This window comes from Poeciliopsis prolifica, unplaced genomic scaffold (genome assembly GCF_027474105.1).
Source record: "Poeciliopsis prolifica strain line A6 unplaced genomic scaffold, Auburn_PproV2 SCAFFOLD050, whole genome shotgun sequence".
Lineage (NCBI taxonomy): Eukaryota > Metazoa > Chordata > Actinopteri > Cyprinodontiformes > Poeciliidae > Poeciliopsis > Poeciliopsis prolifica.
In genome coordinates this window covers 2,275,201-2,419,379 of record NW_026562425.1, presented here as the reverse complement: position 1 = coordinate 2,419,379, position 144,179 = coordinate 2,275,201, and the positions used below count along the sequence as shown (strand labels likewise).

General features: G+C 37.5%; 2 protein-coding genes across 2 annotated transcripts; both read left to right on the top strand.

Moving 5' to 3' along the window:
- The first annotated feature begins 25,703 nt into the window (after positions 1–25,703).
- LOC129378054 (collagen alpha-1(XI) chain-like) lies at positions 25,704–117,127 on the top strand. Its single transcript, XM_055058306.1, has 67 exons — positions 25,704–26,018; positions 36,547–36,711; positions 39,951–40,164; positions 44,657–44,819; positions 54,358–54,486; positions 56,817–56,906; positions 57,179–57,277; positions 57,561–57,866; positions 60,062–60,127; positions 63,024–63,065; positions 63,447–63,509; positions 66,348–66,422; positions 66,816–66,899; positions 68,313–68,369; positions 69,183–69,236; positions 69,357–69,410; positions 70,684–70,737; positions 70,864–70,917; positions 71,525–71,578; positions 71,663–71,707; positions 73,239–73,292; positions 73,394–73,438; positions 76,280–76,333; positions 77,081–77,125; positions 77,416–77,469; positions 77,563–77,607; positions 79,050–79,103; positions 79,185–79,229; positions 80,004–80,057; positions 80,177–80,284; positions 81,360–81,413; positions 83,878–83,931; positions 85,618–85,662; positions 85,893–85,946; positions 86,215–86,259; positions 88,062–88,115; positions 88,189–88,242; positions 88,787–88,840; positions 89,207–89,314; positions 89,636–89,725; positions 91,807–91,860; positions 94,301–94,408; positions 94,515–94,622; positions 95,617–95,670; positions 96,509–96,562; positions 100,243–100,350; positions 104,317–104,370; positions 105,513–105,566; positions 105,683–105,736; positions 105,831–105,884; positions 107,046–107,153; positions 107,339–107,392; positions 107,495–107,548; positions 107,926–107,979; positions 109,680–109,733; positions 111,067–111,174; positions 111,438–111,491; positions 111,741–111,794; positions 112,206–112,313; positions 112,419–112,472; positions 112,557–112,592; positions 112,707–112,760; positions 113,350–113,611; positions 113,800–113,912; positions 114,069–114,137; positions 114,240–114,473; positions 115,532–117,127. The coding sequence occupies exons 1-67, from the start codon at positions 25,910–25,912 to the stop codon at positions 115,676–115,678; spliced, it is 5,466 nt and encodes a 1,821-aa protein (XP_054914281.1). The 5' UTR covers positions 25,704–25,909; the 3' UTR covers positions 115,679–117,127.
- A 14,160-nt stretch (positions 117,128–131,287) lies between these two features.
- Positions 131,288–143,756, top strand: LOC129378063 (noelin-3-like). The gene is made up of 6 exons (XM_055058337.1): positions 131,288–131,784; positions 134,090–134,233; positions 137,397–137,552; positions 138,543–138,762; positions 139,665–139,771; positions 141,654–143,756. The coding sequence occupies exons 1-6, from the start codon at positions 131,716–131,718 to the stop codon at positions 142,329–142,331; spliced, it is 1,374 nt and encodes a 457-aa protein (XP_054914312.1). The 5' UTR covers positions 131,288–131,715; the 3' UTR covers positions 142,332–143,756.
- The last annotated feature ends 423 nt before the right edge of the window (positions 143,757–144,179 follow it).

Sequence of the window (144,179 nt, the reverse complement as noted above, 5' to 3'; positions counted from 1 at the left end):
TACTACTAATACAAATATTGAAACACACCTTTGTATTTGTTTGACTTCTCATGGCAGATATGAGTGGGAAGGACAACATTCACCACCAGTTGCTTTTCTATTTGGCTTTACCTCTAGCTGCCATGTTTTTTTCTACATGTAAGTGTGAATGTCCTTGAGGTTATAGTAGACTATCAAATTTCCAGTCATGCTTGGCACTTATGTTGTTTCACTTGGCACTGTAAAAAAAAAGGCCTTATTTTGCAATACTCCAATAAGGTTTTTACATTGTTTCTTTCTCACAAGTAAATTTTAGGTAGCAGATAAAAATCCTTTTAAAGCCAGTGGACATCTATCAAGAGGAAGATAAACAACAACAGTCCCATCAATGTGGACCTGCTAAAACATACCAGACCAACTACAAAATCAATGACTATATTCTGATTTTGGGCGTTTTTTCCTTTCCTGGACTTTTCTCAAGAAAAAATAAACACTTGCTGCAAAATTCTTTAGCATTTTGGACGTGCATTTACGAAGTATTTGGATCATATGATAAGGTCATACCTCAACATCTCAGCGAAGCTTCATCTTCTTTGCCTCTATTCTTAGATATTGCTGTAGTCTAGTTTGCGCTGTGAAGTGGTCAGCCTTAAGAAATGTAGTTAAACCCCTTGGGAAGCAAATGGTGGAGCACCTTTGCATTCACAGAGATTTTTAAAGATATTTTATTGTGTGTGTGATCTGAAACCGACATGTTTCATCGAAAATTGTATGTAATTCCATGCATATGGAACAGCATTATTTTGATCTCAATAATGTGATTTTTTTTACTGCAGTTGTGTGCTGATACCGTAATCTCAGATGTCATGTTTTTATTAGTTGTGTGAAAAAAATGATCAGAATTAACAAAAAAATCTTAAAATCAGCATGCTCTCTGTTTGTAGTCTACATTTTCTCAGTGAATTGAGTTTCTGAAATAAATAAATCCTTCAATAATAATATTTATGAAATATGATTGTATTTATATGTATGCATGTCAGCCTGTCAGTCTAGCTGGTCACTGTTTAAAATGAGTACATTTGCTAAATGAATCATTCTTCATTCCCAACAGTGAAATTTGTGTGTTGGAGTTTAGTTGCAAGTTATGTAATCTGACTTGTAATCTGTAATCCACTTAGCCAGAGTTGTGTAAATTAGGCAGGAAACCAAAAATGCTATGCAAAGAAAAATATGGCATAATGTCCACAACACTGACCTTGAAAGAATGCAAACATGAAATAACGGGCAGCCTTCAGGAGAGGGACTTATTTACTTATTTCAATCCAATATATTTAAAGTTTATTGCAGCTTTACAATAACAGGTCTTCTCAAACACTTAAATATAACTTCATTGCATAAAGTAGGCTTGTAAATTCCAGGATGACAATGCTTTTCCTTTTTCTGTGTTGAAGCTTTTATTAAAAGACTTGCTTCAACCCATCCGCTTCCTCTCAGAGCCCACTCCAGCCACTGTGACCACCTCCCACAGTGAGCATGCCAAGCTAACATCTGACCTGCCTTTCTGAGTTTCGTTCTGGGTCACTGCCGCCAGTGAGCCTTCAGGACATGCGTGTGTAAAGTAAAACACAAGGTTTAGATACAGCTGTGTCTGTGTGGACAATGTGCGGTGACACACAAGGTCAAGAGAAGAAGAAAAAAAATCTACAATTGGTGGGCAGATTTTACGGCAGGTTTTGGATAATCTTCGCACATTTGTTTCATAAATCATGCTGAAATAACATTTTAGTCTTTTGAAATTTTCATGGAAATATTTTCACATTTATTTTAAACAGGAAATGTTCACACTTTTTTCATGTGGTTATTACTAGCAAAATCGCTTTATAAACAGTTGGTATCAAATATTTAAATGAATATTTCAATGAATATTGCTATTGGCTATTGGCAAATAGTGATATTGTGCTAGTTTTAGGGGAGCAATAAACAGGACATTTTCTGAGAGTAATTCCTGAGGCGTTCCTAAAAAAGTTCTCTCCCTCTTTCTCTCCTGCTTTTTTGAAATTTACCTTGTGTGGTTTTCAATTTTCTTTTCTATTTTCAACCAACTATGTCAACTATGGTATTAGGATGAAGGAGACAGTGGTTCACCTGTAATTACTCCTAACAGAACGTATTTAGCCCTATGGGCCAATCAACGTAGCTTCACGAGAAACATAAGTTAAAAGTTCCAAAACTATAAACCTCGAAAACTATCCAGCAGCATCAAATTCAACAAATTAACACAAATTCAACAATATGTTACAATTGTGCTACAAAATATGGCAACCGCTTCAACTAATTATGCATTATTAATGTGTGTCTTGTTACATTTGAAAATTGTATTAATTACAATTATTTAAGTTTTCAAGGCAAATTGAAAACCCCACAAACAAAAACTGTTTTCATGTCTTTATTTGGCATAATTACAAGTTGCAGCCTGGAATCAGCCTGGATGGCGAAAATAAATAAACAGCTACAAAAAGATGTAACAATGATGAAAAACCCAATCGATAATTAAGATTTCATGCAACTTTATTTGATCCAAGCTTGGAATCAGCGTGGATAGCAATAAAAGGATGTTCCTCTGTATTGCTGATGTAGAAGTGGGTGCAGCCATCGTTTCCAACCTGGATCTGCTTTCTGGTGTGCCCACTTCCTTGCTTCTGGCCCGAATTGACGTCACAGTAGGTTCCACTGGGCAAACCAGTGTTCGGGGTTACATCTAGGACAAGTTGTTCATTTGGAGGGAAAATCTAAGGAGCATTTAAACACTAACTGTACAGCTAGTGTTTGAAAGAAGTGTTTAGGGCAGTACACATGAGAGACTCTTAAGGAAAGCTCTGACGGCTCATGGTACATATGTATAAAGATTATTAAATGTCTTTATAACAAGAAAGTTGAAAAACTGTGCCCAGAATAAAATTCTTCTTTTGTTTGAATACTTCACATCTGTAATGTTCCCACAATTTCAAGTAATAGTGACAAGACCTGTGCAGTCCTCAACTCGTAGAAAGCTGTCTAACCCACAGTAGCAAAATACATTTCATAAATAGTTTAACCACTGGGGGGAGCAAGAGACTACAAACTAATTTAAAAGACATTTTGGACATCAGGGAACCCTACACCTATAAAACTTCCCCAAAGCACATTTTATCTACTAAAATAATATACACATGCATCATTCACTAGAACATTTTTTTTTCCAATCTTGACTTTTAGAGCTTAGAGATTTTTTTATGTAACAGATTTGTTCTTAAGTGAGAAAACGTTTCATAGTTGAAAGGTCACTTCATCAGACATAAACAGATACTAAGAAGTATTAAAATATTACTATTATAAATAATTTATGCGAAACTGTTAAACATTTCACTGTTAAGAAATTAGGCTGTATATTCAACAACAAGAGTTCTACCACCCACACCTGGACGGCACCGAAGCCGTTGGGACCCAAGAAGCGCTCACACCCTGCAGCAGTGTCAGCCCACCGCCACTCAAACAGCTGGACGATGGCCGTCCTTCCCTGCTTGAGCTGGGGATTGTGCTGAGCATGGCTCAGCCCGAACAGAACAAGCAGAAGGATAAACTTCATGCTTAACTATAATGAGAGAGAAGACGGCTCTCACTTTCTGCACTGCTATGTGTGTATATAAAGGATTTTATGATGCTTCTAAATAAGATATAAAACGGAAATGATCAATTTTATGGTTAATCAGGTGCTTCTTTCTCGCAGTTTAGTAATGTAACCCCTATGCAAATCTCGAGATCCTTGGTAAACCTATGTAAAAAGCCTTCGAATAAATTAATCTTTACTTGCTTTATAAAAAATAGATTGATAAGTTCACATCCAAGTACTTTATATCTTCTTTTGACAAGAGCTACATTTTCTCTGCTGCATTTTTTACAATGTTTTACTTTAATGGTTTACAAGACCATTAAAGATTGGTTTTAGATTGATATCCTGCTGAACAATACGTTGACATCCCATTCTCAGTTTTTGTAAAGACTCCCTGGATTATTAGAAGAGAAATAGGCTCTCTGTTCAATCTTCCATTGTACTTCACAGTAGACCTGAGAAGTTGTTCAGAGTCTTCCTCACGCCAAACTTTACACTGTTGGATGTGCTAAGAATTTACAAATGGCTGATACAGTTGGTGAAGATAATGCTAAAAAAATATTAAAACCATAATATTCCTTTGTGACTGATCTCACAAAGGAAGTTGGTTCTGTCTGACTTAGGACATGGTTCCAGTTAAATTCCCAGTAACATCTGGCAAACTGGGAGACACATTACAGTCCCCCTCCTAGTACAATGGGCCTTTGTGTTTTGTATTAACACAGGGAAACTATAAGTCATGAATTACTAAACAAAATAATCTGCATAAACCACATTATTGTGACACCAAGTCAAATATAAAGTTGTAAAGCTTGAGTTTGTACATTTCCCTGCAAAGGTGTGTTCAGACACAGATTACCTGACTAAACTTGAAACTAAACTTGCAATAGGCTACTATTATATCCAAAAATCATTCCTAATTCATTTAAAAACATTTAGTGACAAAATATTTTTACACATCAAATGATCAAAATGCTGACATTTACTTTTGTGTTCATGCTTTTCCGCGTAGCTAATCTCTTGGTCTTTTTCAAGTATTGGTACCGGGGAACAGTCTTATCTAACATTCAGCTGCATTGGGCACACCTATTTACAATGTATTTGGTGTAGTATAAGGAGAGGTAATAACAATAACTTAGTCCCAAAAATCTGTGTCTCTTTTACTTCATTTAAGGAGTAGCTGGATAGTAAAAAGAGCAGAGAAGGGAAAAAATACGCAGTAAATTGCACGTGGCCGAGAATCGATTCTGGGAAACCTGTGTCGGGAACCGTAGTTTCCACAAAAGTGGCGACTATCCTGTTGCACCAACAAGTAATTTCTTTTGACTTACCATGCTTAAAGGACAAGTATCAAAAGATGAACAACACTTCAAATTACTTGACCAGCCTACATTAAGGATATTTATTAACATTGAACTCATTCGTTGTTATTTTTTATATATACCAATTGTAACAAGTTTCCACTTTAATTTGTGAGATGTTTATTCTCCTTATGACATATTGCACTTTGTGGGAGGACATGTGCGGACGGTAGGTTCTGACTAATTCAAATTTCCCCCTGAGCCCTCAAACATTTCAGTCAAAGTAAAGTCTTTTCCTGTATGGACAACACAGAACATTTCTCCAGAGGTGAAGAAGGGTTTGAATGGACAAAGCTTTCTTTCTAAAACAAGTGAAGCAAGAGGAAGCTGGTCATTCAATTCCCACACTTCGTTCTGTCTTGGGAAAGTGGATAAGGAACGGTGGTGGGAGGAGTTGAAGGTTGCAAAGAGTAAGTGGGATTAAAAAATGGAAAAGAATGATGTCAGCAGGTTGAAAGACACAGAAGACATAAAGAGGTGACTATGGTGAGAGGAGACTAGCCTTGCATGGGAAACGCTGAAACTGAGAGGAGAGTGGTGAGATTAAACTGAGTATATATAATGGTCACACAGATGCAGGTCAAAAGGAACATTAGGTAAAGTGAAAACAGAATAAAAAGAATGGTATTGTGTCTCCAGTTCATAGATGCGTGTGAAAGTAGACAAGCACATACTTTGGACAGTATGTCACATTTAGCATTGTTCTCTCAATTTTTGTCTCCCAAACGGTTATTGTCGGTATTATTACTGCAAAATCACAATTCAAAGAATTATGAAATTCAATGATGTTGAATTTAAGCAAAATTGTCAGAATGTTAGTTTATTCCTTCTGGTAATTTTGCTTGATTTGTCCACTTCATTTTTCATCCTACCTTTGGATCAGTTTTAGAGCTGGCAGATTTGGTTGGTCTAATCCAAGAAGAAATCCGTCAAAGTTATGGCTGTGTACAGTGAACACATTGACTGATGTCTAAATAAGGTCTACTCCAGCTTTAATATTGAAATCAGAACTGTTCCTCTGTGGACTCACTTCCCTTTCCTTCTTTTTTTTTTTTGAACCCAGATATGTTGTGCAGATGTTGGAGAAAGTTTTCCATCATACTGCAAAAAATAACAGCAGTAGCGGAAGTCCCCAAGGAGATGTTTCTTCTCCAACTTCCACAAACGCGCACACAGTCAGACACGTGCACACACGTCTGGGAACGCGCTTCCCCAGCTGCAGACCAAAACTTGAATACCAGATTTTTTTTCTTTTTTGACCAAATCAGATATTCTCCCACTTATTTCTCACATATGCATCTGGTTTAATGGTGAAAAGCAAAGACTTCCATTTTGTTGCTGATATTGATTTGTGCTGCCCAGCATTGTTCGGGAAACAGGATGGACTCTGGAAAGAATCCTGTCTGAGGAATAATTGCCAGATTGTCTTAACTCTTGACAATCTGGCAACAATAATAGTTTTATTCACAAATGATGGCGGCTGGAACTAATGAATATTTCATCCGGGGCATTTTTCCATTCACAATACCCATTCAGGTTTGAGCCTCAATCTCAGTGACATATTGTCATTTAGATATACCAACATAGAATCAACAATTAATTGGCCTGAGATGTCTTTGCTGATTAATTTACAAATAGGTAGTCATTTGTATTTAAAAAAATAAGGAAAAATAAACAAAAGCTCCCGGCTACACCTGCAACAATGAATAAGTCAACAAATTGCAGGTATTTAATATTTTGCTCAAATAGGCATCGTAAATTTTGGTTTCTATGAAAGACAAATGTGGGAGGGAAGTGGCTGTGTGGATTTAAAAAAAGCAAGGGTTGCAAAACACACATGCACAAAAACTAAATCTAAAAATTGAAAAAATATCAAACTCAGGCAATAGCGGGAAAAAGCAGCGAGAAGCGTGGACAACGAAAGTAACTAGCAAGAGACTGAACTTCTGTTCGCAACTTCTGGACTGTCATGTTCAGAAATTGTCTCTCACAATAATAATACAAATTTTAAAAATGTGGGAACATTAACTTTTTAATCTTCAATAGAAAAACAATATGTCATTCCAGTCCTTTTGCATTTCAAAAATTAAGGTATAACCTGAAAAAAATGGCTGTGACAATAATTTTCTACAACATAAAAGGTAAAGATATGATTTAATTTAATATTGATTTGGCTCTTTTGATGCTTTTAAATCCTTACAAGCAAAGTAGTGTATGTGACTTTTTTTTTTTTTTTTACTTTTTTTTAATGAAATGTGCAGTTGCAATAAGTGCAAAAGATAATCGTGTCTGTACAGCTCAGAGCTTTGCAAGGACTCAGTTCTTGACTTGATGAACCAAGTAAAAGATTTTACTGTTTTTCTTTCTGGGCCATGTAATTGGGCTGTGATGTCAATCGTCTTGTAAAATCTAAACTGGAGTTAACAGGGACATTACGATAGGCATGGTCCTGGTCCACATTCTCAAAATCTACCTGATTTTAAGTTACTTTACTTTTCATTCCAAGGGACTTAAGCATTTTATTTGACAAACAACCCCAATAAAATGTCACGTAAAACAGTGTAAGGGTAAATTTACTCAATTAACATTATTCCATAAATGTTTATGTTGTCAAATACAAAACAAAATCTAGTTTACATAGTTTTCACCAAACATCATGACTTGGCTTCTCACTTGTAATCCAGAAAATGATTAACTAAATTTTTATTTTCCACATTGAACAAAGAACAACAAGATCCTTCCTTCAGATCTCTTGTTCTGCCCACAGTTTGCAATATGGTTTTCCTCAAGCATGTCATCTAACCTTTTCTGTTTTAATTTTGAAGTCACCAAGTTGAGCTGCAAATATGGTGACGTCAGTGAAGTTATTATGGCAGCACTTATAAATTTTCCTGTCGTGCCACAGAGGAAATTTTATAGCAGGTTTCACAAGCTGAGTGGCGCTTGTCCTCACGTGTAACAGTTTGTCAGTAAATCACAATGTGTGAGCAATGCCATGAAGTTTAAATGGACCTCAGCCATGCATGTACAAAAAAAAGAAAAGAAACAACTTTATTTTGTTCAAAAATTCATTTTTGAACAAATACAACAAATCAAAAACTTCAAAAGATTCACATAAAGGGTTGACATAAAAAGTCTATTTCATCAAAATAATATTCAATAAAATCCTGCAAGTGCATTTTAATAGAAAGTTCACGCTGAAATTACAGATGGTCCTAATTTAATGATCCTCTTTGACGGTAGTCAGCAGGGGAAGAAAAGAGCTTTGCTTTCATAGTGCAGAGCTGAGCAACAGTTTTATTGTGAAGAAAAATTCCTGAGTTGCCCTAATTATTTTCTGAAGTCTGTAGATTTTCCTCTCCACACATTCATCTTTTTGAATAACATAACCACGAACATGAAGGGGACATAATTTGATAAGTAACCTTCTTGAATCTTGAATTGTTTTCTTCTCTAAAACTAATCTGTATTTTGATCTTTACTCACTTTTTTTTTAAAGAATCAATTATCGGATCATATATAATGAGTCCATAGCTTTAACAGTTTCACTGCATGTTTGTTATATATTGACTCCTTTTAATTGTAACTTTATAGATCTGTAGACCTTAATTATACCCTGCAGTGAAACAATTATAACAGGTAGCAAAAGAGACTAAACAGTTTTAACACATGCAGTTTTTCCTGTAATTAAATTCATAAGACACACCAGTGGGGAAAGTTCTCTTTTTGTGAAGCAATTAAAAAAAAAGTGCTTCAGAAATCTCTGCCAGTATTAAAACAGATTTGCCGAAAGACTTTGTCTCATTGAGAGGTCAGTTCCTTCTGTCTATAGGAGCGAAAGCGCTAACCTGAAAATAATATCAAAATGACAAGAAACTTTATTTTAGACATTAATTTAAAGCGCGTTGATATGACATCTTCGCCAACTGTTTTGACAACGGAAGTATTGCACCTTCTGCTGGAGGACAGGACTTGTTTGAAAAGTATTATGACATAAACTGTTTCTGTCTTGGGGAACACATGATCTAAATGCATTCAGTGATGTTCTTGGCAATAAAGTTAGCTGACTCGTTAATTGTTGAGACTTTATTTACGAGAAACTAATTGATATTGTGGTAACATTTTCTGGCACACGTTGGATTGACCATTGTTCAATTGTTGACATTTTTTTCAATCTGGAATGGAAAGTTTCTGCGTTGCTGGATAATCATATCATGGTATGAAATTACAAAAATGGCCAAATAGGGTGAACTGAAATGCTCTGCTTCCTGGAGATGTGTGTATGTTAAACATTTGGGCAAATGGAAACTCATGGGATTTAATTGGACGTCATTCAGTCAGTACCACCCCAGATGATGAACCTTGCAAAAAAAAAAATCCACATCTCTAAAAAACTTGTGATCCAGATGTTTAGGGATTTTTTTTCTTGAAAGAAAAGGTGTGGAAATCATCTATTTTCTCCCTGAAGAGAAAATAGCAGCAAGTCTTAAGGAAGAACATGATGCTCTGCAGGTCTAAAGCTTATACTTAAGGAGGAATCATGTGTTTAATTGCCATACAGAGGGTTGTGGCTCTCTGTAAACCTCGTCCTTATTTCTATGTAAAGAGCTTTCATGTAAACATTTCAAGCACTGCTTGTTTGTTCTGTGCAGACTTTGTTTTCTCCCATAAACTGAGGGGTCCTGCTGCTTTGAAAGATCTGTCCAAGTTCCTGTCTTCACCCAGCTGCTTCTCATGCTCACTGATTTAGCAGTAGTCACATACCACAGCTGTGTAAAGCAATGCCAAGGCAAGATTCTAATACAAACAGGAGAGGAACAACCTCCAAAAGTAAATGAAGTCTTTGAAATGTAAGTAATAATGTTCCTGTTCAGATCCTTCCTTTTTTGTCGTATGTCAATCCATAGTTATATGTATAATTTTAAATTCTCATTTATTTATTGCCCTCAAACATATTTGAGGTATTTTTTGGAAGGTGTTGTTGAGCACTCTGAAAGTTAGGAACTGCCAAATTTAGATAAGTTTTCTTTGGTCACATAGATCAATTTGAAATTTGTCGAGAAATACATTTCAAAACTAAACAGTTTCTCCTCAGATGTTTTCTATCCACATTATTTTGTCCCAGAAACTCCCTCTCATCGCTAACACTTTTAGTCTTATTTTCCACCTTCTATGCTCCTGTAAATCCCTGACAAATACCTTTACACTCAGCACCACCATAAAGTTGGCCCCGGTACCATTTGGGTATGAGAATAGATGTGGACTCAGAGGCCCTGTAGAATATTCAGGAAGTTAATTTTGGAGCATTTCCACGAACCCTTCTGGAAACACCTTATTCAAGCCAAATCAAATTAGAACCATCAGAGCTGTGAGAGAGTCTGCAGCTGAATAAAACTCAGCTGGGTGTCTGCTATCTGTGCTGTGTTTGCCCATCTCAAACAGATCAAAGTCATGGAAGATCATCACCTGGCCTCGTGAGTGTACTTTCAGATGTTGAACACTAGAGGTCTCTCTAGGAATTTGTTGAGTGATGGCCAAAATAGCTCTGAAATTGGAGAAACTTCCTTTGATTCCACATTGGTCTCAGATAATTAAGCACTGGAATGGTCATTATTCAGTTAAGCCTGCATAATACCTGAATATGTAAATCTACAGTTTAGGCTGGCTCTTTTTCATTCCCTTTGCTTTGCTTTGTTTGCTTTGCTGGCAACACATTTTTTTGATTTAGTTGAATTAAGTGAAATTAAGGTATTGAAATGCTTTTGTTGCATATCCTCTTACAATATGCAACAGGCCTTTGATGGATCTGAATTGTCCCGTGAAAATGATCCTGCTCCTTGTGGCTTCGTTCTAACATCTCATCCATGGTAAACATACAATTTTCCCTATTTAGGTAAGGACGGCAGCATGTCAAGGGAGGTGTACCACTAAAGTCATCAAGTTCCATTTTTCTCAACACAGATCATGTTGCCATAATAATTCATATTAGGTACACATTGGAGGGAGAAAAAAAATACAGCGGAAAAGAAGACCGAATTTAAGCAGCTCAAAAAAACCCGTATTTTCACAGAATTTAACTTCTCAAACTTAAACCCAGTAGATTTGTAATGCGTTACTTTCGCAGAATATTGATGCACTTCACAGTATCAGCTTTTTGTTGGCTCAGCAGAGTTACCAACAAAAACACTGTCATCATTAGGAAGTTACTGCTGGATCTCACCAAGAGTATATTGTTTTCTACAAAAATGTGTCTTAAAGTTTTGTTGTTTTTTTTTACTCCTGACCAAAAAAATAATAATATTGAATAACGTTGTGTAGATTATAAACCAAGTTGGCTATTTGTATTTGAAGTACCCTTACAAACTACTTTATTAGGTACACAGCTTTATTAGTTGGTATAAATAACATATCATCCAATAGCATGACAAACACGCAAAGCATTTAGGCTTCTAGCAATAAAGTTCAAATTGAGCATAAGAAAAGGGAAATTAAGAGAACTGAAGTGACTTTGAAAGTGACACAATTGTTGGTGCCAGATTAGCTGATATGACCATTTCAGAAACTGCTTTTTTACATTACAATATAAATTCTGAGATGTTCTATTTTAGGTTGTATTAGGCAAAACAGGACTTCTTTATGACATCTGGCAAAAACGAATCCAAGCAAGCAAAGATTCTGTTGGGTTCCTCGATGCTGGAACTTTTCAATATGCAAATCAATTTGAACCTATGTGAGCTCTTCTTGTCCTAGAAATCATGCCTCGTCTAGGGCGTTGAACAGGACAAGAAAATTGGTGTGTCAGTTGTTGTTTCTTTATTGTGTTTGATTGAACTGAAGCCAAACATCTGCAGCCAAGCCTAAGCCCAGGCCATTATTAAGTGTGTGTGTAGCACATATCCGGAGCTTGTCAAACAAAACCACACAGTACTAGGAAGCGTTGCTGACTTCGTTCACTGCAACACAGCTGCAACTTGACATGACATAGTCTCCTCAATTAACCTTGGTTTAAATGGTAAAGAGGTTTTGATGAAATTCCTACATTTTCTTTTCTTTTCATCCAATAAGACAGAGAGATGTTTTCTTTTTGGGATGACTCATTTGACTCTTGAATAGATAGTTTAACATCTTCCTCCCAATATTTAAGGAAGCTTCCCATCTTAGTTTATTTTAGAAAGTTCTGCCCTCTGAACCTTAAAAAGCTTTTCTTGGAGACTAAAGAAAGTGCCCACTTTTCTCACCCACTTACACCTAAACAGGAACTTTGAAAGTATAGTATTTAACTCTCCCTCCTCAGTGCATGGGTGTCCATTTGCTTCACAGTTTAGGCATCTATGTGATTTTCTATGTTATATTTGTTCCAAAGCATCAATTTGGTGTGCATGGCTTGACTTGGTGGCCAGTAATAAGCTTCTGTTCCAAGGCTCCCGATGCAGTGGCCTTCACCACAGGGAACTATGTGGCCAGCTGCCCTGGGCACCACAAGAGGAGCCAAAAATTTGACTGGTATGAGTCATCTTTGGTCTACTACAATTCTGAAGCTGGAAAAATAGAGGGGCATCTTGCCGTTGAACCTTAAAGTTGCTTTGAGTTTCAGTTTAAAATATCTCTTTGTTCTAATTAACTTATAACATATTATGAGCAATCTGTAAAGCTTCCGGTGAATTAGTGAAGTTCTGTCCAGTCTATTGCATTTTGATAAATATTTAAGACAAGAAAATGATTGCTTTATTCCAGATGGACACAAGTATAAAGCATTTATGTTATAAATACAAGTTTCTAAGACTCTTGGCATGATCAGATCAAGTGATCTACTTAGTTGTGTAATTGCGGTTTAAGGCATTTTGGACAAATATAACGACACCTAGCTTGCATGAATCAAAAGGTTTTGAATGTCTAAGTCTAAGACAATCATCCAAGACCATCTAAAACCAAAGTTATTAACTTAAATGCATCCTTTAACACCAGAATATGCATGTAATTGTAGTAGATGGGATCTGTGGTGTACTCACTGGCTTACTCTCACCCCTTTCCACATTTTTCACGAGATTGGATTCCTACACCTTTAGTCTGAGCCAAGCCTCACATCTTTAGAGCACCAGTCTGAGTCAAGTCTTTACAGTACAAGTACAAGTCAAATCCTGAATCCTTAAGATTGTCAGCATAAGTCACATCTCACATTACCTTGCATCTTTATTATGCCAATCTAAGTGAGCTCTTCCATCTGTCCAAATATAAATCTTGTCTCAAACATTTGTATCAAGTCAAAAAGTGTTTAGCCTGTATGCCTTACCTGGTTAAATAAAAGTTACGTTAAATTATTTTTTAAAGTCAAAAGCAGAATTTTTCTTAATTTTTTAGTTGTAAATTTCATTTTATTTCTTTATGTAATTTAATTTTATTATATTTTATTTTCCACAAATTATATATATTTTTTACGGGTTACTTAGATTTAAATGGTTGTCTTAACAAAATCATTCACACTAAAATCGCCATTCGGTTATCCAGCAGCCTTTGAAATATGTTTTTTAAAATATTTTATTTATTTATGTCATAAAGAAAAAAAAAAAGAAACACGAGAACAAACAAACAGTAAGACAGAGAAAAACAAATCAGTGAACAACACTTGTGCAGTGTGACACATCCTTTAGGTACAATGAATAAAGAACCTGCAGAGGTCAAACTTGCTAACAAATCCTGCAGCTATGAATACTCCTTGGCACATCAAAAGTTTGACTTTATTCGCCTATAGATTCACTAGTCAGTGCAGATTAAGGCTTTTAAAAGGCTTAAAATTGGAAAACGTTTTTCTTTATAAACATTTAAATACACACTGAAAATCCAATCTTACTAGACTAAATGAAAGTCTCAGATTTATAATCTCTCAGGTGAAATCAGATCTTTGAAAGGAAAATGTTGAGAGACTGAAAAATTCCCCTTTTGTGGGTGTTGTGTACAGGATATCATCAATAATCCAGGTCGGGGTTTCATTTTATCTGTTTCTCTAGATAGAAGGTGAAATGAAACCTGCTACCTTGGAGTCGACGAGGTAGCAGTTGACCTGCTACCTTGGAGTTGACTATGATTGAATTTTTATTTAATTTTGTCATACATCACGTCTTGGATCATAACATGCATTCTTATCTCAACTTTTAGTGAAGACTTGCAAAGTTACATGGGAAAAATGAAACATGTAGGAAAAAATGCTACCTGAGTGATGGTGAAAGGAAAAACTGTCTTTGGAAACAATGACAGTCCTATTGGGAGGAATGATTCCACATGTGGGAATGTTGCTCTGTTTTAAATGATTACAGATGTTCTGCTACCCTATCTGTTTGACATGAGTGCACAGATAGCAAGAGTCCTTTGAATACACTCAGAGTTGGAGAAATGTCTATTCACCCTCGACTCTTCTTTTTATCTACATCATGAGTTTATCATGTTCCTGTTGCACTACTTGTCACTGACCTGTTATGACACAACATGTAAGGGAGCAGAAGACGGTTATACAGTACATAAGACCAGCTGTTTGTCACCTTTGTGTTTAAGTCTCACTAGGAGTTTAACTACCTCCACTGGAAGAGGCAATGGATCAATGTCACTCAAAAATGTTCCTAATGCTCTTTTATGTTTTTGTAGGTCCACCCAGCAGCTTCCTTCTCTAAAAGGCAGGATTTGGCCCTCTTTGACAGCCAGATGTTGGCCTTAGAATAAAGACTTGGGTGTTGCCAACCTGGATTTTTTAAAGTGAAGCAGAAGAAGTTCAAACAAAAAAAAAATCAAGACAGTTTTAACTAGGTATAAGCCAATCAGTGTCTATTTTTTTGAGGGAAGAGGACCTCTGCAGCCAATCCACGCAGAATCATCACACATTTTAGTTTTGAAACAATTATTTCCAACCAAGTTCGCTGCTTGACAGGCAAGATGGTAAAAACATTAGCAGATAAAGAGCCAGATGTTTTTCTTGGAGCCATTGTAGAGCACAGGTTCACAAGCTGTGAGACATAGCCTAGGAGACATCAAGTGGCAGGTCAAAGGTGAGATGTGACATAAAGTTCACTGCTGAAAGTGAAAGTCACTCATTGTAGCTCAGAGATGTTGGGTTATCAGATGGATGTAACACCCTAAGGTATTTGAAAATCCCATTGCACGTCTACTGCAATTTAGATCATTATTGTAAGTACTTGCACCTTTTTGGAGCACAGATGTATGCAGGAAATGGTACTAAACAAAAGTCTTTAATCCTGCTAGTTTCTTTGTTTTTGCTTCTAAGGAGTCAGACATTCTGTAATGTTTCAGAGTGCAGCTGGTATCCAAGATTTTGCTTCTCAGTTTCTCAATTTTTAAAAAAATTCTGAGATTGAAATTAAAACGGTTTTCTTTTTCTTTCTTTTTTTCCAGTGCCCCTAATCCTCTTCTGTAGAAACTTGTTTATTGATAAAACGATTCTTCCACTTTCTTTTATCCCAGACTTTGTGTCCAGAAAGGCTATGTTGTTGTTTTTTTTTGTCTGATTAGTAGAAAGAACTTGTGGAGGGACTTAAAGGCTCCACAGATTAAAGGCACAGTGGAAACAACACAACATCCAGTCCGTGGTTACTGTAATCTTAAACCACCATGTTGGAAATCACCCAATCCATACCATTTTGGAGGTGAACACGGAAAATCGGAGGCTGATGCCTCTGCTGCTTAGTTTACCTTTCTTGCTTTAACTGCCTATTTTAATATTATTCAAAAAATATTAAGCTTCAGAGAAATGTACAAAAACTGACTTCTCAGAGGACAGAATTGAAAATGTGTGGAGCAAAATGTTCCATTCATTCTGAAAACTTGTAAGTGAGCAAGAGTGGATTACAACATACTCCACTTCATTCTTTTTTCATATCTTTGGCTGGAATTTTCTCTGTGGTCCAGAATGGAAACAAACTGATGAAGTCAAGGATCTGACTTAAACCAACACGGTTTGTACTGCAGCCAGTTTTTGTATTAGTGACACTCTTCGTGAGCAACACATATTTCAGTGACAGATCTTGTGATTCTTTATACTGAGAAACGTTTTTGGCAAGATTACATATGCTTTTATGAGATATAATGGTATAACACTGGTAAAATCAGCTGGAATTTAATTTACACCACTTAGCTCATTGTAGCCACAATTAAATTTGTGGAACACCATTGAGCCAAGATGATGAAAAATTATGTTTTAATTCAACTATTTTAATAGTGAACAACAAAATTTCCTCCACTAGTTACAGGCAGGTTGCTCAGAAATTCAGTTCTGCTTTACTGTCTCCAAAATTCAAAATTCTGCTGAAGAGTTCATGAGAATATGTGTCCAGATTAAAGGATTGCAGAAATGCATTAAGCAAAGCCAAATACCAAAACTCAGTCCAGCAAACAGCTTGGATGAGTGAATTTAATAATGTGTATTTTTTGTAAAACTTATCTTTCAAGCGCAATGATTGGTTTATATAAAGACAGTCCCTATATGACAGCTTTTACGGCTGGAAACCATGCGTGTAAACGCCCTCAATAAAATGTCAGAAGAAAATATACATTTTAGTGAGCAGATATTTGCTTTGTCACTATAGTGTGAGAAATGATCTTTAGCTTTAAACTGAACTTTCGCTGTGGCCCCCCCATCTTTTCAGAGAATATATCATACACAGCAAATGTTTTAAAAACAATGAATTTTAACTTGACAGTGTTTGTGGAATAGAAAATAAAATAAGTTCAAGTGTCTTAAGCACTTCATGTAAGCTTGGGTTGCAGCTTGAAAAGTGATACGTGGGCAAATATGTTCTTGGTTAAGCTAGTCTTCTGAACTTGAAGCCTTTTTTTCATGAGTCATGCTAAAATTGTACCTTATGGTTTTTCATTCTACTCTTTCCTTTTCAGCAGGTCTTCTCTTTGACGGTGTACCACATACATTTTTGCATTTTAACTGTAGCCTGGTCCCTTGATCTCAGCCACAAGACTTTATACAAAGTTTGGAGGTGTATGGGTCTGTACTGCATACGAATACCACTAATTGCTTTGTGTAGTGGACCTAATTGTGCATGTTATTTCTTTTCATTTTATTTAGGCATGGTTAGCAGGGATTGTGCTTGGTTAGATCCTTTTTTGACAGCCAAAGCATTGCCAGAACAGCAAGCACACCGCAGGTTCATAGGGAAAAGTTCTACAGTAAAGTGACTGCTTGTGGCGCCTATACCCTGTTGTGGGTATGATTAGGTTATGGTCTTAGCATGCAGGCCCACATCAGCTGCCAGGTTCTTCAACCTAGATATGCTGCCAAAATGGTCAGGGAATAAAAACCTCCTCCTGGCACCAACCACATTCTGGCTAATTTTAGTCTTGTGGTGTGGTCTTAACCACATTGGAGGATGAGGATAGCCTTACAGGTTCAAAGAGGATTGTCCAAAAGGAACATGCATAAGAAAATTGATAGTATCTTTTACTGCATTGGCAGTTAAATGTAATGTTGCATGAAACACTAAATACAATATTTAAAAATGGAAAGAATTGTAAACTGACAACTTCAAAGAGAAAAGATATTTAGGATATGGCAAAATTGTTTTGTTTTATTTATTTTTTTGTTTGTTTGTTTGTTTGTTTGTTTTTTTTACAAATTTTAATAAAATGTATTTCAGTTCTGGTATTGATAAAATGTGGTTGAAAATAATTTTTCAAAATGACGCAATACTTTACTTTCAAATATAAAAATCTAAATCACAGATTCCTGCCCGAAAGTCGGAAACTGTTACATGCATTTTGATTAGAAATTTTCATATATAAACTAGACCTTTTGGACTTAATTTATTTTAGATGTCTTTAGCTATAAGTTAATGCTAAAATTTATGCTGATTATTTAAAAAAGAAAAAAAAAAGCCTGCTAAAGATCCATGTCTTCATTCAAAGAAATGTTCACTGTATAAACATGAAACCTTGACCATATTTAGTTCCTCTGTTGTTCATTTAGAAAATTTCCTGTAAATATTTATCCAGGAAAACCTCCTCTCTTGGTTTGACTTCATGACCTAATTTTTAAATGAAATGCAGAAAACTGTCTAACACTGACTTAGCAACTGACTAACATAATGTCAGTGGATGTGCTACATAGAAGCAGTGTAAGTGTGCTTTGTTCATATTACAGTGGACAGTGAGGAAAATTGAGTTTTGTGTGAAATTACAGAGGTGAGTTGATTCACAAGGGAATTATTTAACTAATTTCATGACTTGTATTCACCCCCTGTAATTTCCAGAGCCAACCTACAAAATGATTGATCTACATTTTCAAGCGTTAGAGAAACTGGAGCATCAGTGTTTTCTCACAGTCTTCTTGGAGAATAGAGTAATTTGAAACAATCGCTATTGTGAGAAAGGCAGAGTGAAACTAAATTCTCTGAATAAAAGTTTACAGAACATCAAAGGAAGTGCAGGAATTTGTGCCTAACCACAACAAACAAGAATAATGAGGAACATTCATGGCATATGACAAAACAGTCGCTCGACATGCTCGAAATCCACAAGGGACCAGGATGAGCATATTCAGAACAAACCATTCGTGAACATCTGCCAAATTCTCCACTTTGTCTTTTCTTTATCTGTGTCTCTTTGACATGCACCAGTCTTTTCTATAACAACCTACATATCAGTGCTTTTCAGCAAACTTGAACAACCTTTGCCTGTCCCACCAAGTATGATAAGATGTGATGTAGTAGCAGGTTTTGTCTCCTCCACTGCTACGTTTCTCAGCCTCCACATTCAGCATCGGCCGGCTCCGCTCTTCTATCAGCTTTACTACTGCCAGCTGGAGACAGATATCAGGGAGAGCATTGGCTGTGAAATATGAGATGCTTGGGGCTTGTTTAGACTTTCACAGACCTGTCCACTTAACTCACCACAACACCCGTCTGACTGTTGAGAAGAGAGGGATTTGTTACACTAAATGAACAAATAACATGCAAAGAGACAGATTCTCCTCTGTTCAGTTACATTGCAGAATGTGGCTATCATACAGCGCTGTTGAGACTATCCATCTTTGATTATTTGATCCATTCCACTCTGTTTTTTTTTTTTGTTGTTGTTTTACTTGACTTCTTTGTGCCCATTAATTCCACCATTCAGAACAAAACTAAATACTTATCAAAAAGCGACTTCCTGGACAAGTATACCTGTGGACCCAACTTCAATGAAAGTGAATCACCATGATGTAAAAAAGGGGGTGCAGCAGCAGTGGCACAGAGGCAAGGCCTGGTCCATGATCCTTAAAGTGGCCACTGTGGGTTCGAGACCCGCCCCCCGTGACACTTGCCGTTTGCATTCTTCCTCTCTCATAACCCACTTTTCTGTCTAGCAACTGCCGAATCAAAGCCACCAGAGCTGAAAAGAAAACAAGACATAGAAGCTGCAATAACATAATCACATTAATGTTTGGGAAAATAACCAGTTAATCTGAACAAGCTAAATCATTACTTTATAACCTATGCACAAATCCTTTGGACTTTTTTTCTAGCATGTAATTTAACTTCTGTTTCCAGTAATAAAAGAAAGTACACCTCCTTTGAATTTTCCTTTGGCTTATGTAGTTGCAGCACCAAGTTTAGGAGGGAAACCCAGACATACGTCTTCCCAACAACTCCTCAGCTCACTTTATGGGGTCCCGAGGCATTACATGGCCATAAGGGATATAAATCGCTTGGATCTGCTCGGGAGTTTGCTCCCAGTGGGAACGGCCTGGAGAGGGTCCAGAGGGAGACAGTCAAAATCTGCATAGTTGCCTCTTTAAGGTGGGAGTAGTGACCACTCAGTGCCTTACAGATGATTAACCCCTTAGAATTCCTGCAACTTGACCCAGAAGTACGTAATGTACTAATTGTGGGATTTTAAAACTAGTTTTTTTACAAACAGCTCAGTGCTTTAAGAACTGGTGTAACATGATTCATTTTCCTGGCCAACATTTTGGCATGCGCATTGTGAATAAGCTACTGCTTACCCAAAATCCAAAAAGCTATTTCTAAAGAAGCTTTTTATCCAACAGGTTTCTCGTGCATTTGTGATACATTTTTCTTAGCTGGGCTATACTTCAGTTTTTCTTTAGACTTTCTCCACAGGTCCCAGATCAACCAAACACTAGTTTCGTCTGGCATTGACCAATCACGACAAAGTATTTCATTGACTACTGGTTAACATTTTAGAGTGCAATAAAAAGATAATGTATACTATTAAAAAAACTGAGACAACTTTTGGTTGATTCTGATGGCTTCTAATCCCCTGTTACTCATTTGTACATCTATTACTAGGACCCATCTGATGAAAGGACTTCATGGACATCTCCCTGTTTTTCCTGTATGGTACATGTTCCTGGCTCGCCACTGTTAATACCTTCTATGAATATGAACAACCAATACAAAAAAAAATAAAACATCACAGCCAGTCATTTGGCGCTTCTTATATTTCATTAAAGACTTATGCATGTCCAGTTTTTCCTCATCCTTATACATCAACTTTGACAGCAAAATGAATATACAGCAGCTGCTAACATAATGAAGAGCTAGAACATGTTATTTACCTCCCTTTTATGTCTGATCAGGTTTTTTTTTTTTTTTAACCAATGGTTCATATGTGTGATTGTCAATCCATTTTTATTGTTTGCTGTCATTTCCCCTCATTCCTGTAATATAATAATTTTACGCTTTAAAAAAAGGATTTTTGCATGGAGTAAAAGTGAAACTTTCTCACGTATAAAAAAATGACTCTTGGTAGGTTCGCTTATTGGAGCACAGTGAGCTCCTATTATAAGCTTGCCCAGACAAACATACATTCCGCTCGGTGGTTCTGTGGTCTGCAGCGTCTAGTGCGCAGTCCTCTCCACCCCCATCCAGCTGCACGGCGCGTTTTAGCTAGATAATTAATAGTAACGAGGAGCTCTTGAGGTTAGATCAACTTGTGATCTGGTAGCGCATGTCTGTGTTCAGAAGAGCTGAATAACTTTGTTCCTTCTGCAGACTGTGTTTTCAGCTGAAGCAGACCATATTCACTGTCTAAGGTAGACAGCAATTCTTGCGATGGGTTCAATCTCTTTCAGAAAAAATGTATCTATGTGGTTACATACAGTATTACGAACCACAGTGAATAACACAGTGCCATATATTTTGTGCAAGTCCAACTTTACAGCGCATATATTTTTTAAAATAAATTAACAAATGAATGTTTAGCATGTTCAAGTCCTGAAGTGTGTATGTAAATGTTACTGAATTTAAAAAGCACAATTGAGAAAAATCAACTTAATCTCCAACCTGATCATCTCTTTCAATAGCTAATCCACATTGTATCCTCTTCACATTTTTGGTTTTCACCCCCACACCTAAAAAAGAGTCTTGGCAGGCTGTTAAAACAAATTAATCTAAATTTTGTAATGGCACAATCTGAGGTATCTTTGATTATTACTCTTTACACAATCTCTCTAAATTATCCAAAGTCTTGAGTCTTCATGATATGTTCAGTACTTCTGCTCACCCAATCTCAGTAGTTCTTGTTTGTTTTGTGAAACTGAAGTGAAGTTTTCAGGGGGGGTTGCACAGTGCTCCAGTTCTTTTGTTTGAGATCTGGAATCAGGACTATACAATATATCTAAAAGCATCTATCAGAACAATATCAAGTGTGTGCTGTATGACTAAAGCACTCCTTCAACTCAATAACTGAATGGTTATAGTTCAAGTGCCATTCATTTAGCTCATTTTTCTGCAGTTCCCCCTTAGCTACCATATATGCTACACTAAAATATAATATACCAAACATTACAGCATGGAATATAAATTTAAGGTGTTCTTCAGGGTGCCATAAGTGTGAAATTTCCTGTATGATCCCCAAAGTTTTAACTGTACAAAAAAGTGTGTAATTTATGTTTTACATTATCAAACTATTTGTTAATTGCTATTATTAATCCAGGAAGGAGTTTCATCTAAAAGAACAATTTTAGATAAATATAGGAGCTTGTTTTTATACTACTGAGTTTATATCTATCACTGTACTACTACACAGTTTAAATTCCTACATTTTATCTTCAAGGTGACGTTTGTCTTCATTTTGAGAAACACTTTATTTGACAGGAAAAAAACATTTGATCAGCAACTTTGCTAAATGTTTCTAGAGCCGTGTTTGTGTTCAAGCTTCTGAACATCCATTAACTTTGCAGTAAAGCCAGTGCAAACTTTAAACAAATTGTCCTCACCTCTAAAAATACCAGCTGAGAAATTGCGACATTGAATGTTTATTACACAGACACATACATTAATTTGGGAAACGTTATTCCCCTCATTTAAACTCAACATTTCTTTAATAGCAGAGCCAGCTTGATGGTTTTGGACAGCAGTAAAACGAGTTTCTGTTTGAAATGGCAAAGCTTTGATTAAAAGCCATTTCTTCTAGGAAAACAAAGCAGCCGGACTGCGTTTCAAAAACACTTTTATTTTCAAAGCTGCCCTTGTCTGACCCGTGCATAGAGTATGTACTTATTTTAGAATAATTATACAATGTCATCTTGGAACACATTTGTAGTGAATGCAATAGTTGTAATCATATGGTTCCAACTACAAAGGGAACAACTTTGAAGCCAAGCATGTCTACAAATTGTACACTGTACAACAGACTGGACATCTGTCCTGCTGACTGAGCCAGGTTGTTTTAAAACGGAAAGCTGAACATTTCATGTTTGGTTTATCCCGTTTCCCTCTCTGCTGTTCTATGCAAACTGAAATTAAACCAAAAATGTGGGCTGCATTCTCAGGCACCAACATGAGCAAGATGTTCTGACACAGTCCACCGAAGCACTAAACAAAGCAAGAGCCAAAACCCAGACTGATTAAGAACTGCCATGGTTTTAAGATTGACAGCATTTCACATAAGCCTTTAATAGAATTTTTTCTGTGAAAAATACTTAATCACATTCAATAGTTTGAGCAATATATTTAGTTTACTTAAACGCAAAGGGACTTATAACAGAGTTTTTTCAAAACACCGCCCTTCTCTCTATCCTTCCATAGATGCGGTACATAAATTTATGTACTGGATAGCTAATAATTGTCATGTCAACTGTTTTTCCTCACCTGAGCAGTTATGATCTATGTCTCTTAAAGAGCTACCACTAAGATAATGACTCTTTCTCTGTTAAAGCTCAATTCAAACTGCTCTTCTATTTTATGGTGGTCTTGTTTCATGGTGGCTGTAAAATCCTCAGATTTTATGCATTTTCTTTTATCACTCGTAAAACTTGTTGCAACTTTCTTAAGCGTACAACGTGCAAGACAAATTTCTTCTTGGGGACAATAAAGTAACTATGTTCAAATCTCTACCAATGATGCCATAAGTGTGCAATATCCTAATCTCAAAATTTTGATTTATGTTTCAGTGTTTGCCTTCAGCAAGTTCTTATCTTCCTTGATCAGTGAAAACAATCAGTCAATATAAAACCCAAATACAAAACACAATTGGAGAACTCAACCACCTGTGCTTCCAATCTTTAAGTCATTTTGAACATTAATTATCAGGTTTCTGAAGTTCAGCTATCAAAAAGAAAAATAAATAAAATTTGACTCATTCAGGAAACTCCCAGAGCCTGGAAAACATTTTATTTTGGCAAGTGACCCTTTTGCACTGGACTGCGTTGGGCCTATTTAGTTTTCTATTTGCCTTTTTCAGGAAATGTCGGGGTGGAGTAAGAGCTTCACCCCCTGTTTAATTTGCGTCTATTGTGCTGGATTTAGAATTTTTGGATCTTGTGTGAAAATAACTTCAGTTTTCTCTATTACACTTCGACAGGATTTTCTTCAACAAGAGCTCGGGTGAATGTTGTGTTGGGTTTTCTTCTACGTCTGAGAATTCAAGGAACACTTAAAACCACACAGAGCGGGTTGAAAAATCTTCTATTTTTAAAAGATATGCGAACATTGTAGTGGTTTGATTGTTTAAAAAACAGCACTGATATAAAACTCAATCAAATTTGTACATTTGGAGATTTGTGGTACCAGTTCACCTTGTGATGGCTGGTGCAAAATGAGGTATCATATTGTAGATCCAAATGACCTCCATATGTGCTTTTAATGTAAAGTACTATAACAGCACCATCTGTTGCAAGTTTTAGAAAATGCATTTTCTGTTTTCATTACCAAAAATACCTTTCTGATAGAAATATGTAAAATGGAGGTGTGACACTTTAGCAGTGACAAAGAAAAATGTATTATCTCCAAAGATTATTTACACTGGAAATCTGGAGGAGCCTTGTGGAAGTAAATGGGTAAGAGCACAGATTTCACCTGACCCAACAAATGCAGCTGTTTACCTGAACAATGTTTTCTTCCAGGAATATAAAGCGATTGAAATCTTGGATTTAATGGAAGTATCAACTAAAAACTGAGAGCTGCTGCCACTGATATCTCAGGCAGGGAGTCAACAGTCTGACCGCAGAGCCGACTGTTGTTTTTGTTATACATACAAAAAATAACATATTTAAAAAGTTTCTTTTTTCTGTAGGGTAAAGCATCTAATTGTTTGTAGAGCACATGATTAAATCGGTCAACAGCCCTCCAAAAATTCCTAGTGCATTATTCACAATATTTAGCTGCACCTTTGACTCTTTTATTAAAGTCTCAAACAACGGAGAGAATATTTGACTGTGCATTTCATTTAAGTAATTGTGCTGATGCCAATCCACATCTGAGAGACAGTTCTTGTTAGAACCGAAGCATAAAGTACCCAGATACTGACAGATTGGGGGTAACTCTTGGCATTCATATGTTTTTGTGTCCCTCATTACAGAGACATCCGACCCAAACCCACCTCACAATTGCCACGGACTCTGCTACAGTAAACAGTAATTTTAAGATCAAAGAAAAAGGCACTGAACATATGACTAAAAATATTAGCATATAAACATTTCCGCATGAGTTTGAGAGAAAATGATAATACATTTTTCAGTTTATCATAGGCTCTTAAAAAATATATGTGATCTGAACTGTCAAATTTTGTATCATCTTCAGTGATTTGATTGTTGTATGTGTTTCTTTTGACCAGCTGAGAAAGTAATGTAAATGAGGAAAAAAGCCTATTTACTAAATGAACATACATGCAGCATAGAATGATAGTCTCCTTCTCTTTGCTTAGTAAATGATCACTCAGATGATCCTCTGTGAACTTAAATTCAAGCTGGTAAATTACTTACGTCAACTTTAGTCTTTTCTGTGTCTTTTGTCTTGGGTGGACATTATTGTGTCATGAATTGATACACGTATTTGCGGTTCCAAGCATAATCTCATCAGTTTTTGGCAACTTTCAGAACTGCCAACTCACTTTTTTCTTTCAAATTGCACATTTTTCCATTTTATATAGGGGGATGAATATAAACTAACCCCTTTTAATTTAAAGTGGGTCCCCCTATCAAACTCTGCCCGGGGCCCTGCATTGCCTTGGGTCGGCTCTGCCAATGCACCGGGATGCAGGCGACTCTCCGGCTGGCTGATGCTGCTACTTTTCTCCAGTCGCGTTCAGGGAGGCGGGCCAAGGGAGACGTTTTTCAACTTCTGATTCGATGATGCGATTCTCCCCTTCGGGACGTCACAGTCGGTTTGTCCTGCCTCCTCGCGCACCGCGCACGGAGCAAAAGTATCTTGCGCTTTTTTTTCTTTTTTTTTTCTTTCCTTTTCATGAAAGCTCTTCACCATCAGTCAGAGATCTGGGCTTAAAGGAAGAGGATCCGACGGGCCCAGTTTGACTCTTAGATAATTCCATATATATTTACACACATGGCGCTTCAGTAAAAAAAAGAGAAAGAAAAAAAAAACACATTGAGGATTTTGGAGGGGATATAACTTTTTAAGTAAAGCCGCCCGTGTTTCTGCAGCAGCTGCGGGCGCTCAGCTTCACCATGGAGATGGAAAGATGGACCATCAGGTGGAAAACGAAAAGGCGTCTATTGGATTCAACGCTCGCCGCGGTGGGCACGTTAATCCTAATTCTACAAAGTGTCAGAGCAGGTAAGAGGCTGTTTATTGCTGAGGTGGCGCGGTCTGGGAGACTGGAGAGGGTCTGGCACCGAGCCCGAATATAGCAGCAGGGTCAATGAAGCTCCGTGGTACAAAGGAGCTGGGTCCCATCTTTTGGCAATTGAAATACTGCGACTCTAACTTAACTCGCCTTTCATGATAGAAAACATCATTTTTCGCTGATTTGATATTTCTGATATAGATAATTACTCAAAGGGTACATCATGTGACTTTTGAAGCTTAGAATCCTGTAAATGTGGGTTATAAAGGGCTTTTGTGATAACCTTTCATTATTAAATTAAATTTTACCTGGTGAAGCCCATCATCTATTTAAAAGGGGGGGGGGGGGGAATTGCAGCTTGATTAGAGATGTACCAGATTTGTCTCTTGAAACAAAGACAAAGCAAGACAAAAGTTTATTTTACTGCAAGATTTGTACTATTCAGAGTGGTATGCATAGAAATAAAGAACCAAATAACTTTGTAAATCTTAAATGTATTATTGGAATAATAAAAAGTATTCATTTAAAGGAGCCAGTAGTTTCTCAGATCTCCAGGGAATTGATTCCAGATCTTAATGCAGCATCCTCTTGTTTAATCCTTGTTGTGGGAAAACTGAATCAACAGATCTGAGAGAAGTCCAGATGGTTCATACATGATGAAAAACTTTAATATGCATCTAGGCTCAAGACTATTTAATGTTTTATCAACCATAAATAGGGAATATTACACAACGCAAGTCATTCTGGTGTATTCACCAGTGATTAATGAAACAATGATTTTGATTTCTGTGATAAACTTGGGCCACATTTTACATTTTGCTTGAGCGACTTGAAAGCAATTCTTTCTAAACAAAACTGTTTGTTTTATTCCTCATCACTTGGAAAATAGCCATGCTTTTACACTTAACTTTTCCTCATGATATTTGGTATTATCTTAGGCTGACCACATATAGAAACAAAATATGTACTGAAACTGATCTAAGCTCACCAAATGATTAAAATTGACTGACTGTTTTCATAATAAAGTACTGTGCTTTTGGGTATTATAAGATACCTGTATAGAGACAGTAGGACTGCACAGTCTGACTTTTAAGTGTACAGGTATTGCGATGAATTTTTAAAATTTATATAATACCTGGGCACGAGACAGAATTCTTGAAGTGGAATTTATATTCTGGGCTGAAAGATCACCATCTTTCCACATTATTCAGACTCCCACTGAGTCCAAGAAGGGGCGTAGATGGAAAAAAAGATGGGGAGAAAGAGTCTGGAGTATTTTCTTTGCCTTTAAGAAGACATATGAGGGTCACACAAATTCTTTCCTTTGTGAAATCATAGTAATAGACATATTGTTGTGTATCCTTTGCCAGAATATGTTTATGCACTTGAATATGACAATTTTTCACTTATAGCAAGAAAGTTAAAACATTTTAAAACATTTGTTGCCATATTAACCTTTTAAAGTATGATTTAATAAGCAATTGTTAGAAAATGGAATGGAATGCTTTTGAGAAAAGAGAAATATTCCCATTTCTACAATATTGCATCATATTTGGTACATTAGGCTTTTGAGGTCATGTAACAAATATATATATATATATATATATTTAAAAAAATTCCACACTTTTTGATAACTTATAAGTTTGTAAAAGATATTTTGTCACTATTTTTGCTCAGTGCAGCTGCTTTATGAGGCAATTACCTTTGTTAAAGTGTAACTAACCTCCTGTAAGAGCCTAACTCCACCCTGACAATTTTTTGGAAATTTCAACAAAGTGGGTGGAGCCAAGAGAGACTGAGGGTCAGGTCAATGAGGGGAGAGGGTGATTGGAAAGGGTGAGCCGGGTTGTGGTTAAGATGAGAGATGCACTGTTGTAAATGGCGCTATATTTAGCCACTCTCAATGTGGCTAAATATAACCTCTTGTGACGTTTTACCAAAAAAGCCAACAAGTGACAAATCTAGCAACTACTTTCTGTGTTGTTAGAGACTTTTATAGTGTCAAAGCAGCTCTGCTGCTGCCCCGCTGTGTACCGAGCTAGCAGAGAGAGCTACCTTCAGTCTATCCCACTTCCTGTCCACCAGTAATCAGAGCAGAGGAGACCCATTCCACTCTTTGTCCACTTTGCAAATAAATCATTCATTTATGGAGCTGAGTAACGCTCAGTCAATGCTCTCGGTGGCCACGCTCACTATTTCAACTCCTGACTTGCCACAAGACAAAAGTGTGTCTGAACACCGGACTTTGTTGATGAAAAAACAGACTGTTTTAGAAAGTAAGGGAATTCAACTGCTTAGGCACCATCTCAGTTTTTGGCGAAAAAAACCATCTCAGTTTTTTTCGCCAAAAACTGAGATTGTTTTTGGCGAAATAATGTCAAACTGAACGAATTTGCACAAAATTCACAGAGACATACAGATAGAACCCTAAGTAACTTATTGAGATGATTTATCACCAAATAAAGATGATTTGGGGATTAATTCCACTTTCAATAGGAAGAGATCTTAGAAGTGCTTGTATCAGAAGCAATACATTAGATGAAGATTTTTCATCGAGTCTTCTACCTGTTGAACAAAGTAACAAATGTATCACTCATCATCCGTGTATTTCTTAGATGTACACCTCTGCAGTAAAGCTAAAAGAGGTACACTTTCCACAGAAATATTTGTCTCAAAAATTGTTCATCGTGCTTTGTTGGGTTAACCTTTTGAAGCCTAATACAAGATTTAATTGACGGAAAATTCAGAATTTTGAAACTGAACTGTCGTTTCTTGGTCAAAAAACACACCTGATTTTATCTATTTTCGGCATCATAAGTAATACATGAGGTGCTTAAGGCTGGTAATCATAAGCAAAATGATGTTGGGGTTTTTTTTCCACAGGTTTTGCTATTTGTATAGAGAATGTGCAAATAATATACGTTCACCTTTGTTTGAGATCTCAGAAGATAGGACTAACGCTTCAAAAAATGTAGAGGTCTTCAAAATACCCGCATCAAATTTTTCTAAATTTGTAATAACAGTTTTGCTACAATTGATAAAGGTTTTCTGAGATTTACTTCGTCTTATTTGGAGATTTTTCTATGGAAAGTGATTCACGGAAAACCTGCCTGTTTGCAGATTTATTCGTAGCACATACCGAACATATTCAAAAGAAAATACGGTTTGGGAAGCTGAACTACGTTGGCGTGATGCTACATGACATGCTGTTGGCTAGTATTGCCAAGCAGTCAATCCAGTAGCAACATTTATTTTCATTAGCGCTCATTGGCTCTCAAGAGCGGAGATAAAGAACACTGTAGACAAAAGCCTATGCAATAATGCCAAGATGGTCTCCACTATGCATATTAATGCATACTAAGGTATGTTTGGTTTTTGATCTGTTAAAATGGGATATTAGCATTTTCAGAGGAGATATTAAGCATGTATGGTTTTTAGCAGGGCTCATTTTACTTATATTTTACTTATACGTATTTAACAATATAAAAGTACTTTTCCCACTGAGGTCCAACTTTGTTAAAGCTGTTTGACAATATGCTTCATCAAATCATAATAAAATAATATGCTTGGCCTTATAGGGGTCTACTTAATTTAGAACCATCAGCATCATTTTCTTCCAAGTAACTGATTATTTCCCTGACACAAAAGAATTTCTCAGAAACCTGAGCTAAAAAGATTATGAGCACCACGGCTGTAGTGCCATACTTGCACATTTGTCATGTGTCTGCATATTGACAGATGTTTAAGCTGGCCATAATTGCATGATGTGCTGGCAAACATTTACAGGCATTCTAGCATGCTTTAATTGCTGCCTATACCGCCAACTCCCTGTGGATGGTAGTGACACAAAGTGAGACAGGCGAGACATCCTGAGATGCTGCTGCAAAACCACAGAGCCGCCGAGACATGAAGTTATAATCGCCCAGGTTTGAAATGGAATCACAGACTAACCCTAAACTTCAAACTGGAAAAGGTAAAGAGATGAAGGGTATATGGATGTTTTGCCCATGGAGGATGAAATTGTGTTTTGATGTTTTACAGTGTACAAACTGGGGTTTGTCATATCAAAGCATGCTTCATGGTACATAGGGATGACTTGTAAACATGTCAGATGCTATATCATAGCTCCTTGGCAGCAGTGTCATTAAAATCATAGACTGACAAATTACTACTCAGACTGTGGAGAGACTGCTTTGGTATGTTCACCATGAGAGAACTGTCTGGTCTCTCATGTGGCTTTCTGTCCTTATCATTAGAATATGTTTTATTTCTCTTTCGGCTGGAGGGATGAAAGTTTTTTTTTTTAAGATATGTTGAGAGAAATGCACGTTTACTTCACCTTCTTGGAGCCTGAAAAGTGAAAAAGCCATACCTACTTATTTTGGGGTCCATAATGGTTTTGGGATATTGCCCCATTTCTTCAGGGCTTCCATGGAGCAATGACTGTGGAAGGAGAGGGGGCTGACGAGTCAGGGGCGTCTGGGAGAGTCTGTGTGTGTGGGGGTGGGGGGGGCGGGTTCTTGGCCAATTCAGCACATCTGGAATATATGAGCCCTTGAGGTATGCAGTAACGCAGAAAAGCATTCTAAAACTCACAAAGAGACCTTCAGTCCAAGCAGTCTTTTTTCAGGAACCAGTAGCTCTGAATGTGGGATTATTTTCAGGCGAGCCACAGACTATTTTCCTTTTTATGAGGCATTTTGTGAGAGGTTTCAAACCTGCCATTCGATGCCTTCAGTTTGTCTTTTTATTCTGCCTCTGCTTAAATAATTGTACAGTCTATTAAACTGTTATTTGGCGGTGTCGCTTATGGAGACCTTTTCTAACCTTCACCCCTTGAAGTTTATTCTGAATTTATTTCAGATGGAAAAGAAAGCTAAATCACATGAGTGCTAGATTTCTCAGCAGTGTTACTAAAATAAACAGACAAGAACCAGTTTTTCTGAGCCCGCATTGACTGTACTCCTCCCTTGCTTTCAAAGGGCAGATCTGGACTACTTCATATAATCCTCTTTATAGAGGTTTGAATCACATCTCAAGCGGTTATTCACAGTGGAAGTAGCAATAGGGATGGTTTTTTTTCAGTTAGTATGTATGTTTTAGTTAGGAGGTAAAGGGAGTGGTGCCAGCACCATAATGGCTTCAGCATGTAGACTTCATAGCTCCACCTATCAGGACTGCTCCTGGTGTCTAGAAGCCAATGGGAACTGCGCAATCAGCACTTCCTGCCTTTCTTTGCTACTTTGACTGGACTGATTTTAAGAATTTTTAGCTTGTTTTGATATTGCAAAAAGTTTTTTAAAAGGTGTATTGTATTACAGCACAAGCTAATATACTATGCAATGATTTTTGTTTGTCTGTTATTTTGTCACATTAAAATGTTTTAAATCGTCAAACATGTTTTAATGTCAGACAAAAGATGCAGCAATCAATAGAGGCAATTTTTCCAATAACTATTTTATTCATTAATAGAAAGAAAGCTATTTAAACCAGCCTGACTTCACGTCAAGAAGTAATGGCCTCCTCAACTTAATAAGTGGTTGTGCCACCCTTGGCAGCAAGACCTGCCATCAGATGCTTGCAATAACTTGTAATTAGTCATTCAGATCACTTTGCAGGGACTTTGGCCCACTTTTCCTTGCAAAATTTTTTAATTTAAGCGCCTTTTCAAGCATGAGCAGTCCTGTTCTAGACCACAACACAGATTTTATTCCAGAGTATTTCACTTCCGAACCTTTATTTTTATTCTTTTTTTTCTTTTTTTTAATGAGACGTTCAGAGTTTAACTTGTTGGTGTGCTTTAGATTACTGAATAACTCAAGTGCACCCAAGCTTAAAGCCACAAACTGAGACTGGTGCTCTCCTTCCAGATTTTACACTCTGACAGATGTCTTTGACTACAATCGAAGCATCTTGTGTTGCTTTCTGAGACTTTTTAGCTAACTTCAAGTTGCCAGATATTTCGCTTAGGTCATTTATTGATTCTACATGTTTGGTAGTAATTCGGTCTTGGTGTGGAGAGTAAAAATGAAGTTTGCTTTAAAAAAATATGTGCTTAATTACTATTAATTCTTGAATTGATAAGTGGGTCAAATCAAAAAGTAAAAAAATAGTAAAGCCTATAGTAAAAAATAGTAAAAAAATCATATGACATCCATGAGACAGCTGACTCTTTCATAGCACAGTGAAATTTATATTTGCACATACAAATGGTATCTTACTAGTTAACTTTGGCCACTTTTGGGAAAATGAACACTAATCTTTCAGCAGAGGTCCTGTTGGCTTTCAGGAATTTTATTCTGACCAGTCATATCCTTGTTTATCAAAGACACATCCTGCTTCTTGATCTAGTTAAAAGCCAGATGAGTCAAGTTATGTCTAGACAGCTGTAAAGATTTTTCATTGTTTTGCTTTCTGTAATAGTGAAAACAAATAGCTGGTGGAAAGAATTTGACTTGGAGTTCCAGGATTTACCACTGGTTGTTGGCCAGCTTATGTTTTAAATCAATAGAACTATATTGAAATGCCCTACTTGTAGTGTATTATTGGTGTTTAACAAAATGAAAAAAACAGCTATAACTCTGGATTAAAGAGCCAAATAGTTATACTTTTTAGTTTCAATGGAAAGACAGATGTGAGATAGGAGTAGAAATTCACCTTCAGCAGGACAACAACCCAAAACGTACAATCACAGCTACAACGGACTGAGTTAAATCCAATATATTATATGCATTAGAGTGGTCCAATCAAAATCCATACCTAAATTCCATTGAGAATCTGCAGCAATATGAAAAATTCATACTCTGTTTATTCAGTTTGACAGAGGTAATAGTTTTGCAAAACAAAATTAGCAAAAGCTTCAGTCTTTTATGTGCAAATTAAAGCTGGTACCCAAAATAGGTGCAGCTGCAATTGCACTGATATACTATGCACTGATATACTGGAACTTAACAGGAAGTTCAGCATGCATAACTTCTTCAGATTTTATTCATAAGAAGGAAAAAAATCATTTACCACCCTTTTATTTAACATTGATCAACTATTTTGAAAGGTTGAGAGTATGAATGCCATTTTGCATGGGTTTGTATACAATACAGTGGAGTTTGTAAAGTCGCATTTCCAGCCACATATAAACAGTTCTGTCTGCAGCAACAGGAAAATGATCTTCTGCTGGTGGGTTCTGATTGTGCATTTTTCTGACAAATAAAGGCTCAGGCAGACATGCTTTAATCATAGATGAAGCCACTGTTATTGTTTGTACGAGCACATTAAAACATACACTCTGTCAGGGCTCTGTAGCTGCACTGGAGCTGATGATAGGCTTCCCGGAAAAGAGGAAATTTGAGTTTCAGAATAATAACAGTTTCAGCCCAAAACATTAAGTAAAAGACTGCAAGGAAGTGAGAGTGGGAGAAAAGGAATGCAATTATGCATTACAAGGGTGAACAATTTAGTCACATCCAATAATTCAAAATTACTTGGGTGTGTGAGACTACAGCTTTGAAAATTGCAGGACGTGGCCATGGTCTTAAATATATTAAAGAAAGTGTCATCTTCCATTTCAGCGTCAGCAAAATAACCCAGCACTGTTTACAACAGCTCAGCTGAGTAAAAAAAGAATCTCTGTGGGCTAGTCTTTACAACTTAACAACATGGAGCCACTTCTTTTAAATCTCCTGAGGCAGCCATTGAGTGGTGTCTGAACACTTGCTCTTACAAAGCGCTGCACATTTCAGATGTGTCTCTGTTCCAGAACACCTGATTCAAAGGATTGCATGACCTCCTTTATAGCTTCAGAACATGCTTCTGCAGCCATCAGGTGCTGCATAGGCATATTAATAACTCACAGATTTAAGACAGGTGTGTGGCAGAAGGGAAACGCCTAAAACATGAAAGGCATGTTGATCCAGTGAGAAACACTGGCCTCCCTTTCCTAATCAGCTCCTCCAGACTAGTGGCAGCAGAGATAAGAAAACAACTGGCAGAACGGCAAGTCTGTGCAAGTTATCATACTAGTGACGTCTCAGTCCAATGCTGTAAATGGCATAATGGAAAGTCATTGTTGTGATGAAGTACTGAAGGCAGAATGTAGAAAAAAAATAAGAGCTTTTTAAAGAGACAGAGACCCCATTTAAGGGGGTAAAATTACAAAGTCAAATTTATTTGTATTTATTTTTGATATATATGGAATTTTTACTTGGACTGAAGGTAGAATTGTTAATGGATTGTGGTATAAATAGCATTATGTGCCTGGAAATGACACAATATCACCCTTTTAATATAAGCTAGTCTTAAATTTAAATAAAGTTTGTCTTAGATTTGCATTATTAAAACTTGCAAAAACATTTTTTGAATCATCATCTGCTTTTCTGCAACATTTTGGGGTCATTTTTGACACATTATCTGCTTGCTTGTACATCAATTATAAAAACAAATTTCCATGGGATTTTACATTTTCATGCAAAATGTGTAAAATATATTGAGCAAGATATATGTGCTTTATGAGTGAAAGGGAAAGGGAAGAAAGGAAGGGATGTGACAAAAAAGTAATTAGGTCCATAGAGACCTGTTTAGTGGATGGTCAGAAATCAATGTTTCCTATCTTTTCTTTGCATAGCCGTTTTAAGACCAGATGTAAGAATCTGAGTTGGCATGACCTGGTTTTAGAGTTTTAGACTGATGTTAGTTTTCTATTTAGTTTGACAATATAAAGACAAAAAGATTGGCCAAAAACTAACCTGCAGTCTTAACAGAAATGCTCACAAAATGACAATACCCCAGTAAGAGCATTATGCTCTTTCAGTATCCACTCTATGACTGTTTTCTAGAACCAGAAATATTTCCTGAGCAGCTGAATTTGCCTGTCTTCTAATCAAGAGAACTCTATGCAGCTGTCTTTAAGCCATCTGACCAGCAGTATGCAGCAAAAGAAACGTGCCATTCAGCCAGGGAAAACTTTAATGATTCTGGCACTTTCTATGGGATCTCATTAAAAGGTCTTTAAACTGCTGGAATGGTTTGATGGAAAATCATAGCGGTTTTAAAACCATGACCTTTTAAAACCTTGGTTTATTCTGATGGTGGAAGCAGGCACATTTTTAAACATGTGTATAGAAAATTGGGAGTTTTTTTGTAAACCAGGACGCAATCATAAGGACATTTTCAAAAAGCAGATTTTTGCCAGGATTGTAGAACACACGTATGTGGAGATGTGTTATCATTTCTACACAATTACTGAAAGGTATTGACACTGCAACTCTGGGAAAGAATTAAAACCATATTAATCTTAATCTAAAATTGTCTTCTTAAATTCTGTTATTCCCGAATCTTAGGGCTTGTTCAGCAATTAAAATGTCCCAAATTCCTCTTAAACCTTCGTACCTCTTAAATTCAAAGCTTTATCTATGAGTTTTTATCAGCTATAGCAACAATAGCAGATAAAACAAGTGAAAGCCAATGATAATTATTGCAAAGTTCTGTGACCCATGTCCCTGGTCCATTGATAGAAAAGTATTAAAAAGAGCATAAGAGAGTGTTTAGAAGGCTGTAAATCCACCCGCCTCTGTGCTCTCCTGATTCTGAAGCCCTGTTCATCAGCATCAGCTACTCCCATCATCACATACATGCTGAACCCTTTTAGCTGAAGGGGATAACAGCAGAGTCCTGGCAGGGGGCCAATTAAGCCGTTTGAATGGTAGCCACCATTTTACTGCTTACCAACGCAGCTCATAAAAAAAGGCTCTGCTCATAGATTTGTTCAACAGTGCTTAAAGAGGCTATTGGTATAATTGGTGCAAATGCTGATTTAAATTCAACTTGTCATGTCTGATTACGTATTACAAAGGTCTTGCAGTACACAGTAAACATGTAGTATTCCATTTTTCATCGTCAAATATTCCATAATTTTACTGGTATTTTTATCCAAGTCGAGCTGCTCTGTGTCTTGGAGTAAATCATGTTCATATTACATATTTAGCAGTATGCTTATTGTTCATTTGTGCAAACACTCACCCTGCAATTTTGCTGATTGTAAGTTAAACTTTCAAAATGTAATTGTGAAGTCATAAAATGCAATGTTGGTTTTAATAGTAGCACTTTATGCGGCATTAAAGTCTGTAGATTTAAAAAACACAGCTGTACCATTTAAAGGTTAACCATTTAGCACCCAGTGTATCATATTGAGACAGGTACAAATAAAGTAAAAAAACAAACAATAGCTAACTTTGTGAAAGAGGTAGAGGTCTCAAAAAAACACTGCAACTCTGGGAAATGTTTTGTTCGTTTGATTTCTGCAATTATTTCTTGAATAATGTTGTTAAAGTTTAATGACAACACTTCAGTTTAAGCCTGTGTTGTGCTTAAATTTCATGTTATTCCAAGTTTCATTTTCTAAAAATTACTATATAGGTTAGCAACTCAATTTGTATAATGGTACACAGCACATTTTCTCTTACATTTTATTTAATTTTGCTGCAAAATAAGACTCATTTAATCAAATCTTCTATCTTGTCTCCACAGCTGAACCTGTCGATGTACTAAAAGCGCTAGACTTCCAGAGTTCTCCAGAAGGAGTTCGGAAAACACCAGGTTTCTGCACAGTTCGGAGAGGATCCAAGCCTGACGTAGCATATAGAGTGACAAAAAACGCTCAGATCAGTGCTCCAACCAAACAGCTCTTCCCAGGTTGGTATACATACTTTTTGCTTCTTTTGGATGGCTAGCAGTGTTACAAAACTACCAGAAACTTTCAGAAATACTTCAAGACATCAGACAGCGTTTCACTTAGTGAAGTTTATATAATGCTGAACATTTTTGAGAATGTTCTTGTGGTCATAAATAAGTATGTTGCACATTAGAGCAATGCAGGAGGTTATTTGATCTAAAGTCATCTGTAGCTGATCTCTAGACACTTACATACGGCTTAATCTAATTTATAAAAACAATGCGATCAAATTTAGTTGATAAATGCTATTTGTTAAAAAGTGATCTATCTAAGAAGTTCAGTTGGTTGCATTTATTCACTGGCAGCCTGGAAAAAGTCAGAGAGTATAAATGACCACCTTCTGTGACTGGCTGGAGTTTAGAGGACAGGAGACAGATGGATGGAAAATGCTGTTTAAGCAGTATTTTCTATGAAAAAGAAAACAAAGGGCATACACGTAGTTATTAGCTAACTGTTCAGTCAAAGGCTTTGCCAGAATAGAAGCACATACAACGAAGGAAAGCTTTCAATGAAAGGCAAAAGCAAGACAGTATTGCACCAGTTGATACCAGGTGTACTTTCTATGCAACAACAAATGAAGTACTCAGATTCAATAGCAGTAGCTTTATTAAATAAAGTAGCTCAGAGTCAAGAGAACTCTGAGCTACTTTACTATGGGTAAAAAATAGCTACAAAGTTTGGAGTTCAGTGGTTATGTCTCAGAGAGAACCATACGATTGATTACTTCTGAATCAAAAATTAGAATATCCAAGGCTACTAGCAGCAGTAGCTCTAACAATAATCTCATGAATGAAGAAGGCACATAAGCACTGAGATGGGAGTATGTTCTATGGACAAGATACAGCAAACAAAGTGCAAAAAGTTAATGGCAGCAAGAGACCTGTCCATAAAAAAATTCTGAAAAGAGACAAGCCCAGAAACACCAAACAACAAATAACAGCTATGGAAAATAATATGTTTCTTGTATTAGTAGTTGTAAAAAGGAGACTAATGGAATATAGCAACTGGTTGCCTTCGTAATTAAAACAATGTAGTATACTACAGAAAAATAATCAGCTGATTTTACTGTGATCTGGTCATGTACAATGAAAGTCTCCTTCATTAAAATTTAATTGCCAGCAAACTCAAGTATGTGGTTGATATTATAACTTCTGGTGGGATTATGATATATTGGCATCATCTTTTATGGTTCACGACTTATTTCCTGGTTGATTTTAAGAAATAAGTCTACATTTATTTTAATAAAAAAGAAGCTCACTCATAGCAACAAATATTTGCTTTTCTGGATAAAAAGTATTAAACGTTAAATCCACTAACTAATGTAAATCTACTTTCTGCCATTTTCCTTTGTTGTTAATAGATTTTCCTGAATTGAGGCACTGAAATGAAACCATGTTTTCATGCATGGATATTATGAATCAAGGTGTAAATACTTTAATTAGAATTATACAGATGTGTTTACAGTCTGTTATTTTCTACTTACTGGTACTAATAGTGAAAAGAGTCCAACACTGCCTCACCAATTTATTTTACGTTCCCAGCAGGGAGAAATTTTACCTGCACTAATTACGTTTAGTAACATTATTCTGCTTGTTTTATTGTTTTAAACAGCAGGTAGCTTTTTTAAATAGATTTGAAGTCCTGAGCTCTGATCAGCACCAGCATTACTGGAGAAACTGGAATTACACTCAGCATTTGGAAAAGAAACTGTTAATACTTGAATATCATCTTGAGATATTAAGACAAATCATATTTAAGAACTGAGTTGGAAATGGTGAAATGTAGCATTTGCCTACTTAAGCGCTTGGCAAATACTATTAAGTGTCATTGCCCTCATTCATTAGTGATCTGGTTTAAAAAGCAATTATGTATACCGAAATTAAAGTAACTAAGGAAAGATTAAGATGGTCTATACTTTAGGTCATTTGCAAAATAGAGAAAGTAAGAAACTTTTTCTTTTGAGAGTAGAAAGTGTACATAATTTGTGGTAGCAATCCTTTTTGGAAAAAATCTCACCATCCCATTCTTCCAGCAGATTTCAAAGGGAGACAAGTGTGATTCTGTTTGTGTGTGGCCAGAACAGCACACCCACACTAATCCCAAAAGTATTCAATAGGCTTGAGTTTACGACTAGACAGTTAATTCCTTCCCACTCCAAATTTCTGAAGGTAGTCTATTAAACAACTCTTTGAGAGGAGAGCTTCATCTTATGGAGGCTAGAGATAGGACTAAAAATTATCAATTGGTCACAAGTAAGTGAATTAAGTTTGTCAAGCTTTATTTTCATTTGTTTAACTTGCCAACTTACTTTAACTATTTGACTGCTTTTTTCCAGTAAGGCAGATGTCTGGCCTACCATGACGCTGCCTCTTTGTTTTTGAGTTTTTTCATACACACTCTGCTGCCAGAGCCACAAAACCATTTTCCTTACAAATGTGGCACCATTCAACAGGGTATAAACACACTTTCCAATGGTAGATTTGTTGTCTAGAAACATTTTTCAAGAAAAAAGAATTGAGCAAACACATATTTCCATGCTTTTGGTGACAAGTTTTGGAAAGGATTGTTGCTGTAGCATTTTTGTTTTACATATAGTTTGTAAAAACAATAGCCATTGCATCGTCTTGACAGATTGTTTTTGTTTGCATGGTAAAAAATATGCTTAATATTTTACTCACTGAGAATTATTAAATATATGGCAAACCCATCTACACACAGCAAGCGTGTGTAGATGAGCAGAAGACATAGTTTCTGTGTCTCTGTTGCATCCACCACTTGCTCTTAACCTTTTCATTTTAAAAACACAGATGGCTGCAGCTGTAGCACCGAAGTTTTTCCATCTGTCTTTTACTTGTTGTGCCACAGTCTACGAGCATCTTTCTGCCCCCTGTTTTATCCCATTTGTTGAATGTTTTCAAAAAGCCAAGTATGCAGCATCCAACTTCAAAAAACAAAAAAATGTTTTTCATGAAACATTAAACTCAGTGAAGCAACTGGATCAGAAATTTGGAACAAAGGAAACTATTAACAGTTTTGCATGAATAATTTAATTAAATTGAAACATTTAAGTCATTGTTATCAAACCAATGTGTTGCAGAGCTGTCCTGTAAAGCTTTGCTTACTCTTTTTTTTAATTACACATGTGCAAGTGCTTACTGACGTGCCAGTCTTCATTCCTGTTTTCTTTTGTCACTTTCAGGAGGAGTTTTCCCTGAAGATTTCTCCATTCTGTTCACTATCAAGCCCAAGGCTAGACTCCAGTCTTTCCTTCTATCCATATACAACAAACAAGGCCTCCAGCAGCTGGGAGTGGAGGTGGGCCGAGCCCCCGTCTTCCTATATGAGGACCAGCATGGCAAGCCCACCCCAGAGGAATACCCTTTGTTCCGCTCCATCAACCTTGCTGATGGCAAGTAAGTGATTGGCTTTTCAGAAAGAAACGCTGGAGGTAAAACCTGGGTGGTTAACTTTAGTGTTTCCAGAATCTTCCGAGTCCTGTGGTTTAGCCAGATTTAAATTAGGTTTTGAGTGTTGGAGTCTTTGTGGTGAAGCCTGTGGGGTTGTCTCAAAATGAGAGCAGCACAAATCGAAGATCATTTCAAACATTTTTAATATGATTGATAGGTCATGTTTTATTTCAAACAAAAACCAGTCTTCCCAAAGTATTTTCTCAAGCTCCTCTGGCCTGCTAAAGTGACTTACTGCTCTGCAGATTAATTGTTATCATGTGTTTGTTTAGTCATTAATAGCACATGGAACAAGTCAGACTCTAATGGCAGATAAATTGTAGCTAACAATATAATGACAGCCTTTGTTTTGTCTTGATAATTTACAGCCATGGCGTAGTGATATGGTGCAATGGTGAAGATTCTTATGAACTGCATAGCTCCCTTGTGAAGCATATTCAAACCTCTTTTAAAAGTTGTCATTAATCATTCATATAAATAGGGCCAGAAATGCATATAAGTGTTCCAATGTGTGGATTTTGTTCTGTCAAAAAAGTATATCACAAAAGATATGTAAATGCAATGCTTTGTAAAAATGTCCATGCTCTTGTTTTCATCTAAACAATTTTAAGTGAATGTCTTAGAATGTTGGATTGTTTTTAAACCTTTTTACAAATAAAAAGAGCATTAGGGGGAAAAAAATCAATTATAATGTAATTGCTTCTTTGTGTGCTTTGGAGTTTCTGTGCTGATTAATTTTTTTCTCAAAGCAATAAAAGCTGGATAGCTCTTGAATTGCTACAAAATGGAACTGTATTGTTGTCAATAGATGTCTACCTAATCGTCAGTAATCGAATTGCGCTGCATAAATCATAAGAAATCAGATGGCGACAGCTAATTCAGCAGCGACGGTGGGAACTCCGTCTACCTTTTTCCATCTCTTAGAAAAAAAGCTGAAAGAAAGATAAACTCTGTTGACATGATGTTAGCAAAGCTGACTGTACAGAAACACATAAGCATTTGTGATGGAAAAAAGTCACTCACTGCGCTGAATTATTGTGCGGAGGTGTTGACTAACGTGTCGCAGATATGGGACAACACTGTTTCTAAAAGTCTGCAATGTAGTGAGGTCACGTTCACAAACGATCCGATTCTTCTGAACTTCTCTTCACAAAGAATATAGTTCTGGAGCCTCACTGAGAGCCGTTCTTTGTTCTTGTAATGCTCTGCGTAAACTGCAGTAGCTGTCACTATTTTATTTAAATATATTCATTGATATTTATTTAACTAGCAAATAAATAAAACAAGAACAAAAGAGCAGCAGAGCATGCACATTGCTCATTGGTTGTTTTCGTTCAAAGTGGCAGCTGTAATGTCTGCCATGACGGTAGACATTACAGCATTGTGCTTCCTGGCTTCATGCAGTGGGAGAGAGAGTGAGAACAGTCATGGTGAGCGCCTTGTGCTTGGCTACTTCTTGCTTGTTGCTCTTTGGTCACTGTTCATAGTTGAGCCTTGCCTCAATTGCCTTGTTTAATGGTGCAGACAGTGGTGATTTCTGACAGGAATGATATGGGCAAATGCCCAGGGAATTATTTTTTTACATAATGGATAAATTCATTTCAGCTCTATGCATTCAATATTGAGGTGTTTTTAGGGGGATGTGAATCTTTCAGATCAATTTGATTAGGAATTTTGATCGTATTTCACATTTTATTGTGTCATGTAGCCCGGGGTGCTGGTCTTAGTCTTGTCTTGTCTTGGTCTCAGGTTAGATGGTCTTGCCTACAACACTGGCCACATCTTCTGAAGTTGGGATATTTTTCCTCCAACAAGTTCCAGAGGAATCACCTATAATCAGATGTTGGACCGGATTTTATTCCAATGTCATTTGTGAATGTTAGAGTCTCATTTTCCACAGTGGAGCTACGAAGATTGAAAAAGGTTAGCATTTTGGAGGACATCTCATCAACATCAATATTTCCACTAAATTCATCCATCCATTTTCTTCCACCCTTTTGCCTAGTGGGCTCCAGAGCGGTGCTGGTGCCTAACTCCAGCTAATGTTCCAGGTGAAAACTTCCTCTGAATAAGAGGCAAAAAAACAATAGTTTGATAGAGGAAAAGCATCTCAGACCCTGAGCTCAAAGTGAGATGCCCAGAGATATTTACCATGTTTGATGTTTGCTGTGAATGACGTATTCTCACAGACGAACGAGATCATTCGTCCAAGTTTGTCGTTTATTGAAAGTTTAGAAACTACGGCGGCTGTGTTGAGCCACAGCAACGGTAAACAAAGGTAAACGGGTTATTGTACAAAGGTTACAGTAACCCAAACAGGTGATCAACTCAAAACCATTCGTACCTTTTTATATTCTCTCTCTCTCTCTTTGTCATTTAAGTGCACCCGTTGACTTGGCAACTGCCTGCGCTCCGCAAGCAGAGCAGAGCATGACCTTAAAAAACATGACCTTCAGTCCGTTACGATATTAGGTTGTCAGGCTTGACATTTATTTTGCGATTATTAATAAGCGACCCCCGTTCAGTTCGTCACCTAATGCTGAGATCAACTCAAAACCTTCCACCATCGACGTATTTCACCCCTGCTCTAACAAAGCACAAACAGTTCAGATAAAATGAGAAATGGGGGAAAAAAAGCTGTTTATTAACTGATTAAGCTGATTTGATTTTTTTTCACAGTAGACGGTGCTCCCCTCTCTTCGCTTAAAGTTTTAGGGGTACGCAGTACCCGACTGTACCCGCCTACTTTCACCCCTTGATTGTAAAACATCACCAGTCCATCACAGAGACATACAGGACAAACAACCACGCACAGCTACGCACCTGAGGACATGTCTTTATGGGTGGAAGTTGGGATACTTGGAGAGAACCTATGCAGCCATGGGGAGAAAATACAAACTCCATTCAGAAATACCTCAGAATAGGAATTAAACTCAGGACATTGCTGCAAAGCAACAGTGCTCCTAACTGTGCCACTCTACAGACAACCCAATTTCTGCAACCACCTGAAATTTAAACATGGACAACACCTACAGAATGTAACTTAAATTTTTGTATTAGTTCAAGTCACTAGAGCATAAATCATGCACATTTTCACCAAAGCTGAATACATGTGCAGGATCTTTCAGTAATTTCAGCAAAATGTAGGTAGGTCTAATAGTAGTCATGAGATTAATATTAGATGTTAACTGTCTTATGTTATATTACTAATTATTAACTTACACCATGGGGAGTTGTAATTCCAATGCAAGTTCATGTCTTGTTTTTTTTATTTCCTTTTTGAAAAATTTGGTAGGAATAGTTTTGCATGGTCCTTTATTTAAAGAACTTTGAAGTAGTTGCTCATGGGGTTATACTTTCTGACACCATTGTTTCTGTTGTTATGTTTGAAAAAACAAACAACTTTATGCCCAAAAGACTTGCCCTTGCGGTTTAATGTCTAAGGAACTAGAATTAGTATATTAGCTCTCTTTTGTTGCAACTTAAATGGACAGTTAATGACACAGATAACTTCAAACTTCCTGTCTTATAATTGCCTTTCAGATCATAGTGCTTTTCAGTGTCGTTAACGTTTTGCTCTTTGTGACTCACATCCTTGTTTTAATTGGACTGCGTCTACAGCTCTCAGCAGATCACCTGGCGTACAGAATAAGAAATAGACTTGCCAGTTTATTTTGGCATTAGACTCTGTCTCCATCAGTTGCAGACCAAAATGCAAAATATGACAGATGGTTGTATAAAATTTGCCTCATTCTGTTCACTGCTGTTCTGACAGTGGTTGGACCACCACTTTCAGATGTGTTAACATTTGTCAGTTTCTGTTTTAGAAGCTGTAGAACTGTAAAACAACAAACTGTACTGAAGTTCCTTTAAACTTTGTTGAACTTGTGCCTTTTTCACTTGCTTATCTGGACTAAATGCAAATGTGAATTCGTCTTTCAAGGTGCTTTGCAGGTGGAAAGAGGTTCTATGGAAGTGGGTTGAGCAGATCTCTATGTTCTGCCAAGCGTAGCTAACAAATCCTGCCTTTAAAAATCCAAAGTTATATTATGACAGCTCATATCAAAATAAATAAAACAAGCTGGGCATAACCACTTAACAATTGGCAAACCAAAGGCTTGACCCTACTGTGCAGAGCAGGAAAAAATTCTCTTCATGTCTGTACACAAAATTTTATTGATGACCTTATGATTGAGCTTTCGACAAACTACCAGGCAGATTTTGTTTCAACATTGAGATGGCTGTTCTTCCTCTACTGACTGGCTCTTGTATTTCAAAAAGTAGAAAAGCAAAAAAAAAAAGGAATATTCCCTAATCAGTGTGTGAATGTCTGTGTGAATGTCACGGAATGTAGATTCAAAGTCCTCTGAACTAGATAAAGTATTATGCAAGTACTATTCTCTGAGTTCATAATTTCTGACCTTTCATTTTACTGCAGATGGCACAGAGTCGCTATCAGCGTTGAGAAGAAGAGCATCACCATCTTTGTGGACTGTAAGAAGAAACTCACCAAACCACTTAAAAGAAGTGACCAAGCTGTGATCGACACTGAAGGCATTACAGTCTTTGGTACCAGAATCTTGGATGATGAAGTCTTTGAGGTAAATTTGAATTTTAGACTCTTGGTGTGTTTGTCTGCATGGTCTGTTTTAACAATGGAAAACGCATCTGGGGCACAACTGAGGGATGCCTTTTTAGTGTAAGGACTTAAATGTTTTTTATGTAATTTTAAAAAGTATCAAATTAGTGTAGAATTAGTGACGTTTCATTGATAGAAGCTGGGTGACGCTTCACTGATAGATAATGGACATTATCTATCAGTGAATTGAATTATCAAAATGAAACTAACGAGATTCAACTTCTACATGTGTGAAGCGCTTCTAGCTTTTGAAGAAAACAGTGCACATATTTGTCACTATGAGGTTGCAAAGACAATCTGCTTACAATCTATTTGCAGTAAATGCTGATGGAAATGTTTTTTTTTCCCACAATTGTATTTATAATTGTTGTTTTCGGTTATATAAATATGAAAGTAATTTAGGGATATGACTCAGCTAACATTCACATTCATGTAGTGTGGATCTGTAGCACTTGAAAAGATTTAAGACAATGCACTTTAGGACTTCAGATGCTAATCTAAAAATAAATGTGTGGTTGACTTTTATGCCAGCATTTACTAGAAGCATAATCATTTTATTTACAGCTACCAATTGAGACAAAAAGAAGTTAGAATTTTTTGCTCAGAGTCCAAACATTTCAGTGACACATTAAAAGGCTATAGATTTTATATATATATATATATATATTTTTTTTTTATTAGGTTTTGAATACCACTTCATGGTGAATTTTATTGGCCAGAACAACAATGTTGGATTTGGTTGCCTGTTTCATAAAAGGCATCTTCACAGTGTGTTATTCATTATGTTGTTCTAACCCTCAGCACAGACGGGGTTGTTTTACATACTTGACTAGCACAGATGACAGAAGTCTGCTTTCAGAATATTTCATAATATGATTTAAATATTTAGAGCACAATGGTTAGAATGGAAATCTAGACCATGCGGAATTATTCATTTGGTTTTGTGAGGGAGTTTGCATATTTGTGGACTGCACAGGTAGCATCTTGCTGAGTGGAAAATGTGAGCTACATGCTACCATAGAAAACAGATTCTCTTTGATGTCACTGCACATGGAATGCATGCAAAGTGGAGCAGCCTGCAAGATGTTAGCTTCTGGGCCGAAGACAGCTGAACATGTTGATGCCACTTTTCATCGCGAGCAACATGAGATCATGAAGTTGAATTTGATTTAAAACTTTGTTTTGCACATATTGTATAGATTTACTATAATGAAGTAAATTTCTTATAGGATACCAGGGTGGGTGATTCAGTTAATTAGATGATGAGAAAATAATCGCAGCCTTTGGTGGTTCTACTGTTAATTCAAGATGGAGCTGCTTTGCTCTTGGAAAGCTCATTGTTTAAAGACCTATTACACTAAATAGTGTAAATTACAGAGTAATTTGTTTTGCTCCTTTTAGAACCTCTAAACGGAAATTGCCATGTTTTGTTCCAAGAGTTTGGGCTTTTCACATTGCAAAATGGTGTTTATTAATGTTTAAGATAAAAGAAACCACAAATTCTAAGCTAATTATTTTCATGTTAAGTAGAATATTTTGGGATTGCTGATTACAAAATGAATGTTTAATGGATAATTCACATATATTCCTTATCTTTTATTTGTTCTAGATAGTTGTTGTATATCCAGCTTTATGAAAACTTGCCTAAGCCAGGGGTTCAATTTATACTTTTTACTGCATCTTTTTATCTGCATCTCTTCTCATCTATACATTTAAGAGTTAAAATCTTATACTGGTAAAATTATCTGTTTTAAGCTAAGTAAAAGCTTAAAATATTGTGGATATATGCTTTGATACATAAGTTGGGAATTATCCTCTGTTATTTTCTTTTTTGTTGAATTCAAAGCTACCAAACACTGTTTAGAGGTTCTGCAGCACATTCAGTGTTGGTTACATTTAAATATATATATATATCTTTCACGTTATTAAACGTGTGCTGATCTGCTCTTACTCAAACTTTGATTCTTGATTCTTTGAGTTTGAAATGGCTTTTAGTCTATCCTTGGGCTTTTAATTGTATACCAATGCTTATTAACAATTCTTAAAACTTTTTTCATGCTTTTTTTTTAGAAGAATTGTTTGCAGTGGAAAAATCCTATAAAAAAAAGATACTTGCTATTACTTAGTGGTTAGGTTGTAATTACTGAGCCTCACAGGTAATTTCTCTATTAAACTCCTTTTGGCATTGAGCACATCTCTATCCTACTGCACTAGATTACACAAGCAGGTGTCAAAGTTGGAAGCAAAGGCGAAAGTGAAGGCAAGAGGAAAATTTGAGCAGAGTGTGCTTAGTCCTCCTGGTCTGAAGAGCACAGATGTTTAAGAGATATGCTCAGTGACTCTTTCCCTAAGTGCTATAGCGCTGCACCTCCCCTACACTCACAACCAACTTTTTTTCCAACTTTTAAAGAATATTTTGAAGTTGAAATCATATTTAGTTCTCATTTTAATCAAAACTGTGTGTTTTATTTGTTTTTTTATTTTGTTTGTTTTGTTTGTTTGGATTGAATCTCAGTCTGTGTGTCTCGATAAAGAGGAGGAGGAAAGCGAGGTGAAGATATTTTGTTCATGTGCCTGTTATTACTGCAGAGTGGATCGGTCCAAAAATGCTGTCCCCGGAGCAGGACAGTCCCTGGCAGGAAAACAGCAAGAGTCTGATGGGCTCCAAACTTTAAATGAATCATTGTTTACAGTTTATAGTTGAGTTGGCAGAAAGACGAACCTAACGACTGTTTCTCATATGCCTCGGTAACACTTTTGTTTTAGATAAAGTTAATTTAAATATTTATAGTTAGTTGAGAATGCCTCTATTCATCATTGGATATTTTTTATGTATTGCCCACACAAATTTGTACTTAATTTTGAAGTGAGTAGATCATATTTTTTTTTTTTTATTACATGTAAAACCAGAAAAGTGTGTCATGTATTCATGCCCAGTCTCCCAAATACATCTAAATACACAAAGTGTGTATTTATTTTTATTATGATACATGTAAGTAATTTACATGTATCATAATAAAACATCAATCTCAAGTCTTTCAGTTTTCCTTTACATTTTGCCACATCAATCTCTGTCCCATCAAAACACCACCATTTTATAAGATTGTTTGTTCAACATGTTTTTCACTGTAAGGTTTCCACTAACCTTAGGATTCTCAGGTACAACAAAAGGTTCAGTTTGCTGCACTCCAAGGACCAAGTATTAATTGTTGTAAAAAGCCATGAGACGTCTCATCGGCAGTCCTTAGACATCAATTTTTAGTACATTTTAAACTGTGCCATATTGTTTCTATTTTCAAATGCTGGATTTAGATGTACAAAGCTTTGTATTGTTTTAGAACTGAAGCCTGTTTCGGTTTCTCCTTAATTTTATTCCTGACCGTCCTGGTGTGCTCATTTGATTCATCATGCCGTTTGTTCCCTGCTGTTCTCAGACAACCCCCTGATGCCTTTACAGAAGTGTTTTACTCATAACTTACACACATGCAAACTATTTTCATCAAAAGTATTTGAAAGGTCAACGAGGCCCATTGCAAATGCAGGTTTGTAGAAAACAAGCCACTGTCTGAAAACTCTAACAATTTAGTTTACTTGTTTCTGACATAAATGTTTCCTTTTTGTTTGTTTTACTTTAAACTTTAAATATATATTGATTTTAATAAGTAATAGTTGAGACGCATCAGGACCAAGGTGATTCCCAAAATCATTTTCTGACACAAAGGCACTGAGAGAGCAAAGAAAAATAAACCTAACCAGCAAGCAGGTGGTTCAAGCACTTCAACAATCTTGCTAGCTACTGGGAAGGAACATGTTTGAACATTCAAAGGTTGCCAGATATTGTACACCCACAGTGCTTGAAAAGAAATGTTATTCTTGTGTTGACAGCAAAGGCTGAATTTGACAGAACACTGGAAGAAATCTGGAGAATATTACACTGTTGTACCGTTTCTGTGTTCAGTTCCTCCTGGTTAATTATTTTTCCTGTTGTGTTTTAAATATCCCATCTGTTCCTTTGTTCTTTCAAGATGAGAGGGAGAGGTGAAGAATGATTTTTCTCATAACATGTCATGTATTTTTTGTTTCGTTTTTTGATTTACAGTCTGTAAATTAAATGCATATACAGTGTATTTCTACTGTTAGTGCTCACCATTGCAGTGAATAGACAGCAGGGCATTTTAACTTAAGGTAGTTGCTGCACAAACAGATGTTAGCATCTGTTTGTTAGCATGTTTTCTGTCAATAGCAACATGCTAATGCTGGCGCGTTTGCTTAGTCAGCATTATCCAAATAAGAGTCGTACTCTTTTTTTTGTTTAAATTATTACCAAGTTACATTCATAATGGCCTTTTAAGCTCAAAGCTCATGCATGTTGAGCAGCAGAAATTTTTTTGTGACAGTGGGTGACACAGACAGAGTGGAGTTAACATTTCTTCAGAGCTTTTTCTAGTGTATTGGCAGGTTTTTCTTAGTTTTTTTAAAGGTTTCAAATGTTACGCAAATATTTTGAAGCATTTTTTTTTTTTTTTTTTTATCTATATGGGGATTTCCATACTGAACTGGTTGCAGTGATAAACTAATTAGTTTTTACGTAGCACTGGTTGTTTTACTTTCCACCTTTAAAATACCTTAGTTTCCTACTCTGGGACTGGAAAACACCTTTTGTGCTTCCTCTAAGCGAGTTATTACACAAGTCAATGGTGCTAAAAATAGTTAAATGAGTCTAATTTCTCAATTAACAACTTTCCCTCTGAAGAGCATTCTGCTTTCAGAATTGCAAAAAAATATTGGACTTTAGCTTTTTATTACTGATCTGGCCAACATTGATATAGGCCAATTTCAGCTTTGGCCATCTCTAGGGACGTCTCTACTCTAAATTTAACAATGGTTTCATTTAAATCAGCTTTATTGAAAAAACAACCTTTAAGTCAATGAGAGGAAAGGTACTTTAGAAGTGTGAAAATCTGTTTCTTTTATTACTCTATTTATCGGGCTCTCCTGACAGTAGACCAAGACACACCTCTCCACCAGACAAACATATATACAGAAGGACAAACACTCTTCGAGCTAAAAGAAAGGTGATTAATTTCTTCCCATCTCAGTAAAACTAATCTCTGTTGATTAAGTTTCCAAGTCCAATATGTTCCTAATTTTCCAGTGTTCAAGGCAGAAACCACATTTTTGTTTATGCCTCTAAATTAGTCCAGTAAAGACATGATTAAAAAAAGTCTTGCACCTCCACCCGTCTTATGATCCGGTGCCAGCAGGAGCTGTCTGTATCCAATCAAAGTCAGATCTTCATTTTTCAGATTTGGTTAACATGACTGTGGAGGCTCATGAATTGCTTCTTGTAGCACACACTGCACTTACCTCCTGCTGGCAATCAAAAACACATTTTTGACTCTCTAGTAACGAACCATTTCCAGAGACAAATTTTATAGTCAGCTGTGCACTTGTAAAAAGAACAAAAAACGTTGCTTTTTGTTTTTCCACCCGTTGTGAGTAATATCTCCTAGGTCCTTTTTGTGAGTCAGGAAGGATACTCTTCACAGCAGGCGTTGAAAATACCACAGCGTAGCAATAATAAAGCTTTGTCCATGTGCTTTCATAAACTTTTGAGATCATAATCAAATGTGAAATGAGCTTCAGGAACAAACAGGAGGCTGTTTATTCTCTACTGTTTATTCTCTGGCACTCATGAAACAGTTACTTTCTCTTTGAATGAAGTATAATTAGAGCCACCTTATTCATTTGTGCCTCAGCCGAGAGTTGACAATGTTGAGACATGTTGTAGTTGCGGAAAAACACATCATTGTGTTTATTGATGTGCATCCATGACAGGATAATTTATCCCACTACGCATGGATTGAACAGATTGAGCACATTGCAGTAGATCATTCCTGGGATTCCGAGGAGGAACATGAACAGATGCCAGAAAGATGTGCAGCCTGACCCAGACGTGAACGTCAACAAAATGAGCTGAGATACGCAGAAGGAAGTCAGAAGGATGAAAGGAAAAGCAGAGGAAGGCATGGGATGAAGGTTCCACCAGGGAGTGTGGGATTGACTGAATCATTACGAGGCTTAGGGAACTGTCTTGTGCGTGTGGTCTCTCTCTGTCGTTTTTAATTAACATATTTTGTTCTTGTAGTGACTGCATGTGTGCTTAACACATAAACCTTTGTTTAAAAGAGGAAAACTCCAAGAATAAGATGTGACCTACAGAGAGGACAGCTTTTAGAAAAGGGGGAAGCAGACAGAACTCATGCCAGCTCCAGTGTGTCCGTTTTATCACTCCTGTCTTTTCTTGTCTTTGACTTATACATTTTGTAAAAAACAAAAAAAACTTGTAGGTTGCGCCATAACATCTACTCTGTTATTACTTTAACACATTTTGTTTTTCAGCTGTTGATTCTGTTAAGTAAGAGCGTTTTTCAAGTGCACCTATTTCACAAATGTTTGTTTCCAGTGCAGCAAGCTGCCTGCAGAAATAAAGAAGAAAAGGAAAATTGGTGGAAAATTGGTCTAATTTCAGCTGTGCTATAAATGTGTGAGTAGTTTCTTAGAAAACATTAGTGAGAAATCAGCATCATGAATCTCAAGAAAGACAACCATTATAGTTGTGGTTATGTTTGTAGAATTATATCCAAATCTTTGAATATCTCAGAGCACGGCTTAATCCATCATCCCAAAGTGGAAAGGGAAGGAAGCAGCGGTAAATCTACTAAGACATGTCTGTCCATCTAAACCAACAGACCAAGAAAGAAAGCATTAATCAGAAAATCAGCCAGGAGTTGGTTACTCAACAGTAGCTGCAGAGTTTCATAAGCAAGGTAGAATAGTTTATTGTCAGGACAATTATCAGTCGCGCAATTCATAATCTTTATGGATGCATGGCAACGATTCAAAAGATACCCGATTTATAGTTTTCCAAAAACCCTTTAGAGGACAAATGAAAATGCAATGTTTAACATGAATCAGGGTGGCAGCAGCATTATTCTGTGGGGATGCTTTTCTTCAGCAGGCACTAGGAAGTAAGGCAGAGTTTATTGGAGTTTATGGAGCTAAATACATTGCAACCTTTGGGGAAACATTCTTTGTTGATTTTTAATTTAGAAAAAAAAAATACATTGAAGTTTTCCATAAAACTGTTAAAATGTATGGTACTATAACAATACAGATTCATAAACAATCATACACCAAGGAGATAGCTGAATTGTAAAGTAACGTGAAGGATTAAAGCGACAAAATTACACATCTGTTTTCAACCGAAGATGATGGATCTGAACTGACTACCCCTGCATAAACCCAAAAGCTTAATGAATCTGTGTTTAGTTTAAGTTGGCCTAACACTACTCAGGTTTACTGGTTACATATGATGTGAGTGCAGAGCGATGGGTACTTAATGTGTTCCAGAGATCTAAGCTTATACAGATGTTGCCTCCTGTAATTTAATGCAGTCTGCATGTATGTGCTTCCTCCTAAAGAGGCCACCCGGACCGAGTCCTCTCTTTCCTTTCCCAGAGTTATTTTGCACATTTTAATCACGTAAGTGGAATTCAAAAGATCTGAAAAAGGTAGATGGATATTAATAGCATTCTTAAGATTGAAGGGAAAGCACGTCCCGGTTTTGCTGTAAATCCTCACGATACTATCATGGAAAATATGCCTTTCTAACTGTTGGGAGAGGATATCTAATTTCCTTTTCCATAGGCTCATGAAAAACAGACGGCTTCAGATAAGTAGAGACTTTGGATTTTTGTCTGCTGAGTGCAGGGGCTTGCCAACCTTAATGATGGAGTAAGGGTAACTGTAGAATAGTTATTTTTGAAAGCTTTAAGACTCCCCTACAGCCTAGACACAATCTATAAAGCTTGATCTAATTAACAGTCAAGAGACTACTGTCTTTAGTATTCGACATCCGCCTTGTTTTTTTTTTATTGTCTCATTTTATTACCGTCATGCTGGTGAAGACCTTGGGCAGTGAAGCCAAAGGGAACAGGAGCACACTTTATTGGCGTTAAAGAATCCCTGTTATGCTTTCTGAGTTTTTTTCTTCAGCATTTTATAGCTTTTGATGCATGACTGTGTCGGTGGAGCAGCAAAGTCAAAAAATCCATGTCAGAGGCAGTAATCATCACCGGCTGAATCACTGCTTCTGAGTTTGAGAATCAGATCTTTTGTACGGTAGTTCCTGATTTTCTTCTGTCGCTGTACTTATCTATCCCTGCGATATGCATTTCAGTGATGATTCCACAGTGGCTAGTTTGGCACAAGTCAAAGAGAGAAAGAACAGCTGGCGATACTCCTACAGCAGGCTGACCAGTCAGAGCGGACTGGGCTGAAATGAAATGAGGCATTTGGATCGACCAGGATTCATGCAGCAATGAACAGTTCCTTTTCTGTTTACCTGTTTCACGTTTTATCACATTACAAACATAAACTTTACTTTATTTGAATTTTATGTGACACGCCAACATGAAACAATCATCCAATTTGGAAATGAGAGAAAATTGACATGTTTTCAAAGTGTTTTACTAATAGAAATCCCAAACCAAAATTCAACGATACCAACTGCCTTTAAAAGTCTAATCAGCTAATAAAGCCCCCTTGAGGGTAATTGTTCTGTGAAGGCTTAAGAGATGTTTTAGAAAGCATTAGTGGACAATCTGCACCATAGAAACCAAGAACACATATCAGTGATAAAACTGTGAAAAACTAACATTTGGTTTTTGTACATCTAATTGGACATTCTTCCACACATCAACCAGGAAGCGAATATGATGTCAACACTGCAAAGCTACTAAAACAGCTACATATCTAACCCGGGAAGAAGACTTAAAAGGATCGTCTTGACCAACAATCAAAGCCTATGTGTGGCAGAAAAGTTAAAATCCCTTTTGGTGAAACTTGGTGAACATAGTTGATGGGAAGATGGATGTAACTAAATACAGGCTAATATTGGGACGTAAATAGTCTGATGTGTAGTTTGTTTGTTTTTTATTTGGTTTTTCCTCATGCATTTATTTACCAATCCTTAATAGCAACAGGAATGGTGACTGCAGAATTCCTATTATTATCACGGATATTCATTCAGTTCCAACAAGTTTGTCATTGTATGAACTCAGTTTAAAACAATGTTAGAATTGTGTGTGGAGTGGAAATAAAATCCTTTGGTGTTTTGTTTTCTAGCTTGTCATGGTTTTTGCTCAATTTTACCTCTAAGTTGTTTCTCAGTGTTGCTGAAGTGGTTAAAACTCAAAGCTACATGTTGAAGACATTTTCCAAACCAAACCAAATTGGAAGAAACACATTTCTGAGGAGAAGGAAATAAAATAAATGACACCACAGACCATCTCACAGCCTTCTGTAGGATATTAGCTGTAAATGAGCCAACAGACTCCTTGTGTATCTTTGCAGCCACAGGGGATAAAAAATAACCTTTATGTGGGAATTTTTTACGCACCTCCACTGACTCACCTTTCTCTTTTCCTTTTTTCTAGGGTGACATTCAGCAGCTTTTAATATTGTCAGATCCCAGAGCCGCCTATGACTACTGTGAACACTACAGCCCTGACTGTGGAACACCCAGCCACCATGACACTCCACAGGCCCAGGAACCAGAGGAAGAGGTCAGCGTCTATGGTTTGATTTCTTAAAATATGGATCAGAATCATATCACGATCCTATGGCAAGAAGATGTCAGGAAGACGTGTGGCAGCTGGGAGTTGTAGGCAGGATAATGTTTCATTCTCTTACATGTGTATGGCATGAACAGAAAAGACCACAAAGGACAAAATAAGCAGAAAGCTTGGCTCACTGATCATCCCATGAATTTGAAAACTGTTCTAATTGGATTTTTTGGGGGAATTTTGCAGATAATTGAAAAGAAACAAATTTAAACTTGGTACTTTTTCAACCGTCTTCTCATATATCCTTCAATTTGTGGCATGTCAAAAATCCTGCAGCTATAGACAGATAACTTGAGAAAAGCTTGAGGAAAAACTGTAAAATCTGTCTTTTTCTCCAGTCTGTGTTTTATTGGTGGAAAAACAATGACATATCAAAATACATGCCTGGGTTTGAAATGAAAGTTTTATTGGTACTGTCTCCAAAACATCCCTCAGAGTCTTTAGGCAGATTTGTGTAAAAGCTTTAGTTTCTTTTCATCTTTACACTTTGTGCTCGTTTACAGTTTTATCTTATGGTTGATATTTTCCTTCAGTTTTGGATTAAATAACTGATGAACTCATTTTGGAAACTAGTTATTTTTTTTCCTGCCTCGAAGTCATAGTCCACTTTGGAGTGGCCCCGAGATTTATATCACTAACGAGTTCAGCAGGCTCTGCCCAGACTCACAGGGAAATTTAAGCTTTTCCTTCCCCGACTACTTCCAATACCTGGAAAAGCCGACTTTTGGTTCAAAACAAAAAAGAAGAGAAGCCTGTTCTTTATTCAAAACTCTTGGCAGAATAGAGGGTACCAGCACTGGAAAATATTGCTTCATCATCAAGTTACTTTTCTGAGCCAACATAAGGAGGTTGTCAATCCCAAATAGACAGCAGGGAGCAGTTTGGCTTCAAGGACATTGTAAATCTGGTTTATTCATTGGCGTATTCTGTACAGTTAAGACAGGAATGTTCTTCCTACATTCCTGCTCAGTTTGTTAAAGTTGCTGACTCTCAATAAGCTAAAAAGTAAATTCCACAATCTAGCTTTTTTTTTTTTTTAATGAAAAAGCCTGAAGCAATCCAAAGTAATTGTGAATAAAACTTCTTTTGAAGATGTTTTATCTCATGAAGCTTGTCGACTTGCATCACTTTGCAGTCTCAGCTGTTGGGCCAAAGGAGGAAGAGAAAGTAAGAGCCACCTTTTTATGAGAAAACACATCTATTTATGATTTTTAATTCGCCCTGTTGTAAATCCATTCAGCTTAGTCCAAGTACTCCAACACTTTGTTTCTCTCTGAGCCTGTCTCGATGCTAAGGCCAGGACGTCTTTAATGTGACCTTTCCCCCTCCAGACCACATAACTGAGGCCAACGTTAGAACTTGTATTATTTTTTTGAGCTTAGCAGCTGCCTAGAGACTAATATTTATCTTTTTGCTGATTGGGTATTGAATATCAGGAGCTGCTTTGTTGTTATAATCTACCTTCCCTCTGTTTGGATAATGCTAAGACAATAAACCTTCATTCACAAAGGACCGAGGAAGATGTTTTACATCATTATATGTTGGTCCTCCGTGCTTCTGGCAGAGCTAGTCAGACTAATGGGTGTTTCTGAAAAAAACAACTCAGATATGTGTTCATATGTATCTATGTATTTTTTTAAATCTTCTTTAGACAATGGATAGATGTATTAAACTGAATTGACATTTTCTTCAAGTCTGACCTTATTTACCTGTAAACTTATGAGGTGTAAAATGCTTTAAACTCTACTTTCACCCTCCCAGTTTTTATCAGTGAGTATCACAGTAAGTCTTTTGATTTAATAATTAATACTACGCAGTGAGCCTTTTATTACATCTTCATTTTTTATTGCTCTAACTATAAAAAAAAATAGCTATGACTGCATGTACTGGTATTTCAATAAATATGGCATACAGTACAAGTCTTTTAAAGAACCTTTAATGACAATTAGAAGTGTTTTTGTGGACAAAATTAAGCAGCAACAGCAGAAAATTGTTACAGGATTTATTTGAGAACTTTTTCCATTAACTAAAGGTCAGAATGATTTGCAAAATTGGGAAATACACTCATGCATACAGAAAATATTTTTGGGTTATTTTTTTTATATCAATTTGAAGTTTGACCCCTTGCTCTTTAATTGACATGATATATATTTACTTTATGTAGTTTAAAATAAATAATCAGTCTGAGGACCAGACTGTTTAGAAAACAGAGTCTTATGCATATTATGATTTTGCTTACATGCTGTAACATCATCTTTTGGTTCTTACAGTACCCGGTCTACGACTACGGGGAGTTATATGACTACGGTGAAGGGGAGGTAACCACTGATGCTCCACCTACATCAGGAGCTAAGACAGAGGTAAATCTTGATTACTTATACAACTATCATGATTCGTTGTATAGTTCTTAGTATTTTTTGGTCATTTAAATTCTTCATCTGGTTCCTTTTGCTTTCTATTGATTGCATAATTTATTGCACTTTTGGGTTGTTTTTTTTCTGCATGCCGCTCAAAACATCTTTGTAAAAATTAACATGCTTAATGTTGCGCTTTTTCACCTGGTGGGAAGGGATATTCTGTAACCTATTGCCCTCAAATCTGACTTTATTTTATGAACTATTTCTTCTTTTAGACAAATGCTGGTGGAGAATATTACACTAACGAGTACGACTACACCGAGGTGTATGGGAGTAAGCTTGATCCTCCGACAGAGACTTCCAGACAAGGCGAGGTAACTACTACTTTATTTTTCTTTGACTTGGTTCAGAGTTATCCATTTAACAAACATGTGATTATGCATAAAGTGGGGTTGAGACCCAATTGAGCGGTATGTGATATCGAGAGGGAATCTACAAGTAATCTACAGAAATAAACCTAAATTGAAGTGACTGCAGGAAGCAACTTTTGTCTGAAATGATAAAGCTGAACTAGCCCATTACTAATGTTTCCTTAATGTAGCAATCAGTAGACCTGCAACTAACAAATCCTCCATGTCTCCCCACTTCTGATCCCAGACTTACGATGCTGAAATAGGGGAGGATTATGTCACCGGTGTGGATGAGGTTGGAGTGGACCCTACTGTTGCTGTGGAAAGTGCTGCTCCAGTGGACCCACCAGTGAAGGCGCAACCTGAAACAGATGTGAACGAGTTTAAGGAATACGACGTGAAGGAATATGATACCAAAGAGTTTGTGGAGAAACCCTACGACTATGGCACTTATGTGGATTACGGCGATTATGGCACCACCAATGCAAAGCCGACCCCGGAAGTGTATGAGGATGAGATTGGTCCTGGTGTTCCAGCAGAGACAGATATCAGTGTAAGTGGTCATGATTAACAAACTGACTTAATATGGAAAAATAATAGTGTTTGTTTGTACTAATGTGCTGATCAGAATTGCATCTGGTTTCTGATCTCCTGCTTTTGTAAAGATGTGACCTTCTAATATTTACCCATCGGCAAATGAGTCATGTAAATCAAAATACTCTGATGACATTTAGCTCTATTCAAATAGACTTATAGTCTGAATGAGAAGTGGTTTATGCTGCTTCATAATCTGTACAGCGTGGATAGAAAGAAACACTTGTTCTGATTGCAACATTCCTATTGTGGCAACCTGGCCTGACTGTGCATGTGTTTGCCATATCTGGGTAGCAAAACTGGTCTGCTGATTTCTTGTCCTGTAATATAGGCAGACCAACAGAAAACTGCTTAGCATGTAGCTTAATTAGGGAATGGAGTGACATCTCAACTGTTATTAGACCGTGGCGCTGGTCCATTCTTGGAGCTCAGAAGACATAGAACAAAAAAACATTTGTTCTATGTTTTATGTCAGCACAGACAGTGGTACAACTGCTTCTGTGTTTTTTTTAGGTAATTTTTTACAACCCTGGGTAAGTTAGTGCCTCTATTCCAGTGCATGTTTGATCGGATGAATTTATGTTGTGCCTGTATAACTGGTGCATTCAGATTATTTGATCTTAATATGCTTCAGTCCGAACATTTTTCACATGTAAACAAAGCTATTGATTTTGGTTTTCCATACAGTCAGAAAAAAAGAACAAAAAACAATAATATTGTACGCGGCAAGGTTGTGTGTACAATAATTTGTTAAATTAAACCATCCATCAGAGCAGAATCAGCAACAGATATGTGTGTGTTTGGTTATTTTTTACCTGTTTGATTAAAATGTTGATCAACAGGACCTGCATAAATGTGAAAAAAATAAGGCTTTAGAGTCTGTGCATGTTGTGGTGCTGGAGTCTACAGAGGCCATACACAACCATTACAGGGGTGGTTTCTGAGCTTGAGATCTTTTCTGCATGTTTGCCTGTCTGTCTCTCTAGAAAGGCCACTAGTGGTGCAAAATTTTGAAGAAAAAAAATGAAATAACTCAAACTAAAATGGAGTTCTCATAGCTGCTTCTAAACATCTGGCTTACTCTCACTGTTACAGCCTCAGTGACCCACATTTGTGTCTCTTATTCATAAAATTCAGATTTATATTTCATGTCTATGTTTTCTTTGAATTTATTCTTAAAAACCGAGCTAATACTGAAAGCTTCAAGTCTTGAGAAACCCATCCACAGCTAAAAGAGATGTACTTATAGTCTAGTATAGCTTAGTATTGTGTGTTCACTGACTGGAAAAAGATTGGTCAGTCTTGGTCACCAACCAATGTTGAATTAACCTGTTAGGGTGGCTAAGGGGCAGCTTCTGTTATTTGTCATTTTCAATGATTTTAGCTCGGCCTTTTACACTTACAAGCCAGAAGCTCAGACATACTTAAGCTTCTGCAAATACAGACCTTGTCTTTTCCAGATAAACACCTGTCAGCAATTAGCATGCTCTTTGTAACCTTTCCACCCGAAAGGCCTGTGTTGTTTATCAGACACATGCCTTTCCCTGGATACTCTGGCGATAATCTGTGTGCTTTATCAAATGACACAGTTCTTGGCAATTGTTAGGTTTTTCTTTGTCTGCATCAGAGCTGTTTTTGCATTCTGTGAAAATTCTGCTGAGCTGGTGTGTATTCTTTCATTCATTAAAGAAGAAAATTTGCAGAATCAGAAAGTGACATGATCTTTATCTGAGCTTTCAGCTGGGATCTTTCAGCTTGGAACATATTTAAATTGTTTTCTTTGTCCTGCATGTGTTCCTGACTGTGTTAAGGTTTGGGCTCAGAACTGTGGTCTCTTCATGAATTCTTTTCTTCTGAAGTCTTTGTATGCATAGTGTCAGGTAACAACTCCTATATTAGTACACTGTTGGAGACCTTCTTTTCCATTTTTGAACTGTTATACACTTTTTTTTTGCAAATACAGAATATTTAGATGCCTCATAAAGAGATGTATCAAGTTTCTCCAGAATTAAGGAACTTAGATTCATTTTTCAAATAGGGAGAAAAAAATACTTTTTGCTTATTAAATTCCACTCAAATGCACTTTTCTTTACTGTAAATATGGTTGTGTTATTATGGCTGTAAGGATTCATATTATTTGTTCTACATCTTCAGGTGAGTGGGGGACAGAATTACTTGGGACAAAAAGGAGAGAAGGGTGAACCTGCAGTCATTGAACCTGTAAGTATAAATGTTTCTTGATGCTTTTTTCAAGTTTGTGATGTCTATATTCAGAAAATAGATGTCCAAAATGATTTGTGTTCATAATTGCTCTGATTTAAATGATGTGAAACAAGCTACTCTTTTTGCAGAAGGAAACCTCCTTTAATTTGCTTATGTGCATTTGCCCATATCTGACTGGTGAATTCACTAGAATAGAGTCAATACAATTAGTTTAGTCAGCATGACTCACACAGCTGTTAAAACATTGGTGAGCATTCCAAAACCTGAATATGATTGGGCAGATAAAACCGCCTGAGCTTAATCTGGTAGGAATGCATTTTATACAAAAATGTAAAAAAAAAAAAAAAAAAAAGTCCAGTTTGTGTGAAAGAGCATAAATGGCCACTTTCACGACATTGTTTGGGGTTTTCTGAGGAATCTATGGAAGCATGGATGAGGCAAAAGTGGGTTAAGTGACGCATCCGCAGTGCCACAATGATCAGCACATTTTACGCTGATTGTGCAACTCTAGGATCTAATGTAGCAATAATAGATCCTCAGTGAGACCAGCTGATGAAAACTCACAGGGAAATGCTGCTTTTGCTGCTCAGTCCTCACTATGAGCACACATTGGTTGAGTCGCTCTGAAGTCCAAGACAACACTGAACTTAATCCATGAGTTAGTCGTAGTGGAATGCCTCTGCTGTGGTTTTTTTATAATTACAAAATGCTAGTGGTTTTTTTTTCAGACTGATATATTTCACCCTGACAATTTTATAACTATGAAAATAATGTGCAATGAGGGAGTGCTTCTCCCCCTTTTCCCAACACCATTTTAACTTTTAGTGTGTATTTATTTAGTATTAATGTGTGCTTTTGACTGTGCAATAATAGTTTGCAGAGCAGAGCAAAAAGCAAAAGCCACATCTCATTTGCATCAATGGGAGGTAGAAAAAAAGGTTGAAAAGGAGCTCATCGTTGTGTTTATTAGATATAACTGTTTTGTGTAAGAGCTTTAACTACAAATGATGGACTGATTGGATGAAAGCTTTTTGCAGCCTGCTCAAGATTAAATATGCTCCGTGATGTGTGTTGTACTTTGTCTTTTTGATTAATGTCAGAGCTAAGCATTATCATCATTTGGTGAATTAACATCAACCAGCAGGAAGCACACAACACTGCTTATCAACATCTCAGAATTCAACTATGAACGAATATTGTGGTTCTACTGTGAAGCATATATAATGATGCAGTAGTTGATGTCTGAGCTAATACTAGCATGTAACCTGGTGTAGACTGTTGCCACACACAGCAGTTGGTTTCCATTGGGATGGATGGATAGATAATGCTGAAAAAACTTTACATTTTTGATGAGTGCTGTCACTATAATCATACAAATCAAAATCTTGATCAATGTTTAATTCTGGGGGGAAGGTCATATGACACAATTTTAAATTTTTGGTCCGGATTTTCCCCTAATGACAATCTTAGGGCGTTCTGAGTTCTAAGATGTGGTGTGTTATGTGGATCGTCGGACCGCTCCCATCTAAAATTGGGCGTATTCAACATGTTTGATTGTCTTGGCCCGATTGTCGCAGCCTGTAGGGTTTTCCCTGACTGAGAGCGAGAACACAGCCTGTTGAATGTGACAGGTAGCCAATCAGAAAGTGCGGTGACGGAAGTATGGGGGAAATCCCAAACAGCTGACATGGCTCAAACAAGAGTCCAGTTTAATGCATAGTGCAGCAAATAAAGCGGCTGCTCCCACAGTCTTTTATCCAACTTATTTTTTTCCTTTTTGTTACATCTTTTATTGCTTAAAATGAGTCCACAAACTAGCACTATTGCTTCTACATCGTCGGACATGTTTGTTTCATGTTCATAGTTCATGAAAGTTTTGACTCACGATAAGGACAAATTAATGGGTGCCCCAAGCTTGTTTCTCTGCATCGAAACGCTCCCGTCTGGGAGTGAAGGAAAACAATAACTCCCAAAGTGATGCACGTTGTGTTCATGCTCTCTAAATACCGAACCAGTTTGAAGGCTTCATTGCTTCAGCTGGTCACCACATCATGCAGAGCGACCTTGGAATGTAGGAATCATCTACCGAGATAAATCTATTCTCCAGTCTCTTCTCTGAGCCTTTTCCCCTTTGAAAATAAACTTTCCAAAGACGTTTGTTTATTCATTACTCGTTTTGCTGCCTGAGGGATTCAATGTTGACGCGCAAGATGTAACTGAGAGAATCCGGTTAAAGGATTTAACACATAAAACGAAAATATTTAATTGTATTTTGTGTGGCCCAGTACCAATTGGTTCGTGGACTGGTACTGGTCCGCGGCCCGGAGGTTGGGAACCACTGCTTTAAACTATCAACTTAGTCCACATGCTGAAAAACTGAGATGAAATTGTACTGATCCTTTAGAAAAACATGGTTTGCACAAACCAAATTTTTTTTTATTAAAACAGAGATGCCAAAATTTCAAGTATCTGGACTTTAAAAGATCTTAATATTTTAGGCTATAAAAGGAAATCAGATCCTCAACAGGCTTTTCTCAGGAATATAAAGCTTTTCGTACTTAGTTTAAACACCTTTTGAATTCAGTTCATTTTCATCTGAATTCATGACTGTGTTACTTCTGTCAATCGTTCTCGATAGTGAGATGTAACAAAAATGTACAAATCCCCATGAAGTACTTTAAATGGTTTTGCATTGGCTGTATCACTTTTTGTTTAAACAAATAAATCAGGTAGCTTCATTTTTGTAACCATCCTGAGGCTTTAGCAAATAAACTCTTTAGCCTTAAGCCAAAAGAACGCAAAGTTCCTCTGCCCCTCACTCTTAATTGTCTCTTGATTTACAGGCTGTCATTAATGCTACTGTATTCCCTCCTTCTTTTTCCTCCTTTTGCAGGGGATGCTTTTAGAAGGACCCCAAGGAGCCCCTGGCCCAGCAGTGAGTATCACATTCTCCCACACTCCTGTCTGCCTTTCACAGATGGAGAACAGCTAAAGAGGGAAAAATGTTTTTATGGAAAGAACGTCAGCACGGATTGTCAGCGGAGCTTGAGTTGAGACAAACTGTCAAAATGTGTATTTGTGCATGGAAGTGTGTATGTCTGTGACTGTGCATGCTGGGGAAAAACGAGGGGTGGAGGGGTTCGAGGTGAGGTGGGGGGGCTGACTTTTTTTGAGGTTTATTTCTTTCAAAATGATGGCTTTGCCTCTGTCTCTGTTGGCCTCTGCATGTGGCGCTTTGGTGGGCTGACTGTGTTGGAAATGCTGGTTAGCAGTGGTTTTGGGGTAATATGTTAAATGTATTCACGTTTACTTTCAGGGTGTTCCTGGTAACCCAGGATTGCAAGGACCCCCAGGTACTCCAGGAGATCCTGGTGAGAGGGTGAGTGAGTACTAGACTCCATTTTACAGTTTATTGCAGCTGAGTTAGACTGTGGTTGTTGTTGTTGTTTTTTTTCTCTTTATGTTTTGAAATGAAATTAAAAGTCATAAGAAGCAAGCAGTCCAGTTTCCAAATTAGCTTTGAGTGGAAATATTTGAAACCAAATCTTTATTCATTTGTGGACTTCAAGAGTGCCTTTCCATTCTTCTGAAAGGCTCTAGAAGTTTTAATCACAAATTAAATAAAAAGTGTGCTTTTGTCTGAAAGGATGTTGAGTTTCTGGCCCAGATGAGACACTTTTGATGTCGTCTCTGGTAGAGGTTTGGATTAACATGAGTAATGTAGAACCTGTAACCAATGTCCTGCAGCAGTCCAAGTGTTGTGAATCTACCCTGATGCATTGAAGGGACTGCAGAATGCAATCCTCCCAAGGTGGATACCCATGTTGCATAGGAAGCTTTTTCTGTCTCACTTTTTCCTTCCACTAAGCTTTCCTTGAAAAAATGTTTTGACGGGTCACTCTGGGATCTTTAGTTCTTTAGTAATAGCATTTTGTGGTTCACTTGTGAAAGGTGTCAATGACTGCCTGCCCAACAACTGTACTTTTTCATTTTACTTAAAATTCTAATTTGCAGGCTGAAATATGTTTCTTTTTTTATTTATTTATGAAAATCCTGAATTAAATCTGTGAAAAAAATTCTGATAAGCCACAAAGGTGACTTGAAAAAATACTGCAATCAGTTCATGGAAGGTTTGAAAAAATCAGCTGTGTTGCTGATCAGTGGGATTGCTAAAGAAGTTTTCTTTGAAATATACAGAATCCCTGAAATTACTTTCTTTTTGCATCTCTATTTAAATCTAATCATATATTTGGTTTACTTGATGATACAAAGCATGATCTTGCTTCCCCCAAAACTGCCAGTTAAAAGCTATTTTCTTTCTGAAAGGAAACTTGTGGAACAAATAAGCCATTTGCTAGTTTATTCAACAGCTTTCACTAGTACAAAAGTTTTATTGTTTCACTGAGTCAGGGTAATAAAAAAAATCCTTTTTGTTCATCCAACAAGTCTGTCCTCCCTCTTCTATTTCCTCTCATGGGACGAAATCACTGCGGACTGACAGGGACATTAGAGCTGAGTGGTTTCTATACTTTGCGGTTTTCCTTTACGCAGTTTCTGCATGCCGCCTTCGCTCCCCAAAGCACTCAGAAACCCCATCCCTCCCAGCCGTCATTAACGCTAGATGCCGCTATGCTCATGATCACAACTGTGGATGGGGAAAATTCACAGACACTGGGAAAAAAGCGAATGGAAACACATGGCATCAATCAGAGCCAAGATGAGATTGCAGCACGAGAGAGACTGCTAAGTAGATTGTTGTTTCTCTCAAGGTATCAAGCCCTGCCTTGAGTCTTCAGTTCATTTCTGATGTTTGTGTCTGTTTTTATTCAAACTCTTCATGTTGTAACTCAGTATAAAAGTATTTTTTTTTTTTTGCAGCAGTTTTGAATATTTTATTTTTTTTATTTTTATCTTTTGCGGGTTTCCTGTATAAAAATCTAAACTTCTGTATTGATACCAATATCATTAGTTACAGACATGCTGGGAGTGCCACAAGTAGCTAACCTCAGACAATGTGTTACTTTTAAAATAATGTGGCAACCACTGACTTTATATGAAAGACAGATGTGGCATGCTGCTGTCACCCCATAGTTTGAAGAGGAGTGTTTTGAAACCCTAAACTCAGTGTTGGGTCCTATCTTCGCGCTCTGCAGTTCTTGCATCCAAAAGTGATGAATGGCGCCAACTGAACCATTCTGGGATGTGGCGTAAATGGACACGATACAATCAGCTGACATCGAAGAGAATTAAACATTTGTTTCATTTTGCAGCAAGCTATAAAGAGATTGTTGTTAGAGCTCTAAACATTTTTGTTTCTGTGGGAATAGATTCACTTCTGGAGCCAGTCGAGTGATCATAGAATAAGGTTGTGTGTTGCTGCCAGCATAATCTCACCATTGTTACCAAGTTTTTACACTTTAAGATTTATAACCGACTTATTAACCCAGTTGTCTCATGCAGGCAACATTCTTTCTTTAGATGATTAAAAATGTATTCTTTTTCAACTAAATACTAACAGAACAATAAAATTAACTTCCCATTAAGGCTAATGTATGCATCATCCGCCAGAAACTTCAGGCATACTGTTATTGAAAATAGCAACAATAATGTTGATTTTGATTTGGTTTTCCTCTCTAATCTTTGTTGGGTTTTTTTTTTATCATCCCAATGCCGTTACTGATCTCCCTGAGCTTTCTGCTCGTAGTAGCTAAGAACTTCAGCAGATGTCGGTTCTTTGGACGGCGAAAGTCCTTCCAAGGGGACAAATAAATTACTGGAACACAGAGTTTGAAATCACGATATCGGAAAACGATAGACTACTAAATACTACAGCCAATCACTTCTTTACCAATGTAATGTCACATAAACTGGTATTGCAATGGTAAATATAATTTTATATGTTGTAGAAAGATCTGGTAAGTACGGACCAAAATAAAGTCAAAAGCGGATCCAAGGTGGTATAAACAAGATGTACCTGATAAAGTTACTGGAGGGGTCTTTGGGACGAGTTAGAGTACAATCAACTGGCCTAAAGAATAATTACCACGCATCGCTCAGTTGCAGAGTACTACCAACACTTTAAACAGACTTTTAATATCACACTCTTTTGTGTAACCATAAATATGATTTTATGCTTCCATGATATCGTGTCCTGTTTGAGCTGTTCTGCCTTTGCCTTTTTTGAAATATCGGATTTTCTCTCATTTTCACCGTGCAGGGTCCTCCTGGCCGTCCTGGTATTCCAGGTTCAGATGGTGTCCCTGGCCCTGCAGGTACCGTTCTCATGCTACCAGTAAGTCCTGCCGCTTTCTACGTACTTTTTAGTTGTCTTTTTTTCCCTCTCACATATTGAGTCTAATTGTCGTCAATAACCCACAAACTCACCTCTGTGGGTAAATTTACCACACAGCAGAAACAGTAGCCCAGCGATGGCAACCTATTTTCTTCAGGTGACAAATCATTGGCCTTGTAAATGTCAGCCAGTTCAACGGAGTGGAACCAGTGACTGAGGTTTCAAAATGCTCAGCCAATGACATGGATTTATGAGAGTTGGTGTTTGTGCTTGAAAGGTGTGGGGTTAACAGGTTTAGTAGACTACCTCCTATGGGGGTCACTGTTAGATAAAAGCAAAGACAAGTCCATTTATTTTTAATTTTGTTTTCCTTTTACCTTTTGCGGCCTACAGTTCCGTGCGGGTGGTGAGGCACATAAGGGACCTGTGATAACAGCCCAAGAAGCTCAGGCACAGGCCATCCTATCTCAGGCTAGAGTAAGTATCAACAGAAATATTTCATTCTGAAACTCTTTATGATTTAACTTGCAAATAATATTCTTCACCAAATGTATGTGTTTCTTTCGTTTAAATACTAAAACACTCAATTCAGCATGTATGTAAAGGAGCAGTGCATTGTAAAAGTCCCAATTATCATACAAACGAAGCTTTGGACCCGGATCAGGCTGAGAAGTGCCCAAAGCCGCAGCAGATACTTAAACCCACTCAGTGGTTCTGACAACCGTAGCACTGTTGAAAACAGGTTGAACTTGGGTGCTTTCATCTGGGTGTGATATATTGTCATGCACATGGAGATGATTAAGCCTCACACAACCACTGAATATTTAAAGCTTCAGAAGTATGCTGAGTACAATGGCTCCCACAAGTGGAGTTTATTCATGGTTAGAAGGCATTTGTCACCTTTCAGTACTCAACTTCTCATGCCAACAATTCGGTTTGGCATGGGTAAATAGAAAATTAAATGCTTTTCCATACTTCTGTATTTATTTATTCTCTCTGATCTCTCTAGGCAGTGTATATTTGTTCATTCTTTCCAGGTGTTCAGTTATGTACAAATTAGCACATGAATAGGTTTCTTTCTTTTACATCATTGAGTCATCACACTACAAATAAATGCCAGACAACATTTCTGGCTGTCGCACACTGTGGTTAGCTATGAACAGAAGAAAATGCTGAAGTGGTAAACTGTGAACAAGACTCTCAGAGAGGCTGAAAATGAATATTTCTATGGTTTTATTGAACTATTATAAGACAGTTTATGACATTGCAAATCCCTACAAATAGCTTTGTTTTTTAATTTTAGACTTGTATTTTATTTTAAATTGTGGGTAGTTATAAAAATGATTTTACATGGTCAGCAGTTTTGCAAATTCACCTTTAACAAGAACTGTTTACAAGCTCAGTTCATTTTGGTTAAAACTAGTAATTTTTGTTCAGTCACGTTGTTTTCTTTTTTGTTTTTTTAATTTTTTGGGGGCAAAAATAATCTAAAATGTGTGTGTTGGGATTTTATGCAACCATTTGTAAGCTGGCCTTTGGGAATTTTATTTACACCGGGTTAATTGTCTTAGTTGAATCATTACATTTTATATTTTATACATATCCATAGGTGTTTCAGCAACTGGGAGATTCAGAGTACCTTACATGATATAAAATTTTTCAAATGTAAAAATCAAAATCATTGCAAATTATAACTGGAGTAAAAAATAAAGTAAACATTTTTTTGTTATTATTACACAAGTGAGTGTTTGTCCTTGATTTAAAGAACAAACGCCCACTTGTTTAGAGGTCAGGCCTTTCATCACATATAGACAATGCTTACCTATGTATACGTATGTTTGTTCTTTAATAGCAACTGATGGGCTCTACTTTATTTTGATTTGTCCTTAGCTGACAATGAGAGGCCCCCCAGGGCCGGTGGGGTTGGCAGGAAGATCTGGACTTTTGGTGAGTATCTTCATACGTTGAAGTGATGCCATTAACAAGTTCTCCATGTGATAAAAACACAGTGATTTAGTTATATTTGAAAATCAAGTCATTTCACTACGTAAGCGTGAATAAAAGGCTTCAGAGAATTTTGTTTTCTGCGTAAACACGTTCCAATCTAAATTTTGTGGCCAATATTTGGCAGGATTTTTTTTTATCTTGTCCAGTTTTTAGAAAAGCATAAGATAAAAAATATTACACAAACATTATTCAGCATATTTTCCTTGCCTTGATGTTGTAATTTGGCGCAGGCCTACACATTATATATTGCTAGCAATGGTGGCATCATGCTGCTGTGCGAGAGAGCACCAGTGTGAAATATTTACTATAATCTTAAAGCAAAGACAAGAGAATGATAGAGTTGACATTTTAAAATGTGTTTAATATCTCAGATTTCTAAGGCTGTTAATATTTTCAGAACTCAAATGTTTCATGACAGAAAGAGCTTAAAATCTCCTTTAAACCTTCCTGTTAGCTGCTGGGTGGCTGTTTCTCTCTCTTAGCAAATTAATACACATCATTTTGAAATACAATATGTTTTTCTTGTGAAAACTTATATTTCACAGTATTCCTTGAAAGAATATGAACATTTCTATGTTATGAATATGAATATTGTCAACCACATTTTCAGTTTGGTCACATCTTTGTCAGACAGCACAATGATGTTACTGGAATCCTTCAATTCTCCTGCACTAGAGCGTTTGAGCAATGGAAATATGACTCTGGGATACAGCTATCATCTGCTTAAATTGCCTTCTTTCTGCTTCTCCCAAGGGACCCCCTGGGGCTCCTGGACTCAAAGGTGACAGCGGTGACTCTGGACCACAGGTGAGAGGCGTAGCTTTTTGTTGGTTTTCACAGTAATACTTTAGAAAACATCTATGAAGTTCCTATTTGTCTGTTTCTAAAAACAAATAATAATCCTGTACATTTACATAATCTGTACAGGGACCAAGAGGTCTGCAGGGTCCAACTGGTTTACCGGGGAAACCAGGAAAAAGGGTAAGAGTGATTTAAACGTAAAACTAATTGAGTGGTTCATCTTCTGTCATGTTGCACTGCAAAAGTGATGCACATACATATAATTTGGCGAGGTACAATTGATGGTGTTATGGCTTTGTAAGCACTTCATAACATAGAGTCAAACTAAGTCCCACTTATGGATGCATTTTAAGAAACCACTTTACAAGCCCTGTTTTTTTATGTGATATCAAGTAAAAAAGGATTAAACATGATATTACATATCCCATACGAAGAAAAAGGTTATGTGTCCCAGAATCTAATCTGTTTTGTTGCAAAATGTGTCAAATCAAACCCAGAACAAAAACAAAATACTTTGTAATGGTACTGGCTGAAAAACATAAGAGAGTTATTGTCCATGGTGAACTGAGTCCCATACAAATATATGCTGAAAGTCTACTCAAAGAAGAAAATGCCATTTCTCCAAGAGCAACAGAAAAAAAAAATACTAGATTACAATGTATAAATACACTTAATTTTTAGAGACAAGTACTATGGTTTCCCTAATGACTGTTGGATACATTGGATGGATGAATGTTATGTGGTTTGATGAAATGACCACTATTACATTTTGAGGAAAAAGGGGAAGCTTGTTAACCTGACAACATTATGTAGAAATATGGATGTTGGTGCTGAAAACATAAGTCAAGAAGTTAAAACGTAGACACAAATGGATCTTCCACCTGGACAAACGACCTTGCTCTGCACCAAATGAGCTGCAAAGTGGCTTCAGGACAACAAAATCAATGTTTTGGAGTGACCATCATAAAGCCATGATACTAGCCTCATGGTATCTTTGTGAGCAGATCTATAAAAGGTGTCTTAAAGCAAGATAACTCATAAATCTTTACTCAGTTACATCAGTAATGTCTGGAGGAATGGGACAAATTCCCAGCAAAGGACGCTTGTGGAAGGATATGCAAAAATATTTGTGCCTAACTCATAGAGTTTAAATGACAATTTTAATTCACCTGAAATGTAAAAGTTTTCTTCTTTCTATTCAGTATGCGTAAATAACGTTTTTTTGCTATAAGTACAGTTTAATATATTTGCCAACTTTAAAATCTGTGCCTACATAGAAAGAAAATGTGTTCTAAGTTTTCTGTTGAAAGAAAACAAATCATCTGCATTCAATGATTGCACCTATGTGTTTATTTAACTATAAACTGCTAAACTGAAATGATGTGTGTGTGCGTGTGTGTTTGTGCGTGTGTGCGTGGGTGTGTGTGTGTGTGCGTGTGTGTGTGTCTTCCAGGGTCGTAATGGAGCTGACGGTGCACGAGGAATGCCAGGAGAGGCAGGCGCCAAGGTAATGTGCAGTTTTCCTAAAGAAAAACATTATATTATCATTTTTTCAGTGTTAATTTCAAACAAATTCACATCCCATTAATGACTGGTACACCTGCCGACTTGATATGTCTTTCATTTACTTTAGGGTGACAGAGGTTTTGACGGCCTCCCCGGTCTTCCTGGAGAGAAAGGACACAGGGTAAGCGTGAAGGAGCCAAACTTAGTGTTACTTAAAAACAACATTGATCAAGACTTACGTGGTTCATGAAAAGCTGATTAAGGTCTAAATGCCATCTGCTTTATCAGCACAGTGTGATGTGAACATTCAGCTCCTGTATGCCATTAGGCCATTTGACCTACTTAGAGAGGTGGGGACAGCTTCAGATCCACCTAAGCAGTGTTTAACCAGGCCAAGAGGCGAATGATGAATGTTGAGTTTAGAGAAACCAAATGGAGACACAAAGATCACAGACGGTTATTTTTAGATGGGATTTTAAACCTCGTCCTATACCAGATAATTACAGAGGTAGGCCGGTCCTTATAGAGCTCTAGAAATAGTGAAAACCATATATTGCAGGTCCATGCCCATTGTGGTGACCATGCCAACTTTAGATTAAAGGCGGTTTTTGCTTGTTTTCGTTGTATTTTTTTACACCCTCAATTTTCCACATTTCTGACCACTGTCATATTTTTGCTTTAAACTAGAATCTTTTTTTTCTCAGCTGCACAAATTGAGCATGTAGATTCTCTTTTGATTGCAGCATTTGTAATCTTTGTTGATGTTTTCCCGATGTGATCTATTCCAGGGAGAACAGGGCCCCACTGGTCCTCCAGGGTCTCCAGGAGATGACGGCCCAAGAGTGAGTTTTTTTTTGTCTGTCTTGTATCACTTTCAAATATCCATAAAATTACTAAAAGTCCAAAATATTTCTGCTTAATCCAAGGGTGAAGATGGCCATGTTGGACAGAGAGGAGTGGCTGGAGAGAGTGTAAGTATAGTTCTAGTTAGAGGCATGGTCATTGAGCTTAAAGTACAACACCTTGGAAAAATATAAATTTTTCTTGAACTATGTCACATTTTATTGTGCAAAATATTTATCTTCCAAATCATAATCTTAAAAGTGTGGGACACCTCTGTATTCAGCCCACCTGAGCTAATATTTTGTAGAACTATATTTTCTGTGATTACAACTCCAAGTCTTTTAAGGTTTGTCTCTTCCGTCTTTTGCGTACATAACAGCTCAGACTTCATCTGAGTTTTCAAATCTAATCACAATTATCGAATATATTTCGGTCTGGACTTTAACTGGGCCATTCTAACACATAATATATCCTTTAATCCAAGTCATTCCTTTGTAGCTCTTCCTGTATGTTTTGTGTCGTCCCTTTGGAAGTTGAACCTTCACCCTAGTCTCAGTTTTGCAGCAGTAATCAGATTTTCTTCCTGGACTGCCTTGTGTAACAAAGTTCTTTTAGGGCATAGGTGTCAAACTCTGGCCCGCGGGCCAAATTTGGCCCGCAGTGTAATTATATTTGGCCCGCGAGGCAATTACAAATTAATATTAGACATTTACGTCAGAAAGGAGGCATTCAATTTTTATTTAAATTTTATTTAATATATTTAATATTTTATTTCATATATTAAATATATTTTATTTAATAATAATATGTTTTATTATTATTAGCAACTCAATTTTGCACACCTGCACTTTTAAGTTAGATAAGCTTTGCTTGTTCAATATTTATTGTTATATTAGAACTTGTTTGGGTCCATATTAAAAGATTCATTTGTTCAACCTTGGCCCGCGACTTTGTTCAATTTAAAGTTTTGGCCCACTGTGTATTTGAGTTTGACACCCCTGTTTTAGGGTCTCAGCTGATCAGAGCATCTTCTTACCCAACATGGCTTGTGGCAGAGACTTAAGGCCTTCTTTTTGCCACTATTCCAATCGTGGACTTACGATTGTTTTTTTGTTTTTTTTTATATTCATGGCCTTGCCAGCCTTTTCTCTGGGGACCACTGCCTTTTATATGCAGGGACCATTGCCTTTCTAATCTAGACCTTATTATAAACAGTTTCTGCATAAGAGATCAAAAAATAGGACTGGAATTTCTTTTTTCTGTTTATGTCCGTGTGAAAGTTTCCACTGCTGCCACACGCTGCTTAAATGGTCCGTGAATGGTAGCGTGAGAAATTTGCTTCCTCTTGTATCCAAATTAGCGGTGTCCTTTTAGAGAAAGTTTTTAGGAGAGTATAGTATTTTAGCTTACATTAAATGAATGTCTTTATGTATTACAAGGAGAAGCAACTTTCATACTAGCTTTCCATCTGCAGTGCCCATCTATGACCACATGGGGGTTTGCGTTTCACATAGAGCAACATTTAAATTCAGTGCAAGGGAGTTTTAGTTCATTCTATTGTACCTTCACTTTTTGTTTTAAATGTTGCATTTAAAAACTTGTGTTGAGGTGGATTTTTTGTTTCTTTGTTAAATATAATTTCTTTATCTTTACAAACAGGGCCCCAGAGGTTTGCTTGGCCCCAGAGGGTCCCCAGGTCCTCCAGGACAACCTGTAAATATGATTTGTTTGTGCTCTATACTGAGTCATACTATGCTGCATGATTTATTTATTTCTCAACAACAGTTTTCATCAAACAATTCTCTTCACTTTAGGGTCTTTCTGGACTGGATGGTCAAGCTGGTCCCAAAGGAAATATGGTGAGAAATATTTATGTTGTTTTTGTTTAAAAAGAGAGTTGAAAGTCAAACTTTTTTCTGCAGGACTACCTAAGCACCTAGATTGTGTGAGGCTTACTTTATTGAAGGATTGTGAACTTTAACTCCAGTGCAACAATGCAAGGGAGGAGGCCATGACTCAGCTGTTGATGAAAACAGAAACTATTTAATTTACTTTCCTGCTGTAAAGTAAATTACAGCAAAAAGTCTGTTTTTTTGCTGTAATTTACAGCAAAAAAACAAAAAGTCTGTTTTTTCCTACGTCAATTTTTTTACTGGGATTTTCACAGAATATAAAATAAAAAATTCTACATTTTAAATAATTAAATTACCAACTCGGCAACGGTAATGTTATCAAACAATTTTACCTACACCGTTTTTTCCCAAATGAAAACTGAATAAAAGCTGATTCAACTAAAAATGATGCAAAATTTAAAAAAAAAAAATGTTTTTATTGTATAAACCTTAATATCCTATTTTTCTATACACTTTATGAATTGCATAACATTATTTTACTTACTGTCTAACATTAAGTTTAAACAGCAACATAAAAAGCCTTGTCACAGATTGCATTTGGACTTGAGGACAAAGATCTAAATTTTGACTTGTGGTCAGAAGAATAGATTAGATTAGATTAGATTAGATTAGATTAGATTAGATTAGATTAGATTAGATTAGAATAGAATAGAATAGAATAGAATAGAATTTTATAGACGTTATTGATGTCGAAGGGGAAATTGCTTAAAACTACCCTAAAACTTCTATGTTTGCTTGAATCTTGCAAGACTGAGAACACAATGTGAAGAACTGTGGTGGCAGCATTATTTCATATTTTCCTCCATAAGTTTATATTTTGGTTCGGTAAATTTACCTTAGATTTAGTTGACTTAAATGTTCCTAGTATTTTTCACTTGAACTAAAATGGGACAAACAAGGCCAGTCATATGACTAACACCAGAGTTTCGACTTCAAATTATTCACTTCAGATTCAGCTTGATAAAAGACTTGAAACTCAAGCTTGTACTTATGTTTTGACACCAGCAACTAAAGACCTGAGCTAAGCATTCTGACTTGAACAAATTTAATATCTTAAACCAAACTGTTATTTTTTAAAGAATATGAAACCCTGACATTTTAATTGCAGACTCCAGTTAAAATATCAGCTTTTTATGATAAAACATTAAACCAAAGTAAGCAATTTCTGAACTTTTCCTACCTTAGTTATGACATGAAGTCAATAACTAAATCAAAATATACTGGAAGCTTAAAAGATCAAATAAAAATGTTAGGTGTATAAGGATTAACACCCTTAAATTAATGCTTTATTAAATCACCTGTTTGATTTTGTTGCAGCATTCAATCATTTTTGGATTGTACTATATTAGGCCTTTTTTTTCTTTTTTCTTTTTTTACAAAAGCACTCCGAATCTGTCAGATAGTTTGGAAAGTTTCTGTGCACAGCCCACTCCAGATGATCTCATTGTTTTTTCCTCGATGTCAGGTATGGTGTCCAGCTGGGACATTCCATATCTTTTTGGATCTTTTGGAAAAGCCAGTCTTATGTTGATTATGACGTGTGCTTTAGGTCATTGTCATCCTCAGAGATTATATTCTTAGTCATATCTAGCAGAAGTCTGGATGTTTTACAAATTAAAATTCAAGGTGTAGCACTGGACTCCAGACTAGTTCATGCTTCACAACACAAACTGACCAATTTTATTTTATTTTATTTTTTGAAAAAGTAGTTCCTCATGGCCAGATTGAAAGAAATTCAAGAACAGATGAGAAACAATCATTTACACCAGTCAGAAAGAGCACAATTTGAGATAGTTGATTATCCTTAAGGCTTTTGGTAAAAACAAAATAATACTCTGTGAACTGACAAGGCAGCAGACATTATGTTATGGAAGGTATGTGTCCTTAGCAAAGCATTTCAGAATAAAATACATATACTGATCAGTGGTGGCAGTGTTATGGTCTGGGGCTGCTATCTTCATCAGCACCTGGACAGCTTTCTTTAACTGATGGAAGTGGAAATTTTGCTGCAATCCTAAAAGCAAATGTCCAGCCATCAGTTTGCTACTTTAAACTCAGTAGCTCCACAATGATCTGATGCACACCTGCAAAATTCATCTCTTTACTGCTCACTTTGGCATAATCCTAACAGGCTTTTCATGTTTGATCAACCTCCAGTTTGGTTGAGTTTTACTTCTTCAAAGAGTGGGTCAAACTGGGGCATGACCTCTGACCATGTACAGGACTCAGTGCCAGTAACAAAAATACTTAATGGCAGTTGTTGCCTACAAGGGTGGCACAACCAGTTATTATGCTCAGGAAGCATTTCACATAGAAACAAGTTGCTTTTTGTTTGATGTATTCAAAGCACTTAAATACTTTTCAACACGAAAAAGCAAAAACCAAAGGAATCTTTAAGGGGACAAATACTTTTTAATGGCACTGCGTTTACCTACTGTGTTTGTATTCTTAGTGACTTTGACTGTCTTCGAAGTTTTCCTTTGCACGTTTTTCAGCTCTACCAGCTGGAATAGACATCTTCATTGCGGTTCTTTTGTGAAAGTTTGAATCCAACAATATGTCATGCTTGAAAAAGGACATTTACGATTTTTGTCTGTGTGTTTGCCCTCTGATAATGGATCCCTACTAAACCAAATATCAACACTAATGTCAGAACAAGATATCTTGTTCTTTACCCCATGAGGAGTTTTAGTTCTTAATTCATCCTTTCTTTATTTTGGCTGCTGCTGAAATGTTAGGAGTTCTCTAAATTTAATAAACTGAATTGTTTTATTTTATTCTGTGAAGGGTCCGCAAGGAGAGCCAGGTCCTCCTGGGCAACAAGGCCTGCCTGGTCCTCATGTAAGTGTTTAGTTATTTACATTAATGCTGTTCAATCACTTTCTCCCTCTTTTTATGTATATTTTCTCATTCACTCTCTTCCTCCTTGCTCTGCTGCTTTTTTCTCTTCGTTCTATTTCCAGTTTGCCATATTGACAGTGCAACAGGGAGCAGTATAATCTTGAATGATCCCCCACATTTCTGTTTTTTAAATCAAAAAATCTGCACATTTTTTCTCGACGCACTCCCCCAGCTCAGCTACTATCCCTCTGACAATGAGAACTCACTTGAGAAAAGAGTAAATCTTTGTTTCTGTCCTACTAAAAGCAGCAACAACACTTGGATCCAACAGAAATTGTTCACATATTAGACACCTAACTCCATTTTTGAGTCAGGTTTGATGTGAAACAGGACCTTTTAGTATTTTCGCCAGTGCTGAATGACCTCTGCCAGGTATAATTTTCAGTCCTGCTGACGATCACAGTGTGAACAGAACGGCGTCATTACTTTGGAAAGTATTAGTGGGAACCTGTGGAATGGAATGCAGGTTGAATGCATAACTTATTCACAGCCAGAGACACATTAATGCTTTCCAGCAAAAGCACAGGACCTCTGGAAAGCTTCTCTTTGTAAATAGCTGTTTCAACTCTTTGTTTATGAAGTTTTAAAAACAAGATGTTTAAAACAGTTTATTCTATAACTTTCTAAAACATAATTGGACTCATTCCTTGTGCTTCTTATAACTTGTTTCTTTCCTTTCTCTACAAGGGTCTCATTGGTCCTCAAGGTCCAATTGGGCCTCCGGGTGAAAAAGTAAGTACAGTGAGAACTCAAGTTCCTCTTTAGACCTTCTCTACAATGCTGATAAGTGTTTGTTTCAGTCAAGACTTCATAAGTAGTTGAGCAGATTTGTGGCTGAGCTGTAAGCCCTTACCTTGCTCCTCCAAAGGCAGAAACACTCACAAGATCACACATTTTATAGACATGAGAGCTTAGTTTGGCTGACGGAGAGAATTTTGTTTGCGGTTTTGAAAACGTATTACAATATGTTAAACGTATCTGTCTGACTGACTGCGTCCGTATTTATTACTCTGTCTTTGTAGGGGCCTCAAGGAAAGCAAGGTCTGGCTGGACTTGCCGGTGCTGATGGTCCTCCCGTAAGCCATGAATTTCGCTCCCTTTTTAATATTTTATTTATAGACGTAAAATATTTATAGGCACATAATCAGTAGGTCCGTGTGCTTCTGTAGGGTCACCCCGGAAAAGAAGGACCTCCTGGAGAGAAAGGATCTACGGTAAGTTGGAATATATTTTGGTAATCTATATTTTTCAATAAAGTATTTTATTTTTTCAAAATTTGTTTTGACAGTAGTTATTTAAATGAAATTATTAACACAATCTTCACAAAACATTATCCAAAACATTTTACAAAAGCACTTTAATGCCCTAGTTCTTGGGAGTATAATTTGAATGTATTCCAACGATAGTGCAAGAACAGGTGCATCTCAATTACATCTCAATTGCCTTATTTCTGAAATTCAGATTACAAATCTAAACTAACTTCATGGCACATAGAGTGATATATTTCCACCATAAATTTCTACTAATTTTGAGCAGCCAAAAGAAATTCAAAGTTTAGTTTGTCAGAGCATTAGACTATTATATAAGAGCAACATAAAGTGTTGTCCACTGTTGCTCAGTGGGTAGACTAAACATTTTATTTTGGAAAATATTTCAGGTCCTTCATGCTGTAATTACTTACACTTGTATGCAAGGCACTTAACCCCAAGTTGCCTGCTGATCTGAGTATTGATTGAATGAATGTAGCTCTAGTGTAAAGCACTTTGAGTTGTCAGTGTAGCTATAAAAGTGCCATATTTCATTTGCAAAGCCAATACAGAAAGGTGAGCCTACTAAAAACCGGCTTTCTGCTTGTTTGCATTGTCTCCTTTTGTAGATCCTCTACAGGGTTTAGGTCATGCAAGTTTTCTGGCCAATCAAGCTCAGTGATAGAACAATCATTTAAGTCAGCCTTTGTATTTTAGCAGCGTAAGCAGGATCAGCATCTCCTTTAAGCTTATGAGCAGAAGAATGTTTAAAGTGTAGGTACTTTATAATCACAGTTTTTCCTTCTTCTAAACTTTCAGATTACATGCTTCAACATGGCATGTAATCTGTCAGATTCTTTAGCAATGAAGTTAGCGTCATTGTCCACTGTTCACTGGACAACTGTCTTAATACGCAGGCCATAACTTAGCAAGTGAACATGTTATTTATGCTTTATTTTTACCACGATAAAATCCATTGAGATTAAAAAGCTCTTTTTCCACTCCAGGTCAAGAGGCAGTAACAAATGCAACACAAAAATACAGTTAAAAAGATGTCAAGCTATTAAAAACAGGTGCATGTCATAGAATTGGCCTCAAGAACTTTATTTTTATCGTCCTTATGTAATACTTCAGTTTCCTGAGATACTTGAATTAGGGGTCTTATTAGCTGTAAATCTGACTGTAATAAACACTTGAAATACTATGTATAACAAATCAGTATATGAGTTTGACCTTTTGAAATCTGAATAAATATTAAATATACTTAAAATAATTTCTCATTGACATTTTAAGGTATTAAAATGTAGCTATTCTACCTATGATCTGCCTTGCATACGTGCAAAAACTCAGCAAAAGGAACAAGAATGCAATGGAATACTGAACATTTAGTGTTTGTTTTTAAATCGCAGGGTTTTCCTGGTCCAATAGGATCTATCGGCTATCCTGGTCCCCGTGGTGTAAAAGTAAGCGAAAAAAAATAGTCGTAGATCATTTTTATCCTGTTTGGGAGCATTACTCTGACTGTGTTCTCCCACATACTTCAGGGCGCTGAAGGAGTTCGAGGCGTCAGAGGAGACAAAGGAGAAAAGGTAAACTCCTCTCCAACCTCCTCAACATGGCTGACAAATGTCAGTCTTCTGCAAATGATCTCAGAGTTGCAATTCTTCCTCAAATCGTGCTTCATTTTATTCTGGCAAGAGAAAAACCTCTTAAAGGCCTATCAGACTAGTGCTCAGGTCCTCATAACACTGAGCTGTAATGGAGTGTGAATCACCAGGCTGAAATAATATTGAGATGTGGTTTCAGTGACTTACTATATTTAGTTGTTACCACTGTGTAATGGTCCTTAATAACAGAAAAGTATTGGGGTATCCAAGGAGCATAACTATTAAAAACAAAATGAACACATACTATATAAGAATCCTGGAAATTGATGTAAATCTGGGATGATGACAGCTTCTGAACAAATGTTATTTTATTTCATTTTATAATCAAAAGGAAACAACTTTGAAATGGAAAAATAATAGATAGAAAATGCAATTCTTAACTTAAACCACCAGATGTCAGCAGAGCAAAACAGACAACAAAAGACAAGCAAGCAATACATCTGAGCTCTCAGCAGAGCTTCTCATAAATGACCAGTAGATGTCACTGTTCATCTTTTTTGAAGAAGACATAATCCTCTCACGCCTGTTTTTCAATTTTACTTTTATTGACAGGATTCCTTTTTCTTAAAAAACAGATTTATTTATTAAATGTGTTTGTTTAATAATATTTTTGCTGCAACAGATGTTGGTATAAATAATTGGTCCTACCTTGGCTCTAATAACACTGTTTTCCAATAACTCTTTCACCACCACCAGGGAGAGGATGGATTCCCTGGCTTCAAAGGGGACATGGGCATCAAGGGAGACAAGGTGGGTCATCAGTTCTAAAGGGAAGACCAGCCTTCACAGCTGCAGACTTATAAAGCATACAAACAAAACAAAAAACATGTGACATATAAAATTATTGTCGTTACTACATCTTTTTTCAGGGTGAAGGTGGTGTACAGGGACCCAGAGGAGAAGATGGCCCTGAAGGGCCAAAGGGCAAATCAGGACCAAGCGGAGAGGCTGGACCCATGGGTTCAGCAGGAGAGAAGGTAAGGGCTTCAGAAGACTGCTAATTTATCCCTTAAGAGGTAAATATGCTTAAATTAAGTAAACTTTAAATCTTAATTAATGATTTTTCAAAACATAATTTGTAGTTTTATTTAGCTCTATGATCCAGTCATACTTTATAGAACTTTATTAAAGTTCTTTGGTTCTGAACAGTGTTGTGCCAGGTTACCCTCATCAAGTTCTAGTTCTCAGTTCCTTTTGTTGTGTTGAAATTTTATTTTCAAATATTCTGAACTAAGTTCATAGTCCCAAAAACAACTACTGTGGTTTCATTAGTCAAATTATTTATGTATTAGTAGCAAATAGGTTCTTTGTACAATTTTATCAGCTGATGTTTTTAAACAGAAGCAATGTTGTTTAAGAGGAAAAACATGCTCATAATTTAACTATGGTCACTGCTTAAAAAATTGTCCTTATGGGCAGATTTTCTATTAAACCTTTACGCCTATTTTGGCTTTTGATTAAAATATTAAAAGTTGCACCAGGGAGAGTTGCGGGACTTGCAAAGTTCATCATGTAAAAAAAAAAAAAAAACTGCATATTTATATGGTGCTAATACATCTTTTCAGTTCTTTGATCTGTCCTGCATTTCCTTCTATTGCAATAATTACCATGGGTGAAGCTGTATGTATTTGTAAATTAAATGCAGTTTTAACTTCCTGGGACCAGTAATGACCTAATTGAATCTTCTGGCAATCGCCTTATCGTCACATATTGATTAGGATGAGTCCAGTTTACTTCTCTCCTCTCTTGGCATGTGCGTTTCTGAGCCATTTTTGAGGCTTAAGTGGTAAAACATTGAATAATTGCACATGTGAACTATTGTTTTCAGTTTGAGGAGACTTCATTAGGTGATAAAGTTCATAAGTTACTGCCTGATGTAATTTACATAAATGTAGTATTGTGAACTTTTTCACCTTCAAAGGTAAAGATTGCATGTACATAAAGTTTTATTTATTTTGTGGATTTTGAATTATGTTTTAAATGCTACACCCAATAAGGTCTTTGACGGCAGAAAAATAATTCTGGTTTATTTTTGTATCTGTTTGTCTTCAGGGAAAACTTGGAGTCCCTGGATTACCTGGGTACCCTGGAAGGCAAGGCCCAAAGGTTGGTGATGGGAACAATGTCAAATCTCTTGGATAAATGAGGGAGGCACGATAGTCATAAAAATAAGTCATGTAATTGGAGATAATTTATTTGCCAAGATCTTTGGTTTAACTATCAAATTTCTATAGTTTATTAAAGCTGTACAATCACAGCACACACTGCAGCCTCTGAGTGGAATTTGAAGCAGTTTCTTCCAGGTGGATCTGCAAGTTACACAGAAACAGATGTTGGCACATGAACTCAAGGTCTTTATATACACAGTTAGCTACAAATATGACAGTCTGAGTCCATGAGCACGTCTGGTTGCATGAAAAAAGTTACACAAGTAATTCTTGGAAGTATATGGTCATTGAAGTCAGAGTGATTTAAAAGCTGTGCACCCCTGAAGATAATTAGCCAATTAGGCTACAAAAGTATTAAGATAACCTTTTCTTTCCTACTCAACACGAACCCTCCTCTCACACGCCTTTCTAAAACCTACTGTCTAAATGCTCTGTCCCTAAGCAGACACCTGCTACACACCCTCCATGACTCTTACAGGAAATCCTACCTGGCATGGTCATATGCTTTAGTCATCAGCTGTCCCTCTTCTTAGACCTAAGCCATTATCTAAAAATCTGGCTCTGCTTGCACTCTAGCCCTGACCATATTGCTACTGCTCCACTATCTGGATGTGCTGCTGCAGCTGCTTCCTCTTTGCTGCCGTAAGCACTGACATCTTGGCACTTACAGAACCTTCTCTCACAACGTTGAGATCGGCAAATCTCCAGCTCTGCCTGAAAGTCAGCAAGACCTGAACTGACTACATACAAGAAATTATATTTCTAATCAGTTATCCTACAATTAGCAACAAAACATTTTTTTTATCTTTTGGGGAGGGAGGAGGGCAGGGTTGTTACGCCATGTGAATTGTATTATCATTAATAGAGCAATTAGTCTCATAATGCCAAAGACTTTACTGTCACTCTTAAAATCAATATGAAGGATTAATTCTTGACCATTAAGTATTGCAATATCTGCTCATAAAAATCTACATGGCGATACAGACTGTTTAACAATTGCAAGCTGTCTGTTTTGAAATGGTTGGTTTGGTCAAACCGTCTGACAGCCAGTAACAGCTCCCTGCATGTGGTCATGGATAAAGAGTACAGGTTTGCCTGTTGCCTTGACTGGAATATAAAAAAGGTAATTTCCATCATATAAAAATGTTTTGCCATACTCTCTTACTTCAAAAAAATCTGTTCAGCTGTTTGTAACTGGGATTCCTTTACAGACAAATTTCTTTCAATTAAACTTTGTAGACTGAGGAAAGTTACTCGAGGGGGGGGAAAAAAACCTTCACATTTACATCATAAAGTGCCGTCTCTGTTATGAAATGTCACATTGTCCTCATGAGTAGCTTCAGGGTCACAGTCTTGGCTGGGCATCAGCCTTTATCTGCCCTCAATCAGCTCGCTCTGGAATTCCTCCACTGTCTGTGTTTTTGGCTGCTACAGCCCATCACTCTCTGCTAACAGCTTTTCCACATCGTTAATTGTGGATGCCATTTGCAAAAGCTTCAGCGGACTGTCTTATCTCCATTTTGCAAGTCGTGCCTGTCCAGTAGCACTCCTCTTTTCAGTTTACTGTAACTCCAACACTGTGGAAAAAAAAAATTCGCACAACAGATTTTTCTTTTCTGCTTTGTTACCTCTTGCAACTCTGTCCTTGTAAATCAGTTGTTGTGTCCTTGTCTATTCCGCACAGCATTATGCCTAATACGCATATGAACATGAAGGATAATGAGCACCATGAATGCTGCCTGAATTTGTTTTTTTTTTTGGGACCCAAATCACACACCACATGACCTTGGTTTTCAGCCGAGGCAAAGGCATATTTAGTCTAGATTGGTTGATCTTATTTATGCTGCCTAATTCAGCGTAAAGTGAGGTTATATTTATGACCTGCTTGGTTGTCTCGTTATTAAGCAAACAGTAATTACTCACCAAGTATTTGTTTGACCGGCACCATTACCACTATCAGGGAGCGCAGCCTCTAAAAAGCCCAGTCACTAAATTGCTGATAGTTATCAAAGTGGATCCGCCGTTTTCCTTTACTTTGTCTCTATTTGCACCCACTCTCTCTTTTTTCTCTTCAACTTATACCTCTCAATCATCCTAACAATCTAACTTGTGACTTTTTCTTTTTGTCACCTGTGGTTTTTGGGGCACTTGGTAGGCCATTTGCTGCATGTTTCCCACTTTCTCAAACTTATTTACGACTACCAAAAAATCTCAGAAAGAAAGAACTCTGTTTTTTATGAAAAGACAAAGCGCAAACCTGTCTGGCTTTGCAGGCATCTTCTGTGTGTTTCTGTTATAGCCTTGTCACAAAAAATTATGGGGAATTCTTTGAACGTGAACAACTCAGTAAAATTTCTTATTTCTAAAATGCATCCTAATTTTTTTCTCGTCTTAAAATTCAGGGCTCGAATGGCTTCAATGGATTCCCTGGAGCAAATGGTGAAAAAGGAGCAAGGGTAAGCAGAACTCATCCATAGCATTAAGCAAGTGAGAGCTGTCAGATGTATCAAACTGGGTTTAGGTTCTCTGAATATGGAAACACAGAATCAATAGGGGTCTTACAGATATAAATAATGTACAGCTTCTTCTACCACTGATTAAAACTTTGAAATAACTATAGATGCTCCCTTTAGATCATAAAGCTTCTTGGGTCCAAAAGTGTGATCTGCTGTTTTTAGCTAATCCAAACAGTTTTCTGTTTGGATTAGCTAAAGGTCTGGCGACTGAGTAGACCATGGAAAAAGGGTGATCTGGGTCTGGTTAACCACTTTTTGTGTCGATTTAGAGTGATAACCCATGTTTATTTTATTGAATGAATCCACAAGATTCGTATTTATAATCTTGTGGTATTTCAAAGAGTCATGAAACCATGCACTCTGACCATGTTCCCAAGATCTTTGGGGGAAAAAAATCAGGCTCATGGCATCATTGGTCCGACACTAATTGCTAGTGGACTTGCAGCATTTTTCCCATATTCCTCCTTTGTTTTACATCAAAGGCACTTTGAATGTTTGTTTCCACAAAGTCCCAGTAGAACTTAGCAATCTCCACTTTTAAGAAGATAGAACAAATGTTTTTTCCAAACAATATCCGTGGATAGAGATAATGTCCAATGGTTATTGTGGGGACCTTCTCTTTGCTGCACTTCTCTAATAGGTTAAAAATAGCTTAAGAATTTTTCAGCCTGCTTGCCATCCTGCTCTTTGTGCATTCATTAAAGATGAATGCACAATGGACTATTCAAAGTTTTTGTCAGTTTCCTTGGACCTTGAAAGTAGTCAGAGTTGTATCCGAAACCTTTGGATTTCTATTTCTTTGCATTGCCACATCACAACTTGATTTTTGTGATCTAAATTTTGTGTGGCATAATCAGTTTCATATAAATTTTGAAATAGAACAATTTTTTAATTTTTTTTAAAAATAGAACTAATCAGTTTCAGTTCAGATTGCAAAAATAAATGAAATTGCCTCATATCATGCTTTACTTCATAAAATGTCCAAAGTGATCAAAGAACTCCAGAAAACAAATTTAATAGCATGTAATTTGAAATTTAAATGGCCAGAAACTCAATTAATCGCTTAAAGAAGGAAGATAATTGTGAAAATGTTGAACCTAAAATGTATAGAAGGGCTCCAGGAAGGTCCTCTTGAAAGTTTGCAATAAAGATGTAACTTTTGAGGGTGGAGTGACAACTTTATTCTGCTGTTTGAAGAAAGCTGTTGAGTCACCCCGGCAAAAAGGGTTACAGTTGAAGGGATGACAGTGAGAAATGTTGAAGGATTGGGGTTGTTATCGACAAGACAAGCTCATCTGGGTTCTCTCGCACACAGAGAGGCAGACACGCGTGGCCTCAGAACGCTTGAGCTGACAGGTAGTTCAAGCTGTCAAGTGCCTCTGGGTAACCGCTTATCACAGCACTTTGATTATTTATTTTTTGTCCATAGATTCCTAGATGGTTCTATTTAATCTGTGACAAAGACTCCCATAGCAGCTGTCCCCGTCTAGTGTTAAGATGTATTCTGTAATCTAAAACATAGAGCTTACTTAAACTTGCTTAAAAGAGAAAGCATCTGAAAAAAAAAATCAAAAACTTGTTGATGTTGCAGTGCAGGATTTTGTTGATTTTGTATTTTATTTTCAGGGAACTGCTGGCAAATCAGGCCCTCGAGGGCAGCGTGGACCAACAGTAAGCATCTCATTTGTCTGATAAGTGAGCAGAAGCCCTTCACATATATTATTTATAGGATAAATATCAAAGTATCACTATTGTTTAGCTGTGGACAGGTTCTGAGTGTGTGTTTTCAGCACCTGGTGGCAAGTTGTTGAGAGATGTAAAAATAGCAAAGGCCCTCGCTCATAGTCTTCATGCCTTTACTGCCTCATTTTCACCCAATCATAAATTTACAATGAATACAGGGTCCACGTGGAGGACGTGGAGCGAGAGGACCGACAGGAAAGCCAGGTGCAAAGGTGAGAACACAGGCAGACTTTCAATAGCTCTCATGTTTTTGATGCTAATCAAGCATAAAAAACAAATCAATTAATTGTATTTTCTCTGCAAACATTTATCTCCTGCTTGATGTTAATCACATTCTTTTATGTTGTAAAGCATACGCATGCCTGTGGTTCATTTTGTAACCTGAGTATCACTGCTTCAAAACGAAGTTATTCATATTTTATAGTCTGTCAGTTCTGAGAAAGTTCATACTCTTCCTCTGCGGATTTCCTTTCTCCACAGGGCACCTCAGGCAGCGATGGACCTCCAGGCCCACCTGGAGAGCGGGTTGGTATTGAATTTGTTTCATCTGTAACTTGTATTCTGTTCATTGAGTTTCTGTACAGGCAGTGAGTGAAAGGACATCAGGAGCACTGGGTTGGGATTGGGACTCAAAGGCATTTGAATGTCTTTGCTGCATTCAAATGACCTGATGCACAATGCTGCTGTTGTTAGCATTGTTGCCTCAAAGCAAGAAGGTCCTGGGTTCAAATCCTGGCCTGGGGACTTTCTGCATTACGTTTGCATGGTATCCCTGTACTTGCTTGGGTTCTCTCTGGGTTCCCACATTTCAAAAACATGACTGCCAGGTTAATTGGTCTCTCTAAATTGTTTTCAGATTTGCATGTGTGTGTGTGTCTGTGTCTGTGGATGGTTATTTGTGTTATGAGTAATATGTTGCTCATTAATGAACTGATAACCTATCCTGATCGAACCCTGTGTCTTGCCTAATCACAGCTGGTGAAAAGCACCACCCCTCAGTGATCTTCCAAGGATAAATGGTATAGAGGACATAAACAGTTTAATAGTTTGTGATATTTTTTCTAAAATAAGCCTTCACACTAGATCATGACTGCGATATTCGAGCATTGATAGATCTTGTTTTCATGTGAAAGCAATTACGACAAAGTGTTTCTCTACAAAGCTAATCAGCTGATGTTTTCCTGGCTAGGATCAAAACTAGGATTTTCCCCAAAGATCTTTGAGATTTTCATATGTCTACGTATGGAAGGTCTCTGCATCTACACTGTCAGAGGATGCAGGTGTGCTGCAACAGATGCACTGCACCATGAGTGATGTCAATCCTGGAGTCCTTTCTCCTGGTTCACCATTTCCCTCCTTATAATTTACTACATTTTTAAGAACATCTCTTTGATATTGTCAAGTTAAATACTGTATGGCATATTTAAGCAACAAGGCAGCTTAACTTTTTTTTTACACTAAAGAACATAACACATTAAACCATTATGAAACAAGCAATAAACAACATTTAATCAAATGCACCATCAAAATTATCAAGCAAATGTACATCAGATATGTTGATCAATGCTTTGGTTGTTATTAATCATAGGCAACTCTTAACTGGTGGGTGTTTTGGTCTAATATATTGTGCATTCACACTGCTGTCTGAAAACTCACAGCTACCTTTGGTCTCTCCGAAGACAGTGTGGCTGTGCATTTTAAACTAGCGCACACTTTTCTTCCTCCCTGTTCCACTGGGAGCCAAATACGTAGAGATTTCTGTGCGCGATGGATCTGATTATGAGATTGTTGCTAATGGCATGGAGAGAATGGATTATTTGTTTCAGCTGCTAGGTTCTTTTGTTTGAAGCCAAAGAACCCACCAGTCACGATGAGCATATCAGCTACAGCTACAATGCTAAAATTACTTGGAGTACTGCCCTGCTAATGTGTGGACATAATCAGGTTGGTGCCCTGGAACAGGGCCAGCGTGGCAACACCTGCATGTTGGTGCTTGCAGGCCACATGTCACGGATGAACTGCCACTGCTGCTTCCTTTCCCAGAAACGCTGTGAACTTGGTAATAAAGCTCCACAATTTTAAAAAGGAAGTTTCGTGCAAAACAGCAATAAGGCACTCTAAAAGAAAGGGCTTGTTTGTTCTAGTTGATTTTTATGTTGTCGTATGGTCTTCGTTAGATGTCAAAAGTACCTAAATCTCTGAGAGAGATTGGTAGTTTGATTTTCGATAATAAGTAAATGTGATGAATTTACAATTAAAACCCTTTAAAATGACACACACATTAAGTTATGCTTCCTTGCCTTATTTTTCCCAAATTCTCCTATTAGGGCCCTCAAGGACCTCAGGGACCTGTCGGTTTACCCGGACCCAAAGGACCTAATGTAAGTGGCTGCCGTCAAACCGCCTGTGAGCTACTACCTTGATTTCTGAAAACTGTAAATGTTTAATCTCCAGGGCCCAGCAGGGAAAGACGGGTTGCCAGGTCATCCTGGACAGAGGGGGGAAACGGTAAGTGGGAATCTTTCTTTGCCATTTTGACAGGGGGTGTCATTTCTTTTGGCCTCGTAAGCTGAGTAGCATTAGTGAAAAATAAAAACATACAAAAAATGACTTATTTTCCGTTTTATCACTTAAGATGTTATTTTTTCTGAACTGAAATAAAAGAATATAGACTGGAATTAATAAATACCTCACCAGCTATCATAAATGTTCCTAAATCAAAATCCCAAAGTTAAAATGTAAAAAAAAAAAAAAAGCAACTATTCAGCTATGGGTAAAGTATTTTCTGTCTTGCTTTTTTCTGTGAAGCTACCCATCCAGCAATTTATCAAGATATCAGGCTGTTGAGCTTTTAAGCTATCTATTGAGTGATCAGACAATGAACTAACAAGTTATCTGTCCATCAAGCTAGCAAGACATTTATTGATCAAACTTTCAAGTTATATTCCCATGGACCTGTTAAGATATCAACCTATCGAGCTATAAAACTATATGTCCATTGATCTATTAAACTATCAAGCTATACATCTATATAACTATCTGTCTGTCTCAGGGTTTCCAAGGAAAGACTGGACCTCCAGGACCTGGAGGGGTGGTTGGACCTCAGGTAATATGCAACTAACTTTGCTGTGTTTGTTGAATCATGTTTAGTTGTTGTTCGTGTCTATTGCAGAAATGTTTTGACCACAAAGGTTTACCCTTTGACAATGACAGAAATATTTGATCAGATCCAATTAAGAAACTTCACACACATAAGCTTGATCGTTTCTTTCAAACTGGAAAGCACAAGCTGAGATGATTATGTTTGAATCATCCATTTGTGGGAGAAAACTATGCAATTGTTGATCAAATCTGGGACAAATACAGACCCAAAATTAATTATATTTGCTTTATTCATCAACATACGATTACAGAAATGTAAACCAATTATTTATATAGATATTAAAAGATGCGCCTGCATTGCTCTTGATAGGGACCCACTGGAGAGACAGGACCAAGCGGAGAACGAGGACACCCAGGGTCCCCTGGTCCACCTGGAGAGCAAGGTCTACCTGGAGCTGCAGGAAAAGAAGGAGGAAAGGTGATGAAAAATGAATATTAAATGTTATTAAAATTCACAAGAAAGTTTAGTAAATTGTAGTATTGTTACACACTTTAATTTTTTCTCCATCTTGATGGTCAGTTTTGTTCTTCAACAAACAATTTTTTGCTCTAAAAAAATTATTTTTCCTTTCTTCTTCATCTTTTTACCTCTTAATCTCTTGCTTTTGTTTCTAGATGGCGAACTAATTACGCTATTATCAGACAACTTTCATAAGTTGTCTCATTTATCCTCAAGACCTCACAGTAATAATACCTGATAGTCTCCCAGGTATTAAGAGTATCTTTTTCGTTTCTCCAGGGCGATCCAGGTCCTTCAGGTCATTCTGGCAAAGTGGGACCACCTGGATTAAAAGGTTTCCAAGGGGCAAGAGGTCTCCCAGGAGCCATGGTAACATTTTTTTTTTAACATAATTATAGAGAAAAACATTTTCACATGTATAAACAGAAAGCCAACCCCCATTTTCAGCATCCACCCAGCTGAATTCAGCCTACTCTAATTACCAGCCTAACAACCTGCTGTTAAACCAAATGTCAGGCCTGAGAGTAAACTAGAAAAACAGTGCAGAACTTGCTTAATGGAGGACCGAGACAAATAGCATATAATTGCCCCCCACCCCACTCTGTCGTTACATTCAGCAATTTTAGAGACAGTTCGCTTGTTGTTATAACAAAGCACAGGTAAATTAGTTATGCTAGAAAAAAATTAGGGCGATTGTACATTTTTTTGTAGTAGTAGTGCATTAAAAAAGTTAAAGTTGTTCCAGAGTCCTTTTCATTTAGGAGGCATGTTCTGCTCCCAAACGAATCGTGAGTCAGTGTCTCGCTTTCAGTTTAAACCCTTTGCAACTTTTTAACTCTTCCTGACATGTGTGGAGAAACCAGTGAGGATTCTCAGAAGCAGTGGGTGTGAGTGAGAAAAAGTTCAAGGTGAGAGCAGATGGCTATTAGAGGCTGACTCAGGATCAGCTTCGGGGACCGTGTGGCTGGACCTCATTCCAAGCCTGACCATTAAGAGCGCACACGACAGCACAGAGCAGACTTATTACAGCCGGTGTGTTTGCCCCATATGAGCAGAAAGATGACTTTCTTTTAATAATGGAAGCACAAACAAAATGTGTGAGCAAACGCATGTGTGCTCTTTCTGCTTCTTAGACTGATCCCATCCAGAAACAGAAAACCCAGAAGGACTCGGCGAGTCGACGTGGGCGCACATATAAAACAAATATACATCATAGTCCCTTACTATACTGTGGAGAATCATTCAAGCCAGCCAGTGGCAGCGCCTGCTTGGCAGCCACTGCAACCCCTAGCTCTGCTGGAACCTGTAAATTAGCCATTATAATAAAAGTCTGTTTTCCATATGCAGCCCCAGACCCCTTCTGTGCTGTGAATCAGCACAGCCATTGCCATTCAAGGACCGGGAACTTGACGAGGTGACAAGAGGCAGGAAATAAATGGGCCATGCCTCAACCTGTGACTCACAGTGGGGTTTTAAAACTTGTCATCGTTTCTTATTCTTCTGGTTCCTTTAAGCTCAAGTGGTGACACCCATTGCATTGATAATGTAATACTTTTGAAAGCTAGGCTACAGAACAATTTAATAAATAACATGCGTTTTAATACAAAACTGATTTGCATCGTAAATATATTGGTCAATGAAAGGCACAAGTGCTTGCTTTTGTTGTAATTACCATTTTTATACGAGAAGCTTGGGTTTTATCTAAAAAATATCAGTTTACAAAAAGAGAAAGGCATCCAGGTTCACGATAAGTGATTGTGATACATCTGACCAAACCTGTGTATTTAATTTATTTCCTATTTAAAATATTTTTGATCTGGGTTATACAGGAAATTGACAGGGAATTGTTTTTACAACAGTGAAGGGCAACTAAATGGTAAATGTCTTGCACTTGTACAGCACTTAATCAAGTTCATAACACTTCACTCTACATTCAGTCATTTCACGCATTCAAACACTGGAATAACAATTATTGAAGAGAAATTATTCTTTTCACAATTCATTCTCAAAATACAAGATTGTAATTCGGAGAAACAAACTACAATTTCCCAGGTATGATTGCAGAGTGTTTTTTTTTATTATTATTTTAATTTGTGTGATTTCTAGTCTGTTGATATCGGTTCATGGAGCAAACACATAAAGCTTTTTTTTTGTCGTTTTAAGAATATCTACAATAAGCTGGGAATAATGAATTAATAAATAATGCAATAAATAATATCTTCACCAACAGGCCCAATATCAGTAACTTTGGTCTGTTTACTCTATCTCCTATTTCTCTGCCCTGAAGTCTCTTCCGCTCCATACAAATGCACGTATGGACATACAAAAGTACATGCTCAAAAGTTTTTGAAGAGCTTTTCGACAGCTACAATTGACAGTGTTGGAATAGCTTTGAGTGGTGGTTCACAGTGAGTGATATCTAACCTTCTCTCTTCCCTCTCTTTTTTCAGGGTCCAGGTGGCTTAAAGGGAGGCGAAGGACCTCAGGGTCCGCCCGGCCCCATCGTAAGTAGCCAGTTACTATGGTTACCCCATCTCTCTAGCCTCAGAGATTGCAAGGAAAAGTGACTCGTGCTTTTGGATAATTGAGCCGCTCGTGCTGCGCACAGCCCCATTCTCTAGTCATTCAGCAGTGCATGCAATGAAAACTGCAGCACAGAGAATGGCTGAACGGAGTACAGTGGAGTGATTGGATTAAAATTTTATATCAGGATATGAGGAGGTTTTCTATTTGGTTTTTAACATTCCTACCCAAACACTTTAATTCTCTGTTTCTATGCATTATGGTCAGAGAAAGAAAAATATTTTATTATTAAAAGCGACTATTCTCAAGTGGTTTTTATTAGTCCAAGCTATTCAACTTTGTTTTCTTTTAGTTTCTTTTTTCAGATGTATTTAACTTGCCCAGAATTAGGCAAACTCTCCTGATTTATAAAATACTGTAAAATTGTAGCTAGTAGAATTAAAGAGGCGTAAACCACAGCTCAGTAAAGCGCTGCTTGATTTGTTGTGTTTTTTCACTGAAATACAACCTAATCACTGCTTAACTGTCTAATCGAAGAGCAGCTCGTCTCATCCCGTTTGCTTGACTGGTCATGGATGTTCTTCGCACAAGCGCTTAACTGTTCCTATAGCAACTGTTGTTGCACAGATGGAGGTGATTTGATTCTCATGTCCGAACTGTTTTGCTTAATTTGGTCAACAATACTATCTTAGTCATCTTATCTTAATTTAGTCTGCCTTGTAAAATCATCCATACTCCTTATACGTTTTTGCATTTTGTTACTCCACAATAGCAAACTTCATTTTTGATATAAAAATGTCCACCCTAAATCAGTTGAATAATATTTAAGGAAAGTTATTTCATATATCATGGTTACAATTATTCTACATAATGCGGCATTAAAAATCATATATGCTCCTGTCATATTGCAGTTTATGACCATGAAAGGGAAGCAGGGGCGACAGAGCAATTCATAAATAAATGAGACTTTTTTTCTTTTTTCTTCCTGCCTTTTGTCTCCGGTCCCTCAGTTAGAGATATAAGCAACAAAAGCCTCAGGAGCTGAGATGCTGTGCATAATCTGACTGACGGGCAGCTTTGAACTGTCTGTCATTTTGTTGAAGCGTTAAACCCAGGTTCCCGATAATTGCCCCATTGCTCACCAGCAACAGAGCAACACCAGTGTCGATGACAGCGGATATGCATAGCAGGCATGAAAAATTGTGAAAGTGAGAAGAGGAGTATTTCACTCAATGAGAAAAGCAATTTCCACTGCAAAGAGAGGTGGTTTTCTTAAATTGGCTTGAAAGTGAGTCATAGAGAGAACACAGGTGAAATGCTAACTTAGTGCCATTGTTGTAGTAGGAAAAAGTGACCAGTATGCAATGTGTATGCACACAGCAGAGCTGATATCTCCCTCTATTGATTTCCTGCCACAGATCGAGCTGCTGTTGTGCATTGGGGATCTAAGTGTGGTGTTTGTGTGTGTGTTGTTTTTTTCCTTTGTCTTTTTAAAGACTTGTGTGTGTCTAGCAGAGCCTGAAAGGAAAACATCAGCGCAAAAACAAAAATTTGTTCTACAAGTGGTGCTTCTTGTTCGGTTCTGGCCAAATGTGTCGGAGGAAAACATGAGAAAAAATAACAAGAAACATAAAGAAAACTCTGTGAACCGCGTTGAATCGAGCAAACTAGCGTGGAGGCTTGTGTGTGAGTTTGAGGCCTGGTGGGTAGGTTGGCAGCTTTGGGATGACAGTTTGGAGCTGTGTATGTGTGTCACCAGAAAATGGCTGTCATGAAATGGGCCAGGCATATGAGTGCCAGGTGGCAGCTCGCATCAGCAGCCGATTTAGTGAGTGGGAATCAGGTCATAGTTTTGGCCCCGAACACATGCAAATCAAATTTTATTGTGTTCATTTTGTTAGAAGCTTACTCAAAGCCCTCCCTTGGTAGGAGGGTGTTATGATGACGTTCTGATCAATAATATGTGTGATTTAGGACCTCATGCACAGAGGCAATCACCAACCAGGGAAAAGTCAGGAAGAGACATGGCTGCTGTGGAGAGAGAGTGGACATTGCTTACATAATAACCTCACCGTGGAGGTCTGCTTTCAGTTAGATAACAGCTGAAGGCTGTCAGTCTGGTCAATATTCAACTGAGTGTATGTATGTCACGTTTGTCATGTTGTTTTGATCATTTTGACTCTATGCTTAGCGATAATTTATGTAAGAAATATCAGCTTATATGTTTCTGTTTCTTAAACACACATCTTAGAAGATATTATTGAAATATCCAGCGGCCAATCTCACTTGAACATTTTTTCAATTAAGGCTTGACCTTTCTTGTAAGGTCAAGCATTTCATGATTCGAGAGAATATTTAGTGGATTCCCCCGGTGTGTTTAGCTTCTTTTTACAGTATTATCTGGCTGGTGTTTGATAACAGGGTTCCCCTGGTGAGAGAGGCCCTGCTGGTCCCGGAGGTCCTATTGGTCAGACAGGACGCAACGGCCCACAAGGACCACCAGGCCCTGCCGGAGAAAAGGGATCCCCTGTGAGTGTTCCTAGCTTGTTTTATTTTTTTCTTCTCATGAAACTGTTTCCTAAACTCTAAAGTGTCAATGGTGTCATCAAGTGATTGTGACAAATGCTCTTCACAGGGAGAGAAAGGTCCCATGGGTCCAGCTGGCCGTGACGGCATTCAAGGTCCAGTCGGTCTTCCTGGTCCAGCTGGTCCTCAGGGTCCCCCAGGAGAAGACGGTGATAAGGTAAAGTGAAAGTGCAGCTCTGTCTTCGTTAGTGCAAGAAATCCACAACCCTTTATTCACAAAATGATCAAAGAAGCACACACAAAAGAACAATTTTATTCTCAAAGATTATGACAAATGCATATGTTATTTTATTAGATGTGCAGCATGCAGTGCTAGTATGAAGTTTAAAAATACTAATTCACTTAAAAGTCATTTTAGGCTTTTATTTGTGCATTTCAAAAATCAATTAAATTTTTAAAACAATAGTTGGATGCACATGTTTGTGTTTCTTGTTGATTTTCCTCCAACCCACACAGACTCAGAATTTTCCATCATACCTTTAAATAAATATCTCTCAGCAGGTTGGAGAGAAAATCTTGCGTTCCTTCATTAAAACACTGAATGTCATGGAATGGCGCTAACCTAAAAATGTTTGGCCTACATCTCACATTCTTATTGACGATGAGTGCATGTAAACCTCTGACCAGCACTGCATCTTAAAAAAGCCTTTTGATGCACATAAACAGAAGTTCTTATTTCCTCTGTTAGATTTAACATTGCTACTGCTGAATGTGTGATTCCATCTAGAGTTACGCTTCATGTGAACTAAATAGATAAGATGTTTCCCAAACAAAGGCATGATAAAAGTGAATCATTCTGCTATTTACACAAAATGTTCACCCTTTGGCGAGCAACACTCACCCCTGTTACACTGAGCCACAGATCTGCATTTTGTAACCATCACACCTCCTTCATTCAAGTCACGTCTTATATCACACCTTTCTGTCAATCATACTACCAACAGGGTGAGACAGGGAGCCAATCAATTAATTGAAAACACTCGCCCAAGGTCTTTCTGGGCCAATCAAATTAGAATCTCTTGAGAAATATTCAGTGGCCACTGCTGATAAAGGTGACACTTGAAGACTTTGGACTTTGAATAAACATGGCAGGCAGAAGGTTTTTAAGATGTTAAGGAGAGATATAAGAGCTTTTGTGAATGTGATCACAGGGAGAAGTGGGCGGACCTGGACAGAAGGGAAGCAAAGGAGACAAGGGTGAACAGGTGAGTCTTTATAACCCGACTTCTTTCATTACATTTTATAACAAGGTTTCTCCAAAACCACTGCATTTTAAATTACTCTAAAAATTAATTAACTAAAGAAAACGAATCATCACTGATTCCTCATGTGGAATTAATATATTATCAAATAGATATTACATTTTTGGCTTAAATATGAATGTCTTGTTTGTTTGTTTTTTTACATATTTTTTCATAAATTTTGTATTTGGCTTTTTTTTTAAAAAAAAAACAAAAACAAATAAAAAACAAAACAAAAAAGAAATCTATATCAATTTCTTTGTTAGAATTCAGTGTCCTGCAGTAATATTCAAACTGTTTGAACTTTTTCAATTATTGAAAAATTGCTGTAATCTCAAATTATTTTATGAGTTAGGACACCAGAATCAGTCTGATCTGGTTAAGAAAAAAAAAATCTCTGTATAATCTGAGTGAGCGTGAAGCAAAAAGTCATTCTTAGGATGTGCAAAAGTAGTAGACACCCAATAAATAGATCTATAAAGCATAGATAAAAGGAGTTTTAGTGCAAATACACCAAAAACAAATTTTTTTTCAGATATTCTCTGTAAGACAGTTTGAAAACCTTGTCTAATTTTTCCATCACTTAACAGTAGAACAAAACTTTGGGTCAGTCTATGTTAACCTCCAATCCCCCAGCATAAAACAATGTAGCATCAAAAAATGTTAAATGGTTCCATTGTCAGGGATGCATTTGGTTTTTCAATATTTATAGTTATCGGATGACATTTTGACTGAGACACTTTTGACAATTTCTCAGTGTCTTCAGCAGACTGTAAATGTTGCTTCTTTCGCTTTTCCTCAGGGTCCACCTGGCCCAACGGGTCTCCAGGGCGTGGTTGGAGCTCCTGGTCCAGCTGTAAGTATCGCTTCCACTGAGCCATCAAAATTCACCACATGAAATATTAACAGTTAGTCTTTGATGACTAAAATTACTTTCAAGGATTTTATATTTTACATTCAGAAAATAGGCTCCAAAGACCTGGTTGACTTTGTAGCTGCATCAGTATTCCCTCCAAATATCCTCTGCATACTTTTTTTTTTTTTTTTTTTTTTATGGTGTTTTTAAAAAAAACCAGCATTTTTTTTGCATATTATGGTGTTTTTAAAAAAAACCACTCGTTTCTGATGCCATAAAAATTAGCTGTTCTACTAATGCCTGCCTCTGGCTGCAGAGAAAAACAATGAATTGATGGAGACAGGTTTGAAATGTTTACACCAGTCAAGGCCTCCTGCAAACAGTGAAAGCGTTACATAAATCAGGATCAAAGGGCTGCAAAACTCTAAGCTACTTATGAAATATGCACTTCTGAGTTGATGTGACAGTATTATAAGCGCAATTACACCATCTTATCTCCTCACGTTAAGATATGCTTAAAAGTTACAAGGTGGACTCAGAAACATCTAGAACACAGGTTTGACAAATTTTAAAAAGTAAAATGTAATTCTAATATGGCTGCATAATTATTAAGTACAGTTAGCCATTTCATGAAGGAATATGTAAAATTGTTGTCCACTAAGTTAGAATATCCTAACTCAAGGGATATTGAATTAGGATATATAGTACAATATGTATACTGTAGGTATTCAGTATCTACTGGATATCAAAAATAGATATGGTACATATTCGGTATCTACTGTAGCTACAATATCTACCAAATATGTTCTGACATTAAAGAAGTTGCTGCTAGAGCATATTTTTTTCATTGTGCTGTTCTCAAACATAATTATGCCCACCATGCCCACTTTATGACTGGGAATCCATCATACACAAGGATTGCATGAATGCTTTACCCCACTTTACCCTACTCGTCGTTTTCTCTTTGGGCAAAGATTTTCTAGATGGCCCAAAGCAAAAAACATTCTTCTACCGTTCACCCTGCAGAATTTTCCTCTGACCTCAATTATCTTCCTGAACTTGTTACGATCTGCCCCAAAGCCGACAGCAATAAGGGAGTTAAGCCATGCACAAGAGTTTCATTTAGAAACTGCAAACTGAGGTTAAAATCAAAGTTTCCAATATGAGGTATAAAAGATGGTGAAATCAGAGGTGCGTGAATGGAGGATGCATGTAAAAGACCGTAGCACACCTGTGGAGGAGAGCAGGAAGCAGTTAGTTGGCAGTCGGGTTTGATACAAACTGAGGGTCTTACCAGATCCTCAGGTGTCCCGTACCAGTAATCAGTGTTGTATCTGAGCAATAAATGTCCAACCTAACCTCAATGGTCCTGCAGAGGTTGAAACAGACTGAAGTGATGCCTTTGCTGCTTCTCCTCCCACAAGGCCAGTAATGAGAGCAAATGCTTCTGCCAATGTTTAGAAAACTTTTTCCTGATAGCAGGAAAAAAAAATTTACTGCCTGAAACTCTTGGACGTCCTCACAACCACAACTGAACCTCTTACCTTTAAGCTCTTTTTTGTTCACATTTGAATATTGAAGTTTATGAGACACAGTTTACATTAAATATTATGTTTGTGAATAGTTTTACATTAAGTCATCCATTAGTCTAGCAATATAAAGTAGGCTCACTTATCTGAAAAAACACATTAGAAAATTGGATCCTTTTGACTAGAATGTGGCAAGCCATTTAAAACTCAGGTAAAATCCATCTTTAAACAAATATAAATAAATACCTAAATATAAAATGTTTATAGTTGTTTTACAGTTTCACAACAATTTTTAAATCATTTTAATTACTGGTATTTGTGTGCATACATTATTGAAATAGTTCCCCAGAAATCATCATCACTAATGTTATTTTTTATTATTATTATTGTAAATTGTGTAAATTTACATCATTAGTTGCAGTTAAAGTACAAGTTTGGGCTTGATGTTCTATTCACAAAATCCCTAATGATGGTTCATCAGCAAGCTGACAATCATTTCCATATATTAGTTAAAATAGCACATGTGCCACCTGCAAATGCTGCAGAATATCCTCTACTCATAGAAGAAGTCCTGCTTCTACAATATCTGGAGGCCTCAGGGTAACTAGCAGCTCATTGCTGAAAATAATAAGGCTTTACCAACCATTCCAGGAAAAAAGTATCATCTGCAAGGCTCTGTGGGGGCTGCAGTAGACCTGGTGAGACAGATTGCTGCAAGCAGCAAGTGCACCCGTGCTGAATAGAAAATTATTTAACGGTTGTTTACCCTGGTGAGTCAGTCTGCTTATGTGCAACCATGTCTTCACAAGTGAATCCTGACTCATGCTGAGTAGTCTCGACATAATTTGCTTTCATTAAAACATGCTTTTAGACGCTAGAAGACAAGATTTTGAATCTGGGAAATGATTAGTGGTTGAGTAGAAAGAGGATGAATTTCTTTCTTAGCTTTAGATTTTGAACTTTAAGCAAACACGTGTTAACCACACAACAACAAAGACCGAACATTGGCTGATGCTATAGGACAGTGTTGTCTGCAGACTTTAGACCAACATGTGCAGAGCTTCAGACTTTGTGATGCCTATAAGCATGAAAGGCATCCTGCACATTCACAGCTTTGCATTGTGCTGGTAACTTTGTACAGGTGTGGCACATTCTTTAAAGCTTATATTAAACCATCAGAGGCATTACTTACATAAATAAATTCAGGCATGTGAACTGCGAATGTTCTGTGAACAAATTGGATACAGTTTAAATCCCAGCACTCTAACCTCAGAGGCAACTCTGTTTTCAATCACTTTGAGGAGATTAGATTTGCGACTTGGTTTGTTAAAGCGTCTGTGAGCTTTAGGCCACTTTGTCTGTGACTTTTCTTTTTCAAAGCTGTGCTCGTTTCCCCCATAATCACCTTACATTTCCCTCTAAACTGTTCTGCATTCACCACCATCGCCTGAGGCTCCCTACATGTCCCAGGGCTCAGCAAGAGCTCCTCAAGCACTTTCAAGTGCTGACACGTGTTTGAACTGAAAACTCCCAGTCTGTCAGCACTTCACTCTTTCCCCACAGTCTCGTCTCTCTACCCTCTGTAGCTCGATGCACCTCTGACTTCACAGAAGTCAGCATCTTTCACATATCATAACCCTGTGGCAATTCTTTTCTGCATCTTGCTTTTTCCTGATGAGAGTCTCTAGTCGGAAAGCCCTCAGGTACACCACAAGGGTGTATCATTGAGGAATTGCCTCATCCTTGTCCAGTTTTGATACAAGTTTTAGCTTCATGTTTTATTCTCAAATGGATCAAATAGCTCTTACCGCGCACCTATGCTGAATTCTATAATTGACCTTTAAAAGCAAATGTTTAATTTTGGAAAAGGGGTTTTATGTGGCTGGTATAACTAAGTGGAAAAACTCTAACTTGCAAAAAGTTATTGAATGCTAACTTCATCACAAATCCATGGAAAAGCTTTTTGTAAAATTGCAATGTAGTTTCCAATTTCTGTTGTAATGTATTTTCTGAATCCATGCTTTTCCATGTGAGCTCAGATATAGTTTGTAACCTTGAAATGTATTAAGAATAAATAGATACAAGTGTTTGAGGGATTCCATTTGCTGCAGCTACAGCTAATGAGATTTTATGAACCCTGCCCTCCCACAGGGCAGTGATGGTGAGTCTGGGCCAAGAGGACAGCAGGGCATGTTTGGCCAGAAAGGAGATGAAGGACCCAGAGGATTTCCAGGGCTGCCAGGACCCATTGGACTGCAGGCAAGTCTCCATCAAATATGTTGCTTTTTTATGTCCATATTTCCATTTCTCCACCCTTTTTTATTTTCAAAACATGCAACACCCAAAGTCCTGTTAAGTATTGTCCTGCCGGGTATGCATAAAGCTTTTTCTCTGACAAAGCCGTTTAATGCAATGAGATTCTTGCCGAACTCCTTGAACCTGAAGCATTTCATCTCCCCATTTACAATACATCAAAACAGAGCATATTTTATTAATGCAGCTTTGACTCCCAATAACACTTTGCTTCGCTCTGGGGTAAATAATTCTTTACCCCCTCAAGGACTTTTCTTGGTTTAGATGGGACTGAAGATCCATCACTATCGTCAATATTTTTATCTTTTCTGCTGGATTTTTTGTTGAAATGACATCAAATTCATGCACTAAATGTCTGCCTGCCAGCGCCCTCGGTCCTAAAAAGACTCCAGTTTGCATATGACAAAACATTGAAAGCATTTCAATCCACTTTTCGGTCAATCTATTGTCTTTTGTGAGATAGGCTGAAAATTACCCACAAGGCTCATTTCCACCCACAGGCTTTGTGCACTAATTGCTCAAGAGGAGTAAGACCTGAGGGCTTTTATCAATAATTGATCCACAGCTTTGTTTTCCAACCCGACACACGTTAAGTCGTATTTCTTTTTATTTTTGATGGCAGCATTTTATTGATCTCTGTTGATGTCATCACAGATGCAATAACACGTTCATCCATTTGCAGATGAAAGCATGATGCAAAAGACACAATGTGCACCCTAACTAATGAAATTACTGGAAAAATCTGTGAAGTAAAAAGTGGAAAAGATGTGCAAAAGCTTCTGGTTAACTGTTTTATTGCAGTGGCAAAATCTCACCCTGGAAATTTGAAAATAAATTCTGTCCTTTATTTGAAATGACTTAGTCACTGGAAATAAATCCCAAATAGGGAAAGAACAAATAGCTTGGGTGGTACGATTATTGGTACACCTGTGATTTGTTTACTGACAGGAGAGCATTTAGGCTTCTCCTACAACGTTTTGGGATGTTGATCACATCACAATAACCTACATGTCATCTATTGAGAAAAATTTTATGATATGATAAAATTATAATGCTTTGCCTACCAAACACCAGAGTGGGATAAATTACGTTAAGGACATTTTTAAATATGTATCTGAATAAATATTTTTGATAAAATAAACAGTCTAAAATGTAAGAATGAAATGTCTATGTATGGATGAAACAGTGAGAAACACATAGGAGGACTAAGGGCAAAACTTAAACTACAATATGATCATATCATCCCATCATGGATCAGCGCCAGCTTCACCATTAATGCTATTGATACTCGGATCAATCTGCCGAAATATCAGTGTGTAAAGTTCAGTGTGTCTGTTAATATAGCATTTCCGTACTGTGCAAGCAGTGATAGTGGCACTATTTCTGTTAATCTGCTAATGGAAACACAAAAATTAGTGTTTTCGAATATTGTACTGCATCAGACCAACATGAAAGGATTTTTTTTATGCACAATGCTTTGTTGTGACTTACACAATAATGGGGAAAACCGCTGACCTACCCATTCCTTTCTTCTGTCTTGACAGTCCAGCAGAAAGTCATTCTCACATTCCACAGAAGGATAAGCCACGGAAGATCATATCTATGGAATTTGAAAGTTGAATGGAAGGACAAACTTTTGTTAATAACGTATGCAAGCAGCAGGGATTAGTCACAGCCCTAAGAGGATTGTGATGCAAATTCTACTTATTAGTGTGAGGGAGGTTAATGATATATGAATTGCAGCTGGAGTCAGAGTTTCAAGAGCTATTACACACAGACATATACAAAACATGAGTTAAAATTGCCATCTTCCTTGCAATAAGCCACTCATGGACTAGAGGCAAGGTCAAACATCTCCTCACCTGTGCTACAGAGAAAAAGAACTGGACTGCTGTTCAGCGGTGAAAGTAAATAATGTTGTCCTTTGGTAATCAAGGTCCCAATTTCTGCAGGAAGTGTGCAGCGGCACAGAAACCAAGGTAACAGAGGTCCAGTGTGAGGTTTCCACAGTCAGTGATGATTTAGGGCACCATGTCATCTGCTACTATGTTTTTACCAAATCCAATGTCAGAGCAGCCATCCGCCAGGAAATTCCCTCTGCTGGAAAACTTCAGTGGGATGCTGATGTCGTTGTCCAGCAGGACTTTGTAACAGTCCACACATCCAAAAGTACCAGTACACATTTTAATGACCCTGAAATTACTGTGCTTGATCACTCTACAAGACTAAATGTGTTGACATTTATAAAAGAGTTTTTCCATAAACCATATTTGAGATTTAATTGTTTGCCCTGGTCCTTCTCTATCCAGCTTGTAGCATCCATGTCTGTGATAAAATAGTTTAGTCCCACACAAAACTAAGGTGCAAAGATAGCCATCTACTCCTATCAAAAGGAACTGCTTGTTACTTCCTAACAGTTTCTCACTCGTAGAATCTTTCAAAAAATGGAGCTTATGAAAATTACCACATTGATTCATTTAAGTTGATGAGCTGAAGTTTAAGGAAACTTCCTTTGATGACAATGAATAAAGGAACTGCACTCTTGAGAGTACCTCAAAGTCAATTATCCAAGGACCCACTGAGGATGAAATTAGAGCGAAGCTTCGTTGGTCAATAGGGCTAGATAACGTTGTTATTAAGTGCAATTGGGTTTTAATTGGGTATAATGCACTCCATCTCCCCTCTTATAATTATTTTTTTGGGCTAAGCTGTCCTTCAATACGCAGCAGCAGCTTCAGCTTTTCAATGCAATTATCTGTAGCATTAATGATTTTTGACCGGGGTGTGGAGTGTCTTTATCCTGAAATCCTTCCATCAATTTGTGCAGAGTTTGCTGTGAAGTAAAGGAGTCTTCCCCTGAGAGGATGAATTGTTCAGATTAAGCGGTTACAAAGAGGACGCAGAAGAAAGTAAATATTACATTTGTTCACACTAGTTCAAGGCTAGTGTGGAAATGGAGTAAATGCCAAGTGTGAACATTTATTGATTTCTTCTGATGTGCGTTCCAAGTTTGCTGCGCATAATGGTCTTTGCTAATGAAACTCATAATATTTATTTTCTTTCTTACCAATTTATATTCTTCAGTACACATTTAATAAGGAAGGGTTGCATGTATAAAATGCATCAACATGTTTTCTTTTTCCATTACACATGACAAAGTACTATAGAATAAATTAGTTTAGGCTTTATTTATTTCCCCATTTTTACACCAGGAACCCACGATGCCAAACTTCCAGTCATCGCTCATTATGAATTGTTTTCAGTGCTGTAAATGTAAATCAACAAAATGGACTGAAACTACAGATTTTACAGCACTGATTCATATCCATATCAAAATACTTTTGCTTTCCCACAACTACAGCTGCTTTGAATACCTTTATGTGTTACACATGCTCCATCATTGTGGTCTGGCTAGAAAAACACATAACTGCAATTATGCAGATGGACAGCAGGCAACAATGGAAAGTGACACCTTCTTCATCCTTTCTACACATCCACCTTTCTGAGGTGTATTCAACTCTTTTAGTTGAGCTTGACTGAATCCCAAAGCTGCATAATAGGCACCGCCTGCACAGCTGCATTCGTTCCACTCCACTGTGGACGTAGATGGATGGAGTTTCCACCCTGCAATTTACACAGGCTGATTATACCCAAGCCTCCCGTACCCTTTAATTACAATAGGTGTCCCTTTTGAGTAATTGTGTGTTTGTGCTCCAGGGTTCTGTTAGTATTAATGCACTCTCCATCGCTTTGCATCCCAATGGCCTCCTATTCAAAAAGTGTCAACTAAAAGTACCTGGTAATGAGCAGCACAAATGTATATATGTTCCTGTCTGTGGACTTTTTAATATGGAGGGTTGCCTCATTTTACCTTCGTTTCTGTGTGCTAAGAAGTGTTTGTCGTCTTTACAGGGTTTGCCAGGCCCTCCTGGTGAGAAGGGAGAAAATGGAGATGTCGGACCAATGGTGAGGATATTTCTGCAACTTTGCTATTACAACATAACCTTTACATTCAGTTTCACTCAAAAATTATTTGTTGGCCCATTTTTATAGGTTGGTTAGTTTAATAACGCAACAAGAAATAAATCTGCTAGATGCTAGAGTTGAATTTCAACCTTTTATTTCTACTACTTTGATTATGATAACTAGAAATAATAACATTATAGCATATTTTTAGTTTTCTGACAGAAGTAACATCATGTGAGGCTAGTGATGAAGATATTTTCACCACAGAAATATTGGCCCAAGGAAAAGCAGTTTTTCTTTCACTAAGCTTTCTGTTAAAATACTTAACTACAATAAACCGTTAATTTCAACAATGTGGCTGTGGCTCAAGGGTAAATTTGTGTGGCATTTCAAATGTTGTAGGTTCTTCTTGTTAAATGTGAATGTGGGCTGCATAAATCTGAGTGTGAATAAGTGAAGTTCACATTAAATTAATTAAAAATGATTGTTTTATAATCAGCAAAGACTGTTGACTTGACAGATGTCCAGCGTAGAGTCATAGACAACTTCCACAAGAATGGTAATCACCAAAAGGTCATCTTTAAAAAAGATGGCTTTTCAGAGAGCTTTGTATAAATATTTTAGTTGAGTGTTGAGTGGAAGGAAAAAGTGCTTTTCAACAGGCATGTATTTTCATATTTAAATGATTTTTTCTTGTTTTTCAAAAATGTTTTCATAAGCTGCAATCCATAGTTATCAAAATTAAGAATAATAAATGCTTATATCGCTCTTTGTGTAAATCTTTGACTTGTAGCCAAGCAAATCAGCTCTGTATTTTTGACTCAATATTTGGTGAAAACTGTGAAACTAATGTTTAGCAGCATAAATTCAGGTTTATGTGATAGAAAAACCCTGCATTTTTGTGTGTGCATGGATAAAAACACAATCTCCTATGACAAAAATAAAAATAAAAGGATTTTTAAAGTTTAAAATATGCTATTATGATCATTGCTATCAAGTAATGTAACTTTTGGAGTTACATTGAAATGTTCTGCATGGTTACATCTGAATAAAACTACTATCAATCAGCAGTTAGTTCAGATTTTCTTCTTTCTGTGTTGAGATCAAAATAAATCTGCTAATCTTTAATCTCTTTCTGACAGGGTCCACCCGGTCCTCCAGGTCCCAGAGGTCCACAGGGCCCCAGTGGAGCTGATGTTAGTGAAATTTTAATGCTGGCATATTTAATTTTGCTTGGATTTGATCTAAATAGCATATTTAAAAATCAAAAAACAAAGATTTAAAACTGCATATGGCTGTGATTTGTCTTAAGGGTGCACAAGGTCCCCCTGGAGGTATTGGTGCAATGGGCGGTGTTGGTGAGAAGGTAAAAATAAAAAAATTTCAGAAAAAATATGAGTGATGTTCTTCTCAACTCCTGTTCAAGTGCATGTTAATACATCATTAATGTCATTTTACAGGGAGAAAATGGTGAAGCTGGTAACCCAGGACCACCTGGAGAGCCTGGTACTCCAGTAAGTTTAGAACAGTACTAAAATTAATGCATTTTTTAAAATTTCATACATATTACATGCATGTTCTTTTCACCAATAGGGCAATATTGCTGCACATAGTTTTTGTCCTCATTCTCAAAGTATAGAAATGTGAATGCTAAAACAACATTCCTGGAATTTTAACTTCTGGATATTTTACATCATTATTTTACATTTTATCTATTTGTACTTTTCTTACGCAAGTTTTTTCATCTGGGGTTAGAGATGGATCTTGATATTGGCAAAACAGTCCACCTCACAGGGTGGCATTTTGAGGAGCAACATTAATGTTTGAGAAACAAACACATTTTTACCTAGGATCAGTTTTCAGATGCTTATTTTCATATGAAGTCTGTGTGGAGTGAATGCCCTAACTAGATTTGTGGAAGAGGGATTAGAGATTGGTGGGGTGTTGCGGAAATAAAATTGGAAAATTTTAGTTATCAATCATTTTGGGAGGGATTATACCACATTCTGGGTTTGACAGTCTCTTATGATAAGGGTTGAGGTTGTGGCCTGAGCATTGTGGTGACTCATGCTTGGACTCCCCCACCATTACCGCTTTAATACTAAACATCCTGTCGGGAGCTATTCTTTTTATTAAAATCATCAAACCAGAAGATCAGTTTATAAAAGTATGTGTGAAGACTTTTTTTTCTTCTTTAAGTTGATATAAATGGCTACAAAATACTTGGATTTGACATGTGAATCTCTTTGTTGGTTTTGATCCTGGCAAATAGTAGCCTCTGTTTGCCCGTGACTAAAAACGTCTCATCTTAATTACAGCCATGAGGCTCCCTGTGTGTCAGTCTGTCAGAGGGTATTGATGTATCTGCCGGCTGGATCATATCTGTTTACAGTGATAAATAGACCCGGTGCAGCAGAGCAAATCGAGGTTGAAAATTTAAGGTGCCTTGCTGACAGTGACTCATCTCCAGTTGTTCAGCTGATGGTTCTGGACCGGCAGTTTTGTTTGAGTAACTCCTGAGCCAGGGCCAATGTTTTAAGCGTCCATTTTTGCTTTTAGTAGAGTGGAAGTGATTATAGTTAACCACGCTTGTCTTCCCTATCCTAATTCAACAATCATGTGGTTGGCCTTTACCTGGTTCTATGATGACAGAGCCGTGTCGCAATTTTCCTCAGGGCCTCCGAGGAGAGATTGGTGAGAAGGGAGAAACCGGGCCACCTGGTGCCGCCGGGCCCCCGGGCGGCAGAGGCCCCCCTGGAGATGATGGTCCCAAGGGAAACCCTGTATGTGGGCTGTTCTTGAACACACACACTCACACTGAGCTATGACGAACGCTTCATTAGAGCTGTCGGCGACAGAGCGATTGACACATATCTGATTTTACCTGTCTGCTGCTTGAACTGTTCTTGACACAGTGAAACTCATCTGAGTCAAACTCAGTCTTCTCAGTGTTTTGATTTGTCTGCAGGGACCCGTCGGCTTCCCAGGAGACCCAGGTCCCCCTGGTGAGCCTGGTGCTGGGGTATGTTCTGTTTTTTCTTTTTCTTTTTTGTTTTATTAATAGGATTTTAGGTGTTGAAGTAATTCTGGCTCACTTATGTTTTTTTTTTTTTCTTTTGTTTAGGGTCTTGATGGTTTACCTGGTGAAAAAGGTGATGATGGTGAACCTGGACAACCGGTGAGCCTGGCTGATTAGATTTTTATGTTTCTTTCCAAGTAAAAGCAAAATCACCTCTTAGGCTTATTTTTGGTTTTTACATTAAAAGAGCTGTGTGGGATTTACTCTTTTGGGTTTTTATATTAACATTTTTCTTTACAGTGTTTTCTAAATAATGTTGAACCTTTAAAAAAAATTACTAAGCAAATTTTTAGTACTTTTGGCAATTTTTACAACAAGAGGAATCAGAAAAAGATGTGACTCTTGTAGTTTAGGTGTTTAATATTCATCCTGTGTTGCAGAATATTGTTCTTTTCCAATCACATGCAGAGCTCATTATCTGACACCACTTAATTTCTATAAAGTGGAGCTAAGTGTTCCTATATGCTCTAATTTAGGGTCCTCCAGGCCCATCTGGTGAAGCTGGAGTACCAGGGCCTCCTGGCAAAAGGGTGAGTAGTTCTCAAAGTGATGCATCTGATGAGATACTCCTGTTCAGCTCTTGAGATGTTCTCTATTTTGAAAGTGCTTTTAGCAAGCCCCAAGCTACTTCATTACGCACTGATACATATTTATGATGGTATGCTTAGATTTTGAAGTTATTTCCCTCTGTTTCACTGAATATGATTCCCGTAAGAAAGCAGAGTCTCCAGAGTTTGCAGTGACTGTAGATCGCAATCACCTTTTGTCCTTTAAACTTGAACCTTTTGTTTTCTGGGTGTGAGAAGGAACAGTCTGCAACAGGAAGTAACTTACTGAACTTACCAGCACGTTCCTGCCAGTGGGATGTTTTGTGTCTTTGCTAGAAACCATTGATGTTGAGCAGTGTTGTAGCATCTGTTCATAGCTTTAGAAGAGGGAATGTGGAAATGTTTGCATTACCATAAACCTCAATTATAATGTCCACTAGCAGGAAATCCCTTGGTTAGTTGATCTGCCTTAATATATTAGGATCAGCTAAACTAGACAAAGATCAAAATCACAATCAATGACTACAAGCAATAATATATTATATGTAACGTATTTTAATTGGAAAATTATATACAAACAAAACATCTCTCACTGTAATTTGTTTAGATATTTATTCTTCATGCATTCTTGCTGTTGCACAAGGTTGTAATCTAACTCTTAGCCTGGTGTCAAAATGAATGACACAGATGTGTCTCAACATGTCATAGAAAATTGCTTCCTTTTTGAATTTGTCTAGAATGTATTCACTGATGGTAAAAAGTGTGGATTCTCATTCACCAGCCAAATTCTCAATGTGCATATTGCTTTAATGGAGGGATGTGATCAAAGCTACTTTTGGAGATTTTTGCCAGAAAATAATTAATGGGTGTTTCTAATAGTGAAGGATTATCTGTGATTAGACATTTCTGTGTGGTTTTCATTTTCTAAGCTGAGAGGTTCGGGTTGCATCATGCATATCAGTTTACAATGCAACTCTGTGGCTTGACTTAAAATGCAGGCCATGTGGGGTTGGTCATACATTTTAAAGATGATGGTAAGCACTTTTTATCCCCATAATTTGTATTCCTCCAGCTAGCCCTGAACAAATTAGACTCCCGTTCCGTGTTCGTATTAATGGACTTCGTTATATAATTTTTCATCCTTCACCAGAGTAATTCTGGCTAAGTCTCCTTCCCAATATCCCCTTAAAAACGACTCCGGTTTGGTGTTCGTTGATGCATGTAGCTTCTTGACTACATTATCACACATACACACACATGCACACTAGAGCCTGCATACACATATTTGCCAGGGTTCATAACCTACATTGATGACCTGTGGCGTTTGTTTGGCGTATTCGATTATAGCTTCTAATGCCACATGTCAGCCCACTTACAGGGTTTTGACCAGAGGGTGTTGTGTGAAAATGCTAATGCATTTTTATCAGCTCGTATTTAGAATGTAGGACAGTTTGCTTGCACTTATGCTGGCCGACCTTGCAAACCTGTTCCTCTCTCAAGGTCAGACTATGCTTTGGCTAAATGATTAATGTGCATTAGAAGCTACTGCTTTTTAGTTTATTTTGAATAATTTCACTGCAGATGAACTCCACCTGTGCTCTGGTTCTTTTAAATAAGCTAAAATTAGACTTGGGGACGGAGACGAAAAGAGTCTAATGGTGTTTGTTTGTTTTGCTTCTTAGGGACCTCTCGGATCTCAAGGTCAGGAGGGAAGGCAAGGAGAAAAGGGCTCCAAGGTAAGTCCTCACATTTGGATTTTACTCATTACAATTTACTTTTTCCAGTGATTATGAGTTGTTGTTCTTTTTTGTTTGGATATTTCACACCATTAAAATATTACTGAAAATTATCTCTTGAATCTTAAGCTCTTATGTTATCTGAGTTATTTTAACCATATAACTCTCAGCATATAATTTTTATTACAAATGTTTCGTACACTGCTACTTCTGCTGCAAAGTAATTATTATTGTAAACCCACTACTACAACCTACATCATACAATTAAATGTATTTTTAGCACCATATATATCGAGTACATGTAATTGACATGCATGTATATACACGTAAATACGGGTGTCGATTATTGTACAAAAAAAGGGAAATCCAGGGGATGTTTCGATTTTCATTTTGCTATAAGCAGCAGGCAAAGATTTCAAATGCTGAAAATTCTCACAATTGTTCAAACTTTAAAAGGGTATGAGAAGTTTGGCTCATTACATTGGGTCTAACACCAGCAGTGGTACTATGTAGGTTTAGAGCCTTGTGTTTTACTTTGAGTGTCATGATATGATTTATTTACTTCAGAATGTCCCAAAAACTCTCTCTGTCTTACAAAACAGCAGAAGAGTTACATGTCTCCAACTCTTTCCACCCGATATCCAGCCGAGGTGTCCTATATATTTATAAAAATCTGCAAATTAGCTACATCAGAAGCAGTTGCTTCCCTTGACGTTCCAACTATTTCACTGTTACATTCTTGTTTGAACCAGCAGCAAGGCGAAAATGTCTGTTTAAGCCATAAAGACAATGTTTGACTTCTAAGTCAGACAATCTGACAAACCTCAGGCATAGTTTCTCTCTTTGTTTCATTCCTCCTCTTACTTCCCTTCTTCACATATCCCTCTTCACAGACACCCTCTCCACGTTTCGGGTAAGGATTAGAGATGATTTGACAGAAACAAGGCAAAGCCTGCGAGATGATTTGAGACTGTCAAATCTGGGCCTAATTGGTTGTCTGAGAAGCGTAATCTCCCCCATTCAATCATCCAGGTCAATATTATGCAGCTCTGAAGCTTCAATACATGAAAATTGGTTGTTTATTCTGAAAACATTTAATCTTTTAAGATCTTACAAATACTCCACTTCTTATTCTGCTAACCTTTGCAGCAGGGAGCATTGCAGAGTACACTATCATATGTTTTGTTAAAGTTATATTTAAGATTTTTGTGAAATTTGGGTAAAGACAATGTAGTCATTTAACAGAATCCATTCTTCATGTTTTTTTTCCTTTATTATTTCTGAATTATATGCCTGAGGAGGAAGCAGATGATGATTTTTCCATGTATTTCAGGGAGAAGCTGGAGCAGAGGGACCTGTTGGGAAAACAGGACCTGTGGGATCTCAGGGACCCCCTGGAAAACCTGGTGCTGAGGGTCTGCGTGGAATTCCAGGCCCCGTTGTGAGTTTGCAACACGCAAAATATTTGATTTTATCTTACAAAGGAACAACCGCATAGTAGTGACATATTTCAGGTCAGAAGTTGTTAAAATTCATTTTTTTAGGTTAGGTCAAAGGGCTGCAAGCCAAAGAAATCACTGTTGATGTCTACAGTTATAAACCTGGGAGGGAATGGGTGTAAATTCACTTACAATTCATTCTGGAACTGGGTTGCATTCCAAATCTGAGCCTAGCTGAAACCATTATGTCGTCTTTTTGTTCCAGGGTGAGCAAGGACTGCCTGGTGCATCTGGTCAAGATGGCCCTCCAGGTCCCATTGTAAGGCATTCCTTTCTATCACTAAGCTTTGGAAATGTTTTTAAATCCTATACACTGCTAATGGGGACTGCAAAAGCAGCTGTTAAATTTCTATTATTGTTACACTGGAGACCAATTCCTCTTTAAAATATGCTGTATTATCATGTATTTTGGTATTTCCATTATTTGTAATTTCAGTTGATCTGCACAACATATAGAAAGAAACATTTAACATGATTTGTGTCATTTGCACCGGTTTCCTCTCCTCAGGGACCGCCTGGACTTCCTGGCATGAAAGGTGACTCTGGATCCAAAGGAGAAAAGGCGAGACAATATTATAATGCTAATCTCATATTGCTTTATAGTGCATGTCTCGTATCCAGTTTTGCACCTTATCTGAAGCTCCCAACGCATGCACACATCCAGGCCTGCGTGCACCTTGGCTTTGTTCGCCCCCTGCCAGAGAGATGAAAAGCCGCTCTGCTCTGTGCGGAGTTTTCTCACTCGGTGATTTAATGCGCTGAATGAATATGTATAAGGCCAAAAATATTGTCTTTGTAATGCTCATTGGCTTAACACCCGCATGCAGCATTCAAAAGCAGATGATCATAACTCATCCAAAATGGCAGGTGCAAAGGCACACCTCAATAAATGCTTTCATTGTAAACCTTGTCCATGTAAGAACGTTATTTATTTCTGTCTTTTAATAAAATAATGCTGCTTTTTCTGCTCCAGGGTCATCCTGGTCTAATTGGTCTGATTGGACCCCCGGGTGAACCCGGAGAGAAGGGAGACAGAGGTTTACCCGGACCTCAGGGTGCTGGAGGTGGCAAGGGAGAACCTGTACGTTTCCTGTCATTTTGCAGAAATAGTTATTTATCTGAACATTTTGGTTTATTGGTGAAATTATGTTACCAACTAATTTCATTTCATCTTGCGTGTCGTCAGGGTATTGGTGGTGCACATGGCCCACTCGGGCCTCCTGGTCCTCCAGGACTTCCTGTAAGTTGTAGTTCTCGTTAAAAGTTTGTCTTGCCTCATTTCTGACCTTCGTTCTTACATTGCCATTGACTCGTTTGTCCCCAGGGCACTCAAGGACAGAAAGGCTCTAAGGGATCAGTCGTAAGTCACTTTTCCTTCACCAATGAATATTTTGGATTTTTCACATGTGGGTAGAGGTTGTAATAGTGTATTTAAGTGTTTCTAACATCCCCATGACGCATGTTTCTTTTTCAGGGTTCAACTGGTCAGAAGGGAGATCCTGGACTCATCGGGCCACCTGGGCCACCTGTAAGTTATAGATTCAGCTTGTCCCTTATAATCTAGACTAATTTGAGCTTTAAAGAGTTGGTTAGCCAAGAATTTTTTTTTTTTTTTGAGGAAGGAGATCATTATATATTTTGGGGGGGGGGAATAGATGGAGCTTAATACAGGTCACTCCTGCAGAAAAGCAGAAAAATTACAGAAAAAATTACTTTCAAAATAGAACTTAAAAGAGTTTTTTACTTGCACAGTTTTTTGTGGAATAAACAAGACTGAATAATATTGAATTTAACTTGCAGACAGTCAAACTCCAAGCAGTGGTTTCATAACAATCAGCAATTTTAAGGTCAGGAACATTCTGACCCACATCACTGATGTGAGGGGTAAACAGTGCTGGGACAAACACAGAGCCTTGAGGGGCACCTTGTGTGGCATTTATGTAACAGGTTAGTTACAGATAACTGGTGACAAGAAAGCCATATTTAAAATCACACAATGACAGAAAAGCTGAAAAGATTTAATGAAGTCATTTAGACTTAAGGGTTGAGAGTAGATCGAGTGATAATAATGTTACTATATTATCATTGCAAGCTAATCTTTACCTCCTGTGCTGCAGGGTCCGCCTGGTGATATGATCCAGCCTCTGCCCATTCAGCAGTCTAGCAAAAAGAGCAGGCGGCAGGCTGAAACTCAAGGAGATGAGGCTTTGGTCGACTACGGCATGGAGGGGCCGGGCATGGAGGGAATGGACAACGTCTTCGGATCCCTCAACAACCTCAAGCAGGACATTGAGCGCATGAAGTTCCCCATGGGCACCCAGGACAATCCTGCCAGGACCTGCAATGACCTGCACCTCAGCCAGCCCGATTTCCCCGATGGTACAATGAAGACAGTGTTGCTTTTTAGCATAATGTATCGATAGCAGCAATTAGTGAACTTTTAAATAGCTTAGTTCAGTTAAAAAAAAGCATGAAAAGAGGAACAACATGAGAAAAGCACTAAAGAGGATAAAAGCTCTTGTAGACGGTTGCCTTGGCAGTGTTTTATGGATCTGTTTCCCTCTCAGGTGAATACTGGATTGATCCGAACCAGGGCTGCATCGGAGACGCCATCAAAGTGTTCTGTAACTTCACAGCAGGTGGAGAAACATGCATTTACCCAGACAAGAAATCCACAGGAGTGAGTATATGGTGTTAGAAAACCGGTCATTTAAGGCATGCATGCTTCATTGTTTCACCAAAAGGGTTGTTTAGTAACATTTGAAACTGTGTAAAAGGTGCTTTTAGAAATTAAAAGTGTTTATTAACTTGATGTTTTTGTGGGCATTTCTTATAGGTTAGAATATCCAACTGGCCTAAGGAATCACCAGGTTCATGGTTTAGTGAATTCAAGCGTGGCAAAATTGTGAGTCTGAATATGATTTTTCACATTTGCTTCATGAATTTCTTCATTTCCTTCATCCCTTCTGGTATTTTCCTAATGTTGTCTTCCTCCAACTATTCTCAGCTGAACTATGTGGACGGTGGTGACAACAGCATCAACGCTGTTCAGATGACCTTCCTGAAGCTGCTGAGCTCCTCAGCGCGGCAGAACTTCACCTACATTTGCCATCAGTCGGTGGCCTGGTATGACGCCAAGGCCGACAACTACGACAAAGCGCTGCGCTTCCTGGGCTCCAACGATGAGGAAATGTCTTATGACAATAATCCCTTCATCAAGTCGCTGATGGATGGCTGCTCGGTAAGCACACATTTTTGCTTGCTTTCAAAGTTTCACTTTGCAATTAAACTTTCTTTTTTCTAAATTCCATGAAATCCCCCGTAATCCTCACAAACATGTAGAGAATTACAGAAAAAAAGTGTCAGAAAGTGTTCATATTTGATGTGGGAGAAACTCAGAAGGAATGATAAAATGCCAAATTGGTTTCTCACACCACTGCTCACATTATCCAAATGAAAAGGAAAGAAATTTATAAAATGCTGTTTTAGATTGTGTCAAAAATGCATACATATTCACTATAACAATGTTATTTGTGATTAAGAAATGGTATTCTGTAGTGATTGACATCTGTCATCACTTTTAACAAACTTTGAAAAGCACAAACTCAAACTTTGTGTTAACAATAATGCCTTCGCTGCATCAGCTCTAGATAAATATCATAACTCAAAAAGAAGAAACAAGAAGTTATGATGTTGTTTTTCTAACCCAAAAAGTGGGACTGGAGTCTGAGAGCTGGACTTATGTCACACAAAGACTTGGATTCATTCTCTGAAGACTTGAAATTAACTTTTGCTCTAGACACTCAAAATGTAGTCGTTCTAATAACTATATTTTACATTCCTTCTGAGCTTGAATATTCATCATGTTGGCTGATGTTAAAGGTGTCAACTCAAATTCGACAGTCCGAATCTTTTTCTGTGGCCCTCTCGATCTCAGAAAGCAACAAAAATTTAACTTCAAGACAGTCGTGAGCTCAAATCCTGTTTTATCAGTAAAATCAAGCCAGTTTTTATTTGAACAGGACCACATGTTAAAAGTTGTTGAATATCTAAGCTTAAGAAGACAAACGATCTATTAACAGTTTGTTATCTATACATTCTGCTGGAACCGACTCTTTGAGGTCATTCATGACGTGGCCTGAAGTCAAAATGAGTTTGACATCTCCGATGTAACAAATAGTGGATTAATTCTAGGAAGTTACAGCTTCTTTGGTCAAAACTCCGGCTGGTACTGAATAAAGATACTTGAAACTGCCCTGGATCATCTGATAAAACTCTTTCTTCTCTCTCTGTGTGCAGATGAAGCAGGGTTATTCAAGGACAGTGTTGGAGATTAACACACCTCGCATCGACCAGTTACCCATCATTGATGTAATGCTGAATGACTTTGGGGAATCCAACCAGAGGTTCGGCTTCGAGGTCGGCTCCGTGTGTTTCCTCGGCTAGACACGCCCGTCTTCCCCCCTCCCGCTGAACGACAGGGTCAGAGAGTCAACAGTAACACCCACATGAAGAAAGCCTCTCAGCCACCACCTATTGTCTCCTACAAAGTAAAATCCCATTTTCCTTTATTGCAAAGAAGATCCAACAAGCTGGGAGAAAGAGAAAAGCACACTTTGACCCTGCCTTAAAAGCGCTGATCTGGGGAAACTCCTCCTTGCCCTCGTAGGGCCAGAATCACGTGACTTTAACTTGTAATGAAAGTGACATCAGGAAAAGGACTTTTGATGCTGTGGTGGACAGTGGCATACTTTCAGCATTAGAGAGAGGATCCACTTGCCCCAAACCTCGCCCTCGCTCCTCTGTTCCTCTCCGCATGCTCCAAGTGATGCTCTGAATTAAACCACAGAGGTGCTTTTGTGCAGAATCGCAAAACACTTAAGGTGCTACAAATAGTGCATTTGATAAAACTGTAATTAATAATATTTGAATTTTGTACATTACTGTTCCTCTCTGAATCCACTCTTAACAACTTGCATGTGCTTCTTCGGTTTTAAAGAAATATTTTGTCAACTTTGTTAGAATAAATTTTATGAGGATATTTAAAATTTCTTAGAATCTGTCTGAAAACATCTATGACATACATTTAACTAAAGCTTCAATTTGTAAGTATGAATCAGTCCTCTTGTAAATATTATGATTGTTATCCTCTTTCATGAGCTTAGAAAAATAACTGGAACAAAACAGCTAATCAAAAAAAATCAGTAAATGTACTCAGTAGGAAATTAAGCCATAATAAAATGAGGTGATAATATAAATATTCTAAGAAAGGGCTTATTCTTCCAGCTGTTATACCTCAGTCTCCTTAAAACATCTGAACGTTAGACACAGTCAAGTTTACATTTTCTGTGGTTTAGAACTAATAAAACTAATATTTTTGTGTGGGAAAGGTATGTCTAGCTGTTTTCATTCGATCCCAACGATGTTTTGTGGATATTTCCTTTGCAACGATGAACAAAATGTTTTCATGTGCCTTAAATTGTTCATTTAAGAAACATATTAAAATTGGGCTCTGAAAAACATTGGGTTGAACGTTTGTGTTGTTGCCTGTTTGGCTATAGAAACAAGAAATGTTCGCTTTTTGTGATTCTTTGCCACAAGACTAAAATCTCCACCTTTTATCCCAAGAGACAAAGAAAGACAAGTGATTCTTTGTGTTTGGGTTCATTTGACCAGCTCTTCCAGCTTATTTGTTTTTTCTTTACCTCTCGCTCTCTCTATTTCTCTGACTCAGATTTGACCTCGATCAAGATCTGTTTGCATCGCCACTTTCTTGGCTTAACAGCGTTGGCAACAAATACTTCAGAGCCACTTTCTAAAAACCTGTGTAATTACAGTATGTCTTCACCCTATGTACAACTGCAATAAATGTTTGGTGCTTTGTGCGCATTGCAATCGTTTTGCATTCACTTGCAATATAAATTGAGAGTAAATTGGAGCCATTTTCCCAGTTTAAACAGAGACCAATGGTGAATGAAAACATGTCCACTGTGGGTTTGGTTTTCTAAAAGCACGGCATGTCCTCAATGCGGCTCATTATGGCTACACTTAGAACAACCTAAAGTGTTCATACCCTTTGAAATTTTTGACATCCTTTGCAACCCACACAAATGTTATGTTATTTTATTTTTGATACACCAACACAAAGTAGAGCCTGATTGCTAAGTGGTAGAAAACGTATGCATGGTTTTCAGATCGACCAACAAATTATTTTCAAGACTATCATAAGGGCTTTGTAATGGCCATGACAAAACTTTGTCTGAAACCTGAACTGCAAAGTTCAGGTTTCAGCTGTCAGAACCATGCATTTGTGTTGTGTTTTACTCTGATACAACTAAACTATGTCCTACCAATTCCCCCAAAGATTCTATTTGTAAAGACACCCCACCTGTTTGCAGTATAATCTAAGGATGCACATGGCCATTCTGAGCAAATGAACAAACATCAATAAAACGAGCAAGATCGGAATAAATAAACTGTTCAACAACAAAAGACAAGTTATGGATATAGCTCTGATAAAGTTTACAGCAGATTTTTGCTCAAAATACACTCCATATTAGAAAATGTAACAAAGCATTAATCAGTCTTTCATCCAGAAATTGAAAAAGCAATTTACAAGTGCAAGCCTACAAAGACAAGAAATGAACACCTAAACTGACAGCTTAACCTAGACGCATGTCTGGCGGAGCTACAAAGACCCACATTAGAGCCCTGTGTGGGATTTCTGACCATTATTACATATAAAACCACTGAAGAACATTTGGAAACAATTATGCTGAATTTGAAATTATTTAACATTATTCGAACCAGTGGCTCAGAACATACAAATAAATAAAAAAATGACCGTTAACTGACACTGGGAGTCATTTAAGTTGCTTGAGATTTCTGTGCAGAAAGAGAATATTGCTGTGAGACTCTGGTTCAGGCTCCTGCAAGTGTTTTTCTGAAATGTGTGTACACATACTAAATGCTCTCTATGGTGGTTCACTAGACTTGCAGGAAAGTGTTGTGTGTGAATTTTCCTCCCATGGGTTTGGGAGTGATTGAGTCCTGAGATTCCCTGAATAAAAGGAAGACATTTTCTACCTCTCTGCAACCAAGAATTTTTTATTTATTTTTTTTAATGGTGTTGGTGTATCGACATTTTTAATTCACAAGCAGATCAAAGTTGATAATTATTTGCTCTTGTTTTGAATCATTTTTTATCATTCTTGATCGTGCGATTTGCTTGTTTCCGGTCTCAATCTCAACCTGACCTGCAAGCTCAGGTGCAGGTCAGCGGCCCTTGAGGCCTGGAGTTTGAGACAAAACCTAAGTTGCAACATTTTAGAGACCCGGTCTGGCTTCAGAAAAATAAATGAGCCACAACCCATTTATTTTTCTGCAGTCTCTCGGACTTATACTGAGAATCGCCACTTGTGGCAGCTTTTAAAGAACTGCAATGAAAAAAAAAATCTCGCTTCCTGTGAGTGCCTTGTTGTCAATAATGTTAAAATTATTTCCAAAAGCCTGAATTTTCCACAGCATGATGGTGTCATACGCATCCACATCGACAGAGGCTGAAGAAATGGCTTCTGTGCTCAAATATCTCGATTTCCATTTTAATCTCTGTGTGATGTACACACAAAAATTGCATGAAGCGTAATTAACAGCATAATCTGTATAATGTTGATGTGATAATAGCTCACAGCTTTCATCTGTGCCACTCAAATGTCCACAAAAAATGCAAATCTGCAGTAATTATCTTTTCTTCCCAGGGAGCCTGAGGGTTTCACTGGGGTATGAAAGTGTGTTGAAGTCATGGATGTCACTTATCAATAATGTTTTGCGAAATAAATGTAGCAGAGAACCAATTAGGAGTTCTGTCACAAGAAATACTCAAAGCAAGCAAGTTTTACTGTTTCCTAATTGTAAGTTTTCAGCTTTCCTGAGTTTGAGGCCATGGTTCTCAACCTCTAAATGGTGGACTGCTTCCCTCTCCAGGCTCTGGCACTTGTCTCATTCTTCTTCCAGAAAACATCTCAAGTGCCATGAGGATGGACGGAAATTGGTCACAAGGAGACATTTTTGCCATAGAGACTCTACCAGATTTAGGTGCAGGCCTTGACTGAGCCGTTGTAACATCTGGATATGATTACTCCATCGTAGTTCTGTCTGCATGTTTAGTCTCATCCTGCTGGAAGGTCAACCTCCAACTTCTAACATATCTTCTTACACACTTACCAAATATTTTGCCCTGTTCATATTCCTGTCACCTCTGACCAGTTATTATAAAAGAACTCCCCAAAGCAGGATGCTGCCTCCACCATTTTTCACAGTAGGACTGAGTTTATGTTCATGTGCTGTTTTAGCTCTTTCATTTTCAGCCTACCCTGAATGAAGGCAACACGGGAAGTTTTGCTCACGTCTGTCCTTGTGCTTTGAATGTTCATTATGACAGAAACGGCACTGATATAAATGAAGTTCGTTTACCACTTTTCTTGATGCCACACAGTCAATTTAACTTTGTTACTCTAAGTATGTTTTAAGTTGCCCCTCTTAAAACATTTCCGTGTTACAATGAAGGTAATAAAACAGAAATGTGCATCCTGTGTGCATGAATCCTGTGCATCTATCCCAAGATCAGCTGTGTCTTTCTGTTTCACTGAGCAGTTTGTGTGTTGCATTCTGGAACGTTTCCCTGTGGTGGTTTGGCTGGTGTTGACATGCAGTCGTTCCAGAAGAACTGTTTGCAGAAGAAAACAATGGATGACTGGCATTCATTGGTCCTGCTGGCTTTTTTCTGCTCAAGCAAGCAGCAAGCCAAGAAAAGGCGACCCTCCTCTAGAAAGAAAGAGCAGAAGCCATCATGCCCTGGATGACTGAGAATCTACACCAGAGTTTAACAAACTTCATTTTAAAATGCACTATAATGCAAACATGTTTACGCTAAGAATGTTTTTCTTTCATCAGCATCTAGAGAACCTGACATTAAATGTAAGACAGTAACCTTATATGACTTACCCCGACACATACATTCACATAATTGTACTTCATTTTTATTCTCATTTATTTTAAAATAACTTTTGTGTTTTGAACATACAGCAGTGATGCTCAAAACTCTACTCATGTGAAAGTCAATTTAACTGTTGCAGGAATCAGAATAGACAAAACAAGCATTTAAAAGAAATGATCACTTTCCTTAATCAAAAATAAAAAAATAAGTTTGATTAAAAAAAACAAAAAAGGTTTTTGGCTTCTACCAGACATAAAAATGGACATTGAAAAGCAGCAAAAAAGTACAACTCTTTTTTTCCTTGCTTTTCAGGAAAAACTAAATCGTGTGTGAATCAAAAAAAGTTATATTCCTAGACAAATTTTGTTCCAGAACTTTTTTTTTTCAACTCACAGATCACATTTAAGTTAATGTGTAAATCACACAAAGTTTGTAAAGTTACTCATAAAGTGTCATTTAATTTAAGACTGCATCTTTTTTGTAGCTAGATAAATCTGCCAATGGTCTGTTTTTTCTATAAACGTGTAAGGTATTATTCCTCTCATTTGGAAAAGCAGAAGTGAAGAAAATTAGAAACTGAAATTGTCAATTTCCTTGGCTAGGATTGTGCGTCTTACCGTGTCAGCTTTCAAACGGAGTAAAAACTCTCTTGTCCCCTGGCCTAATTCATTCTGTGATGGCGCCTGCTTGTTCACAACGCTGGAAAAGCTCACGCAGAAAGAGAACGAGAAAGAAGTTTGTAGGAGTGTAACATTCCCTTTTTACAGAGGAGAAATCCAATTTAGCTGTCCCGATGTTTCAGTGTGAACTATCAAACCTATCAGCTGTGAGCTGTAGGGACTTTGCAGGGGTTTGACACGCATTCGTAGGAGAAAATCAGCTGTACTTTCCAGCAGCTGTAAAACATTTTTCCTTTTATTGTTTCAAGCTCACAGGACATGTTTTGTCTTCTAAAAGCAGAGAACAAGTGATACTGCATTTACAAAAAAAAAAGGTTACCATCCACCAGCTCTAACAAATGTTTAAGCACGTTTAAGCAAACAGGATTATTACTCAGCTCCATATGTGCTTTTGCTGACCGATACGAGGTGACAGATTTCAGGGTTGAGAAGTACAGATCTTTGCTAACAGATGCAATGATTCATGACGCGTAGTGAAAACGGTTTGGAAAGAAGCAACACCACACGAGTGTTTTAGAACAAAACCAATTAGAAAATGTCAAGGCGTGTGGAACTGTGGTACAAAGGCTTGCAAATATCATGTTCTGCCTCTAAAGGAGCTCAAATCAAGATTTGGATTCTGCAGCCTGGATCTTAGACAGAATTTTTCAAACCATTACATTTCCATTCGAAACAGCCACCTAAAGTTTGGAGCTCTGTGTGAAATAGTGGTGAAGGATTACATAAAACATCATAATCCTTTGTGTTCTCATAAGGAATACTGGGAGTCTGCTGTAAGGATTTATCATGACAGCTTGACACTCGCAGAGAGGACGAAAACACAAAGGCAAGCAACAGAATACCGCTGTTTCTGACACTCTAATAACCTTCCATTACAGTTTACAAAGCCGAGCATGACATGTTTGTGAAGTTTCATGACAGTAATGCCTTTAGGGGTGTCAGTGAGATTGTCAAGAGAGCACAGCAGTGGTCACAAAATATTTAAAAACTATTTAAATGTGTGAGGATTGTCACTGTTGATTTGTTTGTGAGGACAGGTCATCAGTCCATGAGAGGACAACACAGATTTACATGGACAATTATTTTAGCCTAGAAGTCAATTTTAGGAATGTTGGAGGAAACCAGAGTAGAAGAAGAATCAGTAAAACAAATAAGCATGAAAACATAAATCCACAAGACAAAATCCCCTCCATTTGAAAAGGAGTGAATGGAAGTAAACATACTCTCACACCCTTCCTTTTTTTATTTATTTTTGGTCAATTTAAGTAATGTTGAACCGTTTAGCAAAACGACACCAATAAACAACCAACGACCTACATTGCAAATTAATTGTAGCTACATTTAATTGAAGTTAAATATCAAAAAAATAAATGAATAAATCTAATATACCCCTCCTTAATAATCATTTACTTTCTGTAATGGTGAAAATCTATACTTTATAATTAATTGTTTCCTGTTTACATGCTGCTTCAGCTCCACATTCAGACTATTTTGTGACTGAACTCTAAAATTTCTACCTGGTTGCTCTCAGCTGAACAATCCAAGCATCCCTGATATCTTCTCCCACCAAAACAGTCACTTCTAGTTTGTAAACTGTTGACCACCCAAGCAGACAGTGACCCTGATAAACATTGCAATTACTTACAACTTGTTGGTCTGAATTGCATTTAATGTAAGATAAAGGCATTTAATTCCATATACTACTGTTTTTCTTCAATACTTTTTCTGCAAACTTGCTTTTTTCCACACTGGGATCCTTATTTAATAAAACAAAATTGGAGCCTCATTCATGACGTGAACGAGGCTTGCGTCATTAAACCTTTAAGCTCACTTACTTGTGATGTGGTCCTTGCTAGTAAATTAGCGCTCCGGTAAGTCTAATCATGAGTGTCTGTAGTGATGTACTTTTAAAATTACTGTTTGTGTATTCCATGTTAAAACTGTTGAACTGGAACATCACCAGATGGCTCAGTAGTAGAGCAATAGCATCATATTCATGTCCAGGTATGATTCTACAACTTCCTCTGACTTTCTTCCTGTCAAGCAACCAATGAATAGAGATCACTTGTGAAATATTAATCAAATAAAAACAGGCTTTAGAGAAGGAAAAAACAAAAAAGTCCAGGCCTGGGCTCATTTCTGTAATCATAAAGTTTCTCCAAGCAAGAAACAGAGAGCCTAAGATTATTTCGCCTCCCTAAAGAGCTTGCCTGTGGAAAACGGAAAGAGCTACAGAGAAGGCTGAAGGTGACTCCTGCTGTCAAGGCCGTGCTCTTGCTGCAGCCTTTGAAAAGCCTCAAAGGGAGTAAGAAAATCGAAGGACAGAGGCTGTGGCTGTCCCAGTTCAAGGTAGATTTGACATAAAGCATGATGCCAGAGCATTTTCATAAGTTTGTAAACTGCAGGACGTTTTCCAGTGGGAAGGTGGAAGATAAAGTGCTTTGCCAAAGTCTTGACACATCTTGAACGTTTGCCCATGTATGGTCATTGAAACAACAAATAATAGTACATTTTATTAGAATTTTAGGTTATAGACGAAAACTAACTGTGAATTGAAAGGAAAATGACACATGATTTTTAACAGATTTGCAGGTGAAACTGACTGACTTAATACCCTGTAGAACCAACTTTTGCCTAAATTAAGGCAGCAAATCTTTTTGCCTTTGTCTCCACCAGCATTATGTATTTTGAGTTGATTTTTATGAGAAATATCCTAAGCTCAGTCACATAAAATGTAGATCATATGTGAAAAACAATTTTTAAGTTCACCAACAAAAATATCAGGTGGCTTCAAGTTTGGACATTTGACAAAAATAATCATAAATATGAACCAGAAATCTTATCAGACACAGATAAATGTCTGTATCTGGCAGGACAATTTTGGTTCAGAAATCCCTCATTTAGTTAAGAACCAAAGACGAGATGAGTAGTCAGAAATTGTGATCAAATAAGAGTATTACAAAATAAGAGTTGTTACTTTATACTTCTACTTGAGTAATATTATTTTAAAGCATGCATTTTTTTCAAAGACTTAAACAAGTTGTTGCAATCAAATGAATGTGCTTGATCACCGTCCACCTCTGTTAATAGCAACCTGCTTAATAAGAAAATCAGGGATCAATTTGCAGAGAAATAGCCTCAATGTTTCTTAAATTGTTGTCTCGTCAACAAAGACCTTTTCAACCAGAAACTACAAAATGAACAGACTACTTAGACGAAAACTGAAATCACACAATAATATACTATCGTGACAGCATGAAAAGCCTAATAAAAATTATTTAGCATAAGCTGTCATAACCATGTCAACGTAAAGCAGGGGCATCCAAAGTGAACTTCATGAGGAACAAACAAACTGAGAAAAGTAGTGGGAGAAACTTTTATATTTGTCTTCAAAGCTTGGTACCTAATCTAATATCGCTTTCAGTATCGGCTGGAAATGAAACTGCTGTGAAGTACATTATCCAGTCAGGGTATTCCATGATGCTGCAAAATAGTAAGTTCAAGGAGAGCTAAATGTAGAGATTCCCTAAATTATCAATGAACACTTTGAAATATCACTGACTTCAGTTTGACCGGAAGCCAAAGAAGTGGACGCCGCCCGCAAAGTGTCGAGCGACAGCGCCCACGAAGTGTCGAGAGATGCCGCCCCTTCCTGAACATTTTAAATAAATGCGCTGTACCTGATTCCCACTTTTCTTTAATTGCTGCCAGTTTAGTGTTGGCTGTAATTATCTGGATATTTAAGACCTTGGAGCTGAGAGTCTTTTCCGGTACAGAAAAGGTTTCAGTCATCCAGGTTCAACTGGTATGTTCATGTTAACATGGGATCCGCAATAGTACTGCAGATAGAAATTGATCTGATATTGTGTGTAGATTAAAGACTAAATATCTGATCCAGCCAAAGAGGATGCAAGGTTTGACTATCTGAAAATTCAGCCATTTATTTTCCTCTATAGCCATTTATCTTCCTATATGTCCATCACCTGTATTCATGATTTCATTCACTGTTTAAGTCAGAGGGCTGAGGTCTTTATACTGAACTTAAGTTGCAGATAACGGAACTCCATATCCTAATTAGATGAAATCTGTAGCTTGCATTTGTTTTTTTTAATTGTGGTTCTAAAAAAGTTTGAACACAATTGAGTTTGTAACAAACTTTGAACATATTCAGATTTTTCGTTAAGCTTGTGCAGCAATTTTTTATAAAAAAAATATACATTGTTTTTTTTTTTTATCCTGGTACATTCAGGATTAAAAAGTTTTGGTTGCAAATTTGTCAAATTTTGCAAGAGTTATGTGGCGAAAAAAGTTAAAATTAAGTCCAATCTTATACTTCTCACAGAGGAAGTCAAATATAGTCCATATTCCAAAGGATTTATACAGACTAAAATCCTGAAGCTAATAAATGTAATATTTATTTCTCTAACAGCAGAAAAAAATTGCCTGAGGTATCTTTAAAAAAAAATCCACTAGGGTGGAACAGCTTGAGTTTTGCCCAAACAGTAAATTCTATTTGCATGCACAATGAGTGCCTCGCACATTATTTAACACCGCGTCTCGGTTATTTGAAAACAATGTGTCATATTAGAGTATGTGACTAATGGCTCCAGCCAGACAGGCACATTACAACTGCACTGCACCACAAAAAGCTTTGTGTCATTAGTTTCAGTAATATGACAGGTTCTAAATCCTTCCATGCAGTAATGAGATCTGCTTTATCAGAAATGTTTCCTGTGTTTTATGCAGATCAGTCAAGTGACAAAAAATACTTTTCCGTTTGCTCTTTAACAAGGCAGTAAGAAGGATAGAAATTTAATTTCCGCAGTGGAACAGGAAACTAGTCCAGGCATATACATTGAGGAGAATTATATTTCCTTTAAATGTGTTTAGTGACCCATCTTCTTGTTAACACTCTTTACCGTTTAGAACAAGGTAAACTCTGGCTTTCCTGCTGTTTGAAGCATTGAAGTAGATCTACGGACAAGGAGGAGATGAACAACCACACAGCTGAAAAACAGAGCTGAAATTACAGAGTTTTGCTTTGGACATGAATACGTAACGCAATGGTCACCTATGACAAAATGAGCTTTTGCAAAGCCTGCAGTCAAACATGAGTTCATAAAGAAAGGGTTTAAACTAGGATTTGTCCACTGAAGAAGATGTCAAGAGAAATTTAATCTAAGAACAGTTGCTCAGACTAGCACCCCACCCAGAAATTTAAAAGCTCTTTTTGGTCAACTGAGTCTGCTTATAACTGGCATAATTTATGAAAGTGTTATGATTTTTGCTCTGGTTCTATATGAACAGTTGCTCTGTTGTGGCACGTCTTAATTGTTCCCCACCAACAACTATTTCACCAGTAGGACTCATATCAGTTTGGAGCAGTAAAAAGCCACCAAAAGCTGAAAGTAGTCTCACTTTCCTACACATTATCAGTCTGTGTTTTATTTCTATAGAGTAACATAACTGTGGAAACAATATTCTGTGGCTATAGACCTTTTTCACGGCAACCGGAAGCTGTATCTGATAGGGCTGCGGCACTTCCTGTAATTCAAGTACTCTGAAAATGGCTCTCCTCCTCCGGTCCTTTTCATTGTCCTTACTTAATTGGCCAGCCCTTTCTTTCACTGATGCGGAGGAAATCGCAGCGGCTAATTCATCCACCAACAAACGTGTGAAAGGATACAAGTTCTTCCACGAAAAATATATCCACCGCTATCAAGATAAGAAAAGACGTAGCTTAGCGAGCTAACCGCTAGCTACAATATGTGAACTACACAAACATCGTAATGAAACTTAACTTAGTTTGCTAAATTACGTGGAATATTAGAGACAAACATAATTTAAACTTTTCAATTATATTCTGATTACATTATGTAATGTATTTTCCAGTACAGTTTGTGAAAAACAGCATGCTAGGGCTTAGTTATGAGATACTAGATGACGCTTGTTGTTGAAACTGTGCTTTACTCCTGCATGCCTGCAGTGTCCAATATTGTCGAGGGACAATATTGGACACTGCAAAAAACCCAATTAAAATCAGTAAAACCATGACCTCCTGCTGGGATTTAAAGTCCAGGGCTGCAGACTTGGATGATGGCTGGTCCGTAGAACTTTTTCCCTCTGGTCACGTCGAATACTTTCCCGTTAACGGCCATGAGAATCCGCGGATCCTGCACTCCGTCGTAAGGCTTCAACTCTGCCAGAGTAAAATCCTTCTTTTTCATTTTAGGCAGAGGCTTCTCCACCTCGCCCAGAGCTAGATGCTTCACATCCATGAAGAAAAATGAGGAACCGCATAAGCTGCAGGTTTGAAACAGTCAGAAAGCCGGTTGACTCTTGTTCGGTAGTTCGAGTTCCTGATCATATGTGACAGATTAAGAACTTCCACGTACGACTTCTGGACAACTCAGAGCTTTTTTCTAACATCTTCCTGTTCAGAGGGGACTATTTGTTTTCTGTTTTTGTTGCGGTTGCAACATAGTCTGTGTTTTTTCTGCTGTTGTTGAAGCTTACCTTGAAACTAGAATCTATTGTTTAAAGCTAAACATGCTATATGTATATATGTGTTACTAAAACAGTTGTCTATTTTAGATATAACTGGGTGTTGGAAAAGAAAAGGCTGAATTACTGGATTATTCCTGTAGCTGTGCAGCTGGTAAAGGTTTTTGCAATCATGTAGTTGCACTTCTTTACCAGACTGCACACTACTGCCAACTCCAGCTGCCAACTGTTCCTCCTGCACAAGTGATTTACAAAGATGGCACAGACCAAGAACACAGGTAAGAAAAGAAGAGTGGAACACATTGTCCTATGGGATGTGATATATAAATATACTAGATATACTAAATTATATACATTGCATATACTGTCATAAACATATGATCTTAGAATAACAGTACTATAGTTATGTATACAATTTATTCCTCCTTTGATTGTGTCGCACTGCCATTTACGTTCCTTTCCCACCTGTATTTTATAATCGCCATATAAAATTTGTTGTAATCTCAATATTACTTGTGTCAAATATAATTTCTCTCATAGTTTGTTTGGAATATTTATTTTTTTGTAGGCAATGAAAAAAAAACAGGCTCAACTGCTATCAATTAATTTATTTGCAAGTTAGGTAAAATCTAAACTGTGCCAAATCAGTCCCATTATGTCCTAACAAACTGCTCACTCATCCATTTATTTGTTCTTTAGTTTGACATCTTTCTGTGTATTTCTTGTAAGGGGATACATCCTGAACCTGCCAGCAACATGGTGGTGCAGAAGCCCAAAACTATGGGGAAAAGATATCTGCACTCCACACTTTACAGAGCTTACACAGGTATAACGTTTGGTTTATGTTTTTACATGTATGTTTCCTTTGTCAAAATTTATTATGATTATGTCACTGATGTTTGTAGGACCACTTCCAGATCCCAACATTCTGGCATCAGGAGAAAAACTACGCCAGCTGGAGTCCCAAGCACTTATCGCTCTTGTCCTAGATGGTCTTTCACATTTGGAGCTGGTTCCATCCAAATTTGGGCCTGTGCCACAGGGCTCAACAATGTCTTATCAGTGCCCACCTGAAAACTCCTCTGGTAGCATCATTCTGTACCACATGGCTCCAGACTTCCCTTCTCTTCCTTCAATGCTGCATAGTTTTCCAAATATGTACTTTGTGCCCACACTTGGTCAACTTATGCATCTTCATTCTCTGCAAGTGTCACTGGAAATGTCTTATGAAATAGAAGCCAGAACAAGAAAGCAGTCCAGATGTCCTGCATGGGTGCATCTTCGACAACCAAGACTTACTGCTAGCCGTTTCCGTGATGCTTGCAGAGGAAGTGCAGAGGAGGAGTCTGCTGCCACAGCACTGGCATCTCGGATGATTAGGGGCTCCACTAGACAAACTGCCGCCATGAAGCGTGGTCTGCAGGTGGAGTCTGAGGTGCTGGCAAACTATGCTGAGATGTTGAGGGTCAACGTGCTTCCTGTGGGATTCATTGTTCGCCCCGACACATCATATCTTGGTGCAACTACAGATGGTAAGGTGTGCGACCCGTCAGAATCACCCCCGTTTGGACTGGTTGAGGTAAAAAGCAGCATGAAGAATGATGCATCTCAGGTTGCTCACCTCAAGGTCCAGGATGAACACTCAGTTTTGAGGCGTTCACACGCCTACTGGCAGGTACAGGGTCAGCTGGCAATCCTCGGATTGGAATGGTGCGACTTTGTTACAGACACGCTAACAACAATAACTGTTGAGCGGGTGTGGCGTGATGAGGCTTTCATTGATCAAATGAAATCTAAACTTGGACTTATTTTAGTTCCAACACCTTCATTGATGTGTTCATGTCAATGCAGTAAGAATTATAAAATGTGTAACTAACCCTTTTGTTCCTTTGCATTTCAAATATCCAATCTCGAGTTGTGTGAATCACTGTAAATGGTTGTTACTCATGAAACATACAGAGATGTGCAAATGTCTTTAAAACGCAGTTGGATAATTTACAAAAATTGATTTTCTTAACTGCAGTTGTCTTGAAACTTGTTTTAAAATTTTTCTCCTTGAGGTTTTCTTGAGTATTTTTTTAAATCAATGTATGGTGTACAATTATAAAATATGAAATAGTTATGGATTTTTTTTTGTTTTTACTAAATATTGTACGGTAAATTGTACTTGATTTGTTTTCCTTGCAATTCAACTTAATACAAAGAGAAAGTCAAGTGTGCTTCCAAAGTGTGTTTTAATTGAATATTTTTTTGCAAAAGTCTTGACATTTAACTATTTACATAGCATTACAACAATTAACATACAGAAATAATTTAGTCTGCAACACAAAATGATAATTTGCCAAAACACAACAGTTGTGCCAGATTTGATAGACAGTTCCTATTAAAGTGAGAGGCACCGGGGAATCCCAGATGTGGTAGCAATTTACGCTAGCGATTGCTCGCTCTACAATGATCCATTGCAGCCGAGCAATGGTCTGGGTCTCCTCTGTCTCTTCCTTGCTGAACTGACCAGGATGCCTAAAAGGTGGAATGATGAGTTTTGCTCCAACTTCATGAAGGAGGTCTTGAATGAGGAAGCCTTTATCTGCCATGACTTCATCTCCCAGCTCAAGTAGAGGAAGGATTCCACTGACCTTCGTTATTTCTTTGTTGGTGATGCAGCCTGTGTACAACACTGAAATAAATGTCACCAACCCACAGGGAGCAACTCCAATCAGCCCTTTCACAGTGGTGTGGTTCTTGTAGGCAGAGAACATTTCAGACTAAGGTGAAGGATGATGCCGTTTCCAGAGCAACTTCTGTACAGTCCAAGATGACATGGACATTTAGAGAGAACTTCAGAAATTTCTGAGGCATACTGGCTTTTACCTTCTCACGACTAATCCACAGGTTGATGGAAGAGAACACAATGAAGAGGTAGTTGGCCCAGGTGATGGTCACTCGGCTGACAGTAGCTATGCTGACTTGAAACATGTCAGCAATGAGCTGCTCCTTCATGCCCACTGCTGCCCTGAATGGATGTGCCGTGTAGTCATGGTCCGCAGTAGCATCTTCAGCCTGGCTAGCTTTCTGAGAGGACAAACTGCCGTTTCTTAGCCCTCTCGAAAGCAGACTCTCTCATTGCCGGTGCAGTGAAGTTATTCCAGGCAAACAGGGAAGGAACAGCTCCACTTCTAAGGCGGCTTGTGGTGGATCCACCACCACAAAATCCTCCGGTGTGAAGTGGCGGCTACATACGAAAGTCCTCCCCGTCTTTATGCAAAAGTCTGGACCTTCATCTCTTCGGATCGCCTGGATCCCCTGCCTCCGTTGGTCCGGGTCCGTCAGGAACGCATGATAAGGCTGTTTTCTTGCCACACATGAACAACCAGGGACTGAACAAAAACAACTGCGCCGAGACTGAGCCATTTTCCTAGCCTTTTCATGCTAACGCTATAGCCACCGGAAGTTGTCCAACCCCACATCCGCTTTCAAACTCGGAAGCAAAAAGTTATTTAGTTTTTCAATTGGTTTCCCCACAACATGTTAAGGTTTCTATTGTTTTGATTTGCATCAGTGTATTTTATTACGCTCCACATAAGTTGTGAAACATAGCCTATAGCTTTGTTAAAGTAAACAACTATTTTTTAAATTATTTTTCTTTCAGTTGTTTAGTTTTCTAAACATACACGGACTCCCATAAACTGTTAACTTGAAAACACCGTGTTGTGTGAAAAACGCTAAATTCGCTACAGTCTGAATTAAAATATTGAGGACTAATAGTTTCCCAGCCTCGTTCTCCACTTCATAAATGATTGAAACTAAAGCTGAGTTGTTTTGTCCGCCTTTTATGTGGCAGCCAACCTTCCAACTCCTGTGAACGGTAACAAAGACGCAGCGCCATCAGCGCTGAATGCAACCAGCTGCAACTTTTGTCGCTGCGCAGCTGCTGCTGGATCCTCCTCATACAAGCAAGCTGGGCTCATTTAAAGCCAAGCCAGGCGGCTTGATGATGTCACATCCGTGGAGTAGGGTCCTCTGAACGATCAGCTCGGATTTTCGCCGCATGCGTGCCCACAAACTTTTTCCCTCCTCCTGGACGCAAGGCTTCTCCCCGCTCGGCCGGATGGCACGCGTGACGGACACGAGCGGTCGGACGTGCCGCCCTCCTCCCGATTCCCTGGAAGTCTCGATTTTAACCACAGAGTAGTGGACGCGGCGGTCAAGGCGCAAGGATATATTAAAAAATATATTTAAAAAGAGGGGGGGGAAAAACTTCAGATTTGCGTTATCTCGGGTTGCTGAGGTGAAGGTGGAGCAGAATGTGGTCGCTGTCCGTGGTTCTGAACCCATTGCTGTTCCTGTTGTTGTTCGGATACTACCCCACTGTGGTGAGTTACCAAAACACAAAACTACCAAACATTTGCATCTGAAACATAATGTGAACACGAGCGGATCTGTTTTTATACGCTGTTAGAAATGTGAAGTTTTTAACACATTTTGTTTTGTGAGGAGCATTGATTATGATTTATTTGATCATTAACACAGGAATGAGTCACTTTAGTTTTCATCTATCTATCTATCTATCTATCTATCTATCTATCTATCTATCTATCTATCTATCTATCTATCTATCTATCTATCTATCTATCTATCTATCTATCTATACAAGGTTGACTGTTTTCAGTATCAGATTTATTAGCTATACTTGTTATATTGTACAAAAATAAAGTTAGACCATTGCTTGTTTTATGATTTACCTTAGCTGTATAACAGTAATTGAATTTTGCTTTACATGCCACTGTAATTAGGTATTTATAAATGTGTATATTTTGCACATATGTCAGATTTGGTCCTTTAATTAGCGTAACAATCAAATATAGCACTTTATGGGTGGTTTCAGAATCCTAAACATTTTGGGAGTAGTCTGGAAAACAGAACCAACAGCTTGCTGATCACAATATGAAAACCAAGCAATGTTCAATGAGGTTCATCCATGCAGAGTTCTCCCATTTTTTTCCCAGTGTCTTGATTGCAAAGCAGTTTTCCTCACCTTGCCACGACTGGCTCCCTGGCTTGTAAGTTAGAAAGACAGGAAATAATTTTAAACTGAAGAAACATTTCTTCAAAGGAAAGGAGTGGAAAAACTCATAATGAGTGCTCAAAACAAAGGAGGGACCAGATGTCTAAATGATTTAATGGGGGAAAACGGAGAAAGTCTTTGTGCAGTGTTCCTTTTAAACAAAAAATAATCAAGTGGGGAGAGCATCTGGCTTGGCCAGGCATCAGAATCGTTTTAGTATGAGAATATGTGAGCGTGAAAAGAGGGGAAAGGAAGTGAGTCACCCAAGAGACAGAAGAAAGAGCTTTTTCAAAGATTACTGATACCAAATTATTTCAGCAGACTAACAAAATAATAATCAGAGCTGGAGATGTTTTTCTATTTCCTCCTACTTTCATCCCAGCTGATTGTAGATCTTACATATTATGTCACGTCGGTTTTGTGCGCACTTGTCCCCTAATAGTTTGTCATGATGTCATCCTTCAGCAAACTTGTCAACACATTTTTGAAGTGTTTTTCAAATTTCATGGAGAACACGATTAGCACATAAGCTCTCGTTTACATGTAAATATGAGTTACTATATTTAATTAACCTTTTCTGATGTGTAGTGCCATTCTATTAGTGTTTGAAAAAAGTCAGAAAAAGAGGGAATTTCAAAACATGATTATGTTAACACCTTATTTATATATAAGGCATAAACACGAAACTATATATATTTTTCAAAAAAAAAAAAATATATATATATATATAGATAGATATAAAGAAATAAAATGCTGCTCCATTGGGTTGCTCAGAGAGGATGTGCTCTCTGTATCCTGTGCCAAATGTTCTTCAAACTGCTCAGGCTGACAGACTGGGGTGAATGGCAGAGTGAAATGATGGCTGCACTTTAAAATCAGGACACCTGACTTTTATTTAAATGCATTGGCTTCCAAGTTAAGCGCATTGTTCACAGTACATTCCCCCTTGGGGTTTCGTTTTCATTAAGTTGAACACAATCCAAACAGAATTTGATTTGCTGTCAAAAAAGGCTGCTATTTGGGACAAATTTTCCAAACACAATTAAAGTTTATGTGTACATGCTAACACTCCAGGATGCTCTGCACTGTCTTTAAATCTAGTTTGCCACTTTGTTACTTTTGTTGTTTCTGATTTTCAGATGGAAATGGCCACAGTTCTTGTTTCCACTCAATTTGGAGAGCCTGTTGCATGTCCTAAAAAGGAGAGAAAAATGCCTGAGTTTATGTTTCTCTGTTACTCCCTGCAGGGTTTTATATTAAACAATAACAGAATGGTACAATTTCAACACTTGTGCTATTCATCAAGACTAGGCAAGACTGTTTATAGTTGAAGAGGCAATTCACTGGAGACGACACACTTCGAACAAAGAAGAATCTTACAACAAAAGCATTTTGTTCTTCCACACTTTGAAAATAAGTTTCTGGAACGGGTTTGTGTCAAAGCTTTTGGGAAATAAGGCAATGAATGAAAAAGCCACAGAAGGAAGAAAAATAACTGAACATTACAGCGATAGTATGTGCTACTTTTTTTATAACGATACCACCAGTGTTCATTTTCTTTGTCTCCACAGAGGTATGTGCAGTGAATTTATGCTTTGCATGTTTGTGTGCAGACCATCAGGCCAAAGGAGGGCTGGCAGGTGTACAGCTCAGCTCAGGATGCAGATGGGCGCTGTATCTGCACAGTGGTGGCACCTGAACAGAATCTCTGCTCCAGAGATGCCAAAGGCAGACAGCTCCGCCAGCTCCTGGAAAAGGCATGAACATGCGCCTACACACACACACACACACACACACACACACCCCCACACACACACACACACACACACACACACACACACACTGAAGTGCATGCAAAGTGTTTTTACGATCAGCACACATGAATTTATACAGACATTGATTTTCAGCTGTTACTCATTTCACTTTGCTGCTGTAATCCTCCCATGGTTTGTACCAGCCAGATTCACAACACTGTTTTCTGCCTCTGCATCTATTGCATGGCTGAGATCAGCTGAATGACATGTTGTGAAGATGAGATTGCCTTCCCTACTGTCTTAACAGAAGTGGAGTGTCATCTGTTTTGCAACCAATGGGGGCTATAAAGAAATATTGCAGTAGTTTTGAAGCGAGGTTCCATTAGAAGAAATGAGTGGTTCACACCTTCCCTGCAGTTGAGAAGGAATTCAGCTTAGTTCATCCTTTTTACCTTTTAAAACTACACACGTCACTGTGGTTAATGCAGACACTTTAAAACTCTCATCACATTTGCATTAGGTCATTATTTATAAAGAAGCTGGTAATTATTTATGGGGGAAGGTAGCAGTTCACCGCTAATGATTTTTATGGCCAGAAGGGAAACAGAGTCCCTCAGATGTGTTCTGGGTCGACACTGTTGTTCCCGTCCCCACTACCCTAATGAGACATGTTTGAAATGAACTCCAACAGGAAGTATTTAGGCAGCATCCTGGTCTGATGGACAATTTAAAGTCACTCCTATGCAGGTAAGACCAGGCTCTATGTTGAGCTTCCCCCAAGCTACAGAGCTCCCTGCCTGAGTTCAACCACACAGAGGAACTAGCTCATTCTACCTGCTTGTGTCCAGAATCTTGATCTTATTGTCAGGATTCATGATCCACATCTCTTAACAGCAGATGAGAGTTGAACAAATCTCTTTCTTCATCATATGAACCAGAATAGCACATCCCTTTGTGCAGAAGAGGCCCAACTCACCTCTCCATCTCCATCTTGTAATAACACATCAGTAAGACATTAATATATGCGAACTCTTCTGACTGAGGAAAAGACTGACCTCTGACCAGGAGAGAATATCTTCCTCCCAGAAGACTCACACTCTTCTGAGCCTCTCTAGTGAAACTCAGAGTTTGAAGATGTCAACAGAACCATATCATCTAGAAAATATGAATATCCTAATTCCTAAACATCCTAAAGTTCCCAATTCAAACATCATTCTTTCAATGACCACAGTGAAATGGAGACCAGAAAAAGTGCTGACTGCATCTAACCAGCATGGAGCACAAGCTTGACTGTTTTCATTGTGCTCTGATTATACAAGCACAGGATTTCATTGCTTCCCCCTCATAAAATTGCAGCAATCCTGACAAAATATCTTAGGAAACTTGGATTTTAATCATAATGATCCCACAAGTTCTAAACTCAGCATCCCAGGAAGATTCCAGTCCACACTTTGTGCTGGACAACTCCACTGCCTGCAATAGAGTTGCTTTCTCCTCAGTCCTCAGAGTCTTGCTCACTAAATAAGGCCGAGACATAATTTACAAACCAGGGAAAACATGGGGTGTATGTAGTTCATGTTTTACACATCTACTAGCAAACAAATATTACAGCACTGGAGTCTCTCTCCAAAGTGACTGTTACATTGTGATTTAGCCTACATTTAACCACTGCAAGCCAATGCATGCTCTCTGTCATTTGCTGGGGCCTCTGACACTAATGTACTAAGCTGCCTCAGGGTTTCGGAAAGGCCTTTTCAGTGTCCCTCTGCCCAGGCCAGGGATGAACACAGTGTGTGATGGTTGTGCTGCATTGCTTCTGATGTGCTCCAATAGTGTTAGCTTTATTACAATTTATTACAAAGAGAGAGAAGAAAGGATCTCTTTTTTTTTCTTGTCCCTGTGCCCTACAAACCCAGTAAGCTTTTTGTTAAAGCAGAAAAAACGTCCCTGTATCCTTGTTATTCTCTCAGATAAACTACCAAATGCTGCAGATTCATTGATTATTTTTTTTCTTGATATTTGAAAGAAACGCACAAAAGTATCGCAACAGAAGCAGGAAAAATGATGTGTGTGACTTTTCAGTGACTAAAGCCGATACAGTTAAAGTCAGAAATTTATTGAAATCAAACATTTACATGCACTGTAAACCTTTTGTTCCCACTAGCTGACATAAAATCAAACCATTATTATTATTATTATTCTAAATGTCTTCATATAGGATATTTAAAACATTTTTGAGTTAAAGCAGACTTAAAATACATTGGTTTCTTGAGTGAAATTATGAACACATTTAATAAAATTGCCAAGGAATCTGGTTCTGTGTCTTGCAGATGAAAGTATTCATGTGGGAAATGAATACTTTAAAGAATCATAAAAAGTTGCGTGAGGATACTGGCAGAACCTAAGATTTGTACCGGTCCAAAAGTAAAAATTGCAGTTTGTAAATGCACTAAGGGACAACTAGTTTAATTTGTGCGGTCGCCTCCTATGTTCTGATGAAACTAAGTAAAAATAATTTTTCTTAAAGACTTGAAAAAAGTGAATGTTCAAGCCTTTGAGCATTAACTCAACGTTAATGTGGTACAAAGGTGGCAGCATCCTGTTGTGCGGTTGTTTTGCTGCAGGAGGGACTGGTGCATGTCATAGAATATTAAGTGGAAATACTGACATGAGCCAGACATTAAAGCATCGGAAAAAATGGGTTTTTCTAATAGGCAATGGTCCTAATAGCACAGCAAAGTTACATACAAAGAGGTTAATCCCAGCAAAGTCAATGTTTTGGAGAGGCCATTATAAATTTCTGATCTCAGCTCTACCTCAGTTTGAATTGAATTTGAAGAAAATAAAAAAACAAATCATCATTCTGGCAGTTGGCAAATGGAAACAAGGAAATTTAAGTGCCTTTCTATGACAGTCAATGAGGAATTAAAAGCTTGTTTCCCTTTTATGCAGTGATGTAAATCAGATAAATTGCACTTTTGAAGCTGATACATCCTGCAAGTTTGTTGAAAGGCAGTCACACTGGAGGTCGAGGTGTTGTTTTGTTTCTTTTCGTTTCTGGGGAAAGTAAAGTGAAGCGAGGTACTAAACAGCTGAAGAGGAAGGACGTTTTAATCTGGCGGTGGACGGGAAAATCAATGCTGCACCATCTGATTCTTTTCAAAAGGTACAGAACATGTCACAGTCAATCGAGGTGTTGAACCTGCGCACGCAGAGAGACTTTCAGTACATCATGAGGATGGAGAGCCAGATCAAAGGGCTGCGGTCAAAGTTCCGGCAGATTGAGTCGGACAGGAAGACCCTCGTCAACAAAAACTTTCAGGTATATTTTGTTTGATCTTCAACTGTGTGAGAAACATCTCAGAGCAGTTTTTGTACAAGATACCTGATATGCATCTGAATACATAAAATTGAATCCTTGATAGGATCATCAAAGGTTCACCTCTGCCCAAACAAGGACAAGTTTTAAAACTGAGACACTGTTTGACTGCAGCAATAAACCTGAAAACGTTGAGGTTTGTTTGATCTATAACAGGGCAAAGAATGTTTCACAGAGCTGACCAAGGAGCACACTTTTATAGGATAGAAAATTACACACTTCATTACTTTCTAACTATGATTCTGCTATGGTATCTAAGGTTACCTTGGAGTTTAAACTTTTTTTCTCATTTTTTTTTCCCCTCAGTTCTCGTTCCATTGCTATTTGCCAATACAACAGTTTTCAGATATTTTAAAAGACTATAACTTTTTTTCCCATTTTATTACATTACAGCCACAAATTTCAAAATTTGTTGCGGGCAATTTTAGTTACCAAACAAACACAACATGGTTCAGAAATGTGTGATGGAAGAAAAATAAAATATGGCATTCAATGAAAATCTAAAAATGTGAGATCTTTCCTTGCCTTTATCTTTTGATAAAATCTTTAGAAGTCACCAAGTTATCAAATACATCTGTTGTCTGTGTAATTAATTGCCAAACTTAACATTATTAATGTTGAATTTTAAATTTGACTTGAAACAACTCAAGTGAATTAATAAGTAGGCTCAGGCTGGACAGGTTGTTCTTTTAGATCTATTCTTTATGTGAAAATTGAAGGACTATTGGCCTCCACCATCAACCTGAGGATCCTATGAATGTTTCTGAACATCTGCTTGGATTTTTATGGGATTTGATGTGAAATATGCTAAAATTGGTATTTTATGCAAGACAAAAAAAGTGAAAGTGTCATGAATATGTAGAAAAGAGGATTTACAGTTATTTTATATCACCTAATCACAGTCATTATTCATTTTCTAAATTACAATTTCAGGATCTGAAGGGGAAGATGGAATCCCTGCAGCCACTGATTCCTGTCCTGGAGCAGTACAAGACAGACGCCAAGTTAATCTCCCAGTTCAAAGAGGAGATCAGAAACCTGTCCAGTGTGTTAATGGGCATTCAGGAAGAAATGGGAGCCTATGACTATGAAGAGCTGCAGCAGAGGGTCCTGAACTTGGAGAACAGGCTTCACAGCTGCATGAACAAACTCAGTGAGTCTCTCCAATCAATGACAAAAACAGAAAGGATAACTGGCACATTTCCTGCTGGTGCAAGCAGATTGGCATTTTAGCTGGAGAGCAGGAAGCACGACAGAGCTGTAGCCAGAGCCAAAATGATTTTAGTTGATTGAGAAAAGCCTCATTTGGAGTCATGGGACATTATATTTTATTACTGTAAAATTGTGAAGATTTGTACCATGGCATTATAACTTTCAGGCAAATCCCGGTTTTATTCAAAGTGAACAAAATCAAATTTAGCCTAAAAAGGGGATTTTGTTTTTTCACATCTGATTCCGTCTTATTTGTTGACATTTGCAACTGGGACATAAGAAAGTGATTACATCACTGCACCCACTGATGTCTAACTGGACTAAAAAGATCAATTCTTCTCCCAGAGCTGCCTTGTCTTGTGTTAAAGGCTTCCATAACTAGATCTCCAGTTTTCCACAACTCACTTTTGTCTGTCAAAGTGACAACATAAAGAACTAACTACTCTAACAGGAAATCCCTTGGTGCTTAAAAAGATTGCTTGGCCATGTTGGCCTGAAGCATTTGATTGATCTGGTAAAATATGTACTTAATGTGAAACTGAAAAACCTGTATGAGTGTTGCCTTGATGGCTTTTAGAAGTAATAAGGTGTCTCGCCCGAGGAAATTACGTACAACTGATGTATCTCTGATGATAAACTATCAAAGATAAACTTTTCTCCAAATTCAGACAGACGTGGTTTGGTTATACTTCAGCACTTGCGTGTTACCTTCCCCTCGTATTTATTTAATAACGAGAGCTGCTCACAATGCCGCCCACACTTTGTTGCTGCCTGCACTTTGAGTTGTATTCCAGTCACAACATGAGAACATAAGTGATGAGAGCTGCGTGATGCGTTTTACAGCATGTGGCAAGCTGATGAAGATCACTGGGCCGCAGACGGTGAAGACTTCAGGGACACGGTTTGGAGCTTGGATGACTGATCCATTAGCTTCTCTTAAAAACAACAAGGTGAGTTGATTTGCTCTGATTTTCTACTGTGCAAAAGGATGCTTACAGACGGTTTTATATACTTGACATCACCCATAATCATTTCTTCTAGATGAAAGACAGTCGTGATTAAAAAGTAGAATTACTGTAGTTCTCATCTTATCCTGTATCAGTTTAGTGCTGTGGTCTGGTAACATGCATTTACATTACATAAATGTCTTTGATAGAAAAACTCCTTTGATAAATGTCTAGCTAAGGTTTTAGAATAGAATAGAATAGCATTTATTGTCATTGAACAGGATTCAACAAAATTTCTATTGCAACTCCCGTGCAAAAAGTCAAAATATACAATATTAAATAAACAAACACACAATAATAATAATAATATATACAACTAAAATTAACTAAAGGCACTCAACCACACCAAGAAGAAGCAGCAGGTCCAATTATGGTAACGTGCAGTTTATTCAGGTTAGTTGTTAAAAATCAGGTGTACTCTTGCAAAAGATTAAATGTATATAATTTACTGCAGATTTTCTCTTTAAATGTTATTTCAGCTCAAATATAGATATCATTGAATGGATTACATATTTCACAAATTAAATTCAGTAAATCAAAATTGTACATCATATAGATATATTTTAAATGTTGTAGAACTTAAAAGCTACTTTAAGCTACTTTCTATGTCGCTCTCCCCCACATTTGCTTACATAAAATCAGACGGTAAACAAACAAATATTTAGAAGTTGAGATCGGCCAAAGACTCTGAAACAGATAATATAAAATGTTTCGACTGAGATCAGAAGACACTCATTATTGGAAGTCAGCCTATACTTGCAATTTAATACTTCACTTATGCTGCAAATAAACAAACATGAATGTTATGCAGGGCTGCATTGTGGCGCAGTTGGTAGCTTTGTTTTTCCTGGGATTTTTCTAAATGGAGTTTGCATATTTCCCCATCAATGCGCGGATTATCTCCGGGTACTCCAACTTCCTCCCCAATTCCAAAAACATGGCTGTTATGTAAAATGGTATCTCTAAATTGCTTTTAGATAAGAGTGTGTTCCTACTTTGTGCCACAGACATGCATCAGGAGACATGTTGATAGGAAACGTTTCTCTTATTCACAGAAAATGCTCAGACTGTGATGTTTAAAGTCTGTAAAGAAAACTGAGTGCTTACTAAAATTTTTTTTTTTTTTTGCAGAGAAAATGTCGAATTATTCAAATTTGACTTTTGATAATTTAACATTATTCTAATCTTTATTTCAATAAGTTGAATTATTGAAATATCTAATGAGTTGACTTTGTCCCACATCCTAGATGTCATCTGGACATGATGAAGGATCTGCTGCTGAGTCTAAAATAGGCCCATATGGTTTATGATGTTAAGCTTTACTAATACTGATAAGATGTGATTATGCGGCGGCAAAGAACATTCAAATACATGTTTTTTATGTATTGTACCCCCTGTCTTACTGTGAATTCATTGCACCGACAATTATATTATCCCATCCAGGTAGTACATTCTTTCAATATTTACTATTTTTTGAGGAGTTGATTCTATAAAATGCATTGAATTAAGTAATAATTATAACATGGCCCTTTTTCCAAGACCAGATAGTTTAATGCACCAAGAGTAAGTCATGTAATATTTCATATCATCAAATACTGAAGAAAAGCATACATTTCTTATTGTCTAAGCATTGTTTAGTGCAGTTAATTTTAGACAACGTTGCTTTCATAAGCAAAAGGCTGATTTTTATGTGGTCAATTTTAATGATAATTATGCTGCTTAAAACCTAATTATAAGAGTTATCTCTTATTTATCTGTGTCTACAATTGTGTTCAATGCTTCCAATTTCAAACATTACAAAAGTGTTCTCTGCATTTGTCCACAGGTTTGGTACATGGACAGCTACACCAACAATAGGATCGTGAAAGAGTATAAATCCATCAGTGACTTCGTGGCAGGAGTTGAATCCATGACCTATAACCTTCCTTTCAAATGGGCCGGAACCAACCATGTTGTCTACAACGGGTCTCTGTACTACAACAAGATGCAAAGCAACATCATTGTGAGGTACAGCTTTGAGACGGGCCTAGTCATAACCCAGAGGGCGCTGGAGTCAGCAGGCTTCCACAACGTGTACCCGTACACATGGGGGGGCTTCTCGGACATCGACCTCATGGTGGACGAGCTGGGCCTGTGGGCCGTGTACGCGACCAACCAGAACGCGGGGAACATCGTCATCAGCCGGCTGAACCCAGACACCCTCCAGATCCTGGACACGTGGAACACAGAATACTCAAAGAGGAACGCAGGCGAGTCGTTCATGATCTGCGGCACTCTCTACATCACCAACTCCCACCTCACTGGTGCCAAGGTGTACTACGCCTTCTCCACTAAAACATCGACGTATGAGTACACAGACATTCCCTTTCATAACCAGTACTTTCACATGTCCATGTTGGACTACAATGCCAGGGACCGCGCCCTTTACGGCTGGAATAATGGCCACCAGGTCCTGTTTAACGTTACCCTTTTCCACATTATTAAAACGGAGGATGACTCTTAAAGACACTGTGCAGGTGAGAGAAAGAAAGAAAATATACAAAACTGGAAGGTTGTGCCTAAAAATATTCAGATAATTCATTCATCTTTTAATTTATTCTGTTTTACTCATATTAGTTTTTCTTTTATTTTTGCCTTTTTTCACTGACATTGACTTACCTCTTTTAATATTACACTTATTTCTGTACACTGGTTTTATAATCAGTGTATATTCTATAGATAAAACAGTTTAAAAGAAAGATTTTTGAGCTTTTCCTCTTCATATTTATATTTCGTCTCTCATGTAGAAAGCCCATTTATTTACGCACACTAATTTAATCAAATCTTTGACTGTGATCATTAATCATTTATTCTTTCCTTGCCATTTATTCACAATATTAGTATAATTATTCCTGCTTTTCACTGCCTGCATTTAGCTTTGTATTGTTTCCCATCTCAAATTTTGCACTTGACCTTGTGACATGTGGGGAGGGACCATAATGTACCTGTACAGTTAATGTACTTGTGTTTATGTGGGGATTATGTGGTCATCATGGTCACTGGATATCTTGAAGTACCAAGTCAAAGTCCTTAGCGACCACTAATATCTGACTGCCTTTAACTTAGTACTCTGAGATATTGTAGCTTTTTTTTGTAAGTTTAGCAGCAGTTTGTATGCCTTATTCTGTGTAGTATGTGCCGTAAGCCGCAGGATAACACTTCTTGTGCATGAATGTTGGCTATCCTGGTGGCATTTTTACTGTATTTGTGTGTATTTTGTATTTGCACAGTATTGCATTCTCCTCCAACGAAGCTATTGTCATCATCCAGTTTTACATACTGCGGTAGTTCAGTTCATTATGTGTTTGTGTAAATAAGATGGTATCCATAGGTAAATAAAATATTGTTTTCATAAGACTAGGGATGTATGTTTTTTTTTTTTCTCAAATAAAGAACATTTATTTCAAAGACTTATGGGAACAAATGTCACAGATCACTGCAGTTTCAAATAGACCCTGGTTACACTACATAAAGTATCCATGCCAACAATGGGTTCAATATAGATACTAAATCAGATCTGTGCTATTTTTTTTTGTACAACATATGTGATGCTCTAAAATTTATGAAGGATATACTGTTTTTTAAACAGTGTTGCTCCTCTCTAAATGCTGCAGAGATGAGCACAACAGAAATAGAGGGATCAACCAATGCAGCCAGAAGGCGCCCCTGAGTGAAAGCATCAACAAGCCGTGTAATTAAATCACCAGTGGTATGTCAAGGTCATGGATGTTGACTTTGACGTGAGGGATCATTTGAAAGGAACCTTGTTTGAACCTCAGTTTTAATAGGTTTTATTTATTTAAAAAAATATTGAAGTACGGGATGTTAAATCAGTGAGTATGTGTCATTTGTTTCAGTTTCCTGTGCAATAAAAAGTGAAGAAACCCTTTTTCCTACTTCTTCTTTCTAAATGTGAAGTTTCCAACGGAGAATAATATGTGCAAATCCCTGGGCAAATGACACATTCTCTCTCACAAGCTCCAAGACAAATATTGCAAGTTTTTCTCCTAATTTTTTTTCAGGCTGCTCGTCGGGCCAAACAAGCTGATGCTTTGAAAAGATGGAGTGAGATTATCTCCTGCCAAATCAGAGGTCTTATTTTTGCTGTACAAAAATAATGAATGCATGATGAGCAGATTAGCAAGTGAAAACTGGAAAATGGATTTTTGTGGTAACTATATTTAACAGTAAATAGTGTTCTGCACACAGTGAAACCCAAGAATAGAAGTTAATCATTAGTAAATTATCTGGCAAATCAGTTTATTTTTGTTTGTTTTTTTCTGATGCTTCCTTAGGATTAATGAGGGAAGAA

Bases quoted from the DNA above. Each gene is read 5' to 3' on its own strand.
- LOC129378063 (XM_055058337.1), top strand. From the start codon at position 131,716: ATGTGGTCGCTGTCCGTGGTTCTGAACCCATTGCTGTTCCTGTTGTTG. The intron at 131,785-134,089 runs GTGAGTTACCAA...GTTTGTGTGCAG, and splicing joins TCGGATACTACCCCACTGTG to ACCATCAGGCCAAAGGAGGG. The intron at 134,234-137,396 runs GCATGAACATGC...TCTTTTCAAAAG, and splicing joins TCCGCCAGCTCCTGGAAAAG to GTACAGAACATGTCACAGTC.
- LOC129378054 (XM_055058306.1), top strand. From the start codon at position 25,910: ATGGAGATGGAAAGATGGACCATCAGGTGGAAAACGAAAAGGCGTCTA. The intron at 107,980-109,679 runs GTGAGTAGTTCT...TTTGCTTCTTAG, and splicing joins CAGGGCCTCCTGGCAAAAGG to GGACCTCTCGGATCTCAAGG. The intron at 111,795-112,205 runs GCGAGACAATAT...TTTCTGCTCCAG, and splicing joins CTGGATCCAAAGGAGAAAAG to GGTCATCCTGGTCTAATTGG.